The sequence below is a fragment of the Molossus molossus genome, unplaced genomic scaffold (genome assembly GCF_014108415.1).
Source record: "Molossus molossus isolate mMolMol1 unplaced genomic scaffold, mMolMol1.p scaffold_m16_p_8, whole genome shotgun sequence".
In the NCBI taxonomy this organism is placed as follows: domain Eukaryota; kingdom Metazoa; phylum Chordata; class Mammalia; order Chiroptera; family Molossidae; genus Molossus; species Molossus molossus.
In genome coordinates this window covers 20,929,638-21,073,816 of record NW_023425402.1, presented here as the reverse complement: position 1 = coordinate 21,073,816, position 144,179 = coordinate 20,929,638, and the positions used below count along the sequence as shown (strand labels likewise).

The window sequence follows — 144,179 nt, the reverse complement described above, 5'->3', positions numbered from 1 at the left end:
AGAGGAGGCCAGTGTTGTCCTGGACACCATTGTATCATTGTATCTTTTACTTCCCTAGGTCTCAGAATCCAGGATCAGGGTTCCGTGGCTGAGCGTACCAGTGTTGAGTGACAACTCACAGAGAGCTGGATCAGGCAGCAAGTAGTCAGTTACTTAGAGATGCCAAAAAGGACCTCTTCCAGGGCTTATAGCTTTACCTGGAAGAAACTTTTCTGATTTTCACAAATCTGTAATGCCAGTCTGACCACAATTTATTCTTAATCTGGTACTTTGGGGCCATAGCTCTTTTTAATTGACATTATTTTTGCAAATACTTTACATTTCAGTTCTAGTTATGGGGACAGTACTGAGAAAACAAGGAACACAGTTTTAGAGCATGTGATGATGTTGGCTGCAAAGTGACTTTTTAAGTGACTCCAAAGAAATAAATGATGTTGGCTGCAAAGAGAGACCAGAGATCTAAGGCCTTTCAAGTCCTCATAGATGTGAAGGAGCACAGCATATCAGCTTCAGACTTTTGAAATCAGGGTGTTTTAAAAACTTTCTCAAAACATTATTTGGTGAGTTAAACTATTGTTTCCAGCTAACTTTATTTTTTTGTCTTCAATTGAAAAGGGAGCCATTACTTTTTTTTTTTTTTTTAATTCTCACCCAAGGATATTTTTCTATTTATCATCAGATAGAGTGGGAGGGCAGGGAGAGAGGGGGAGGGAGAGAGAGAAAGAAAGGGAGAGAAACATTGATGTGAGAGGGACACATGGACTGGTTGTCTCCCACATGACCCGACCAGGGCCAGGGATGAACTGCAACCAACGTATGTGCCCTTGGCCACAATCGAACTCATGACTCATGGGTCCGCAGGCTGACACTCTAACTGCTGAGCCAAATTGGCCAGGGCGGGAACCATTATTTTTAAATTATTATTATACAGGATGCAGCAACAATAGGTTTACAGTTGTGAGTACACAAAACAGAGTTTATTCTTGTGTTATTACATATTAATTCCTGTATTATTTCCCATATAAGCAACTGTAAACCTACTTTTGCCCCACCCTGTATTTATATTTTCTAGTGCCACCGACTTACTTTTGAGAATAAATGCAGTGTTACTATGTGAAAGGTCATATTACAGATGCTTTGATTAAAGAAACAATTTTTGAATTTAATGGGACAAAAAGACTTAAAGGAAAACCATCATGAACTTTGCCCTTTATGTCACATTTATTTTCTTTAGATTGATTAGATTCCACCTGTTTTGAAAATAATAATAATGCTTTCATTTCTATTATGAGCTCTTCTTAAAATCTCTTCCCTGTGATTAAAGTACAGCTTTCTTTTTTTTAGTAACCTGTTATTATTAAATATTAGTACCACCTATGGAAACCTTACCATGCCTCATGCCTACGCTAAGCACATTATACACATTCACTCACTTATTTGGATCTTCAAAAGGGCTACGTAAAAGGTATTATTCCTCTAGTTTTTTAGATGAGGAACCAAGGCCAAAGAGATTAAGCAACTTTCCCAAACTGTCCTGGGCCGATAAATGACAGACATAGGACCTCGCTGACTGACTTCAAGTTGTTCCCTTCCCCTTAGAGCTGTTCTGTGGGTGTTCATCAAGGCCCAGAGTGAACTTTTTTTTTTTTTTTTTACCTCCACAGGCCAGTGGTTTGGACAATGACAAAACTAGAGCACATGGAGTAGAATCAGAAAAAAAAAATGGAAGAAAAATAACAGGAAGAGAAAAAAAATCAAAAAGAGGAAAGGAAAGATAATGAGGAGAGAAAATGGGCAGAAAGGAAAGAGAACAAATCCGGTGTGTGGTGAGCTGTTGACCTTCTGTCTGGGCAGGGGTCCTCAGTGTGGACCCTCAGAAAGCATTTGGAAATGTCTGGAGATATGTTTTAATTGTCACAATTTGTGGCGGGTGTGGGGGGGTGATACCAGCAGCTGGTGGGTAGAGACCAGGAATGCCGCTAAACATTAAACAATGCACAGGACACTCCTTCAACAAATAACTATCAAAATATCAGCAGTGCTGAGGTGGAGAAATCCCAGGCTAGGGTTTGCTGGTTCAACTACTAAGATGGGGCATTTGGAATAACTTGGTAATTTACTAAGGAATTTTTTATTTTTTTATTTTTATTAATTTATTTTTGTTAGATGTTTCTCCTTTTCCCCCCATTGACACCCTCCTCCCAATCCAACCCCTCCCAGCATTGTTGTTTATGTCCATTGGTTATGCATACATGCATACAAGTTCTGTAGTTTATCTCTCCCCCCAACCACGCCCCTCTCCTTTGAGGTTTTTCAGTCTATACCCCACTTCTCTGTCTCTAAATCTATTTTGTTCATCATCTTATTTTGTTTATTATATTTCACAAATAAGTGAGATCCTGTGATACTTGTCTCTCTCTGACTGGTTTATTTTGCTTAGCATAATACTCTCCAGGTCCCTCCATGCTGTCTCAAAGGGTAAGAGATCTTTCTTTCTTACAGTTGCATAGTATTCCATTGTGTATATGTATCACTGCTTTATTATCCACTTATCTTTTAAATCATAATCCTCAAACAAGTCTAGGATACACAAAACAGAGAAGGCTTAGTATTGTCAACCGTTGTTTCTTTTTTTTGTTTTTTTCTGGCAAGATTTTTTTTGTCCTCACTGAGGACATTTTTCCATTTTTTGTTCAGATAGAGTGGGAGGGAGAGAGAGGAAGAGAGAGAGAGAAACATCGACGTGAAAGGGACACATCGTGTGGCTGCCATCGCATGACCAACCAGGGCCAGGGACAAACTGCAACCGAGGTACGTGCCCTTAGCGGGAACTAAACCCGCGTCTCTCTGGACCGCAGGCCGATGCTCTAACCACTGAGCAAAACTGGCCAGGGCTTTTCTGGCAAGATTTATGAGAAAATAATTGTATAATGTAGTTTTAGAGTGATACCTTTTATATTTTTAATATAAATGGAAAATATACATCATTCAATATAAATTTCAATTCAACTCTAAGGAAGCAGAACTGGGTTGAGCCATCACTTCTAATTGTTCTGTGGGAGGACTTTGTAAGGCCAGAGTTAGAACTGGGAGGAACATCAGGAACTTATGCTGGGCCCATCATTTTACAGAGAAGGAAGTTCAGCTCAGAAAGGTGAAGTGACTTGCCTAAGGTCATATGTGGGTCAGAACAAAACCCCAGTTCTCCTACCTTCTAATTCTTAGGTTTTTTTTCCTCCACCAAGTTTGCTTTTGCACCATTCCTACCTCTTACCGTGTTTCTCTTGAATCCCTCAGGTCTACTGGTTATAAGCACATACCCTAACACACACATACTAACATTTACAGACTCTCTTCAAAGTTTTGTGATGAGTGATAATATATTTGCTCTTTCTTCTGAGAAATCTTATAATAACGGAGTACTGCATTTGATAGAAGCAGATTATAGTTTTGCTGTTATGGTAGTTTGTAAACTTTTATAACTTACAGGAACTGAGGAAAACATTGCTAATTCACCGATTGTCTTCCTTTAGTACAGTTTTCAGATGTGTCTGACTTCCTCAGCAGTGTAAGTTAACCGTGGGAGAATGGAGCTCAGCAATGAAAATCAAATACATTACAAATATTTGTTAAATGCCTGTTACTTGTCTTCAGCATCTTAGGTAATGATAGTGATGCTAACGCTTAACAGGTCAAAGTTCTTAGTGCACTTGTTGTAAGTGTTATCTCATGGACTGCGCTAGCCTACTGTATACCATCTGGAGATGAGAAGAAATCGAAATCAGATTCCCCTGTCTTCTGGAACTATGCATTTAATCAGGGAAGCAAAGTATATGAGACTAAAACCCACTTCTATATGGAAACACCTGACCTCATCTAAGAGGAAAATGGGTAGGAGGGAAAGCCAGTACTGGTCAGAACATGATTTTAATCAGAGAGGGTTTCTAGGAGAAGGTGGGTACACAGCTAAAACTTAAGGGAAGCAGAGGAGAAGGAAAATCACAGAGAGAAACTCAGAAAGAATGGGTGCCAGGCATGGTGAAAATGTAAAGAAACTCCCTCCCATCTGCAACTGCAAAATCATGTTAATGATACTGGAAGGAGCATTTGACTGACAGATATTTGACTATGGTTAGAGCAGAAGGTGGCGTTCTAAAGCTAATGATACTACTCAAGAGGAATTGGATTCAACTTGACCCTCCTGAACTTGGTACATGAAGCTTTTGTGTGCAAGCCAGAGAGAAGCCAGCCAGAGCCAGGAGGGACTCTGAGCAGAGGGACTGAGGGTCTTTTCTGATACATACATGAATGAAAGTTTTCTTCCAGGATGGTGCTAAGGAGTCAGTCCACACCTCCAAGTACATCTCGTAGTGTGTTTCTTCATCTAGCCAACAATCTCACTCAGGAGAGGAAAAAAAAAAAAAAGGAAAAGAAAACATTATTCCATTTCCTGGTGACAAATGTGCAAAGGATAGTGGATCAACTGACTCACTGATGTAGTCAAATCCTTTTGTTCAGAGGTGCCATTCACTTACACGTTACAGAGTGAGTTGTCTAACAAAAGCATCAATAATACCACCTTTGTTTACTAATAGTACTTAATCATGTTAAAAAAAATCTTAAAGAAATTGTCACAAAGTGCTAAAGTCCAGGTACAAAATTTCATTAAAAACATTTTAAAATTGCCTGGCCAGTGTGGCTCAGTGGTTGAGCATCAAGAAGTTGCCAGTTCGATTCCCGATCAGGGCACATGCCCATGTCGTGAGCTAAATCCCAATGGGGGGCATGCAGGAGATGGCCAATCGATGTTCTCTCTCACCAATGTTTCTATCTCTCTTTCCCTCTCCCTTCCTCTCTCTCTAAAGTCAATAAATAAATAAAATAAATAAAGTAAAATAAAATAAAGATAAATTTAAAAAATTGACCTTTTGGGGGGCTACCTTTAGTGGAACAAATACAGAGAGGCCTGTTATTACCTTTGTTATGCAGGGAAATAAGGTAGAAAGATATAGTTAGAGTACAATCCTGGGTCCATGCAGTAAGTGGGAAGCATTTCTCGGGTCATTAGGGAGCAGAATATTCTGTTCTGAAATCAAATCCTGCTCTATTGTCACTCCAGTGATTTATGTTTGCCTTTACCTCTTTGATTTATTTCCAGTGGTTCTCATTCGCCCTGTTCCCTGCATCATTACTCATGTAATCTTTAAAAGGAAGTTATTAGAAACTGTTGACACTCCCTGTACACAGGATTTGAAGTTAGGAATAAATTATATTAAAAATCATATTTGAAAAGTTTTGTATAAAAGGGGATCTGTAATTAAAACCAGACATTCCAGATTAATCCCTGATCCAAAGTGAAGCAAACAAGAATGAATAAAATATGATAAAGGAAGATAAATAACATGCTAATAAAGAAAACATGTTTCTTCGCATTGCCATGTAGCTCGAGTTTCATAAAGAGCAAAACCTCTTACGGCTCTGAAAATGTCAGTTTTGGCATTGGTTGCTATTAGACAATGGGAAAAATATAGCTTCATTCTCTATGCAAATAATTGCAATATTATACTTTGGACATTCATGGGAAAAGAGACAAAACATTTATTTAAACAAATAATTTAAAAACTTTTTTTTTTTTTTTATCTGAGTGAGGAAGCCTAAACCCACTTTAGGAATTGGTTCAAAAATAACACAATAAGCAATGTTATTCTCTCTTTCGAATTTTGTAGCATTGGATGGGAGCTAAATTTACCCTTGAACTTTCCAGATTCTGAGTCTACGTATTTATATACAAAGGAATAGTGAAATATTATGTATCTAACATGACTGGTTAGACACGAAGGGTGGAGGGAGTTTTGAAAGCCTAGAAATCCAGATGTGATCATGAGAGAAAAAAATGTGCTTGGTGTTCTCTTTCAAGCACTCATCTCTCTTTTGCTAACTGTCTAGATCTCTAACACATAGGTGATTGACCTCAGTACTTGTGATATAAATGCACATGGTTCATCATGCAATTAAAACAGATAGATGAGGGAAGCACGAAGTCATTTTTTGAATAGTTTCATGACATTACAAGAAATAAAATAATTAAATTGGACTCAGGCTGCATTTTCAGCCAAAACAGCATAGAAATTATACATTCTCATGGTATCGTGTCAGAAGGTAAATGATGCAATCTGAGTTGTGGCTAGTGATATTAACTAACTGATTTCTTGGCTCTCATTGTGTCTGCCAGGTGTCTCCTCCGTGAAGTCACTCTTTTCCCCTTATGAGGAGGAAACACTGGAGAAATGCAATTTGAGTGATAGACTACAAAATAATTGCTAGTATCATAAAAGACTGAGAAAGTTTCCATATTAAGGAAGTTAAAAAGATATGCTAAGCTGAATGCAATGCATGACCTAATAATTTCTTTTGTTATGAAAGATGTCATTGGGCCTGGCTGGTGTGGCTTAGTGGTTGAGTATCAACCTATGCACCAAGAGGTCGCAGTTTGATTCCTGGTCAGGGCACATGCTCGGGTTGTGGGGCATGCAGAAGGCAGCCAATCTATGTTCTCTCTCATCAATGTTTCTCTCTCTCTCTCCCTCGCCCTTCCTCTCTTTCTCTAAAATTAACAAAGAAAACAATTTTTTAAATATATATTTTTAAAAAAGATGTTATTGGCATAATTGGCAAAATCTATATAAAGTTATAGATTGTAAATACCATTCTCTCAATGCTAAGTTCCTGATTTTGAAAATTGTGTTGTGGCTACATAAGACAATGTATTGGCATTAGAAGGCATACATTGAAGTATTTCGGGTAAAGCAGTACTGTGTCTGCTATTTATTCCCAAATGGATGTATATGGAGCAAGAGGTAGAAGGTTAATATTTGAGAATCTGCGTGGGCATAAATTAATACACACTTCAGCGATCTCTAAGGCTCAGTTTTGGGAGTGCTCCTTCTTTAGATTTCTTGTCTAATCCTGGGAAATATACTTAGACATCTTGTTCTTTACCTACCTCAACGATCACTCTCAATATTTTTTATGCTGTTCTGTTTTCATTTGTAAAGACTTTATCTTCAGGCTTTGAAATGTGGTTGCTTTCTAGCCTTAGTGAGCTCAGTGTGACAGACCTTGATGAAAGGCTGTCTTTCCAGCCTTCGGTGGTCATTAGTCATATGGCCAGTGAACCCTCCGTGCAGTGCAGTGTGACTTCAGGAAGGTGCTCAAACCGGGCAGACGCCGCTGGAAACATTTAGACTTTTCTCAAGTTTCCTCCCCATTCCTCTTGCCCGCATTGTAGGTATGATGCCGGGTCAGCGTAGATCATGATCTGAATCCTAAAGAGGGAAGCCCAGGCTTGGACGGTGGAGCTGAAAGACTGAGAGAGCCTGAACCAGTGACAACCGGAGTCACCACACCAACATCAGGCTGCCTACCTGGATTTCTTCCACGGAAGAGAGAAACAAACTTTCATCTTACTTCAGCCATTTATACTTTGGATTTTCCGTTAAACCTTTCCGAACTGATTCATCAAATGACTTTGAGATTCTCAGCAATGCAGTTTCTCCAGGCACTAACTATATTAAGGAATCAGACCTATATAAATTAGATTTTCACCAGTTTTGCAAGTTTGGCATGCCTTATGAGTATATGGCTGAAGGCTAAGGTATTCTTCTTTAGCTTGATAGAGGAAGGTTGAGTCAAAACGTTTGCTTCACCATTTGGATCTTCCCAAATAGGTACAGGTGGAGGACCAGAGGTATATTGAAGATAGTTTTCTTCTGGGACACAAGGTTACCTGTGTTTCTCCCCCATTTTTCCAAGACTTTAAGATTTTATTAGGTCTGTCATAGAACTAGAACAAATACTTCAAAAGTTCATATGGAACCAAAAAAGACCCCGAATAGCCACAGCAATCTTGAAAAATAAGAACAAAGTAGGTGGGATCACAATACCAGATATCAGGTTATACTACAAAGCGACTATAACCAAAACAGCCTGGTACTGGCACAAGAACAGGCATATAGACCAGTGGAACAGAACTGAAAACCCAGAAATGGACCCAAGGCAATACGCTCAATTAATATTTGAAAAAGGTGGCAAGAGCATACAGTGGAGTAAAGACAGCCTCTTTAATAAATGGTGTTGGGAAAATTGGACAGCTACATGCAAAAAAATGAAACTAGACCATCAACTTACACCATACACAAAAATAAACTCAAAATGGATAAAAGACTTAAATGTGACCCGTGAATCCATAAAAATTCTAGAAGAAAATGTAGGCAACAAAATTTCGGACATCATACGGAGTAGAATTTTCACTGATACATCACCTAAGGCAACAGAAATAAAGGAGAAAATGAACACATGGGACTACATCAAACTAAAAAGCTTCTGCACAGCAAAAGAAACAATCATCAAAATGGAAAGGCAACCCACTGTATGGGATAACATCATTGCCAATGATGTATCACATAAGGGGTTAATTTCCAATATATATAGAGTGCTCATACAACTCAACAAAAGGAATACAAAGAACCCAATTAAAAAATGGGCAGAGGAGCTGAATAGACACCTCTCCAAACAGGACATACAAATGGCCAAAAGACATATGAAGAAATGCTCAACGTCACTAATCATCAGAGAGATGCAAATTAAAACAACAATGAGGTATCACCTCACACCTGTCAGAATGGCCGCCATCAACAAATCATCAAACAACAAGTGTTGGTGAGGGTGTGGACAAAAGGGGACTCTAATAAACTGCTGGTGGGAATGCAGACTGGTGCAGCCGCTATGGAAAACAATATGGTGCTACCTCAAAAAATTAAAAATTGAACTTCCATTTGACCCAGTGATCCCACTGCTGGGAATATACCCTAAGAAGCCTGAAACACTAATCAGGAAGAATATATGTACCCCCATGTTCATAGCAGCACTATTTACAATAGCTAAGATCTGGAAACAGCCCAAGTGTCCACCAGTAGACGAATGGATAAAAAAGCTGTGGTACATATACACAATGGAGTACTATGCAGCGGTAAGAAAGAAAGATCTCTTATCCTTTGAGACGACATGGAGGGACCTGGAACGTATTATCCTAAGTGAAAGAAGCCAAGCAGAAAAAGACAAATACCACATGATCTCACTTATATACGGAATATAATGAACATAACAGTCTGAGGAATACAGTAGACCCAGACACATGGAAGTAGGGCACAGACTGACATCCCTCAGAAAAGGGGGTGGGGGGTGGGAAGAGATAAACCACAGAATTTATATGCATGTATGCATGACCAATGGACATGGACAACTAAGCCAGGGACGGGGCGGAGGTGGGGTGGGGTGGGGGGTGCCAATGGGGTAAAAAGGTAAAATATCTGTAAGAAAAAAATAAATAAAAAATTCATAAAAAAAAAAAAAAAGAAAAGAAAAGAAAACTGGGACTATGACCAAGGCTTTGTCCAGAACGTCACGTTGGGTCTTAAGGAATTGATTGACTTAAGAAAGCCAATAAAAAGCCCATTTGAAAAAAAAAGAAAAAGATTTTATTAGGTCTGGAAAGGGAAGGCTTCTGATCATTGGGAGAGGTTGAAAATGTCAGGATGTTTATTCTTAAGAGAAACTTAGAATCGAGTCAGCATCCAACATACACCCCCCCAAAGACATCACCATCAGCATCTCTCCTTTATGCTTGAGGATTCGACTAGCTCTCTGTTGCAGCAAACCCTCTCTGGACTTTAAGACCTCCAAAATATGTTCCATCCCCTTTATTTGGTTGGTTAGTTTTCTCAGTCTTGTCAAGCAACTTTCATCATTGTACACCAGTTTCATTATTCCCATGTTCATCTCTAGATTTTTCTAACTTTCTTATTTTAGTATTACCTAGGACCCAGTCCAAGTTCCACCTTCTCCTGGAATCATCTTCCAATTAGTTAGGTCTCATTGATTTCTTTAATTGCAGTCAAAGTCATCAGCACACAACTTAGTAATCAATCGTCATTATATCTTTCTTGACATAGCCATAGCCATCTCCTTGGACAAGAGTAACACTTCGAGTGTCGACAACACGCTGTCCCTCAGTATATCCTGTAGGCGCCTCTTATATTCTTTTGTGTACAAAGCCTTTTGTATCTGTGCTGTTTTATTAAGCTTCAAAACACTTGAGGTACTTAAAATGTATTTTTAGAAAAATAATTTAATAGGAAGAACAGCTGTGATGCTAGAAAAAGTGAAATGTTTCATAGAGAATGAGTTGGAAAACAAGGATTAGAACCCGAATGTCTTATTTCCTAGATCTTTCTCTTCTATGACATAACACACGTTAGAATGTAAGCACCATGAGGGCAGGGGCATTGGTTTTTTTTTTTTTGCTGAGACACCCCCAGTGTCTAGAATGTCTAGAACATAGATCCTCAATAAACATTAATTCATTAACTGAGTGGGGGCTTTTGAATCTAGACAATAGTTTGGTTCTTTATTAAAAAGGTGAGAAGTTTAGTCTATTTGACTACAGGAAGAAGATAAAAATATAAGGTATATTTACAACACAATAAATATATGCAGTATCTATTTCTTTCATGGTCTTTAGAAAATTTTTTTCTTTACTGACTTTAGAGAGAGAAGAAAGGAGAGACAGAGAAACATTGATGAGAGAGAACATCAATTGGCCACCTCCTGCATCCCCCCAGGCCCCAGGATTATGCCCACAACCTGGGCATATGCCCTGATTGGGAATTGAACCGGCAACCTCTTGGTACATGGGTCGACGCTCAACCACTGAGCCATGCTGGCTGGGCTCTTTCATGTTCTTAATTAGCTAAAATGAGCCTTCAATAAACAAGTGACTAAAATGACTATTTTTTTTGTGTTTGTGAAACACAGCCTATGTTTTAAAAATACTTAAAGAGGTCATTTATAAAAAAAAAAATCATTGCTTGTTTTGAGAAATGAAGAATTCTCTATAAACTGTGATTTTATTACTATATAAATGTGTACATTCGCATGACAGGTTTGCTTGAAGTGTGGCAAACTGATAGTGGGGGTGTGAGGACCCGATTTCTTACCTATCAACCTTCTGCAAGTATTACACCTGTACTAATGGTTCCTCAGTATTGATAGATGGTGGGACTCCTAGGTCAAAATGTTTACAAGTGCAAACATTTATACATACTTAAAAACTGGAGAAATCACATGCAGCTGAAATGTCCTAATTAGTACTATGGAATCTACCTAAAGTGAAACAGAAATCCCCTCAAATTTTCCAACTCAGAATCATAAAAGCCTATTTCACCAGAGGGTTTATGAATGAACCATATAATTTTGTGGCTCACAAGTACAGTGTAGTAATGACACTTTCCCATTTGTTATTTACCTATACAGGTTGGAGCAGCAGGCACATGAGGAAAGATCTGAAAAATAACATTTCAGTCCTTTGGAGAAACCACATCAAATAGCCCAGGCAATCAGGGAGTGTAAACCCTCTATCCAGGAGGAGACATGGAATGGTTAACAAAGTAACCAGGGCTGAAGACACGCTGCAAGGAAACAAAAGGCTTCTCTCCTGAAACCCCTGAGACTGCAGGGAGGTCACCTGGGTGCCTGTTGTGCTCTGAGTCACAACTGGAAAATATCTCCATTGTGGTCTCAGGGTCTTAGGTGGCTTCTAAATAGTGACTTGTGAGAATGCATTGATTCCCACTGGTTCTGTGCATCTGGGACTTACCGATTCCTATAATAACTTAATTAGTTCAAATAGGGTGGGCTAGTCCCGATGTAGGTAAATTATGGAATTGCACCCACCATTTAACTAAATCATGGGATGGTTGAGGTGTGCATGCTGGAGGTAGGAAACCGTCACCTTCATAGCAACTGTGGTTGTGTACACAGTGTCAGGTAGGGGAAGGGCTGCCTCTAACCAGCCTGGTCATGGACGAGTGAGGGGAAAGAAGAGCCCACGTGAGGAGAAGGGGGGTTTTCCTCTCCCTTCACCGTGCTCCATGGGCGCTCCATTGCTCCCAGCTGGCCACGCTCTCCTGGGTCTCCCCCACCTTCTCAGTTAGCCTGTTCATCTTTCCTTTAGCACGGACTCTCTGGCAGTGCCTGAGCTACTTGAAGGAGATAGGTGTGCTTTTCTATGTTTCTTCTCCTCTGATTCATTTTCTCAGCAGATTAACCAGAGAGGAGTCCTTGTAACCTGCTGATCCTGCAAACCCTGAGATGTTCTTATTCTGGGTGATTAACTCACCTGGAAATGCCTGGTGATTCCATGGACTTTTTGCCAGTTTTAAAAAAGAATTATGCTTTGGAATTTAAATATGTTGCCATAAATTAAGAAATGCGATTAAAACTAACACTCCTAGCACACACTTATATACATCCATAAATACTGCTCTGAAATTCATAGGCATCTTCTAACCTATAAAGATTACTTTTTTTTTTTCACCAAGAAGGGAAAAGGCAAAAGGAGAGAGGAGGAGACAGGGAGACAGAGAGAGACACTGTGGTGGGAGGGGTGGAGAGGTGAAGGAAAAGAGAAGGAAGTCAGGAACTCCAGATTTCTCAGTCCTGGGAATTCAGTCTTCAGAGGTGTACTGTGCTGCTCCTATCTGACCATAGTTATCTGCTCGAAATTGGTAGTTTTCAGACCTCTAGGTGCTTTAGTGGGGAGTGCACAGTTAATACAGATTCTCAGGCTCCACTCTTGAAATATTGATTCGATAAATCAGGAACAGGGCATATGAATTTTCCTTTTAAAAAAGACATCAGAAAATTTTAGATTCAGGTGGTCTTATGAACTTTTTTAGGGTACGTGTTTGTGTGTGTGTGTGTGTGTGTGTAACTTTTTTTTGAATAATGTGATCATACTGGAAATTCAGGGTTAAGTTATTTTGACAAAGGAAAAAGAAAGGTCTTTGAATCAAGGAAGGAAAGGGGAAACCTTTATCTATCAGATGCCACGAGAGCTAATAACCTAATAGGGGAGATGTACAATAATTTTTTTTTATTAATTTGTTTTTGTTACAGATGTTTGTCATTTTTCCCCCATTGACACCCTCCTCCCCTTTTCCCCTACCCCATCCCCAGCCTTGTTGTCTATGTTCAGTGGTCATGCATACATGCATATAAGTTCTGTGGTTTATCTCTTCCCCCACAACCCCCCTACTCTGAGGCTTGTCAGCCTGTACCCCACCTCCATGTCTCTGGATTAATTTTGTTCAGCAGTTTGTTTAGTTCATTATATTCCACAAATAAGTGAGATTATGTGATATTTGTCTTTCTCTTCTTGGCTTGTTTCGCTTAGCATAATACTCTCCAGGTCCTTCCATGCCATCTCAAAAGATAAGAAATCTTTCTTTCTTACAGCTGCATAGTATTCCATTGTGTATATGTACCACAGCTTTATAGTGTTTTCCACAGTGGCTGCATCAGTCTGCATTCCCACCAGCAGTGTACTAGAGTCCTCTTTTCTCCACACCCTCGCTAACACTTGTTGTTTGATGATTTGTTGATCGTGGCCATTCTGACAGGTGTGAAGTGATACCTCATAGTTGTTTTAATTTGCATCTCTCTGATGATTAGTGATGTTGAGCATTTCTTCATATGTCTCTTGGCCATTTGTATGTCCTTTTTGGAGAGGTATCTATTTAGGTCCTCTGCCCATTTTTTAATTGAGATCTTTGTCTTCCTTCTGTTAAATTTTGTGGGTACTCTATATATTTTGGAAATTAACTCCTTATCTGATGCATCGTTGGCGATTATGGTCTCTCATATAGTGGGATCCCTTTCTGTTTTGATGGTTGTTTCTTTTGCTGTGCAGAAGCTTTTTAGTTTGATGCAGTCCTATGTGTTCATTTTTTTCTTTGTTTCTGTTGCCTTAGGTGTTGTATCAATAATTATTTTCTGTTGTGCTTTTTCAACTGACATGTGTTGAAATTTGATTAAATTTAAGATCTGACCAAAAAAGGCATTCTAGACATCCTCACACATCTTTCTGAGGTGGGGATATTAAGACAACAATCTCTGTCTGGAGAAAGCGCAGAGTGATAGAAATGACAAACCAATCTGACAATGATGAGTTCCGGGGTCCAGTTTCAGTGCTTCTTGGGACAAACCTTTTATGTTCTCTAGACATCGGTATTTGTACCTCTAAAATAAAGGTTCTGGGAAAGATGGTCTTTGGTTCTCTTCTCCTGCTGCGTTCTGCAGGAAGACTTTGTAATGGCCTTATTGAGTGAGTCATTGCCGTTAAAAACTGGATAAATGCCAGGTAGTCTATAATCATCAAGTCATCATGGGACAAAATACTAGTAACAATTTTGTTCACTGCCTGCTAGATACCAGGACCGTTGCTTCATTCTTTCTCTCTATTTTCTCCAGTCTTCCCCCAAATCCAGCAAGCTGAGTTTCTTTACTATGATTTTTATAAATGAGGAAAATCTGATTCAGGAAAGGGGGATGGCATAATGTTAGGGCTTAAGAGCAAGGATTCTAGAACCAAGAGTCCTTGGCTTGAATCCTGACTCCACCACTTTCTAGATCTATGACTTACATACAAAATTACTGAACACTCTTTGTGCTTACTTTTCTTATTGGTAAATAAGGATTATAAGTGGTACCTCCCTCGTGGGGCTCTTATACACGGTATGTATTATGCAAGTGTTTGCCCTGACAATGATTCCATGTTTTTGTTAGAACAGAGATTCAAACCTCAGTTTGTTTGAATCTGAAACCCATGCTAGTTCCTTGCCCAATGATTGGAATAACACTGCTGAGCCAGTGTTCAAGCCCAGACACAACCCCAGTGAGTCAAGATGCCTCATTCATACATGAAAGAAAACATCAACCTCCTGGAAAGGGAGGTTACAACATGTTCTCAAACTAGGACCTATTACATTTTGAGCCATTATATTTCACATATACCTTCTGCAAACTGAATTAAATCTAAGGTTCAAATAAAATTATGAGATTAAATATAACATGTATTTTAAGAAAATTCACACACACAAACACACACACCTGTTTATCACCTTTAGTAAGCTTGTAATGTTGGAATAAAAACTTTTACTTTCAAGGTGGATACACTAAGGTACAGAGCAATGCAATTATTTACTGAATGTTGTTACTTAGTGCTATTATGGACTTCACAGTCCAATAGGGCTTATAATGAGTAGAGAAATGTAATAAAGAATTTTACTATTGCGATTAGGTCTTTTTTACCTATCCATTTATTCTTTATTTACTTGCCACCAATTTTTCTGTTTTAACCTAGATCTTTTTCCTCTACTGAGCAGCTTCAGTTCCTCAATTATCTGCACATTGGTTCAAATCAACTCCTTCCACGTTTCCTACGTGTCAAATGCTTATGACTTTTAAAAGAGTATACTAGTTCTATTTTGCAGGTTTGTTGAAGTTAACTTAGTTCTGTAAATAATCTAATATAATACTATTCTATCTATTATCTATCATTTGTATCTATCTATCAGTAATTATCATAAAATGATCATAAATCTCTCTACCATCTATTTTAGGTGGTACATTGGCTAGCAGGTGATACATAACTAGCTGAATGAATTGTGGTGAGAGCTGCCATTTCCTCCACTTGTTCAAACAATCTAGCTGATGGGCGATAACTCTCTCCATCTTCCAGCAGAGGGCAGTAGAATACACTCTCTAGCTTACCAAGGTCTTGGGAGCTACTGCTGGTCTTTTGAAAGGAAGTACTGTGTTCAGATATATTTGAAGAAAGAGTAATGTGAGAGTTTTGGGTGAAAAAAAAATTAGAGAAAAAGTGGGGGTTACATTGATTCCTGTTATTAATCAGAATATTAAACAGATAAGAACAGATAGTACACTTGATCTTACCCAAAAGACCGAGAAGCAATATGAATCAGAATAAAAAATTATCTCTCATTGTAACTTTTTTCTTCTTCAGCAAAGTGGTAATTGATCTGTGACTCAAAAGCATCAATCACCTCATAATCCTATACTTTTTAAGTGTCTTCGTTAGTTATTTTTTATATTTTAATAATATTTTATCCATATTGTATTTCCTTGTGAAATGGGTGATAGGGCCAATAAATCTTTAGAAAGGTAAATCTGTGATTTATAGTTACTCAAATATTTAGCAGTGCAATAAATCTGTGCTCTATAATTATTCGTTTATTTATTAGTCATTCAGGAAACATTTAAAAATAACTTTAAAACATTTTTAGGGCAGAGATTCTTTTCCCGAGCCCCACCCCCACAGTTTTTATGCGAACTTGTTTGTCCCTGGCCTACCTATCAACGTGTTAGGATATGCAGAAGGCTCTCTCAACCCTTGCCCTTTGATCTGACTGCCTGTTTGATAGTAATTTGATCCCCCCGTCGCCCTCATGAACTCACCTCCATTATCCACAAACATCCATGCTGCCCTGCCCCCCTTTCACTGTGGTTATTACTGTCTGTGCCAATTTCCAATTAACAAGCTAGGAAGTAAAGGGAGTGAGAAAATCGAAATGTTTCTCTGGATGATAACTCCTGGTGTTGGAGACACTCAGCTGCTTCTTGGCCACGATGAAGTGGAAGCTGGAATTTGGGGAAACAATAGGTAGAGGAGAAAAATGGGCCACAATAAGGCGATAGGAAGACTTTGCTCAGCAAATTCACGTACATGGACAATTTTTTTAAAGATTTTTTTTTTTTTTGGTATTGTCTTTTTTGGAGAGAAAGGAAGGGAGAGGGAGCTAGAGAAAATGAATGTGAGACTGGAACATCTATCAGTCTCACCCCACCCCCAACACACCCCCTACTGGGGATCAAGCCCACAACCCGGCATGTGTCCTGATTGGGAATTGAACTTGCAACCTTTCAGTACAAGGATGATGCCCAACCAACTAAGCCACACTGGCCAGGGAGGGCTATGTGGCATTTTTAAATAGCTGTCCTAGATAAGATTTAAAGTCTATATCATCTCAAATTTTATATTAATTATTAAATTTAGGGCTAAGAGACTGGATTGTATTACTTCTGTGGTTCATTTCAACTCTAAATAGTTCCTTTACTTGAGTGTTTGTCTGAGTGGTTTGATGTAACAGTCTTTATCAACAACTTTTTCTGCTGTCCCAGACATTGTAGAAAGAAGATAGATGAGATCTCTTCTCTTTCGTGGACTTTTTTTTTTTTATGTTTAGATAGAACAAGAGGGAGAGAGGGAGGAAGAGAGAGAGAAACATCGATGTGAGAGAGATACATCGAGTGGCTGCCACCCACATGACCCCAACCAAGGGCAGGGATGCACTGCAACTGAGGTATGTGCCCTTAGCGGGAACTGAACTTGGGACTTTCTGGTCCATGGGCCAGCGCTCTAACAGCTGAGCCAAACTGGCCAGGGCTGGACTTTATAATCTAGCAGAGTTCATAACAAAAGGAAAAATGTAATAAAGTATTATCATGCCCCTCCACTTAGCCTTTGTTTGTTTGACTAGTGTTTCTTGATGACCTATTCGGTGTCAGGTACCCTATTCCCAAGGAGACAGGAAATAAGTCACGAAACAAATGAACAAGATCATTTCTGACAGTGCTAAGTGCTAAGAAGAAAGTAAACAGACTAATGCTATATGGAATGAATGGGAGAAGAGTGTGTTCTGATTGCATCTCACCTGGATTTTGATGGTAGTTGTGGTCGTTGGGAGGAACACCACAAAATGCTTCTCAAAGGATGTGGTATGTGAACTCTGACCCAAAGGATTCATAGGTGTGAGAGGCAAAGCGGTGGGTGGAGAGCATTCCAGGATGTGACAGAACTAGGTTGTTGAAATAGTTCAGAATCTTTTCAGGACCTCTGAGTAAATGTGGTGGGTGGGGTTGCTGGAGAGAGGCTAATAGGGCAAAACCCCCCACAAAAAACTAACTAAGTAAATCAATAAGATTAAAGGGTTTCTACACTTTGTTAAAGTATTTGGACTTCGTCACAAAAGTAGTGGGAAACTAATGTTCATTTAAATGGAATTGCTTAAAAGTTTAAGAAATATTTTTTGAGTACGCTTTGGTACAGGATGCCATTTTGTACTTTGTAAACTCTGATTTTGGGAGATGGCAGACTTTTTTAGTTTTGGTAAGGACCCTGTATTAAACATGTGTTTTCCAAAGAATACTTTTAATTTCATTCGTTTATTTATCAATATTTAAGTAAACACTTTATGTCAGGTACTGTGTTGGATGAAAGCAGTATATATCAGTGAAAAAAACAGATTCAATTTCCCCACACATGGAGGTTTATTTGAAGGCATACATTAGAAGAGGATTCCTTAGGGGACGCTTTTGTCAAGAACTATGAAGGGTATGCGATTTTTGCCTTATTTGAAAGCTAACAGTTCAGCCTGCCACCATTTCACTGAAGCTGGTGGAAAACATAAGACCCCTAGGTCAGAGACAGAAGAGTTTATTACACATAGTAACAGCAGTAGCCAGCGTATAAACAAATGCCCAGTTCACAGTACAATGTGAAGAGGGCCAGATGATACCTATACATACAGTAGGTTGTGTTAGGAGAGGAAACCTGAGCTTATAAAACAAATATTTTATAAAGGGCAGTAAAGAAAAGCATGACTATCCCCTGCTCCGAAGGGAGATATCACCGCTACCTTCCCTGATGGTTTCCAATACTAACATCCTTGAAGAGATCATTCAGACCAAGGCAGACAGTGCAAAAGACATGTAGAAACACAAGAGACCCATGGAAAATTGTCTCCTGACAGGTTGATCTTTGTTTCACTCAAAGCATCGGCCCCAAGGTCATTCCATGGCCAAAATGAGACTGAACGTTCATTTGCTTCTTTTATTAGACACAGTATATCTGATATATCCTTAGTGGGTCTGCACAGGTGAACCCTGGCAAAGGCTGGCTCAGGGCATTGGCTCTGTAAGTTTGGTCCTGTCTACAGACATGCAGTCGCAGCAGCTGGGAGGTCTGAGGGTATCGCGGACTCCCCTCTATGACTGCTTGAAGTTTGTTACACCTTTTAGGACACTTCCAGGCTGCCTTTTGTGATTATGCTCAACTTATGTAAACATGAGCACATAAAAACTTAGGTTAGCTTATGTAAAAAAGGTAAGAACTAGGTATGATAAAATATGGTTGGGGCATGTACAAGAGGCAGTTGATCTATGTTTCTCTTAGATCGATGTTTTTCTCTGTCTCTCTTTCTCCCTTCCTCTCTCCCTCAAATCAATAAAATCATATGATTGAAAATTCCTTAAAGGTATTGAACAAATAGCCATCAAAAAGAAATTGTCACAGAATTTTTGGCCAAAATTGAGGATTATTTTTGATGGCTACTTGTTCAATGCCTTTAAGGAATCTTCAATCCTATAAATAATAGTTTGATTATTATTTATTACTTTGAACCCTAGAAGTCTGGTTAATTTTAAATTTAATATTGAATTATTTTCATAGAACATATAGTTGGTTCCTTATGCAATAATTACTATGACTTTTAAAAATGAGAAATGCTACACTTATCAAATATACAAAAACATCCTATTTGGGGGTGTTGCATGGATAAAAGGATTTTCAAGATGCTAGAGGAGAGAAGACCAATAGCTTACTTAGGTAGGCATAGGACATTTTAGAAAAGGAATTATATTTGAAAGATTTATTTTGTTTAAATCATTGATCAATCCAAAAAAAAAAACATTGAACCTCACATACTGATTTTCCTTACAATCCTTTGTCTTTTCCTTTTTGGATAAAAAGTTTCATGGTAAATATATCACTTTTACCTCAAGGATTTAAATGGGAGTAACTTTTCCCTTTAAAAGATGATAGGGTTGGCATTTTGATACAGATGTCATCAATGTTTCTATTTCTTGATATCACAGGAATATTCATAGTTCTAAAAGTGAACATATCATGGGCTGGAGTTCCTTAGGCCAGTCTCTGAGTTTTCCTATTTATTTTGTGCATCAATTGTGGTGACAACTTCATTCATGTGAAAACAAACTTTACTGAGCCCTGTGTTCTTGGAAAATAGCAACAGTTAAGAAATCTTTCCACTCCTCTGGGACTGGCCTCCTGCAAAGAAACACCCCTCCCATATGACTTATATAAGACCTAGATGCCCCCTTTCTGACCTATGACCATGACAGATACACACCCTTCAAAATTCCATTCCTTATCTCATAAATCATTAGTTGACTTGTTTGTACCTACTGACTAATTTGAATTTGACCAAACTGTACTTAAGCTGTTCTCCTTCTCCCTTCACCCCTGAACTTGAACTCACTCTCATCAGGAGCCAGTGTACAACCCCACTTTAACATACCCTCTTGGAATGGCTGACCAAAGGGGAGAACCATTCCTGGGTTGACTGTCCTGTTACTCAACTCACTGTCCCACACCAGGTTCCTCCTAGCTTTGCTTCCCTTCCATACCAAAGAAAAGTCCTCTTCTGCTTGACCTTTGAGACTTTGCAGGTCTTACATCTGGATTGTTCTCCTTATTGCAGTAGGTCCCCTTCCCTTCTTGCAATAATCCATTTGAATGGAGTTTCCCCTTAATTAAACCCAGATTAGTTTTTATTTAACACATGTTAACAGTATGTTACCATATTGTTCTTTTCACCACTCTGCAAGAAAACTGTGGATTTTGTCTGTGTGGAAATTTAAGTTCAGTTCACAGACATAATCAAACAACACTTGACAATGTGTGGTGATGGATGTTAACTGGACTTATTGTGGTGATCATTTCTCAACACATACAAACATCTAATCATTATAGGGTATACCTGAAACTAATAGAATGTTATATGTCAATTATATCTCAATTAAAGAAAAAACAACAGAAAACATGACTAGTGTTTTCACAAATACTTGGAATACATTTAAAATGGCAAGTTCACTTCCAAAAGAATCCACACTGAAGATAGAACGTGACCAAGTGAATGTGCGAAAATCAACTGGTTGTGCGATCCACCATCAATAATCCTTCTGCCAGGGAATTAGAAACGTTGGACACTGGAAGGAGCAGCTCTGTGATGATCTTCGTTTGGGTGTGTTCACTGAGGGCTTCAGCAACCCTTGTTTTTGAAGAAGAGGATTATCTTGCTTACCTCTGTGCTGAGGGTCTGGGTGGGTGCTGGGGGCAGGACCTCAGGATCCCGCCAATGCTGCTTGCCTACCTGGTCACCTTGGTACACACCTGGTTCCTAAGACTTTTTTTTATTTGCATTTCCCTTATAGCTAGTGAAGTTGAGCATCTTCCTAATAAGGTTTTAAAACATTTATTTCTAAGTTCTCCAAGTCACCCACCTGTTTCTCAACTAGAAGGGAGCCTGCAGAAAAACAGAAACAGGAGTGGGATAAGAGGTCTAAAGGGCAGATGCAAAGCTGTGGTAAGGACTGAAACCCCCATTGGTTTCATCACCCTCTGAATTAGAAACTCTCAATGGCTCCCTATTGCGGTTACAATAAAATATGGGCTTTTTAGTGGGGCCACAGGATGTGAAACATTTCTGCAGCTTCATCTCCACCCCCATCCCTGGCTCACCCGCTCCTGGTACATTGTGTGGCAACCTCACCGACCTCTGACATTCTTACAAACTCCAAGCTCTCTCGTTCCTCAGGGGCTCAGCACATGCTGTTCCTTCGTCAAGAATGCTCTTCCCTTTCTCTGTGACTGGTTAATACTATTCATCTTTCAGGTTATTCTCTGTTTTATTAGAGAGGGTTGATACCTCTCTGTCTAAATTAAATCTTTGTTATTTTTGTCTTTATAATAGTGCTGATAATTGTGTGTTTGATAATTAATTTCAGTAAAATTATAGATAAATAAATGAGTATTTACTGTGGGTCAGGCATATGCTAAGTACTTTGCATGGTTTATCTTCTGTCTATATTATTTACTGTATTTCACACATGTTTCAGAGAGGTTATAAAACGTTTCCAGGGCATGTGCCCAGGGCACAGCTGGAAAGAGGAGCCCGGATTCCAAAGGAAGCAGTCTGGCTCCAGCACCCTCTTTGCTCCCGAATCTTTTTTTTAATTTATTTTATTTATTTATTTATTTTTTTTATCCTCACCTGAGGACATTTTTCTATTTTTTGTTCAGGTAGAATGGGAGGGGGAGAGAGGAAGAGAGAGAGAAACATCGATGCGAAAGGGACACATCGAGTGGCTGCCACCCGCACGACCAACCAGGGCCGGGGACAAACTGCAACCGAGGTACATGCCCTTAGCGGGAACCGAACCCGGGTCTCTTGGGACTGCAGGCCGATGCTCTAACTGCTGAGCCAAACCATCCAGGGCGCTCCCAAATCTTTTTAAAACTGACTCTGAAGTTGCTCTGTGCTAGGCAATTTGGTAAGCAGTTTTTTTATTGTTTAAAGAATTACAGATGTTCCCCCTTTCCTCCCTCATTGAACCCTCCTCCCCGCTTCCACCCCCACCTGCTCTGGTCAGCAATCTGCATGCACTTATTCAGGGAAGCCGCACAACAACCCTGGAAGGTAGTCCTATAAGGATAAGCATCAGTTTACAGATATGAGAAACAAGGCATGGAGAGCAATTTGCTTAAGGTTATACCCAATTTGAAAGTACATATTTGTACAACTGTGGGACCTCACTGGTGTGGTCCCAAGACCAAGTGACCAAGCCAAGACCACCATCCAGGCAACTTGATCCTCGTCTCTGCTTTAAACCAGCCCTGTACATGGCCTCCAGTGCTGCTGTGCCCTCTGGCTCCTTGGGTGTCTGTTCCGTTTAGCACTCCACACCCAGGACAATGCTAAGGTCAGAGGAGGGACTCAATGTATGTTTGTCAGGTGAATGAAGACCCTGGTGGTCTTTTCAATCATGGCTGAACATTTTGTTTGCTCAAATAAAAATATTTTATTATCAGAAATTATTCTCCAAAATCTTACTAATGCATCTGTCATATTCAGCTGTGAGACAGTTTTGCCGCTTTGATCACTGGTCTAATGTTTTTGGTGACTATCAGGAGCATTGTCAGCAGACAAGTCAACTCCCTCAGAGCAAAGGCGAGAAGTCCCACATCGGCCCCTCAGTTTTTCAAGAAGGATGCCGACCTGTTTCCAGTACGGCAGTGTTTAATTGGCATCTGTGTCCGTTACATATTACCAGGTAACAGACTGCCACAACACTTAGTGGATGTAAACAGCAACCGTTTGTTATTTCTTGTAAGTCTGAGGGTTGCTTGGGCTGTTCTGATGATCTGGGTTCAGCTCTGCTGTGCGTGATGGGTCTTGCTCATGCATCTGGCGTGAGTAGGTTGGCATGAGCAAATGATCACCCGGCATGTTGGCTGATAACTCACCTCTTTTCCACCACGTCCTGTCTCCTTCAGCAGGCTAGCCTGGATTTGTCCTCTTGGCAGAGACAGAAAAAGACAGATATACAGAGAAAACAAGCAAGTACTTGATGGATTGGCTCAAGAAAGCCACATGGCTAAGCCCAGAGTTGGTGTGGGAGGGCAGTACCAATGGGTGCAGGTACAGGAAGGCGGGAAAATTAGGGCCATCAGTGCAATCAAAACATGCAACTTGCAACAGTCTTTACCTGGAAGGACAATCCTGAAGTCACCGCAATCCAATATATCTCAAAAGTTTAGCTGAGAGGAACCGTCATCTTAAAGTCCTGACTGACAGATATGTTTATTTCTCTAACCCAGAATTATTGGGCTTGTAAATGAGTGAGTAACTGGACTATTGTTATGACCCAAAAAAGCCTTTTTTTCACTGAACTCTGTTTTGCTATAATACCATTTTGCTAAGCACCAGCGTTTCTCTTTGGTGGATCTACTACAGTGTTCTTAATGGGCAGGGCATGGCTGGTGAAGGTGTGTGTGTGTGAGATTTTTAGCCTCCAGGGGACATTTAGCAATGTCTGAAGACGTTTTTGGTTGTCATAGCTGGGGGAGGCTGCTGACATCATCTAGTGGAGAGAGTCCAGGAATTGCTGCTCAATACCTTACATTCCATAGGACATCCCTCCATGGCAAAGGGTTACCAGCCAATATATCAAACATGCTGAGGTTGAAAAACTCTAATCTGCTGAAAGAATGTTGTTCATTGTTCTTTTTCTGAGGATTCTTTTGAAAATTCCCCCCCCCCAATCTAAGTGTCAGAAATAGGTATATTTCTGCTGAACAATTGTTTAGGCACAAACACACAATTGAATGATCATTTTGCAATGGCTATTAGAACACTCAGAGTTAAATTTGTCACCGATCTGCATGTAGCAAATACAACCCTATTTTCTATTAGCCTCATTTCTGGCTCTATTTTATGACTTTACCATTAATTTGTCTTCTTATTTTTCAGCTATTTCTAATTTATAATATTTTATTATTTCATAAGAAAGCTGCATTAAATCTTATTTTTGAAGAATCTAGGAGCATAAATAAATAAATTCATAAAATAAAGTATTTCTAGTTTGTGATGAAGGACTTAAAAAATAAGTATATAATGAGAATTGCTATTTATAGCCACTGAAAATGAGCATGAGCTCCCAGATCTAAGGCTTGAAATTAATATGAATTTTAAAGAAACAAGACCAATGAAAACAAAGGGTTGAATAAAATTTGAAGTCCTAGTGCTGAACTTACTCAGCATCTTCTATTATATGTTTGGCGTTGTAATTGGCATATACTAAATTCTCAATAAGTATTTTTTGAAAAATGAATGAAAAAATGAATGAATTGATTTAATTTGTCTTCATTCAGATAAAGTCTTTGAGAGGGGATTTTATTTTAACAGTTTCTAGGTTCAAGAAAATCTCTTTTGATTAAATATGATTTGTTTCTGATGGTAAGAATTTTAGCTGGACCAACTTACAAAGAAATCTGGAATTTCTAAAGTAACTGCTACATGTTCTGGGAGTTACATGTTCACACAATAATTTAAATACATGCTTTCACACAGGGTAAGTTTAGCCAGACAACAGGGGAAAACTTATACATAGTATTCTCTGCACATAGCACTGCCTTTTGCTCCATGTTCTAAAGAAGTCATAGGCAATCTTCTCCAAAACCCTTTCCATGAAACCATTACAACAGCTTTCTGTCTCAAAGTCATTATAATAGCTTTATAACCTCTAGGATAAATGACTATAACTTCCAGTGGAATTCTGTCATCCATTAAGAAAACAAAAACTTATCTACTATAAAATGAAGTTAACTAATTAGAGAAAACATTTATGAAGCCAGAAAGGAAATGCAGCTTTTCCACACCCCTTCAACCACCCTCAGAAAAAACAAACAAACAAACAAATTCATCTCAACTGTGCTAGTAAACAGGCTTCAAATAGATAATTAGGATAATTAGGAACAATAAGCATTTATACCCATTTCAGTGCTGTTTGAGGATATAATAATTTGTACAAGGAATGTGTTGCTGTAGATGAGACAATAAGTTGTCAGTTTTATCTTCCATTACTCTTTTATTTAAAGTCCTAGTTTTAACAATATACTTACAGGATTTATGTATTGGAGACTGTGTGATAATGGCTTTCTGTGTTAATGCATGAGATATTTTGCGCCTATCAGTTTTTTACTTGGCACTGTGAATCTAAAAACATGTCTAGGGCGTCCAGTAATTTATGATTGTCTCCATTTCTTTCAGACAATATTACTCTAGAGACCTTGGGTTAGCCCTTGAATTCCATATTTACTTGCCCATCATTCACTCCTGCCAGGTAGAAATACGCCAGGTCGGCACTGGGCTAGCTGCTAAGAATGCAATGATACACAAGATACATGGATCCCCTCTTCAAATCATAATGATATTTATACTATCAATTCCCATATTTGCTATAATATTGACACCTAACATGATTTGGGCCCTAACTATGTCTCAGGCAGTGTTATTATTGTTTTATATGGAAAAATGCATTTGACTCCATATAAAATCCTATTGATATAAATGCCATAATTATCCTCATTTTACTGCTGGGGAAACTGGGGATCAGATTCTGTATTAAGCAAATGATTTTTTAAAAAAAGTCTTTAATAAGCAATACAAGTGGGATAAAGGATGGTAAGGAAGCACAAAGGTTCAGAAAATCAGAGACACCCTCTGTGGTAAGTAGAATTCTGAAGATGAACTCACAAGATTTTCAACCCTAATCCCTGGGACTCTGAATATAATGTAAAATCACATTTATAATTGTTACCTAAGGTAACAAAGAAATTTTGCAGATATAATCACTGCAACTGATCTGTTGACTTTGAGTTAATCAAAATGGAGATCATCTGGGTGGACACAATCTAATCATGTGGACCCTTTAAAAGCAGAGGGTTTTTTCCTACCTCGTAGCAGAGGGAAAGCCAGAGACATACTTGCTGGCTTCAACGCACAATCGCTGGCTTGGAACTTGGAGGGGGCCATGTGATAAAGACCTGAGAGTTCTGAGTGACCCTTAGCTGACAGCCAGCAAGGAAATGGGAACCTTAGTTCTACAACCAAAAGGAAATTAACCTTGCCAACTGCCTGAATGACCTTGGAAGGCATTCTTCCATAAAGGCTTCTGGTAAGAGCTCAGCCTAGTTCTTATCTTGAGTTCAGCCTTGTGAGAGTCTAAGCAGAGACCTCGTTGAGGCTGGCTGGACCTGTGGCCTGTGGAGATGTGCACTAATAAATGGCTGCTGACTTAAGCCATGAAGTTTCTGGTAAAATGAGATGCAGCATAGAAAACTCATCAAGTTGCCCTGAATCAGTGACAAGATGAACAGGAGTTGCCTTGGTGAAGGAGGTTAGGTAGAACATAATGTTCCTGGCTGAAAGGACCATATAGGCAAAGCCTTAGATCATGGAGAGCTTCAGCAATTCAAAGAAGCTTAGTGTGACTGGACCATGGAGTGTGTAGGTGGTGAGGGGGAGGGAAAGTGATGAGGGAAACAAGGATACAAGATAAAGCTGGAGGAGGCTGGAGGAGAGAGCGAAGGCTAGGTCAGATGGATATTGTAAATCCTTGGAAGAGTTTGACTTTATTTTAAGAGCAATAGCCAGCCATGAAGAGTTTAATTTGAGATGTGCAAATCAGATTTTCTTTTTAGAATGATTCTCTGCAGTTTGGAGAATGGAATAGGGAGGAGCAGGCCTGGAGGCAGTCGAGACAGTCAGGAGGCTACTGCAATCATGACTTGATGGTGGCCTGAACTAGGGGAACAGTTACCTCACGCAGTCGATCACTGGGCCCTAAAAAACAATTTATTATATTATGATTTTAATTCATCAGAACCTAATGATGAATTGTAGGAAGGGGTAGAGAGAGGGAAACATTTAAGATGACTCATAGGTTTCTGTCTTGGGCAACTATATGAGGACACCATGAACATAAGAAGAGAACTCTGGAAGAGGAAGAGTTGGTTCAGTTTGAAGATGCTGTTTTTCATAAGGAGACACCCACAAGAAGTGTATTACATGGATCTGGAGTGGAAGAATATTCTGGAATGAAGATATGGTTTTGTAATTCATCAGCATTGGGTTGGGCTAGGCTAACAAATAGTAACAAATACAACCTCCTGTACCCCCACAATTCCAGTGGTTTAACACAACAGAAGTTTAGGTCAGATTAATGTATGTCTATGTGGTCCTTCAGGGTTTCAGGTAATTTTGGTCTTGTGTTTCTGCTATCTTTGGCAGTGGTTCTTAACTGGGAGTGATTTTGTCCCCCAGAAGACATATACCAATGCCTGGAGATGATTTGGGTTGTTGTAATGAGGAGAGATGCTACTCGCATCTAGTACATAGAAGCCAAGGATCTGCTGAACATTTGACAACACACAGGACCGCCCCTCACAATAGAAACTATCTGGTCTAGAATGTCAGTAGTGCCAACATTGAGAATCCTTGTCCTAAAGCCTCCTCATTATCTCATGCATCTGGTAGAAGAGAACATGAAATGGAAGCAAGTACCTGGCTGGTTTTTATTGGTAAAATCTGAAAGTGGCAAATACCACTTTCACTCCCCCACTGGCGATAACTTTATCACATAGCTATAAACAGCAAGACATGCTAAGAAATTCAGTCTAGGTATGTGGTAGCAAACTATGGCCCAATCAACAAACTATGTTCATTTGTTTACATATTGTCTATGGCTACCTTTATGCGACAATGGCAGAGTTGAGTAGTTGCATAGCCTAAAATATTTGTTATCTGGCCCTTTAACGAAAAAGTTTGCCAAATCTGGTATAGATATATACCTAGGAAGGAGACCCTAAATGGACTTTTTTAGATGTCTATTGGTCTTTGGTATAAGAAGAGACATGATAGTTGAAATTATGATAGAAGATAATATTACCCAGGGAGAATATGTGTGGTGAGAAGTTAAAAGATCCTGATATTTATGCACAGAGTTAGCTTTTGTTAACAGTAAGAACATTATGACTGGATTTGGAAAGAAACTAAACATGAACTGAAATACCATCGTAGTGTGCATTTTTCAAATATCTCTTGACATGAAAGAAATAATTAATGAAACAATGTTAAAGGAAGAATAGCTTTGAAAACTTACATTAGACTTTGACAATAACTCACATGTCCATGTTTACTTATTTTTACTCTTTTCTGCTTTCGTGGGTAATTGTTGAGTTATTTCAAATTTTCCTAAGTGTCTTGGTCTTTTCATCCTCTTTGATGCAGATGGAAAGCAGCTAAAGTATAGTTTTTAAATATAGTATGAATATCTGTTTTCCAATTTGGATATATGAGAATGGCACTCTATTTTTTATGACCTGACATTATTTTTATATTTGTATCTTCTTTTAAACGTGACAGAAATTTGATCTCAATCCATTTAGGATCTTCTTGGGTTGCATTTATGTTCCAGAGTTGGGTGGGGAAGGCTTTATTTAGCACCAAATTGTGCGGGGGAATAGGTGGTCTGAATCTTCACCTATTGCTTGTGTCATTTGCAGAAATGCTGGGGCTGGAAGTCTGCAAACTATCATTCTTATAACCCTTTGTCCTCCGGCTTCTAATAAAGGAAGAAGGAAAGGAAGCAGATGCTTCACATATTTCCATTTCCTGTCAGCATTCCTCAAGCAGACATGGAAGATCATGGCTCCAGCCTCTGGGTTCTTCTGCATTCCCAGCATTAGCCATGCTCTACCCCCTTAGAGGTACCACCAGCACCAGTCTCAATGATGAGCAACAACTATGGGGAAGACAATGCTCTCCTCCAAGCTCCCAGATGCAGTAAGCTCACCTCCCTCTTTGTTTTCCCATGTATAGTCACCTTTTTTTAAATTACTAATATTTGGGTGATTAAATGTCTCAATGTTTCTCTTTCAGTCTTTAACACCTCTTTAACCTATTCTCTATATTAAATCCTTTCTCTTTGAAATCCCTAGAGAGGAATTCTCCTCTCCCAACTGGACTCTAATTATTACACCTGAATTCCCATCTGGTCTTTGATTGACACATGTCTCAGGTTTATCTTGTGTGTACTTGTGACCAAACTGTGATCACTCTGCATGCTTGTTAGCTACCTGGGTTGCTTCTGGTGTGACTGAAATATGCTTTTGCAAATGCATTCCTCTGGGTTGCAGAAATGGCTGCTTCTTTGTTTTGGTCTTGAACTCATATTATCCTGGTTTCTCCATGCCATGTTGAGATAAACTCTTTGGGAGAAATCCCATGAAACTGTCTGAGAACCATCTGCCTAGATATACACCACACAGATATCACTTCTGCTTCTTCACTATGCTGCTTGTTCTTCCTCCCTGGGTTTTTCTCTGAGATGGGAACATGGTTCTCTCTGTCTCCAACCTTACCCCCAGAATGTGACCCCTTCTCAGAGAGATGCAATGGTAGCTAAGCTTTCTTTAATTCATCTTTGATTTTTCCCCTTTTCCCAATTTGGGAATTATGGTCTCCAGTGTGTGTGTGTGTGTAAGAAAATGGTCCTGACCGATATACTTTTAAACTTCAAATCCTCCTTAGGACCTAGAATTTTGAAAATGAAAACTTATATAAAAGTTCAACTCTTGTTGCCTGCATTCCATTGGGTCACATTTCTGCCCTGAGGCAGGCCAAACAAAATGTTAGCTGCTCAAACATGGGAGAAGAAGGTAGGAATGACCAGAAATACAAGGTGCATCTGTTAGTGTTCAAAATAGCATCCTATCCCAAATGTTTTTAATTCACCCAGAACCATAACATAAAGTCTCCTTTTTCCTGATTTTCACCTTCCCATTTCCTGATCACAATCCCCTTCCTTGATTTTGTACCCTCCCCTCTACCGGTACTTCATGCCCTCTCCCCAGTTCCTGAGCCTCTGGTCTAGTTTGTGTTGGGGCAGCTTGTGTGAATTTCCACTGTGGCACTTACCAGATGCTAACATCTGGGATCTCCATGGGAGACTGGGAAACTTGAAAGAAAAATGATCTATTCCACTGTGTCTTCAGTCTCTAGGGCAGAGCCTGCTATATAGAAAGGGTTCAATAAACTGGAGAGACATTGATATCTAGATAAAAAGAATAGTTTGCCCAAGTTATTAAAGACAATAACTAACACATCATGCTAACCATGCACCTGTTTTGCTCTTAGCAGTTTAGGAGAATAGACAGGCATCTTTCCAGGGCTCCAATCTTCCAGAGAAGAAAACATCGAGTAATTCAGACTTTTTGTTTACTTTCCTAGAACCACCCAACTTAAGTCAAATGGTAATTCTAGTAAAATAGCCATAAAGGTGTCCCTGAAATTGATTAGTGAAACAGCCTTTACAAAAACATTTCTTTTTACAGAATTCTGACCTAGTCTTTCACAAGTTTAAATATTAAAATTTTACATTTATTGTCATTATTAATTTTGTGTGATTGTAAGAGGTTTGCACAATCTTCTGGGCAAGTAACAGTTAATCTGAAAAACTTTTTAATCACTTCATTACTTATTATAAAACTAAAAATCAGGTAGATTTTTGTGAGCTATTGTTCATTTTGATAAACTATGATAGTAATAATGATTATAACTTTACTTTCGTTGAAATTCTGATGTGTATCTAACTTTCTTCATTGTTCTATATTAACTATATCTACTTACCACTAATGTGATATAGTGGAAATATTTTTGTTTTCAAATAAAAAGGATTATCCATAAATTACTTGGAGGAAGCAAGCCAGACTGAAGCATTGTGTATTAAAAAGAAGCAAAAGTAAAAGGTCCTTTAGCCCATTTTGGCAAAGAACACACACACATTCATTTATCCATTTATTTAAAAAGTGTTGAGTACCTATTATATACAAGGCAAAAGTTGGTATGTTAACAATGTCTATTAGAATATGATAAATAATGACTCTAAACATGACCAGTCCATCAATTCATTTATGTCCTAATGGCTGGTTAAGTTAAATGATGGGTGCTGTCCATTTAAAGCTCTTAAGACACCCCAAATCCTGGTAAGTAATATGCACTGTAATTATTTATAGTTATACTTTTGTTTCCAAGGCTAATAAATAATAACACCCCATTGAGGTGTTAAGAACCCCAACTAGTAACAACTATGGGTAGAGATATAAGCTGGTACTATAAGCCAGATCTAATTTTTTGTCTGATTATTGGTGAACATTTGACATGTATGTCACTACATTAAGTACCTAGCAGATATGCATATCAAAATGCCATATTAAATACATATGTATTGTTAATAATAAAAGGAATAAAAGAAAGTTAATGTGGAAATTTTATTAAGGAAATATTAGTGGTCCACATTACTTGTATATAGCTTTCCTACTACTCATGAAATGGAAGTATTTATCATTTTTTTCATGTGTATATATTACAATATGAAAAATTTCATGTAAAATGGAATAATGTATTTTATGATGAAATTTGGAACTGCAGCAAAATCTCAGATTTAGTCTATTTTACTTAAAAATTTAAAGCCTTGAATACTGGTAAAATTTAAAAAATGGATCTAGATAAACATGAAATCACAATTTATTTCTTTATTTTAAGCTTTTCTACTGTGTAACTATAAAACCCCTTGATTACAGAATTCCTTAGTAGTGTCTTCTGTTAATTGAATTTAGACTAGAAAATTTAGATTTTTATTGGTTATGGTTCCTTTTTTTTTTTTCCTGTACAGGACTGAAGATAAATGTCAAATAATTTTAAGAATTAATATTAGGTAAAAATATTTTTGGTGATCTCTACATAAAAAATCTTGAACCATCTCCTCCCAATTAAAAATAATACTAATATTCCCCATAGGGTTACATTGTGGCAGATACAGAGTGAAAGTAATTGAAATATGTTAACAAGAGGATAATATTTTTATGCTACACTTATGGTCAGGTGTCCACACATTATTAAATTTTTCTTTTCATTGATGATGACCTATACCTTTATTTGCTTAGAAGTCGGAAAATGCTAACAGTAGAAAGGTTAGAACAATGTGGTACCAATCAGGTTTCTTGACACTTTCAGGTTCAGATGGTCCTGATTTTTACTCTGTTCGCTTCTGATCTTTGCAGTCCAGGAGCTCTTGTGTTCAGTGTCTTAACGAAAAGATAATGAGCTGGGAGAACAAGCTATAAAAAAAGGAAGCATCTTAAAAGCAAAAGTCTTGTCTGATCATTCTGTTTTTGTTTTTATTGAACACAGACCTGAATGCTTCTGTGCTTCTAAAGGGTTAGAACACAGCCATCGAGCAGGTAGAAGAAGCACAAAGTAGAGAGAGGGCTCTCCTTCTAATCATACAATTGGCCACCAGCATTTGAATGCACCTCCAGGGGCCCCTGGGCTCCCCTCCTGCCTCTGAGGGGCAGGGCTTCCTGGAGAGATCACTGCTCCTATTCCCATGCTTTTTTAGGCATCACAATCCCACTGCTTTCCATCGGGAGCCCAAGAGGGACCAAGCTACCTGTTCCTGCATCCATCCTGCCCTGACCCATTAAGCTCAGTCTGTTTCCTTGAACTGTTAGGTTGGGCATGTGAGGAGAATGGATAGAAGAGTTCACTTATTACTTATGTCTTCAATATTATGCCGACTCTCTTCTAAGCTATCGGGCAAAAATAAAGAAGGTCCTAGGGTGAGGTGGGAATAGTCATACATAGAGGGGATAGGGTTTTCTGGGATTTTAAAGACCACCAAGGCACTGGTAGTTAAGTGGGCTGGGGGCAACCAAAGTTTTAGAATTTCTGTCAATTGACAGGAGAAAGATTCATGACTGCCCTTTTCAGTTCCCAAAGTATTTATTGATGGATTCATTGCCAGATTGGTCTACTTAATGGAAAGAGGCACTCTTGTTATAGGGAATTAAGTTGAGAAAGGTTGGAGCTTGTCATCACTGGTGGTGGAGTCCAGTTTGGTCATGCTTTCTGATCCCTACCTACAGAGCTGGGTGAGAAAGTGCATCCATCAGGTGTGAAAAAGCACGTGCTGCCTCCCCAAAGTCCACAGGTGCTTAAAACTGTGATGTACATAATTCAGAACAATAAATTACGTGCACAAAAGGAGTTTATCATAACATAAAATTTAAAAAGTGACAATTTCATCACACGGTTACACTGCTGTTTTCCTTTGTTTTTTCTCTCTCTCTTTTTTTTTTGTGGTTTTTGTCCTTTTTTGTTTCATTTTTTCATTTCCATTTTTGTTTTTTTTTTATGGAGGTTTGGGGAAGGGTAGAGATTTGATCCACTGAAGATGAATCACCCTCAATGATATATATATTAAAAAAAATATCAGCAGCAAGACTCTCTGGCAATAGATGGTTTGATGTTTCTAGTCTGTCTTTTCTGTTTTGCCCTCTTTTACAGCAGCCTCTGAAGTTTTCCGCAGGGGGGCTTTCTCCGAGTTGGCATGTCCTTGGCCAGAATCTGCCGCTCCGCCGTTTTTGTGGGTAGTGTGTTTTTCCAAGTAGTTCAGCATTTCACTGAGGACTGTTTGGAAAGTGCTTAGGGCTGCACATATTGCTGGAGTCCCAAAGCCATGAGTGATCAAACTGGAAATGAGAAGTGGTAGGAAAAAGAGATGAACAACGTACAGTACGATATGGGACAACAAATCCCCCAGTTAATCCAGAACATTCAATTCAACAGGCATTTGTTATGGTCCTAAGGGCTGCCAAGCATTGTGGAAGATAGAACACAAATCACTGTATTATTGCTTTTGACCATAAGAAAGTTGGGATGTATTTGGAAGAAGGTTTGCCATTGATAGATTTGCCATGCATCAATTATTAACAAGTCTGAATATTTCACACATGGCTTGACTCTGATTCATTATCTCATTAAGAAAGTCAGAAAATGCAACTTTCTATGTGTGGGAGTCATCTCATTTTAAAGAATGATATCCATGCTTTATTGGGTGTAGATCATAGAAGAAATCAAAATCGGCTGAGTATGCCTAATGGCTGTTTCTCTGACTTCATTATTTTCTTCTTCATAGTAATAATATTTTAACTGGGCACATGGCCACCCAGAGGGGACTATATTTTCAAACTTCCCTTGCAGCTAGGTTTGAACATGTATGTGACTAATCTTTCTACAATAAAACATGAGGGGAAGTGCTGTATGAGACTCTCAGCTGCTTGAAAGGAAACTAAGTGCCCTTTATGTCCTCTCAAAATAGTTATGCAGTTATATAGATGAGGATAATCACCTTGGTGATGGGAACAAAACAAGATGGAAGGAACCCACTTACCCCCAATCTTTTTTTGTGAGAGAAAAATAAAATTCTATCTTATGTAAACCACTCTGTGTCTGGGTTTTAGCAGCTAACCAATTAACTAATAATCATAACTAATGAGCAAAATGTAAGGTGTCATGGCAGCCTAAGTATAGGTAGCTGTTCCAACCATGAAAAACATCATCTCCAGTTGAACAAATAAGTAAGTTCAGATTCACTCTTCTTGTGAACATAAGTCACCCAGATTGTTCACCAGGTCAATTGTTTCTGAAATAACACTGCTAGGTTGCTCTCCATTATTCATACTTGTAATAATATAGAAAAATATGCTTGAGATGTATTATGCATATATTATAGCACATGTTATACTGTATATGCAAGGCAGTATTTTTGTATATTCCAAAAAAACCAAACTATTAACTGCTTACAAGCCCTAGGTTGTTATAGTTATGATTTTAGCACTTTTTATTTATTTATTAAAAATAAAATTTTTTTTCTTTATTGATTTTAGAGAGAGAGGAAGGGAGAGGGTGAGAAATATCAATGAGGGAGAACATCAATCGGCCACCTCCTGCATGCCCCCAACTGGGGATTTGCCCCACAACCTGGGCATGTGCCCTGACCCGGCGATCTCTTGGTGCATGGGTTGATGCTCAACCACTGAGCCACACTGGCTGGGTGACATGAGCAGTTTTTAAATCAGACAGAATCATCCTTCATAATATGTTAACTAGCTAGGTACTCCTCTTAAGGTATATCATCTTTAGGAACAAAAATTATGAGATTTTAAAACATAAAAATGAGGAACTTAGGGTCTAATGCAGCCTACTGATATGCCTCAGTGGTAATAAAAGGATGTGCCACATGGAATTATTTTGTATATTAATCCATTTGAAGGGCTCAGAATAATGCCAGACCTATAGTAACTGTTCAATGAATGATAGATGTTATTGGCTGTGGGATTTTCATGGGGAGGGAAGGATTTTCTGCATATCCCTCTTATGCTGCATAGGTTGCTAGCATCCTTCATCTGGACATGTTGTACAGCTTGCCTTATGTCTAGGTTATAATTAACATACATAACCAAGAAAAAAGACTTCAGTCTCCAATTATTTAAAAAATAAAACAAAAAACAAGAATGGTCAGTGCTGGTGCAACCATGTGCACCAAATTTGTAATAGAAGACATCATCATGGTTCAAGCCTAGGCATAACATTGCTGCAGTGTCTTGCACAGCTGAGCAGGAAAACTGACTTCTGCTCCATTTCTACAGTGAGATAACCAGAGAGAAATCCATATGCTTTAGGATCTATCAGAGAATCTGGACAACACATGGAATTAATTAGAATAGTGGAAGAATTAATAATGGCTGCAGCCACACAAAAAACTGAGGGAAGCCATCCATTGATGTCTAGATGCTTGGCCCTAGGAACAAAGTCCCTCTTTTCTCATGCACTATTCCTGTTTAGATAAACTGGATAAATTAGATAAATTTCATTTTCCTCTACTGCCAGGTCCTCTTGCTTGTGACTGTCTTCTTAATCAATAGCTGAATAGGCAGAATTTAGTTTCACTAGGTTAAATATTAAAGTTAATAGCCAATATTTGAGTTCTGACCGTATGACAGGCCCTGTTCTGAGTGCTCTATTCTGTATCACTTCATATAATCTTGGCATCAACACTAAATAGGTATTATTATCTCCATTTGATAGATGGAGAAACTAATGCCAGACAAATGAAATAATTTGCCTGAGAAATCTGATACTCTGGATTGCTTATTCTTCTTGGGCTGAGGGTATGTTTTATTCCTTTTCTTTGTGAAATCACAGTTTGTTGGCAGTGTTAGCTCAGTTTCTCTAACTTGGTCCTGTTGGGAGACTTGTAGGCTCAGAAGATGTAATTTCTTTATGCTCACTTTCCTAAGACCAGGTTTTTTTTTGTTTTTTTTTTTTTAAATCAAGTATAAAGTGGATAGGTATATATATATATATGCTTTCGTTCTTCATGTCCAGAAGAGTTGTCACCATAATAAAAAATTCTTAAGTTGATATCCTTCTTGGCTGTTGGCCTTTTTTGCTTCTAAAATATGTATCTGCTCATTAGCAGGTTGCATTGTCATCTTTGCCCTGCACTGAGAACCAAGTGTACCAAGTCTGCACACTGGCTCTAACCTTACGCAATCTGTGATTTGGGGGGAGTTATGTAGCCTTGCAATATGACAATGGCCTAACTAGAACATCTGTATGATTCTTCCCAACTCTAAGCTTCAACTAATTATTATTAATGATCATGGTGCTCTTCTAAAAATGCAGGACATGAACAGAAGGTTATGGGGGTTGAAAGAACACTGAGCTCAACGGATACATGAAAAACTGATTGTGGAATATTCAACATAAGAAAAGTAACTACTTGAATTGCTATCTTTCAACATGAAAAACATTATATAACTTCTGTTAGTTTCCTTAATTTAACATTACCTGCACATCAAAACAGCATGCGTGGCATACTGTGTAGGTGATACCAAATGCAAAGGACAGCCTCTGTTCTAGCTGCTTCAGTGAGGTCTATGAATCCAGTGATAAAAGTAATCTAATACTGTGTTTGAATAGCACAGAAAAAATGTAAAATCACAGGATGATTAAAAAAAAAACCTCCTGGGAATATCATGACATTCTGTTGGCCCCAACCACTCCAGAAAAACAGGTGTATATATTACTTTTAGGACATACAAAAAGGAGAAAAGGAATAATGTAGAATATACAGAAAAATAGAAAAACAAAACTGATAATGTTTACTTTCAGTCCTAGACAGAAAATAAACTAAGGTCATCTGTAAAGTTATACACTATAGTCAAATCTCCAAAATATTTAAAAAGGAAGATTGCTTTTGTCTTTAGAAAATATTAGTGTTCAACCACAGACTTACTATTTAAGTGATACTTGGCATTTGCTTATATTTTCATAAGATTAACATCAGAGAGCATTTTACATGCAAATATTACTTTGGTTAAATAGTAACCATGGTGGTTTGAAATAGGTAGTCAAAATCTAGACGTTCTAAATTCAAATTAATCTAAACGCGTATCCTTAATGAGACAGCTAGCAATGTATCATCTTCATGCAACATTTAAAAAATTTTTGCTGTACAGTGGCAGGGGATACAAATGTTGTATCTGATTTTTTAACACATTAAAAAAAATTTTTTCTCTATTGATTTTAGAGGGAGAGGAAGGGAAAGGGAGAGAGATAGAAATATCAATGAAAGAGAACATAGATTTGCTACCTCCTGCACGCCCCCCACTGGGGATCAGGCCCACAACCTGGGCTTGTGCCCTGATAGGGAATCAAACCAGTGACCTCTTGCTGCATGGGTTGACACTCAACCACTGAACCACACCGGCCGAGCTCAATTACTTTATTTTAAAAGGCTTATCTCAGGAGTATGTCCTCTCCATCCCCAAACCTATGATAATCATTCTTAGTTGGGTACATTTGTCCTCTTTTTAGCCAATCAAAATCCACTCACCCTTCAAAGCTCCTTGCATGCTACTGAAAAAAGGGAGTTAGTTTCCCGACCCCTTGAGTAAAATATTGAAAGACATGTACTGCTGCCAAAGGGATGAGAGGACTTGAATACAATCCTCAGGAGAAAGGAGTAACATTCCCTCCAAAAATGTGAACTACAGCAGAGAGAAGACAATGGGAAGCAAACAGACTCGTGAGGGTAAAATCTCCGTCATCGAAGTGGGTAAGAGTGGTGGCCTTCCAGCATACGTGACCATCTAAGTCTACAGAGTTTTAATGTAAGTGGCAAAAAAAGATGCTATGTATCTCTACATAGCGGTTTGGGCTCTTACTATAAATTGGTTATCATAATTAGAGTCTAACCTTAAAAATAGAATGTAAACAAACCACAAACCCAAAGTAAAAACAATAAAACAAAAAAGGCAGGGGGGGCACTACTGTCATCAACCTACAGGTACCTGACCTTGTCTGCGGCTGGCCCTGGGTAAGAGTCACCTCCAGGAGGCAGCAGCCTGGGGACTTTGGTGTTTGGAATCATTAAGTTAGCAAAGGCTAACATTTCCTTGGTTCCATTGGGGAGTCTTTGCTGTCTGGGCTGGTGGACTTTAAAGTTCTGTCTGAAGAATGAGGAAAAGAAATAATGCAGGGATACACCTGAGGCTTGGGGGAGAGAGTGCTATGTTTGCATGTGAAAGACTAAATGGTAATTAAGATGCTTTGCTTTCTTAAAACTGTCAATAGTATAATTGATGGAGTTGAGATGTTTTAAGAATAGGAAACTCTTATTTCAGGATAAAGAAAATGCAGAAATGTGTTTCTGAGACACTGGAGTTGTTACGTCATCTTTGAAAAATCTTGGGAGAGGAGAGAGGAGGTAAGTGAGTTGGAACAGAGAAACATGCCTTCATATTCAAAGGAAGGGGAAAAGAGACAGATTTGAGAAACTCTAGGTTTTTAAGTTATTTTTAATTACTCCCTTAACACATTTCTTATAAAGAGATATTTTAAAAATCAGGTTTATTTAACTTGGATTTACATATGGTAATATTTGCCCTTTTTAGGTAATATAGTTCACTAAATTTTGACAAACCCAGAGGGTCACATAATCACCACCATTATCCAAAAAGTACTGTGCTCCTTCTCAGTGTGTTCCCTCTCCCCAACCCAGCTCCTGAGACTTAATGCTCTAATTTCTATCCCTAGAGCTTTTACTTTTCCCTCTAAATGTCATCTAAACCAAATCATCAAGTTTACAGACTTTTGTGACTGCCTCTTTTCACTTCACATAATAATTTTGAGATTCATCCATGTTGTTGTGTATATCAATAGATTCTTTTTATTGCTATACGTGTTACAGTGAAGGGATTTATTTCCATTTGTTCAGGTAACAGGTTATTACAAGTTTGAAGTGTTAACATTTGAAAACATAGAGGTGATCACTGAAGCACTGTCTGGGTTCAGTAAGGAATCCAATAAAGTAACTGTAGAATGTCCTCCCTATACAAGTCTTATTAGAGCGGTAACAATGCAATTTACTGTAGGATTTTAGCAATGCATCTGACAAATCCTCACAAAATACCATGTGATTAGTTGAGGGGAGAAAGTGAGCTAGATGACAGCAGAGGAAGGAAGAGTCACAGCTGGTTGGACAATGAAAGCCAAAGTGTGGACTTAAGGGCAATTGTCAACCTTGAAGGACATCTCTAGTGGAGAGCTGCAAGGCTCTCTCATTAATTCTGCTCTGCTCGACATGTTAATTGACAGAGTGGTTGAAGGCATCATGGATTTGTAACTTAATGGCTGGTATTAAAATAGAGAGGAAAATTCCTGCATTGGGTAGCAGAACCAACGTGCAGAAATACCTTAATGTGGTAAAAAGCTTAGTTGGTGGGCCAAAATCAATGATGTGAAATTTAGGGGAGATTAAGAAAAACAGATCCACTTGCAATGCACTGAGAGAGAGATCTGACTCAGTAGTAATTCTTAGGAAAATGTCTTACCAAATCAGTAAGCCTAAATTAAAAACAGCAAGCATCAAAAATTTAAGGTTTGAATCATAGCTCGTCAGGTTTCGTAGCTATATTTACCTTGAACTATTCTTTCTGTCTCTAACTAGATTCCAGCTCATTGATTTTTCATTTTCCTATTACTAATTTCACACTGAGGAGCAGGAAGGTTCTGACAACTGACTGTGAGCAATATAATCTCACCTGCTGAGAAAATCTAGACTGATAGTTTATGGCACCTGATGTTAGAGAAAATGTAACTTATATTTAACAGTCATCTTCTTAATTTTATTCATGGTTTTAGAAACTCTTATTTTGCTAGACCTCCAAATTAACATTCTCTGGAGCATCTTTCTGCAACATAAACCTTCTCTTGAAATTGGCTGAGTTCAAAAAGGGAGTAACTGTTTCCTGGATCCGTTACCATTGTAATAAACTGGATTAATATTAATAACAGGAAGAAGGCAAAAGGGAAGCCAGACATTATAAGCATGGTCATCTGGGCAGCTTCACCAGAAGGCTGCAATTTTACACTCCCCAGGGAACTACCATTCCCTGTAGATCACTGGGGGAAGGGGCCTAACAAAGGGGAAGATGGATGCATGTGTAGTAAAATTGGGGTGACAAAAGAAAGGTACTTGTCTGTCAGTCTAACCCGGGAACAAAGATAATTGGCCAGAAGGGTGGAGTCAAGGCAAGATCATGAAAATTTGGGAATACATAATCTTGAGACAAAGGAATTCTCTCTTTTCTTTTGCTTTGTTCCTGCTTCCTTGCGCTCGCCTGTGTTCCCTCCATAGTCATGTGGCCCTAGAAGCTGCATGGGCCACAGCCATGCAGACCCCACACACAATGGACTGCAGCTGAGGACACACGATAAGCTAGCCAGATGCTGGACTAGACTGTGCAAATATGAAACAGAGGCTCTGGGTGGTGGCTTTGATCCTAGCTCTGCTGAAGACAAAATGGGACCTTTTTCTTGGCAGAATGGAGGTAAAAGTGACCTTGGAAACCCAGGGGTTTAATTCTACAGAAACAAAACTTTCCACAATATCTTATTCTCTCATGGGGGCCTCTGGAAATTTTTATTCCAGCAGCACCCCAAGAAGCCCCCTTTCACCAGCAATAGGTAAAGACACAGAAAACTCCCCACCAATAGCAGATCCAGAGGTGAAGTTCTACGTTTTGACTTTTTCCATAGTGTTAGAGCATGTTCACATTTCAGCAACTGAAGGGACACCATGGCATAGAACAACCTTTTCTGGAGAGATTGTGTATGTGTGTGTGTGTGTGCCCAAGTGCACACCTGTGGACTTATACTGTTTTTGCCTTTTTATAAGGTGGTCTTCTTGACTAATGGACTTGACCTGAATAAGGTCTGATACAGACTTTAACTTTGTAAAAGAAAATATATTGCAACAGTTCAAACTGTATTTTCTATCAGTGGTGTTAAAATAAAGAAATTGAGACTCAGACATGCAAAAGGTAATAGAGGATGAAAGAGAAAAAGCTGCCATTTGAAAGATAATATATTGTAATCCTTTCTTTTTCCTTGTGTGGTTTTGCTAATCACATGTTAGTGACACCCCATCTTTCACTCAACATTTTTGTACTTATAAACTACAGTCATGTGCCACATAATGACATTTTGGTCAATGACAGACTGCATATACGATGGTGCTACACCATCTAGGTTTGTGTAAGTGCACTCTATGATGTTCACATAGTGAGGGAATTGCCCAAGGATGCATTTATCAGAAAGTACCCCATCATTAAGCGGCCCATGACTGTATTTGATATTAATGATGAGGGCTATCAGGAAAATTTTGCCCGGCTGGTGTGGGTCAGTGGCTGAGCGTCGACCCATGCACCAAGAGGTCACTGGTTTGATTCCCAGTCAAGGCACATGCCCAGGTTGTGGGCCTGATCCCCAGTAGGGGGCATGCAGGAGGCAGCCACTCGATGTTCTCTCTCATCGATGTTTCTATCTCTCTCTCCCTCCCTTTTCCTCTCTCTCTAATATCAATAAAAATAAAAAATAAAAAAAGAAAAGAAACTTCCATACAATAGAAATCTCACAAACTTCACACCTTATGATCCTTGGCTAAGGGCATTTTTTTCCTTGGGGCTAAGGCCTTATGTATTTAATTTGAAATTCTCCAAAGCTTCAGTGTTTATTTGAAATGTAAATTAATATAGGATTCTGAATGGACAATCTACCACGGAGACAAGAGCTATTTTACTTTCCTTAATCTGAGTAAATACAGTTTGCATTTCACTAGCTTTGTTATATGCTAGAGAAAAGTTACAGAGCTGTTTCCATATTGCTCTAACTGTCCTTCAGAAATGCTGTATCATTACTTTAATTGATTTGTCTAAACTAATTTAAATTAAACCACTAAAGCAATTTTCTAAAACATAGCCTAAAGCAAACTCCTGTGGAATCTTCCCCTGGATCCTTCCTGTCTTGGCAAGAGTTAGACCTGGATTCCAGCACATTCTTTCTACCTACTAAGCAAACACTGATTTAATATGTATTGAAAAGAAAATGAAAGCCTCATTGGTATTTGCCACTGAAGACTGGGTCACTCAGTTGTGTCTGCCAACCATGGAGAGATTATTCTAGCTTTCTTTTGATATACAAAATGCTGAAAGTAATAGATACTATTATGCTACACACTCGAAGATTGGACATCAAGAGAAAATTGCCTACTGCCATCATCCTTTAGGTAATTAGAGCAAAAGCAAATTTTATTTTGTCAGATTTCAACTTCCTACTTGGACAGTGTTTGACAAGCAAACTTTTTTCCCTCCATTTCTTTTGGTATGTGTAAAGGTTGAAATAGTTTGGGCTTTTATTCCTATTACTTTGTTATGGTGCATTATTCCAACGGGTGTTTGCTATTGTGCATCTTTGATTTTCCGAATTACATACAGATGCCACTGTCATCAACTTCAGTCCTATTTTTTGGCCTCGGGGAGGCATGCAGGCAGCAAGATTTAAAGGGAAGACGAGTCCCCCTTTCCTTCCCTCCTGGATTATTCAGCTACTGCAGGCTTAGGTCCAAATATAGCCCCAGGCTCAGTCTGTACTCCCCACTCTAGTTTTTAGTGGCAGCCAGAAAAGTGCCTTCTTGCACTCATGAGAACAGCTGTGAGGGCAGAGGGCTATGAGACAGACCCTGGAGAACACCAGCAAAGGATTGTGGGCCTTCTCTGCAAAACCTGCCTGCTGTTCAGAGCTATGAGGGTGAGGCCCTTTATCTCTCTGAAGCAGCGCAACCCCTGAATATAGGCCATGGGAAGAAATCTTAGCCTGCAGAGAGTAGATTGGTTCTATCTTCCTAGAACTTGATGGAGTCTATCTTTTGTAGCCTAACTGATTGAGGAAATAGAGGAAAAGGAAAATGAGCCGATTGTACTTATTTTCTACATAGATTATATTATTCCATGCCCCCAAGTGATTTAAACTGCAGTTTAATTCAGGTGCATATTGAAGGTATATAGTGCTTTGGTGGATAGACATCATTGTTATTTACTTGTTAGCAAGGCCCTCACAGCACTCAAATGTTCTATGGTTTCTTCAGCTGGTGTTGTTCTCAACCCTGAATATCTATGAGAATCACCAGGGAGCTTTTAAAAAACAAACAAACAAAGAAAACCCCCCAAAACCAAAGGTGGTTCCCTCTCCCCTAGAGATCTCGATTTCATTGATTTGAGATGGGTCCAAAACATTAGTACATTAATATTTTTTTTTTATCCTCACCCGAGGATATTTTTCCATTTTTTTGTACAGATAGAGTGGAAGGGAGAGAGAGGAAGGGAGAGAGAGAGAGAAACATCCACGTGAAGGGACACATCGAGTGGCTGCCACCCGCACGACCAACCAGGGCCGGGGACAAACTGCAACCGAAGTACATGCCCTTAGCGGGAACTGAACCCGGGTCTCTTCAGACCGCAGGCCGACGCTCTAACCGCAGGCCGACGCTCTAACCGCTGAGCCAAACTGGCCAGGGCAACACTAGTATTTTTAAAACAGCTTAAATGCATCCTAAGGAGTTGGATATGTTCCATTAGGGCCAAGAAATAACACCTAACTATCATGCCTGCTATTCTTTCTGGGAAAAGAAGATGGAATTCTTCAGCATTTTCCCTAAGAACTTCTGCAGAACCTGAGTTCTATGGAATGTTAATAAATGTTCTAATAAAAAAAAATTATGATCAAGTTTTGAAAACATGGGATTGAGTATTCCTTCCATTACAAAAAAGGTTCCATTCAAAGGGTTCTGGGAGCCTTTGACATGCTGATATGCCTAGGCATAATTCAAGAGGAGCATAATAGTCAGGGTTTCTTGATCCAAAAAACAATTGATCATGAGATGCATTCGAAGTACATCTCATGGAAATAGCACTCTATGAAACTCACTTTGTAGAAATGTGTTTATGACTGCCCTGGGTCTCAGCCAGATTGGGAGACATGCTGCCTCTTCACCCCCTAAGGTCACATCCCTCCTGCTCTTCTCAGCCACTTACTCTGGGGTCCCAAATGGGGACCAGGTCCTTGGCATTCCATTTTACTTCAGTACAGCTCATTAGAAAATGATGCAAAGGATGCAATCATTGCACACACATTAGAAGAAACTAAAGTCAATCACATCCAAGTCAACTTTTTGAAGGTAAAGACATTTTTTTTTTTTTACATTTGTATGCTATTTTTGTTTTTGTTGTTTTACATATAGGAGTAGATCTTTTAGGAATAAATATTTCCTTATATGTCTTCCTATTAGACCATTCATATTTTCTATAGTATAGGGGAACGGAGATGCTAATCTTAGGATTCTAGAGCTTTTTTAGCTAAATTTTATTCAATTGTTGACTTTTCAAAATAAACAGGGGGCTAAAACATAAATAGAAGAAATTAGATCATATGAACCTACAGCATAAATAATGATGTAAAATAGAGCAGGGAATTGACAACAGGGTGGAACATCATTGGTCTGGAATTAATTACATTGATTTACAGAGGAACATGCAGAGGCTGGACTGGTGCTAGGTCTGCTCCCAATGCACATGTACAGCTGGTGCCCGGAAGAGGACTGAGCTAGGCCCCCTGATATCCCTCTTGAGTGTTTCCCATGATCCATGCTGCTCCCTATGACCGATCCCCAATCCATAGCTCAAAAAACTAGAAATTATGTAAATAAAAATGTACCATATTTCTTCACCAATGCACACATTCCCAAAAATCAATTCTTCCCATGTAATTATTGCGGGTCATGTGTGCCAGTTGTTATTAGAAACAGTTGCCCCTGGTTTCAGTTATGTGAATTACTAATCTCCTACATGCTGTACCTAGAAATCCATGAAAATGTCATCAAATGACCTACTTTTATGTATGTATCTCCTGCATTTGTTTTGGTTCTATGCAACGTGTGAAGTACCATAAATACTGGCAACTATTGGGATTCTTTCATTTCCTATTTAGTGTTAAACGAATGTAAGTGACTTAATGTAGATTCCCACAAGAAGTATATCATGGTTCCCTTGGTCTGCTAAGGAAGTGAAAACTGTTGCCTGCTTTGTTTTTGGTCAGCATGGTTGCTAGTGAAAGTTTTACTTCATAGGAGACTCTTTTCTTTTGTGTAAATACAGATGATCCTTGCTCACTTAACTGGTTAATAAAACCTGCCTCACTCACTTAACTGGTAAGTAAGACCTGCCGAGTATGTTGAAAGTGAGTGAGAATGGCACTCACTTTTGAAGTGTCAGTTTTCAAGTTTAATTCCAACCTTGCATAAAGGAACTAAGTTCACGAAGCAGAGGACTTTTTTTTTTTTTACTTCACAATCCAGGCTCACTATTTCCAACATTTTTTAAATAAAATGGACTTGGATATCCCCTTGAACAGGGCAGAACATCCTGAAGGAGGCTTAACATTTTTATTTATTTTTTAATGCTAAGCTTAGTTGTGTAATTTCTTTTACAATGTATTCTTTTGGGATTAGAGATTTCATTGAAATTTCTTCATTTCTCTTCTGGCACTAAGAAATACTTGTGCAAGATTAAGCAAGTCTTCCACTGCAGATTACCTTCCCTGCCACATTCCTATCCCAAGGGGGTGGGGGGGGAACTTTATGTGCTGTGGCGTCCACGGGGAAGACCAAACACGCTCAAATTGAAATAAAAAGCAACATCCTCTCTTCAGCATGTTGCCAAGCACATAGCGCTCAGAAGACACTAGCTGAGTTGACTGGAATGCATGACATATGTGGAACACTAAAGAAAATGGAGATGAATAGCCCAGGAAGAGAAAACTCGGAGACATGAGCGCTGTCTTTAGAAATTGGGAGGGAAACAGGATGGAACTGACTGGGTAAGGCCCCCAAGGAGGGGGACGTTAGGGAGACAGATGTTGCCTCATTGGGAAAAAAAGGCATTTCTGATGGAGCTGTCAGAGCGAGGAGGGATGCCTAGGCAAGCAAAGAGTAATCTATCACTGAAAGTTTTCAGGCCTGGAATGGGTGACAGCTTGACAGGGATGTTGAACAGAAGATCCAAACACTGAAGAAGAGTGGGGCATGGACGGGGGCTTTCAACAGTGAGAATCAATGAAAAAAATGTCATCACCAGCTGGCACCCATGTATCTGGGCATGCCTGTACATTTCTTACTTTCGAAGCATTGTGGGTGGGAGTGGTAGGAGCATCTACGTCTAAGGTGTGATGTCAGCACACTTTTTGACTCAAATAGGAGAATTAATCATGTGGATCATTTCACTTCTCTCGCCCGTGGCCCCGAGGAATGAATCAGTGGACGATTCATTGCAAACCTAACACACATAGCATCATAATCTACATTAATATATATTCACTGGGCACATATACTGTGGATAGAAAAATGAAAGCCTTTCCTGGTTGCTCCAGGTAATTACCTGCACTCTGCTTAATTCTCTATTATAAAAGCTCTCTCATGTAAGTCTTTGAGTGTCATTGCCTTCCAGATTAGAAATTCTAGGGAATGGGACAATCCTTTAGTTATCTTGCACCATCTGCCATTAGAATGGTAAAATGTTAGAAACAATAACGTTTCAGGCTGTCAAGTGAGTGCTGAGAAAGAAAATTTCCTTACTTTTCTAATAAACTGTTCTTTTTTTTTTTCATTGATTCTTTAGAGAGAGAGAGATAGAAACATTGATTGGTTGCCTCCTGCACGCTTCCTACTGGGGATGGAGCCCACAACCTGGTGCTGACTGGGAATTGAACTGGGACCTCTCAGTCCATGGGACACCTCAGTCTGCTAAGCCACACTGGCTGGGCTGGACCATTTTGTCTAAACTGAATATTAAAGATAGTCTACCTCTTCCCCTTGTTCATGTTGCCGGAAGCTTGACTTCAGATTCACTGTGATGATGAGGCCGTAAGAGGCAAAGAAAGGAAAAGTTGTTCAGATTTCCTGAGATCTCAAAGAGGAGAATTTTTAACATTTTGGAAAGTTAGGGCTCTGGGTGTCTACCTTAAAGGAACCCCATGCCACCTTGGTCTAACTACTATCGCCATTCCTGGGAATTGGGTCTGCAGGGTCTCCCGCAGATTTCAGTCCATTTTCCCCTCACTCCCAGGTGGAGTTGTGCTGTCTGCTGTGTTCGCTACAGCAAGACACATTTTTTTTAGTGGGACACAGTAAATTATAAATAACAAATAAACCTGCCTCCTGTCATTTTGATGGAAAGAGTAGCTTTCTAGGCTGTGAGTCGCGAGGAGGGTAGCACCCCGACATGTCACTACCACAGAAAATGGGAAGTAGATCACATCTTAGCTTTGCCTGGAGATATTCAATCTGCTGAAAGTGAGCCACAGTTCTTAAGGTACCCTATCAGCCACACTATTAGCTGTAATTCAAGTGCATTGGGAAGCAGATCTTGACTAAATAAAATAGTAGCATGAGGTGATGTTACTAACTAGAGTGTTCTCCATGCCCATTTAGTCATACCCTCTCTTTCCCATCCAACACTGCGAAAACTGGAAAATCAGACTTTGCCAATGGACTGTTTTCAAAGTTAGATGTGACAGTCTTCCTTTACAAATCATTGTTCTCTTAAGCTTATAGCTTCTATCAAAATTAAAGTTACCATTGTCAGGAGGAAATTATGAAAGAGATATACTCCATGCTAACATTGTTACCCAGATTATTAGAATAATAGGTATAGAATCTCTTTAATATGTGAGTGTACAGTACAGAACTTCACATGATTCTTAATGTCACTTTAAAAATGAATTAGCATTGTTTTTCCTCCAAAAAGAAAAAAGCAAAACAAAAACTCACTAATAGTCTGGGAATAGCCTGAGACCCTGGTTCTTAAAGCTTCCTAGCTATCAGAATCAACGTCAGATCTGCAAATAACAGATGCCCGAGTGTAACCCTAGACCTATTGAATCGTTAAAGGGGTTCTTAAGATTTTTAGAAAGCTCCAAGAGAAAGTCCACTGTGAAGCCAGGTTCAAGGGCTGTACTTGTAACGTATAGAGTCTCTTTCAAGGTCGGGCAATCTATTGATGATGGCAGGGGTGAGGAGGGGGGTGAGTGGAGGTGGAAGAGGGCATAGAGGGGATAAATGGTGATGGAAGAAAAAAAAAAGAGAAAAGAAAAAGAAAGTCTTTTGAGGCTACCCTAATAAATGTACAGTAAAAACAAAAATACAGTCCTGGCCAGTTTGGCTCAGCAGCTGAGCATCAGCCTGTGGACCGGAGAGTCCTGCATTCGGTTCCCTCTAGGGGCACATACCGCCAAAATAAATAAATAAAAGAAAATAAAAACAAAAATACACACATTTAAGTTCAGTCTACATTAGGAGAATTCAGCCTGGGTTTTCACTGGAAATATTTAAACCATGTTTAAACCTTTTGTTTAAAAGGAAATGCAGCAGGTCCTTGAACAACATTGTTTTATTATAACCTTGATGAGATGCTGTAGGAACTTAACTCTTATTTGTATCAATTAACCTATGGTACAATTGGTTCATTATCCACCAATTTACTGAAGGTTTCAGAATCTATCAATGATGTTAGTGAGACCTTAATGTAACTTAAGACATGGAAGAGAATGAAGTCGGATACTTATCTTACACCATATATAAAAATTAACTCAAAATGGAACAAAGACCTAAACATAAGACCTAAAACTATCACACTCTTATAGGAAAACATTGTAGGCCAAAAGCTTCATGACACTGGATTTAGGAGGATTTCCTGGATATGACACAGCAAGAACAGGCAACAAAAGTAAAAATAGGCAAATTGAACCATATAAAAAACATCTGTGCATCAAAGGACACAACCAATGGGATAAAAAGGAAACCTATGCAATGGGAGAAAATATTTTCAAATCATATGTCTATTATGGGGTTAATGTCCAGAATATATAAAGAAGTCCTAAAACTCAAAAACAACAAAAAGCAAATAAACAGACTGAAAAAAATGGGCCAAGGACATGACTGGACATTTCTCCAAAGATGACGCAGAATGGCCAGCAAGCATACGAAGAAATGCTTAACCTCATTAAGCACTAGGGTAATTCACATCAACACTGTAATGGAATATTACCTCCCACTTATTAGGACAGATGCTACCAGAAAAACAACAACAAAAAAGTAAATAACAAATGATGGCCAGGATGTAGAAGAATTAAATAAAATCTTGGGCACTGTTGAATATGATTCAGTCTTGGAAGAAAATTTAACACGTGCTGCAACATAGATAAACCTTGAGGACATTGTGCAAGGTGAAATGAGCCAGTGACAAAAAGACAAATACTGTATAATTCTACTTATATGAGGCATCTAAAGTAGCCAAATTCATAGGGACAGAAGGAGAATTGTTACTGCAGGGGCTGGGGGAAGTGGGAATTGGGGAGTTGTTATTTAATGGTTATAGTTTCTGATTTGCAAAATTAAAAAAAAGCCTGGAGGATGGTTACATGACAATGTGAATATATTCAATACTCCTTAACTGGCCACTTTGAAATAGTCAGGATAATAAATTTTATGTTATTTTCCCCCCACTATTTAAAAAAGATATAATTTAGAATAATTGCTATAAAATAAATTTTAGTTAAGTGACTTCTATCGTTATCTGCCTCCCATTATAAAATCAAAAGATTTCATCAACATAAATAATCTGGAGTGTAGTTAAAGAAAAATAAACTAAAAATATGGCAAACATTAAAGAACATAATAAATGGAATTCATAGCTTTCTGATAACAAAATACGCAACATATAAATAACACCAAAATTTTATAGATCATACCTTTATAAGTAGATACCTCATGCAATGTTAAATATTTTAAGATATGGTTATATTTTCCAAATGGTTGTGATTGAAAATCTGCAGCCACAGATAATCTTGAAAGTTTTATACCCAAAATATAATCTCTCTCTCCCTCTCTCTCTGTTTTTTCAAACTGAGAATTGGGGGAGCAATTTACCATATATTTCGCTCTTCTTTGGGAGACACCAGACTAGCTTCTCTGGGTAATACCAGACTACCTTGTTACCATACTCTGCATGGGGATGTAAATAACAGCATTTAAAGCTCGTTTAGCATTTAGCTAAAGTTAGAAGTAGCCCAGCCAGTGTGGCTCACTAGTTGAGCGTCAACCCATACACCAAGAGGTCACCAGTTTGATTCCTGAGAAATCGGTCAGGGCATGTGCCCAGGTTGTGGGGGTGTTGGAGGGGTGCCGGAGGCAGCCAATTGATGCTTCTATCTCTCTCTCCCTCTCTCTCTAAAATCAATGAAGAAAATATAAAAATAAAGTTAGAAGCAAATTTTTTTTGTAAAGGGTTCTGTGGCATTAAGTTCACAAATGACTAAAGTATCCACACATTAGCGAATTATGCCTATACTGAACAAATAAATGATTTGACTATTTATTTCACACTGTAGCTGATATGAGATTTATTCACTGATGCTATATTTTATTTTGAGCTCACTGTTAGCTGAACATTGAAGCATCTATAGTTAAAAATAACCCAGCAGACACAACATAGAGATCCAGTTTTCTGTATTTGAACAATAAGTTTCTCCTTAGAGTATTTTGTAACTTAAGCATCCTTAAATTCAGCATTGAATTTGTATACAAGTTAAGTTCTGACTTAACCTTCTGTAAAAACTATAGATTTTTAAAATATGTACACAAATAAAAATATGGAAAATATCTGTACAGAGACAATAGTGGAGCAATCTATTCCTTTTAAACGTGGATTAGTGGTGGAGTAAGCAATGCATCCTTTATAGGAATGATTACTGTATATTCATTTTCTCATTTTTAGCTCATTACCATCATACAATGGAGGGGTTCTCATTCCACTTACAGCCAAGGAAAGAGAGGCTTGAAAAGAGTGTACAAGTTACCCCAAACAATCCAGCTCAAATGTGTAAGGGTCTAAATTTGAAGCTGATTCTCCAGAGGCTTTCATTCTACATGTCTTGGCAATATATTTTCATCTGGTTTCAAAACACTTACTTCACTCACCCGACTGAGTCATAGGAGAAAAGCCCTGTGAACTACAGCCTACATGTTGTGCATTTTTGGAAGGTAAATCCTAAATTTAGCTTTCAGCTACATGACTATTACATCTTGAGGAGCTTTTGATATTATGAGAAATAAAATACACCGTGTAAATGTTTCTGATGCTGTAGATAAAATTCCAACTTATTGGAGTACCCATTTTTTTTAATTACAATGGAGTATTTTTCTCAATGGTATTATAATCATTGAGAAGTATTAAACATATATTAAAATGTAATGTATTTTACTCTTTCCTTAGCATTGTTTATAAACTAAAGAATACTAATAAAAAGAGAATAAACATTTTTATGTTGATGAGAAATATTATGTAGGCCTAGCATTCTAAAATTTTAAATTGGAAGGTCCCTGAATAGTAATATATTTCTTTTCCACATTGCATCCAGGGCATAAATTACCTAGAAAAAATATTCCATTATTTTCCAAACCCTCTCAAAAATAAAATGCAAAATATGCTTTTAATAATATATTCCAGGCCCTTTAAATATGTTTGTATGGACTAACCTAAGAACCACTTGCAGTTTCTAGTTGCATAGAAAGTATACTCCTAGATAGTCAGTCTATAATATCCTGTTAATTTCTGTTATATCATCTGTTCATTCAACAATTTACCTAATCAAGATAAAAAACTGTTTAAAAGATTTCAGACTCCTGATCCAAAAGTGTGATTATTTGAAATAACAGTGTCCACTTTCACAGTCACAAGTTCTTGATAATCACACAAAGGTATCAAATCTTATCAACATGGTTCGTGCATTAGGTTTTTTACAATTTTATTTTAGATGCTTGGAATCTCAAAAACTTTAGTCAGTCACCATATACAGATATCTTACATCTCTAAGTGGAATTGTGATATGAACACAGAAATGCCCGGGTTAGCAAAGGCAGTTTGAACCATTTAAAAAGACAGTCTGAGCAGATAAGAAGCCCAGTCTTACCTGAAGTGTGTTAAGTGTCTCTGGATGTCCAGGTCCAGGATTGGAGTCGGTCTGGAGGATCCTAGGGGTGATCTGTCTTGACTCAAGAGGTCTTGGAATTCTTTACAAATTTGTCTAAAATGAAAGGTTCAAAGTTGAAGTTGAACTCTTCAAAGGGGGTTTTAATGTCATCTGTGGTATTTTATCAAAGTTTGTTTTCTCTTTCACAAGAGGAGGAGATAAAATTTCATAAAGCCACCTGTGAAGTTCTATCCGAAACATGCAGGTGAGGTTCACATGGCAATGCTGCTCTTGACATAGTTTTGATTATGAACCTTTCCAGGGGCATGGATAAAACCAAGATTAACTTGAAGGTGAGTATTCAGAGGTTAACCTCAGGATAAGGAAACACCTATGTGAAGGGACCATGATTAATAATTATTTTTTAAAATTAAAATGTGGTAAATGTAAGGGACTTCCGGTCAAGATGGCGGCGTAGGGAAACGCAGTATCGCGTTCTGCCACAACCACATCCAAGTTACAACAAAACTACAGAACAACCATCATCCAAAATCGCCTGAAATCAAGCTGAATGAAAGTCCTACAACTACGTAATTAAAAAAAAAAAAAAGCAGCTACATCCAGACCGGTAGGAGGGGCGGCGGCGCGAGGGGTGGCGGCAGCGGCGGCGGACGGGCTGGTCCCACACCCAAGTGTGGCGGATAAAAATCAGGAGGCTCCCGTGGCTGGGAAGGTCCTTCCTGAGGACTGAGGGGTCCCCATCCCACACCAGGTGCCCCGCTCAGGTTTCCAGTGCCAGGAAGAGAATCCCCATAACTTCTGGCTGGAAAAACCAGCAGAAACTGAGGCTCAGGGAAGCTGACCTGGCTGGAGCCACAGGCAGCTCCCTAAAGGGCCCACGCACGGACTTATCGGACTCTCTCCCTCTAAGCTCGGAGGGGAGGCAGCTCGAGGGGCACCAGAGACATACAGAAAAGAACTGAGCTGTTTGGCACTGGAGCGAGGGCTGGAGAGGGAGCTTTCTCGGGGACAAACGTGCTGTAAGAGGCCTTTGTTCCTTTGGTGAGCCCTTCCCTGGAGCAGCAGACAGAAGCCATATCTGGGACTCCAGCAACCTGGCTCACACTGGTAGCCCCACCCTGCTGACTCCCTGAGGCCCCGCCCCGCCCCGCCCCACACAACTTTCAAGCCCACCTAAGCTGTTGCTACTTGCTTAACCATAGGATTGGCCTGTCTTGGATCCCGCTTCAGGTTTTTCCTAAATTCTTTCAAACAAGCAGCATCGGGTCTCAGCGAGCCCCATACCTCTCATTAAGTAATACACAGAAACAAACACAGAGAGGCAGCCAAAATGAGGATACAAAGAAACAGGTCCCAAATGAAAGAACAGAACAAAACCCCAAGAAAAGAACTAAGTGAAATGGAGATAAGCACCCTAACAGATGCTGAGTTCAAAATACTGCTTATAAGGATGCTCAATGAACTCAGTGAGGGCCTCAAGAGCATAAAAAAGTACCAGTCAGAAACGATCGCTGCACAGTTAGAAACGAAGGAGGCTTTAACTGAAATAAAGAATAATTTACATAGCTTCAATAATAGAGTACGTAAATCCAAGGAGCAAACCATCGATTTGGAATATATAGAAGCAAAAAACGCCCAACCAGAACAGCAAAAAGAAAAAAGAATCCAAAAAAATGAGGATAGTGTAAGGAGCCTCTGGGACAACTTCAAGCGTGCCAACATTCGCATCTTGGGGGTGCCGGAAGGAGAAGAGAGAGAACAAGAAATCGAAAACCTGTTTGAAACAATAATGGCAGAAAACTTTCCTAACTTGGTGAAGGAAACAGACATACAAGTCCAGGAAGCACAGAGAGTCCCAAACAAGATGAACCCCAAGAGGCCTACACCAAGACACATCATCATCAAAATGCAAAAGGTTCAAGACAAAGAGAGAATCCTAAAAGCAGCAAGAGAAAGGCAGCTAGTTACCTACAAGGGAGTTCCCATTAGGCTGTCAGCTGATTTCTCAAAAGAAACTTTGCAGGCCAGAAGGGAGTGGCAAGAAATATTCAGAGTGATGAAAACCAAGAACCTACAACCAAAATTACTCTATCCTGCAAAGCTGTCATTTAGAATCGATGGACATATAAAAACTTTCCCAGACAAGAAAAAGTTAAAGGAGTTCATCACTACCAAACCGTTATTATATGAAATGATGAAGGGTCTTTTTAAAGAAAAAGATAAAATGTATGAACAAACAAAATGGCAATGAATACATATCTATCAACAATGGAATCTACAAACAAAATGAACAGGAAGAACAGGAACATTCTCATAGATACAGAGAACATTTTGTTGGTTGCCAGTTGGGAAAGGGGTTGGGGGAATGGATGAAAAAGGTGAAGGGAGTAAGAAGCACAAATTCATTCCTAGACTGACAAACCTCAAAGGGAAAGGGGTTGGGGGGGTGGGAAGAAATAAACCAAAGAACTTATATGCATAACCAATGGACACGGACAATAGTTTGGGAAAAGGTGGGAGGGGGGCGGGAGTGGGGAGGAGGGGGTCAATGGGGGAAAAATGTGGAACATCTGTAATGCATTTTACATCCAACAATAAAGATGTGGAAAAAATAAAAAATAAAAAAAAAAAAATAAAAAAATAAAAAAATTAAAATGTGATGTTGGGGTGATATCATATCTATAAAGAAGTTTAAATCAAGTTACAGGCTTATTCCAGAGCCATGATTCAAGTAAACTTTGAAAAATCCCCTTTCTCCAATATTTCATTATAGTTCAGACACATAGGGAATACATTTGTATTTTAATATTTGATGTAATTACAAAAGCACAATGTTGTCCACTCGCCTCCCAAAAATGATTGTCATGCTCCACATAAGAGCATTTTCTTGCTGCTTTTCTTACTTTAAATTATTATGATTTATGATCATTGGTCGCAGTTTTAATTGCCACATCACCATGGATGATGTACAACAGTAAAGGCTGTGTAATACATAGTCCAAAGGATATATTCTAAAAAAGTAACTGACACCACAGAAATACAAAGGATTGTTAACAAATATTATGAACAATTATACGGCAACAAATTTGAAAATCTAAGTGAAATGGACAAATTTCTAGAAACACATAGTCCCCCAAAACTGAACCAGGAAGAGACAGAAAACTTGAACAGACCAATAACAACAAAAGAAACTGAAGATGTAATCAAGACTTTCTCAGCAAACAAAAGCCCAGGCCCGGATGGCTTTACGGGGGAATTTTACAGAACATTCAAAGAAGAACTAATACCCATTCTCCTCAAACTATTTCAAAAAATTCAAGAAGAAGGAAGACTTCCAAACTTGTTTTATGAGGCCAGCATAATTCTAATTCCCAAACCAGAAATAGACACTACAAAGAAAGAAAACTACAGACCAAATATCCTTGATGAACATAGATGTCAAAATCTATTCCTTTTAATTAATATTTGACAAAAGTGGCAAGCGCATACAGTGGAGTAAGGACAGCCTCTTTAATAAATGGTGTTGGGAAAATTGGACAGCTACATGCATAAAAATGAAACTAGACCATTAACTTACACCATACACAAGAATAAACTCAAAATGGAAAAGAGACTTAAATGTGACTCATGAATCCATAAAAATGCTAGAAGAAAATGTAGGAAACAAAATTTCAGACATCATATGCAGCAGAATTTTCACTGATACATCACCTAAAGTAAGAGAAACAAAGGAGAAAATGAACACATAGGACTACATCATAAAAAGCTTCTGCACAGCAAAAGAAACAATCACCAAAATGGAAAGGCAACCTACTGTATGGGAGAGCATAATTGCCAATGATATATCAGATAAGGGGTTAATTTCCAATACATTTAGAGTGCTTATACAACTCAACAAAAGGAAGACAAAGAACCCAATTTCAAAATGGGCAGAGGAACTAAATAGACACCTCTCCAAACAGAACATACAAATGGCTAAGAGACATATGAAGAAATGTTCAACATCACTAATCATCAGAGAGATGCAAATTAAAACAACAATAAAGTATCACCTCACACCTGTCAGAATGGCCACCATCAACAAATCATCAAACAAGTGTTGGCGAGGGTGTGGAGAAAAGGAGACTCTAGTACACTGCTGGTGGGAATGCAGACTGGTGCAGCCACTGTGGAAAACACTATGGTGATACCTCAAAAAATTAAAAATTTAACTGCCATTCGACCTAGTGATCCCACTTCTAGGAATATACCTAAGAAGCCCGAGCCATGAATCAGAAATAATATATGTACCCCCATGTTCGTAGAAGCACTATTTACAATAGCTAAGATCTGGAAATAGCCCAAATGTCCATCAGTAGACGAATGGATAAAAAAGCTGTGGTACACATACACAGTGGAGTACTATGCAGCTGAAAGAAAGATCTCTTATTTTTTGAGACGACATGGAGGGACCTAGAAAGTATTACCCTAAGGGAAACAAGCCAAACAGAGAAAGACAAGTATCATACAATCTCACTTATTTGTGGAATATAATGAATATAACAATTTAAGGAATGGGATAGTTCCAGAGATGTGGAAGTAGGGTACAGACTGACAATCCCCAGAAGAGGGGGTGGTGGAAGACAGATAACCACAGAACTTATATGCATGTATGCATGACCAATGGATATGGACAACAAAGCTGGGGTCGAGGAGGGAGAAGGAGGGGGAATCAGTGGGGGAAAAAGGAGAAACATCTGTAACAAAAATTAATTAATTAATTAAAAAAATAAAGAAGCAAAACATAAAGAAACAGTTTTTCAAACAACAACAAAATACTAGATTAATACAGTAGCTAAAGTGTGAAGTAAAGGACTCCTCAGGAGTTGCTGAAAATAACATATCTTCTAAAGTGAGGCTACTCCATATTCAAGGGATAATAGGTCAGTGATTAGGTTTACTTGTCTGAATTCACAAAAGCCAGTCAAAATATTAGCATGTATCCCTGACTATAATGATCAATGTAGCCAAAGAAAAGTATTGAAGGGTTCATTTATTCTAAGTGAATGTCATTCCATGGACCCAGCCTCTAATTCCTCTCTAAAGCATTTTTGTCATTAACAAATATCTACTAAAAAAAAAAAAAAGGACAAAATGTCTTAAGCACACATAAATTATCACTGAGTTAAAATCAGTGGAGTCTTGTTTATTATTATATGCTGAAAATGTATTGAATTCTTTCAAAGATCACTTGTGGGGTTTCTTTTCTTTTCTTTTTTTTCATGAACAATGAGCCTCAGGCTTATTGCCAGTGTTTAAATATTGCTTCAATTCACAGAATTTGCCTTGTTTGTGTTGAACACAGGTGAAAGTAAAGAGGATCATGGGCAGAGGAAAAACGAGTGAACCTGGTAAGTCCTTATCTGCTCTAAAGAAAACAAGATCCTCCATATCCCTCTGCTGACATTTGGTTGAGTCTCTGAGATCTCGGAAGCTAAGCAGGACCAGGCTTGGTTAGTACTTGGATGGGAGATATAGCATTTAAATGCTTGGTTTTCACAACGGCATGTGTGTATTTTCACTGAGAATATTTGATCTCAACTTCTCACTTTTTCTGTTCTGAGTTAGACTCAGTTGGCTGACTTTCAGGTATACAACCCATTTTTTTAAAAAGTTATTATTATTATTATTAATTTATTTTTGTTACAAATGTTTCTCCTTTTCTTTCCCATTGACACCCTTCTCCCCATCCCCCCAACCCGGTCTCCATCTTTGTTGTCCATGTCTATTGATTATGTGTACATGATTATAAGATCTGTGGTTTATCTCTTCCTTTTTACCCCACCCCCTCTTCTGAAGGTTGTCAGTCTGTACCCTACTTCCATGTCTCTGGGTCTACCCTGTTCCTCAGACTGTTATGTTCATTATATTCCACAAATAAGTGAGATCATGTGATATTTGTCTTTCTCTGCTTGGCTTGTTTCACTTAGGATAATATTCTCCAGGTTTCTCTATTTCATCTCAAAGGATAACAGATCTTTCTTTCTTACAGCTGCATAGTACTCCATTGTGTATATGTACCACCACTTTTTTATCCATTCGTCTACTGATGGACACTTGGGCTGTTTCCAGATCTTAGCTATTGTAAATAGTGCTGCTATGAACATGGGGGTACATATATTCTTTCTGATTGGTGTTTCAGGCTTCTTAGGGTAATATTCCTAGAAGTGGGATCACTGGGTCAAATAGCAATTCAATTTTTAATTTTTTGAGGTAACACCATAGTGTTTTTCACAGTGGCTGCACCAGTTTGCATTCCCATCAGGAGTGTACTAGAGTCCCCTTTTCTCCACACTTTTGCTGTCACTTGTCTGATGATTTGTTGATGGTGGCCATTCTGACAGGTGTGAGGTGATACCTCATTGTACAACCCATTTGTAATAGATAAACAGCAACTCAAGTGTTTGATGGCATCATGATGACATTTGTGGGAATCACTACCTGTTGTGCTTTCTGTCATTTAATAGTTGGCTCTATTATCTTTGTTTTCAGGAAACTGCTAACTAAAAATGTAAATACAGACTGATGCCATCATTTTTCAGACTATCAAAGTGAATTATTATCTGGTAAACCATCAATATGACCCATTATTATAAAAAAATATTGGAGCTTCTTAAATACATGGGTTTTTACATTTTTTTCTATTAGATTAAAATATATAAAAAAAATTAAATGAAGGTTGAGACATTGCTTTAATTATTGTATTATGATAAGAGACTTATTTGGATAACTAAGTAAACTAACTTACTGGTTAGCAAATTAACCTCTTTACTGTATTAACAATACAGCAAGTTACAATTAACTTAAAGCTGATGAAGAAGTGAGGAAGAGGCAAAGTGTGGAAAAATTTAATTTATGCTAAGCACTTCAATGACACCACATATAAAGCTATATCAGGAGGAGTTTCAGAATTCTCAATCTTTGATATTTGATTCTGATGCTTAACTCACTGAGTTAGGGAAGCTTCTAGACTTTAAAACAGATGACAATTTTGTAGATATTTTTGAGGCAAGTCTCATCTCATTATGACACAAAGTTATTATGTTTATGCTTAGTTTGATTCTTATTAAGATTTATGAAGCTACAATAAGAAATATTCTTATTTCTTCAAACAAAATGTCACATTATCAACTATGCAACACAAGATGACCTTTGATGAATCATAAATTCTAACTTTATCACTTATGTCATTGTCCTGAAGGACATGAATTTTAGCTGATGGCTGAACTGAAAGTTCTTGATTTCCCCTTTTGATGATTAATAGGATGGTAACACTCAATTAAAACTTGCTGACTATTCTGCTTTACCTTTATGTAGATCAAATATTAATCATATTTAGTTCTAAATTTAATGAAGAGGTTAAAAGTGTGTCCATAAATCAAATAAATGTTTTATCCAGTATATTTTAGCTTTCAAAACTTGTTAGCTTTCAAAACTTGTCTCGGTTTCTCTCTCTCCTCATAAATAACTACCTAATTACACCAAAGTATGTTGGTCAACAAAGCACTAGAAAGAAAGAGGAATTAGGAAACTAATAGCTCTTAATCAATGGGCCTTCATACAATTATATACTTGGCAATATAATCAACACAACTGAATCTGTTATTCATAGAGATTAAAAAGAACATGTAAGCCAATCTGTTGATGCAGATCAGCATTTGGATCTCTCATTCAAAGAATTCTGAATTTTGTACATACTTTTTGACACAGTTGTCACAATCTTGTGAATCAAGGTGAACTGTGAGAATGTAATGGATATCCATATAGGCTGCTTAATTTCAACTCTGAGTATTTTCATTGAAAATGGACAATGCTGTACCATCAGAAAATTAGAAACCACTCAGAACACATGTTGGATCCATTGGTAAGTTGCAGAAAAGGCATGTTATTCCTACACATGCCTTACTTTATCTACTTATATTGATGACTGCTGCTGGTACTATGTATGTTGGCTATGACTGCATAGTCTCTGAATCTTAATTATTGTTTCACATTATCTAATAATAAGACAGAATGGATATAAATAACTAAAAAGACAAAAAAATTTATAAAGGCACTCTCCTAATTCCTATATGTTTATGGCCTATATACTTCATGTAAAATAAGGTCATTAAAACTAATGAACTCAATTTCTGCTTGATATTTAATGGTCTACAAAATGTTCAGCGATGGGCAGAAGAATAAATGAAAATTATAAGTTTTCACAAGATTTTATGAAATCAAAGCTCAAAATACCACCTAAAGTAATATACATGACTTAGATCCCAGGTAAAAAGAAAATAGGACTCCTTAGTTGAATCTACCACTCTACAATAGATGTCTCAGCATAAGTTTGATAAATATGGAAATACTTCTTTTATTTCCCTCCAGTTCTTCTAACATTTATTTCTGGGAAAACAAAACCTCAGCATCAGTTTGAATACACTGACTCCCAAACACTTAACCAGAGTGATGGGAGCTCCTGATAAAATGGACTTGTGTTTGGATACTAACAGTGGCTATGGTGATAATGGAGAACAGTTATAAAACCATTCTTGGGGGAAGGAGGACTGGAACCAGGATTTCTCTGGTTTAGGGGGTGAAAGATTGAGAATATGCACAATGAAACCACAACCAAGTAACTTCGAGCTTGAAAATATGAAGGTGTTTTCTCTTGGGTAATTTGTATTTTGGAATAATTGTATCCTTCAGCTGTATCACATGGGTATGCATATTGGGAGATCCATATAACACAATCCACATGACCCTGCAAGCTAGAACAATATTATGCTTGGAGAACACCTGGGGGGTACTACCTAACTTCTAGCACTGTGTATTTATCTTGATCTATAAAAAGTCTTCATATTCTCCTGAGATTATATTAAGGATCCAAACTAATTACATGTATTTTTAGTTCTCGAGAAACTGAAATATGACTGATAAAGACCCTTCTGAGTCAAGATACTATTTGGAAGAGGGAACAAGTAGAAGCAAAATAGTAGTGGAGAATCCCTCTGCCCATCCCCAGGAGATAAACTGTTCAAAATGTCCAGGTGTAGGTCTTTCCACTGGTTAAGTGTTCAGGAGCTTTCATAACACAAATTTTATCCCCTCAATTTTTTTGTTGTTGTTCAGAAAGAGTGGGAGGGGGAGAGAGAGAGAGAAACATGGATGTGAAAGGGACACATCGAGTGGCTGCCACCCACACGACCCAACCAGGGCTGAGGACAAACTGCAACCGAGGTACGTGCCCTTAGTGGGAACCAAACCCGGGTCTCCCTGGACTGCAGGCCGATGCTCTAACTGCTGAGCCAAACTGGCCAGGGCTTATCCCCCAAATTTTAAACCCCAATGTTATGCCTGCCTTATAATTTTGTTTTTCTAACTCTTGGTCTTCATTCTTTCTGCAATAGCTTTCCCCTTTATCTCCTTGTTTTGTATGTTTTCTTCTTCTTTTGCCACTGCCTATGCTTTCCTGCTCTTTAGGGAAAGCTAGGAGAAGTTCCTGCACTCTCAGAAGAGCAAGAAAAAGTATACCCAAACCCACTGGGTCACAGCCACAGGCAGCACAACTCTCAAATAGAGGATCCAAGTGTCTTGGCAAGCCTGGTAGGTGCTGGGTGTCCCATATAAGCCCTGGACTTTGTAGAAAGGCCTATTTGACACTGGAAGTTCGTGAAAGAAGGAATATATATGTCTGGTTTTATGCATTTTTAGCCAGTTCAAATTCTAGCCAACATCTTATAGTCATTCTTTCATCAGTTTATAAGAAGCAATGTTTCTAACACTATCTCCATTATGCTGGCTCTTTAAAAGTTTTTCCCAAGGAAGAAGCTAACTTATACATGATCATTTAACCACCTGGGACTATTAGTTCTAAAATCTGAGTATAGAGTTAGGAAATTAGGTCAGAGGATTAATGGTCTATCCATAGCAATAATTTCCTTGAATAAAGAGAAGAGAGTAAGAATTAGCTACTACCTGAAAGATTTTTCTCTAAAAATTTGAACATGACTTGCCGCAGTGCTTATGGTTCTGCTACGTTTTCACACAATAAATGGCAGTTCTTTTATTAATTATCAAAGGACTTTCAAATTCGAAGGATCTAAAGTTATCTTATGCAAGCTTCCCTTTTCCTACACCATCTCCCTCATTATTTAAGTTCACATTTTAATTGGACTTTTTCCCCGAGTTTCAGAAGCTTTCTCATATGTTATACCTTTTTCACAATATTACCGTAGGAGATGGGATAATATAGGAACTCTCTGGGCTGATACACAACAGGGGGGCACTGGTGGCTATCTTTGGTCCCAGAGCTCCCCCTGTTACCTCCCATGCATCTAGGTCCTCAACTTTTTCACATCCCCCAAACATTCATTGAATTTAAGATCTTTATCCTCACTTCCGAAGGCACAGTGAGTGGCTTACACCAAATTACACAGCCAACAAAGGCATATTTGCCTGGCATCTACATCTCCTAAACATGTTTTTCTCCTACAAATTCCTGCATATTCTGGAGAGGTTCTCCTAAGAACTTTCATCAGCGCCAATGATGGCCCCATCACTAACCAAAGGCAGTTTGTAAATCTTGCTAAGGGCACCAGAGAGATGTGGAGGGTCTTTGTTTAATGCATCTAGCTGCAGTGCAGGAAACCCCCCCACCCTTGTTTTACCAAACGGATGCTTTCCGTTTCCTCATTCAAAGAACCTCGAAACACCGAGGATAAAGGCACAGAGGCTCCCCCATTCGGCTTACTTGGTCGCTAGGATCATCTTTTTTCTTGCTGTCTGTTCTTTCTGTTCCATATGTTGTCTGGCAAGATGCTCTCCTACAGCTTTAGCTGGAAACTCTGTCTCACAAGTGTAGCCAAAATCCCGAGCCAAGTGTAAAGCCTCCCCTGTTGGCAGACAATAAAAGTCAGGTTCTCAGGAATGATCAAACTTAATAAGAGTACACCTTATATTTTCTTCAAGTCTCATTCCTGGCTGTGGTCAGCTGGATCATTTCTCCTGTTCATTCTAAACAGTCCAAGGGAGAGGACTTTTGGCAGCATAGAGTAGGATGAGGAGAAACTGAGAAACAGAAACTTCTACCAGGTAGGAGTATGTGGAAAATCAAGGGGAAAACCCAGAAGCACAGTCTAGAGTTTTAACTCCCCTTGAGGCTCTGCCATTAGACCAGACAGACAGCTGAGATTCTACACGTCAATGCCATTGGGAACAAGCTCCACGGGTACATCATTTTGATGCTGCTCAACAAGCAGCCTATTCTTAGTATATCCAAAATATTCAGCTATCTTCCAGGAGACCTATCAAAATATTGGCAAAGGGTCCAAATAATTTTTCAAAGAAGTTGGAACACTTAGGAAAGTGAGATAAATGAACTCTATCAACTTTATATCATTACATTGCTAAAGAGAGTAGATTGCATTATTATGGTTGTAGCATTATTAGGCTTGATGGTAGGCTTCAGTACCTTTTACCACTATGTGCAAAGATTCTTAAGTACATCATAAAATATATGATGCTTCTTAAGTATAATAAAATCATAAATAACTTTGGTTCTTTCATAGAATCTTAAACTTTTAAGCAATGGGGTAAACAATGTTTATTGGTAAAGATTTAGTGATGGACTTTGGTCTGGAAAACAACTCCAATCAAGCCAACTCTTATTTGACCATTAAGACATTTAAAAAGCAAGCTTTTACTACATTTATACAGAGCACCTACTTTGGTCAAAGTGCAGTGCTAGGTAGGAGTAATGGAGGATGTAAAAGGGCACCCAAGGCCATCTCTGTTTCTAGGAAGGTGGCAGTCATACCAGTACTAGTAGCAGCAATAACAACAAACACAAAAACACGATAGTGGCATTTTATACATTATAGTACACCTATAGAAACATTATTTATCATTTGTACATGTTTACTGACATGTATTGACATTATATATAATACAAGCTATTATTTTATCAGCATACAATGAATGTTAGAGATACAATGTTTGGAGAAGGTTGTAATCAAGGAGAGGTGATCCAATAGCTGCAAGGTCAATCAAATTTTGCCACGAAAAGATTTAAAATGTCAGGCTTGATATCCAAGTCATATGATACTTGTTTGGTGGTTAGCCAAAGTAACAGCCTAAAAGAATTTGATCTTGCTTTATACTCATAGAATAACAGAGTAGTGGATAATTTAGTACCAGGAAGAAGTAAAAATAGTTAATATTACTATAGAGTAGGAAAAGCTTATAGTTATACAGAATAAATATATAAAATAGGCTAGTTAATATTAATAAATTTTTATATATTTTCCTCAGTAAATATGTTCTTTTTCTCTAGAAACAAGAAATATTAATTTTCAGGTTGGGAAACTTATGTTTATAATAAAGAACAAAGAAATGACCAATAATAGAAAACAGGAAAACATTGTAGGATAATACAGAGCTGAGAAAATATAATCCGAAGAGTAATTTAATCTAAAATTTTTCTTGGATACCTTGCCTTTCTTACATTTAAAACTCCTAAGTGGGGGAGGGGGGATGAATAAATTTGTGAGAATTTTTTTCAAACCTTTTAATTAAAAAAAATGTCAAACATATTGCAAATTTGGAAGACTTGGACAGTGAATTTCCACATGTCCACACTTAATGTTATACTAAATTTGCTTTATCACATATCCATTCATCTTTCTTTACCTCCACTCATTCATCAATCCATATTATTTTTGATGCATTTCATAGTAAATAACCTCAGTATACATCTCCTTAAAGACATCAGCATTATTCAATTAAATAGGTCCAATATTTGTTTGTAGTTTTTTTCCCTAAAAGCTTTTATCTCAAAAGTTTTCCCCGATGTATATTAAAAAGGAAAAAGACTAAAAACTATTTAATGTTGTTTATTTGTATGATATATACCTACTGAGTAGGAATTGGTAGGGTTTTTGTCCTGTTCATTTGACAGAAAAGTATATTTATATGAAGATTATTTGTTAATAACCTGATATGAAGTTTCAATGTGTACAAATATTAAACAAGCATTAAAATTAGGTTATTGTAGCCTGGCCAGTGTGGTCAGTGGTTGAGCATTGACCCATGCACTGGTTTGATCCCCAGTCAGAGCACATGCCCAGGTTGTGGGCCTGATCCCCAGTGGGGGGCGTACAGGAGGCGGCCAATCAATGTTCTCTCTCTCCCTTTCCTTTACTCAATAAAGAAAACATTTTTTAAAATTACACTATTATATTTATGCAAGTGTGTTTAATTTTTATATATATTACCAATAGAAACTAGTATTGTCATTTTTTTTTAATCTATTCACTGAGTCTTTAACAATTATTATTATTATTATTTTTTTATTCCTGCAATGCAAGAAGTCCTGTTCTAGGCCTTGGAAGGGTCTAGTTTATTATATAAAAACTACAATGAGATAAACATATGAGATCAGACAGTGCTTTGGGAACTATCTCATCATGACCCCTCCCTACTCCCTGTACTGGTATAACACAGCTACTGGTCTTTAGTCAAGATTTTCATATTCATGTTGTAGGAAACATCATTGTTCTTCCTCCATTTTAAATAGAAAGGTGACATAACTAAATGGAAAGACTTTCTACATTCATTTTTCTGGGTTACACTTTTGAATACAACTGCAATGTACAAGCAACATTTTTAAAATGCCTAATACCAGCAGTTTATCACCCTAACAATTAAGGGGGGAAATGAGTGCATATTTGGCCCCCCAAAAAATGGCACAAAGATTTTTTTAAGGATATTGTAATTCCATATAGGATGGTCACTTTTGCTAGAAAAATGACAGAATAGAGATAACTCAAAAAACTTCAAATTTGAGGTTAAAAGTACCTATCAAATGGTGGCTACAGCACCTCACCAGAGGATAAACACATGTGACCTTGGGACTCACAAGTATCTTGCAACTAACACAATAGCACAATTCATGGTGTCATCTTTGTAAAGCAAGTCGAGTTATGTATTCTGATATATCTGCATATTACAATATTCACACAGAGATTGATTTTTAAGCATTTTAACAAAGACTATTGTGGGTGTGTGTGTGTGCAGTTTTTTTTTTTCCCTCTACTGTTTGTGCAATAGTGGGAAAGTGAACAGGAGGATACCAGCATGCCTCTTAAATTTGGTGCTAAAACCTGATTCTTGCAGATCTGGCCCATTTTATGCAAAGCTCTCACCGCGTGGTCGTTTGAAAAACAGTTTGAATGAACAGCTGCTATTTACATTTATACTGACAGCCAGATCCTTCCTTCCTTAGTTCTGTTTACTGCTTTCTCCTGCTTGCCATGTAACATTGTTACTGGATGTACAGCAATGCTACATCGAAAGAAGCAGCAAGTGAAGACACTCCGATAAGTAGTTAAAATGTGTACATCATGCCACCAAAGCTTTGTGTGTGGGGACCCAAGAATGAATGAGGAAATGGATCTGTGAATTCAAATATACATGATAATCAGTAACGATGACAGATCTATAGTTAAATCCTGTACAGCAGCTATCTTAGAGTCAACAGGTTTAAAAAAATAGAAATGTCAGGATCAGAAAAGCATATGAATAAATCACTAATGGATTTGACTGATTTGTGAAAATAAAGATCTACAAGTGTCACTGTCTCTGTGGTGGGTTAAACGCCCACGTGGACCACAAGCAGGTGCAGTAAACTGTGGTGAAAAGTATGATCCATGAAGGGCCAGAAACATTTTTTCTCCTATCCCTGTACAGCAAACACGGCTGCCCCATCTTATTTCTGTGTGAGATGAGGTGGGATACCCCGGTTGTTGTTCTTCTCTTTTTCTCCAGAACAGATATAACTATTCCTTTATTTCAATGCATTGTGCCACTTGAAAAGCCAGTCCTCCACCCCCTCTTTTTCTGTACAACTGAACAACACACGAAGGCAAGTACACTATTGTATTCCATGTCATTTCAAGAATACTTTAGAAGTAGGATACATGGATGTTGGGTGGGGCTAGTATTAGTGCTTAGACAGGAGTATTCAAAGTGCAAGGCTTAGGCTCATTGTGCCAAGCAGTGCTATCCCCACCCCCTTGCTTCTGAAAAAGTGGAAACCACTAAAGGATATTAAATGTTTCAATAGTAACGACGGCACTTGACGGCATGCATGGAATAACTCTCTCAAACAGCCAGCACAAGTGAAATGACAGAAGATGGAAGAAAAAGGAAGGGCATTTGCTCCCTTGTTTCAGGGTACTCATTTCCCACTCAGAGGTACAAAGTGAAAAATGAAAGGAAATCTATCAGGAAACATTTAAATGGCAATAATCAATGCATCCCAGAAACAGAGAGGCAATGGAAAAATGTTTTCTGAAAGAGCTGATTGCTCACTGGGCTGAGATTCTGGATTCACACATCATTTTAGCAGAAGCAGATCTAGTGCCTTTTAAAATAAAAACAAATGCACCTGATTTTCAACCTTTTATATGGTCATTAAGGCTTTTTCCTTCGTTTAAAATTATTGTATTTTAGGGAAAAGTGTATGTCAGACAATTAAATATCAATATCTAAAACTAATTTGTACTAAAGGACATTTCTACATTGTTATTTGCTAGATAATTCTTACCAACTGTCACTACAAATATTGCCTGAAAAACAATTTAGGTTTAACTTAGTATTACTCTGCAATGTTGTTAAATAAAAGAAACAGTTTACATGTGTTAAATTCCAGTCACATATCTATGATTTCAGTCTTATTTCATGTACTGGGCAGGAGCACAATTAAGTCTATCATTAGGATTATTCCAAAAAGTACCTATTAGAAAGCAAATTTGAGAATATATTCAAACCTAGATATTACATTAAATAGATTATCTTGTGATACCAGCTACAGTAAACCCTAGAGCTGCAGACAAAAAACCTATCTGTTATAGGTTTCCTAAAGTATTCTAAAAGAAATATACCCTACAACACCATATATCACACAATCTATGATATAGATAGGTGCCTTATTATGTGGAAGTTCTCCTAGCTTATTGATGCTTTTGTTTCAATGCCAATACTTTGTTCTTCGAAGTGATAGTTTTGATCCCCGTTTCATACTCTGTTCTGAGCACAGCACCTAATTCATAAGAGGCATTCAGTAAACATTTGTTCAATGAAAAAGTTTTCAAATATTTTATTGGTTAATTATAACAATTGTCTCGGGAGGCAACTTTCCCAAAGCATAGTGAAAAAAAACAGAGCAAAAGAGATTTCAATAATGATCAAAATATATAACAAAGCTATAAAAATAGAACATATTGTTACGTCAGTGGAGCCACTTAATAGACTATAGTCGAAGGTAGTGTGTTTAAGCCTTGGTACTTCCGTAGCCTGAGAGTTTGTTTAAAAAAGGAGTCTGGGTTCCACCCCATATCAATTAAGTCAGGGCATCTGCGTTTTTTGAAGGCTCCTGCAATAATCCCAAACCAGTGTTGAGAACCACTGCCCTAAGGTGAGGGAAAGCATTACGTAGGGATTAACTACACATGTTCCCCCAATAAAAGTGTGCTGTGGCTGACACCCAGGGAAGGCGGTCATTATAAAGTTTGTACTAAATTGACCAGGACTGTAATTGGGCTCTTGCATGAGAAGTTGTGCCTTATTTGACTGATAGAGTATAAACTCTGGAAACAAAAGAGACAACGTGGTGGTAGAAGTGGAGACAGCCATGTTAGGAGAACAAAGCCATCAGTGTGTTGAAAATGTGTATCTGTATAGGGAGATTTTATACAAAATGAAGTTTGCCTTTCATACTAGTAGGGAAGAGATGGATCATCAATAAAGGTGTTGAGACAAATGGACGTGGAGAGAAAAGGTGTTGAGATAAAAATGGACGTATATCATATAACCAACAACAAAGTAAAGTCCAGATAGATCAAAGATTTAAACATGAGAAATAAAACTGTAATGTAATTAGAAGACAACATGGGATAAAGCTTTCAAAATCTTGAGATAAAAAAGGCCTTATAAAGTATGATAATGAAAACTAAAAGCCATGAAATGAAATAGATGAAAAGATATGATTATATTAATATCAAAATGTTGTATAGGACACAGACATGGATAAATAAGCAAACAAACAAAAATCTAACAGCATAAGCCCTGGCCAGTTTGGCTCAGCGGTTAGAGCATCGGCCTGTGTTCCTGAGAGACCCGGGTTCAATTCCTGCTAAGGGCATGTACCTCGATTGCAGTTTGTCCCCGGCCCTGGTTGGGTCGTGTGGGTGGCAAGCACTCGATGTGTCCCTTTCACGTTGATGTTTTTCTCTCTCTCTCCCCCTCCCACTCTATCTGAACAAAATACTGGAAAGTGTCCTGGGGTGAGGATAAAAAACAAAACAAAAAAAGACAGCCTCATTGTTATAAGAACAAAGCACATTTCAAAAACATAAAATTGCTAATATTAAAAAAAAAATCTAACAGCATAACAATACTAGTCCTTGATAATTTGTTTTTAATTTTTAATTTTATGTTTTAAATTTTTTTTCTTTATTGATTTTAGAGAGAGAGAAAGAGGGAGAGAGATAGAAACATTGATGAGAGAGAACATCGATTGGCTGCCTCCTGCATGCCCCACACTGGGGATTTGGCCCATAACCTGGGCATGTGGCTTGACTGGGAATTGAATCGGCGACCTCTTGGTACATGGGTGGATGCTCAACCAGTGAGCCACACCAGCCGGGCTACTCCTTGATAATTAAGGAGAAAAAAAAATCTAACAGCAAACAGACAAGCCAAAGCCAGGAGTGGAGAAATTTTGCAACTCATATCAGAGATATACAGCCAATTTTTCTGATATATAATGAGTGTACATCAATGAGAAAAATATAAAAATTCACCACGAGAACAAAATAAATGAACCTACAGATAAACATATAAAATTTTTCAAAGAATATACCCAACTCTACCTCCTTCATAATATAGCTAGCCTTTTTTTTTTTTTTTTTTAACCAATCAAATTAGCAAAGATAAAAAAATTGATAGTACCCTGCTTCCCTGCTTGGACAACAGTATAGGGAAGTACTAACATATCAATGCTTCTTGTCCCCATTGCTGACGGGATTATAAATTTATAACCACTATGGAGAACAATCTTCCTATAATCTTCTGAAATTACAAATGTAAATATCTTTTGGCCCTGCAAAATACCCCTAAGAATTTATGGAATAGATGTGCTTCAACATCTGCAGAATTGTTTCTGTTTGGGTGTGAAGTTACTGACTGTACAGCACTATTGGTAATAGCTGAAGACTGAAAACCCCTGTATGATATTCAGTAGAGACTAGTTAAATAAATTATAATGCACTGAAACATTGGAATACCATGAGTGTTTTAAAGATTAGATAAGGCCCTGGCCGGTTTGGCTCAGCGGTTAGAGCGTTGTCCTGTGGTCCAGAGAGACCCAGGTTCGGTTCCCGCTAAGGGCATGTACCTGGGTTGCAGTTTGTCCCCGGCCCTGGTTGGGTCGTGTAGTTGGCAACCACTTGATGTGTCCCTTTCACGTCGATGTTTCTCTCTCTCTCCCTCCCTCCCTCTCTCCCTCTGACTCTATCTGAACAAAATATGGAAAAATGTCCTCTATCTGAACAAAATATGGAAAAATGTCCTCGGGTGAGGATTAAAAAAATAAAAAAAATAAAGATTAGATAAGTTGTAATTGCTAAATAAATAAATAAATAAATAAAAGACTAATACAAGGTGTGGAAAAAGCTCAACAAGCAGAAAGAGTGCATAGTAAAAAGTCCATGTATATACACATATAGCTTTGGAAGAGAATAGAGAAACCCATAACATTTGTTTTCTTCCAAGAGGGGAACTGAATGATTGAAGAACAGAGAGAAAAAAGAGGTATTTCACTATATATTCTTTTATAACTTTTGAATGTTTTGCCATTTGTGTAAATTATTTATTTAAAATTATATCAATTCAAAAGCAAAATTACTCTCTGATCCCATTATTAGATTTAATTTTAAACTCAAATATCGGTTATAAATTAAAACATGAGCAATTCGGAAGCATCCACTGCCATTCAGTAGGAGTTAGACATTAACAATAATAATTAAAATCTACAATTTTATTAGAATACCTATAAATTTTGATAAATGTAAATATTGGATAAAAAGCAGAACTGAGTGTTTGAAAATCATATCAGTTGAGGCATCAAGTTGGAAAGAGAATAATAGAAAAAAGAAAATGAAATTACAAAGAAAATAATGCAGAGACATGCCTGTAAGTGAGCATTATGGTTTACAATGGTGTGTAATGAGCTGACCAAGGAGGGCAAGGGCAGGGTGGGCTGAATGGAATGGGCTTGAACACATGTGCCTTTTCTGCCACAGTCACCATGAGTAGAAACAGGAATTTAAGGACACTCTAAGCACATAGTCAAACACTAAGTCATGTGTGTAGGCAGCCTATTTGCTCAAACCCTCGGTTATACTGTATTTAAGTCAGAGTAGTTCAGTAATGCAACTGTTCATCACCCAAGCCAAAAATGCAAATTTGAGTGGAATACACATGGTGATGTTGCAAAACCAGAAGATCTGGGTTCTCATTTTTGCGGCTCCCAATTTTATGATCCAGTGAAGAACAGTTCATCTCATTCGTGAATAATGGTATAAAATTTATCAAGCACCAAATTTGTGCTGGGTACCATGTAAGTTATTTGCTGACATTCTGATTTAACTCTCACAGCAACCTTATGAAGAGGGCACTATTATTAACATTACTGTATAGATAAAGACACAGATGCTCAGAGAGGTTATGTGCATTTACCTATAGCACACAGCTGGCAAGGGGTGGAGTGAGTTCAAACAAGGTTATTTGACTCAAGAAGCACACGCTTAACAGTTATGACCTAGTGGCTTTAGACTACTCAAGCTTTTGTTTTCCTCCAGAGCTAAGGTTTTATGACTCAGTAAATTTGGTTATTAAATAATGTTGTTTAGAAAGAAAGAAGGTAGAAGACAGATGCTAATCTTTATTAAGTGCTTCTGTGCCACAGGGTACCAAGTGTTTAATCTCTGTGAATATATTTATTCTTACAAAAGACACATAATGCAGATGTTAAGGCTGAAATGGGTGCTGGACCATCAAAGATTTATCCTTTTCTTTTTTCCTTTAAGATTTTTAAATTGGCCCTGGCTGGTTTGGCTCAGTGGTTGGAGTATTGGCCTGCGGACCATAGAGTCCCGGGTTCGGTTCCTGCTAGGGGCACGTACCAAAAAAAAAAAGATTTTTTAATTTACTTTTAGAGAGAGACAAAGAAAGAGGACAAGAGAAAGAAACACTGACATGAGAGGAGAACATTGATTGGCTGCCTCCTGCACGCCCCCTACCAGGGATAGAGCCCGCAACCGCAACTGGAGCAGGTGCTCTGACCGGGAATCGAACCGGCGACCTTTCCGTGCACCTGATGACACCTAACCACTGAGCCACAATGGCCAGGACAAACCTAACTGTCCTTTCTTTACACACTATAGAGTTGTTTCTAAGAAGATTGCCCAGTTAGAGACTATATTATCTAGGATACCCCACACCCACCTCTGGAACTAGGCAGGGCCATGTGACTAGTTCTTAAGGAATGGGTCACTACCGGGCAGAGTGGGTAAGAAGCTCTCTGCTTTCTCCATCATGTCTTTCCTTAACGTAAAACCAAAGGAATAGGGCCTAGAGGAGGATATAGCCACAGACTCTGGGTTCCTGACTGAGACCATGGGGAAGGAAGACCCCCGATGAGGGACATCACATCAGACTGTGATGAGGGAGAAATAAGCTTCTATTGTGGAATACGATTAATTATTTGGTAATTAACTGTTATAACAGCTCTCATTATCTGAACCATAATAGATATTAGAAGCCTTGTTTATAAATTAAGAAAATGAAGCTCACTCAGGATAACTAACTACCTCAAAGTCAGACAAAATTTCAAAAGTGATATTATTGGGGCTGGCGATGGGTACCAGGCAAAAGATAATAAATTTTGCAAGTGGTACGACTCGCAGTGTGGGAGCTTATGTTTGTTGAAACTAAAGAAGGTAGCAGCAGTGACAAAGGATTTGGCCTTGAAAAGAGTGAATGGAGATCACAAACAATATTTGTAAACGGTCCCTTTCTTTGGTTGGTGTATATTTCACCCTTCATTGCCCCTCACTGTTCTTTAAAAACATATACAAACAGAATTGGACCACCTGTTGTGACAAACTGCAAGACAAATCACTGTGTGTAAGGACTTACACAAGTTCTAGGTCCAATATGCCTATGTTAGGTGAACAAAAATATTTCCCACTCTAAATATGGCCCTTAATTTGTCAGGTGAAGAAAAGGCAGTCGACCTTGAGTTCTTCATCATATTGGTTATGAAGTGCAATGATATTTGGAACAAATGTTGGAAATTATAAACTGACACTAAGTAGTGCTCTCTTATAAATCCCTAAAATAATTCCTAAAAGAATGACTCTAGTATGTTAATTTGAGAGTGGTGCTGAAAGGGAACTATTAGTTGAGTGTCTAAATTTAAAAGAAATACAGGGACGAAGATGATACAATAATAAAAATCAAAATGATTGAAAACTCGAGGCAAGCAGGGAAATCTAGGGGTATTTTGCTGAAACTATTGTTACCTTAGTGACAGGGGTAGTTTTTGAAACATTTATGTTCATTTTCTAATTTTAATTCCCATCATAAGGTCACTTACTGTTCAGTGACTGGATCTTCGAGAGGCTGAGTCCTCTGCACAGAGATCAGACAGCCTCCAAGCACTGCTCTTTCTACGGGATTCCTATCAAAATCGCAACAATGGCAAATCTTCCCCAAACAGGGGCAGAGACAAGTACTGTGAAGTTGTAGAAGTTTGACCTTCATGAGATTTATTTCTAAGTCTGGTCTGTGAGGACAAAGCCAGTCAGATATCATCTATCTTGTGCTCAAGTACTGTACCAAAATGAGGAGGGAAGTATGACTGAATCCCAGCAATGCATTGCACCATCACAATGCTTGAGAAGGAACAAGTCTAGTCGTGGTTAGACTACGCTATAAGAGTTTCAGTTGTCGGCTGGTGTGGCTCAGTGGTTGAGCGTCAACCTGTGCACCAGGAAGTCACCAGTTTGATTCCCAGTCAGGACACATGCCCGGGTTGTGGGCCAAGTCCCCAGTGGGGGGCATGCAGGAGGCAACCAATTAATGTTCTCTCTCATGGATGTTTTTATGTCTTTCTCCCTCTCCCTTCCTCTCTCTCTAAAATCATAAAGAAAAAAAAATTAATAATAAAAAAAAAGAGTTTCTGTTCAGTTTTAAGAGACATTTAAGAGCTCTGGCCAGTATGGCTCAGTTGGTTGAGCATCATCTCATGCACCAAGAGGTTCTTGGTTGCAGGCTTAATACCCAGTGGGTGTTTGTGCAGGGGGTGTCCCACTGATATTTCTATCTTTCTCTCTTCCTCTCTCTCCAAAAAAATCAATAAAATATTTTTTTTAAAGGATGCATTTAAGAGAAGCTAATATAGGTACTGGTGATTAAAATGCACCTATAATTTTATGTAAAAAATCCAGGAGGATAGGGAGAGATATCAATTTAAAAATGGGAGGGGGGGAGCATTCTTTCCCACAAAATCATAGGTTTATAAGAAAGCTGATGGGCCATTTTGATGACTAGAAATCTAGTTTTAGAATTTCTGGGGAAAAAAATTAATATAAAATGTTGCCTTTTGCAAAACTGTTTGATTGAAGAGAAAAAATATTATCCAAAGACATGGTTAATTCAAAGTCTTGTATTTACACCAACTGGTAAATATGGTGAAGTTTTTGTTTTTTTGTTTGTTTGTTTGTTTTTAATTTTTCTTTATTGACTTTAGAGAGAGAGGAAGAAAGAGGGAGAGAGATAGAGACATCAATGAAAGAGAACATCAATTGGCTGCCTCTTGCACACCCCCCACTGGGGATCAGGCCCACAACCTGGGACCGGAAACTGAACTGGTGACCTCTTGGTACATGAGTCAATGCTCAACCACTGAGCCATACCAGCTGGGCAACATGGTGAAGTTTTAATTTACCACCTAAAACTGGACAAGCAGAACAAATCTGAAATAACTGAATCACACCCATGTTAGCATAGAAAGGGTCAAGATCACAAAAGTACTGAAGAGAAGCATCACTGTTTCAATATCACAAGAGGCTGGTCAGTCAGAGTTGGGTCACCATCATTCTGTATACACATGGCATCACTTGCAGGATTCCAAGGACTCTAAGCCTGGTGCAGTACCTGGCATCTTGCTGCCTGGGAAAGAGCCATCAGTTGTCACTACCAGCCCAACTTAAAGGTGAGAATATAAATAAATAGAAGAGTCCTGAACAATGAGATTTTTCTTCTTGTCATCCTGGGATTATAATGAAGTCTATTTTAATTTAGGTGGAATGTCCTTCTTCTTCATATATAAAGTTCTCTTAATGTCCTAAGACAACTTGTAGTTTTTAAAATAAAATATGTTTTTATTGATTATTTTTAAGAGAGAGAGGAAGGGAGAGAGAGATAGAAACATTGATGAGAGAGAAACATCTATCAGCTGCCTCCTGCATGACCCCTACTGGGGATTGAGCCCAAAACCCAGGCAAGTGCCCTGACTGGGTATTGAACCAGTGGGATGACACTCAATCCACTGAGCCACACCAGCCAGGCTACAATATGTAGTTTTTAAAATTGTGGGTCATAATGGATTAAAAAGCTGTGGTACATATACACAATGGAGTACTACACAGCGGTAAGAAAGAAAGATCTCTTATCCTTTGAGACTACATGGAGGGACCTGGAAAGTATCATCCTAAGTGAAACAAGCCAAACAGAGAAAGACAAATTTCATATGATCTCACTGATTTGTGGAATATAATGAACATAACAGTTTGAGGACAATCCCCTAAGGAGTGGGGAGGTGAGAGAGGGATGAACCACAGAACTTATATGCATGTATGCATGAACAGTGGACATGGACAACAATCTGGGGAAGGGGCAGGGAGGGAAGGGGGAGGGGGGAATCAGTGGGGGGAAAAAAGGAGAATCATTTGTAACAAAAATTAATCAATAAAAAATAAAATAAAATAAAATAAAAAATAAATAAATAAAATTGTGGGTCATGACCCATGACTCACCAGAATCTTGAAATAAATTTAGTGGGTTTACAATCAGCATTTAAAAAGAATGGAAACATATAAATAGAATAAAAGTATCAGAAAACAGCCCTGGCCAGTTTGGCTCAGCGGTTAGAGCGTCGGCCTGCGGTCCTGAGAGACCTGGGTTCAGTTCCCGCTAAGGGCATGTACCTTGGTTGCAGTTTGTCCCCGGCTCTGGTCAGTCGTGCGGGTGGCAGCCACTCGATGTGTTTCTTTCACATCGATGTTTCTCTCTCTCTCTGTTCCTCTCTCTCCCTCCCTATAAAAAAAAAAAAATGTGTGCACATGTGTGTGTGCATGCGTGTGTGTGTGTAGGATAGCATGCGTTTGAGAATCATAATGTAATATGCCAGTGGTTGAGGGATGGAAATGTCCTTTTGCCCCTAACTGTCTTTTCCTCAGTTCCATCAAAGTGCCTGCAATTCAACAATGAAAGGTATATTTCTCTACATCATGAATATTTTGGGGACTTAAACGCATGTATTTAAATTAAGCTGCATCTGGGAAGAAGAGAATCTGAAGTTTCATCAGCAAAGGCCGATGTGACTCCTCTGTAAGCAGAGGCCAAGTGACTAGAACACAAGTTAGGCACTTTGGTGGCAGGAGAGGCACCTGAATGAGTAGATGGCAAGACCACAAGACCATCCTAGGATTGCACACATTTACCCTGCATCCTCTCTGCTAGTATCGACTGATGATTCCCACACGGGATACTCTGGCGCTTTTGGCTACTATGAAAATCAATAAGAAGAATTGTGAATATACACTTTTATGGCTCTTCAGTTTGTACATTCATAAATACCATGGAGAAAAGTCTTTCTTAGGGCTTTACTTTTCACATCAGTTAAAAATTTTATAAGAATTCATAGTCTGTCCATCCTACCTAGTAGAAAGGATCGCAGGGAACATTTAGATCAATGACCCTTAAACCTCATTATATATAAGAATTACTGTGAGTGTTTTTAAAAATATAGATACTTGGGCCATACTCTCAGTGAATGATTTCAACTGATTAAGGGATGGGATTCAGGCATTTTATTTTATTTAAACATGTTTTTATTTATATTTTTTAAAGAGAGGAAGAGAGAGAGAGAGATAGAAACATTAATTGGCTGCCTCCTATATGCCCATCACTGGGGATCGAGCCCACAACTGAGGCATGTGCTCTCACCAGGAATCAAACCAGGACGTCTCAGTCCATGGGACAGTGCTCAGTCCACTGAGCCACAACAGCTGGGCAGGGTCCAGGCATTTTAAATAGACCTCTCAGTTGATTCTACTGTAGAGTTGAGTGTAAAAACGAATCAAGTCTCACCATCCATATGATTCTTGAATCACCCATATGATTCCTGTTATATCCTGAACAAGTGTTTTGTTCTATTATTAAATAGCTATAATTTTAATGATATCCTTACTTAAATGGAGTAGAAATCTATCTCCTTTTAGAATCACCCCATTAGCCATTTTTTTCTCCTTTGCCCTTCCTCCCAGTCTCCCCCAACCCATGTGGGTGGATGATTGGTCAGATCCCTCTACCATATATCAGCTATGAGTATCAGCATACACAAGCAAAATGCACAGCCACAGAAGATAATCACAGTAATACTTATTAAATGTTAGTGGCCAGCAATATTATTGTTGTGGTTGTGATTATTACAATTAGGGAACAAAGCAAAGATAACTGTTAACAGCATAATCACCAAAGCAATTTTGCCAAGACAAATGTCAAAAACACACCACTTCACAAAGCTGTGCAGCCAACAGTATGTACTGGTCATCGGACAAATAAACGATGTTTGTCACTCACTTTTCACCTCCTACAGTGCCTCAGAGACAAGTGAGCAACTAATGTGAGAGAGGTGTTACGAGCGTATTCAGGGAGTCTTGGTGAAAAGCATCTTTGTTCATATTTAAAACAATAGCATTCTGGGTTCTAGAAGAACTCTCCTTTGACATTTTAAAGCTCCCCCACAAAGTCAGAAGTGAATATTAATTAACATCTCTTCATAAAAGAGATCGAATGAGAATATGTAAAGTTAAGTACTCATAGAAGAAAAAGAAGGAAAATAAAAAAGAAAATAACTTCTAAGAATAGATTTCCAACTCTGTCACTACTCCCCTGGGTTAACCTTAACCTTTCTGGGACTCAGTTTTTTGACCTATAAGCCAGGAAACTGCACCATACTTTGGGAGATGTCTTCTAGGATTAAAACAATGTGTTATCAGGCTCAGTATCATGCCTAGACTCCCATGAACTCTTTATAAAGAAGTATTTATCCTGTGGATCATGTCTCACTCAATGACAATGATTTAAGTCCAACTGATCTGAACTCTAAAATAAACAATAATAAAAATGACAATAGTGCCCTGAACAGTTTGGCTCAGCAGTTGGAGTGTCTGCCTGTGAACCAGAGAGTCCCAGGTTCGGTTCCCACTAGGGGCACATAAAAAAAAAAAAAAAAAAGACAACAGGACAGCCAACTTTTGATCTTTTGACGCTGGTAGTTAGGATATACTTGTTAAAGTACCTAAATATTCCATTATATTCTTCCATATTATTGCTGAGATCAGTAAGTTAAATAATGTTTGAATTATCTGATCTTTATATTAAGTATAATTTAGTAATTGTTAAAATTGGAAACTTCATCTGTAACCATTAACTATCGTGCTTATTAGTATAGACCAGCAATTTTCAACCAGTGTGCCACAGAATTTTTAAATTAGTCAGGGGCACTGACCTCCTTTCCCTTAGATTGTCAAATAAAAAAAAAAAAAATGACAACAGCCAACACAACAATGCCGTCCGATGTGATTGAATCAAAATTATGCCTATTTTTGTCAGATCAAAAATATATTTTTGTTGTGCCGCAGGATGTTAGTAATTAGTTTATGTGTGCCATGAGATGAAAATGGTTGAAAATCACTGGTATAGACAAAAGTGAAACAGTATCATCTAATAATCCTGCGTTTCGAAGAACTGTTAACCTTCCATGCTTACTTTGCAGAGCTGAAAAGCCATACCTTCAACTAAGGAAGTGAGCAGGGTGACATTGGCCGCTTTCCGTCTTCCTGCTGGCAAGTTCAGGCCAAGCCTATCCAGCTTCTCTCTCAGGCAGCGGCCCCCATTCTTGGACTTTGCTCTGTCCAACAACAAATAAAAACTAGGTTTTGACAGTTCACATTCTGAGGAAGAAGACGAGAGGTCTTGACCACTTGGGGAACGCAATGTTGGGCAGAAGATGTACGGGCTGAGGGTCGAGGAGTGTGGTACCAGTGCAGTTAGGAGACCCGCAGAGCCGGAAAACAACTTCAACATACCTTCTCAAGATGCCTCCCAAGAGCGAAGCATTGAGGCATTCAGGTGGCGAGAGGCGCCTCTTCACCTCCGCAATGGTCACCTTGTACTTGGAAGTAGAACTGAGAAGGGACAAACGGCCAGGGACAGAGCAAAACAAGTCTGTGGGGTTGACCACACAGGTACCACCTTTGGAGGAAAAAGCATATTGTATATTAATGACAGCAAGAGAAGATGACTGCATGAAAGACAGTTCACACCCAGCACTCCTGAGGATTTGGGGACATATGGCCCTCCTTCCTTCTGCACACAGCAGCTGAATCACCTCAAGAAGCTGCTCTGAAGGTGTACTTTCAAATGGCGCTCAAAGATTTGTCTTTCAAATATCTACAGGACATGTTTATAATAGGGTATCTGAACTCTAGTGAACATTAGCATCCTGTAGAGTGTTGGCTGATGCATCAGGTTAATTTTGACATCATCCACATCGAGAAACACTTCCATGAATTAAAATCCCAACTCCACCAGTTAACCATACAAAGAATAGGTGCTATTTATCCACTGCTGTGTGTGTGTGTGTGTGTGTGTGTGTGTGTGCATGCATGCACATGCACATAGATAAATATTTTTGAATCCATGACTTAATATATAGACAAAAATTTTGAAAACTGTTTTCCAAAATGTTTGAGAGCTGCCATCTCCACATACATCTACCAACGATAGGCACCAGAGTCACTCACTCCCCAGGCACCACTAAAAACCAGCTGCCCACTGCCAGAAATTTCCAACCCATGTGGGTGGATGGTAGGTCAACTCCCTCTACCCAGCTGTCAGCCCTCAGGATCAGCACACACAAACACAGCACATGACTGAGAATAGAATAACAGTAACACATTAAATGTCAGAGGCCAATAATATTATTGTTGTAATTGTTATTATCATGATTACTATCATGGAACAAAGCAAAAATAACTGCTAATAGCAAAATCACCAAAGCAAATTTTGCTCCTGGAGCAGAAGCCTTCTGTCTCCAAGGTCCAGAAAGCCCTTTGACCTTTGTTGTCCCCCAGGAACAACAGAGTACATTCCCTAACCTCAGGCAGTGGAAGTAGACTTGAGGACCCAAGATGATCATCACTGGGGAGAGTTTCTGGCTGCTCAGTCCTTCCTTACTGCAATATCCCTAAGCCAATGTCCACACTGCTCACATAGTGTCCACACAGCCCGGGGATCCAAGGCTGCTCGCAATGTCACCCCCCACCCATCCACTGAGTAATCAGAGGGAAGAACTTTTGAGATTTGGTGACAAGGCAAATTCAAAGTTTGCTTTTCTGAGAGCATACATTTGATTTCTTTACTTATGGGCTACCTTAAAACCCATCTCCAGCAAAGGGTCAAGTTCTATGAGGAAAAAGGAAAGAGAAAAAGTAGATGGAGGAAGACAAGTGATCAGGAGAGTGGTGTCTGAAATCTTTTTACTCAAAGGGTCCTCACCTGGCATCTCCTAGGAGCTTGTTAGAAATGCAGAATCTAAGGCCCAACCCCAGACATTGAGTCAGACTGCATTTTAAAAGACCGTTGGTGGTTCATGTGTGCATTCAAGTTTGAGGATCGCTGGCCCAGGACTCCTTGCTGGCCTCCCATGTAGTCATGTCCTCCTTTACTGAGCAGCTCAGATGGAATGTTATGTCAGTAGAGTCTCTGATATTCCGATTCTGGGCACAGTGGATAAGGAACCTGGGAGGATGTTTTAAAAAGCAAAGGGGCCCTGGCCGGTTTTGCTCAGTGGTTAGAGCGTCGGCTCATGGACTAATAAGTTGCGAGTTCGATTCTGGTCAAGGGCACGTACCTCGATTGTGGTTCGTCCCCTGGACCTGGGTGGAGAGAACAGGCTGACCTTGCCCTACTCTTAAAGTGTTTCTACCCCTGTACTTCCTGAAATTCCTCCTGGCTGTCTTACAGTCATCTGAATTTCCCTGAAAGTGCTGGGACCAACATCCTTCTCCCTAAGCTTTCTGAGGCAGGTGATCACCCTGCATTTCCTTCAAAGACCAAAGCAAAGGCAACGAGAGCCTCAGAGGATCTGGCCTCTTCCAGGCTGGAAGATGAGTCCTGTACATTAGGCCAAATTGCCAGTGCTAGTGCCTGGAAACCTGTGCTCACTTAAAATCTGAGGGATTATCACTCTGAAATCCTTATTTATTGATATAGGTATTAAACTTGTGGCCAACACCAAGGAAAACCATGCAAATGCCTTCTTCAGGAGCTAGACATAAAAGCAAGTTTACCTGTGCTTCCCCATCTGGCATTCTTAGAGACAATTTTAAAATAAATAATACACTAGTCCCCCCTTATGCACAGGGAAGTCTGAAAACACAGATAGTACTGAACTCTGTATACGCTGTTTTTTCCTATACATACATACACTTTACTGCTCATTTTGGCATATCTGAATTTCCAGCATCACTACTCTTGCACTTTGAAGCCATTATTAAGTAAAATAAGGGTTATTTGAACACAAGCACTGTGATACTGTGACAGTCGATCAGATAACCTAGACGGTTACTAAGTGACTAATGGGCAGATAGCCTGTGTAGGGTGGACACACTGGACAAAGGGGTGATTCATGTCCAGGACAGGACTGAGTGGGACAGCACAGGATTTCATCACACTACTAAGAATAGCACGTGCTTTAACATTTATGAATTTTCTGAAATTTTCCATTTAATATTTTCAGACCACAGTAGACTTCAGGTAACTGAAACCATGGAAAGTAAAATCGAGGATAAGAGGAAACTTTAATAATAATAATAGCAAACAATAATAATGTTTCCTGGGCTTAAAAATACAATTACACTTTTATGCTCTCGCTTTGTACCTATGGATGCAAAATGCATTTTAAAAATAAGCTCATAAGTGACTTCTCAAAAGTTGAGATGAACAGGAAAGTAAGGTAGATATCGGGTTTTAGTGTCATATCATGAGAATCATGAACCTGAGAACTTTAGAATTTGGGTCATTGTGAGCTCATCGGAAGAAAAATATTTTTAAAAGAAATAGTAATGTTTGTAATCAAAATTCACACAGCTCTCTACTGAGAATGGGCCTCTACTCACGGTCCCTATGAATTATAACCAAATGTATACTCTCACCTAAAGCCCCTTCTCTTGCACACTGGCCAGAACACAACTGAGGCACAAGGACGCTCGCCCAATGAGTCTCAAGTGTATTATGAGCGAGAGAAGAGGGTCTGTGCATGTGTTGATTTCCTGGTTGCTAAGGGAAAAGACACAATTTTAGACTTTTCCTATCTCTACGAATCTACAGTGGGTTAAAAACCTAATTTAGATAGATGCAGAATATTATCATTTTTTTTTTTTTTTTTAAATCAGGCTTTCTCCAATTGGAAGCAGCGTCCTTTGGGAAAGGAAAACCCCATGTGCTGAAAGTCAGCTGCTTCTAGGGAAGTCATTGGTCAGCTACCTAGCTAAATGCTAAGTCCCTGGGCCCTGGGTCTTTCTCTCCTGCATCCAGGTAGGGCTTCTGGCTTATGCTCAAATAAGCATTTATTAGGTAAGTTACACAGGTTGCATATTAAGAGTATGCTTGATGCACACACAAATTGCCTGGAAAATTTATTTTGTATTCAGATTAGCCTTCAACTCTAGAGTTATTTATTTATTTTTATGTCACAGCATCTTTAAAGGGAATTTCTGTTGCTTTGATACTTGGTACTGCTGCAGCCTTGTCCTGGCTAAAGATTTGGCAACTTGTAAAATTTACATCATGGGGAACCTAATATTTTTCTTCCCTGGGGTTTGTTTTAGGAAGGTATTAAAAAGTAATAGGTCAACAGAACCAGAGTTTTGCATTTGAAATGTAGGTTCCAAGGAGGTGAGAATTCTTTAAGTGGATCCAGACAACTGATGGCAATGGTGAGATTTCAAAGAAGGAAAGTCATGAAAGAGTCAACCATGCCATGCCATTTATAGCATCCATCCCCAATATTACTATTTGGAGTTCCAAGTGGTGCCTATGTTGCATGTAAGCACTTCTGAAATTATGTACTATTCATTTTATTATTATTTTTTTTATTATTATTTTTTTTAATCCTCACCCGAGGATATTTTTCCATTTTTTGTACAGATAGAGTGGGAGGGAGAGAGAGGAAGAGAGAGAGAATGAGAGAAACATCGATGTGAAAGGACACATCGAGTGGCTGCCACCCGCACGACCAACCAGGGCCGGGGACAAACTGCAACCGAGGTACGTGCCCTTTGCGGGAACCGAACCCGGGTCTCTCCGGACCGCAGGCCGACGCTCTAACCGCTGAGCCAAACCGGCCAGGGCTGTACTATTCATTTTAGATCCAGCACTCTAGTTAGGTGTAACTCTGGTGCCACAGCTGGGATCCTCAAACAGAACTTCTCTAGAATACATCTCTTTCCTTTCATAGTACACAGAAGCAATACTTCCATAAAGGTCATTATAGTAGTAGCCTAAGAAATCAGGGACTATCCACTCCAGGTCACTTGTTTAGGACATGCCTATCATAAAAGGGGTTAACTTTGCCATTGCGATAGGAAAAAGTATCCCAAGGGCTTACTTACTGTGTGTGTATGACAAAATCATGCACAAAATATATAAATGCAGATCCTCCAGCCATCAGACCTTGCTAGATCCCAGGCCTCCAGAAGAAACGGGGGTCTGGGGCTTTGCCCTTTGTGGGTGGCTGGAAATGTCTGGCCCGGTGTCTGCAGGCAAGGTGTGGGAGTGGAAAGAGGACTAGACTACAAGTAATAGGCTGGTCAACTAGGGATCCGATCCATTCCACTTTAGGCGAGTAACTCTGGAACTCAGTCTGGCCATCTGAAAAATGGAGATGCTCACAGCTGCTCTACTTATTCCCCCAGATTGTGAGGAGGTGCAACGGGAAATGGATGCACTCGTGCTCAGCACCCGGAGCAAAAGCCACCCAACCCCACCATTGTGTTGAACAGCTACCACGTCACTGGGTGCGTGCTGTGAAGCCTGACAAGATCCCCACCCACCCTGTGCGCTGCTACCGGATAGAAAGTCAAGCGCCTAAGCCAGGGCACACTTACTTTTCTCACCCTAGGCAATTAGGGCAGAGGAAACAGCCACGGTCGTCTCCAAGGACCCGCGGCTCCCCTGGCGTGCCCAAAGCCTTCTCTAAGCCTTGCGTGCCCTCTGGGTGCCTCCTGGAAGAACACGGCAGGTGCTGGCCAGAGGCCCCGCGCGTTCTCCAGGTGCGATCAATACTTCCTGGAGGGCTTCCGGGCGCGGGGCTGGTGCGCGCTGCGTCTCCAAAGGCGCAGCACCGCCCCACTCTCAGCCGTCTCTGTGTTGACATAATTAGACCAAATCTTGAGAGCAAAATAAATGTTCTGTTCGCCTTACAGCCAAACAGATGTTTACAATTCAAATGAAAGAAATACAAACGGCAGGGATTTTTTCTCCCCTTCTTCATCTCCAATGATCGCTCGTTTTTTTCTGACACATTAAAAATGTGTAAGCGATTACAGGAGTTTCCTGTTCCAGTTTGTTCTGCCGGTACATTTCTTCGAGGTACGCGTTTAAACTGGGTAGGGTAGGATCATTTTCGGCGGCTTCTCTTCTAGCCTCTTGCCCTTCTCAATCCCAATTTCCCCATGTACTCCCCCCCACCACCACACACACACCAAGGCAGCATATACTAATTGTAATCAAATAACAAAGCGATATGGACTTAATTGTAATCAAATATGTCTCAGACGATATTTGAACTGCGAATTGCGCTGTTTTGGGGAGGAAATACCAGGTATAACTGGATTACCAGGTCTGAAAGTCCTCCTCCCCGTGCAGACTCCAGGCAGAACAAAAGAAAGGGAGGTCTGAAAGGAGAGACCTACTAGTTTAACGTGACGGTGGGTGTGTAATAATGTGTGTGTGCGCGCGCGCGTGGGCGGGGGGGTCAATCCCCATTTCTCAATGCAGGCAGTGCTTTGGTTTTTCGTGATTTTCAAAGCAATAAGGAAACTGGAGAGAAGGCGGAAGGCTATGGAAAAGCAGCCCTCCACCCCCGCAAAATAGATTTCCAACAAACCATGCTTCTAGGGTCTTTCGGTAATATGAATTTTAGATTTCATATAAAGGTGATTGAATTCTGAGCCTGTGTTTGAGGCCTAACGAGGTAGGCGAGACTCCAGGTGTATTTCTGGCTTTATTTTTCACAATAAATAAGCCATAGAAATGAGTTTTGCGTATTCAAGAGAGATTCTAGGGGTGCCTCTAGGGGTGACAAAAGATGAGGCACATTCCTCTCACCCTCCTCCAATACTACTCCTTCCAGGAACTGCTGAAAGACCCAAAGCCTCTCACTAACCCTTTCCAAAGCTCAGGGGCCTGGAGAAATAGGAGGAAAGTAGTCTTCCTGCCCAAGCAGTCTGTGGGCAGCCGTGAGGGCTGCAGAAGGGAAAAGCGGTCAGCTCCACGCACCCTGTTATTGGCAGACTGGGCGATTGATGCTAAGCTTCGTTTCACCCAAGCTTTTTTTTTTTTTAATTAAATCGGATCTGACAATGTTTGTACTGTAGCGTAAATGCCTCCGCCTGGCATGCCAGTCACCTCTAAGCGATCTGACAAACTCCAGCTCTCTTAAAATGAGCAGAGTTCAGATCATATTAATTCCCCAAAAATGTTTTGATTCAGAGTAGTTTGTATTTTGTGTAGCCACGGGCAATCCAGAAAGCGCTCCAGCCTGCCCAAGGCCGGGTCCGCTCCCTCTCCGCGTGGCCCAGAGGCTATGGCGGTATTTAAGCTTCTGAAATTAGCCTGGGGCTGCAAAGCAGAGTGATCACAAAGCGAAACAAGGGCGCTTCCCCTCTTCACTTTTTTCTTTTTTTTCTTCTTTTTTTTTTTGAGTTTGCCATCCCGATTTCACAAGAAAGACCAGGGCCAAAATGTCACTTTCCATCCAAATACGGAAAAACTGGGTTTTCCCATTTCACCTCCATTCTGTTCTGAAGGCCACTGTGGCTCCTGCCCAGTTGAACCCCTATCCCTGCGTTTCCAACCTGGATCTACTCATTATTAGCTTCATCATCGTCGCCGTCATCATCAACATTGTTCTCTTACTATTAAATTCTCGGAACGAGAAATGAAAAGGGCCAGCGCCTGACAAAGGGGCGGGGGCCGTAGGGAGTCTCAGAAGATTCCTGGGGAAAGAAGAGTGGGTTTTCCTTTCTTTCTTTCTTTCTTTCTTTTTTTTTTTTTTAATGATTAAAAACACAGGCGACTCCTGTAAATAGAAGCCTCATTTCTTCAAGAGATGCCTTTTGAAATCCAGTATCTGAATATTCAACGAAGGCAAAGCTCCACTCTGTACGTACAACATTAATATGATCTCTGCAGAATTTGCTACTCAGAAATATTAACATATCAAAGCCGACGCCGGAGGCGAGAGAAGCTATCGATACCCAAGCACTGGGTAAAGTAAAGATTATTGGTTCTGATGGTTCGAGTGGCGGAGCTGCGGGCTAAATCGCGCACACCATTAACTGAGAGGGAGCGAGCGGGGAGCTGCCCCTCAGAGGCGGTGGCAAATATTTTATCTAGGTGGTAATTACCTCGCTGCTGCCCCTTCTTCCGCACTTTCTTTGGCTATGGGGCCTTCATTATACGCAAAGACAACGTAACTGCCGCTTACCAAAATGAGTCAGAGAAATGGCATTTTGATTTTTACATACATGTAGAAGTGGCCAAATTTTAAAAACTGAAACTTCCCCCTCCCCCCGCCCATGCAAACCAGGATAGCCTCTCCCTGGGGAACTCATGCAGGACATTCGGGGATTTGTCTTTCTTCAGGGATCTTTAGAAGTGAAATCCATTTTTTTTTCTCCCACAGTAAATTCTGGAAATCATTAGAAATGTAAGTTTATCATTGGGCTTAGCAGGAGAAGGAAAATGGTGAAAAGTTGTGCTTTTCAAGAAATTACGTTTCATGTGGAGAGTTACCTGCAAAGCACGCATTAGAAGGGAAACAGACATCCCATCTAAGCTATTACACAACACGGAGATACGGCAGAGAGCTTGCGTTCAGGTCCTCCCGATTTTTGAAGAACAAAGGTGACTAGAGTTATTGATATCAGGAATCCTGTGCTCTACCGTGACAATAGAGACAAGAGGCTTCCTAGTTTTCTTTAAAAAAAAACACAAAACAACCTGGGAGTCCTGAGATGAGGGGCTGGGTGTGCTCTGGCAGGATCTACACTACCTTTTCATGCAAGGCTTCCTTGATATCCTTGCTACTCATTTGTAAATTGTCATGAACATTGATCGTTCAGAGTAAACAGACAGCGCACCCTGATCTCCGTGGCTATACCAAGTTAATTGGACTATCTCTAAGACACAGAAAAGGAATAAACTCAGCAGTTAAATTCCGAATTCTTTCACAGGGTGAGGGAAGACGGGGTTTAGCCAAACAACGCAGACGAAAACCCCAAGTTACCTCCCCTTTCTCTTTGGAGCCACGCTGTTCTTCTAAAAGATCAATATTTGGTTTAAAATAGCAGATTCGGGGCGGAATTTTTAAGAGAAGCGAGTTGGCACCGAATCCTAGAAGAATAATGAAACATCACCTAAGGAAGGCCATTTCTGTGGCTCTGTTAGGACAGGACCGCAGCGCTGTCTGACCGTGCAGTTAGTTACCCAAGAGCCTTGGCCTTTTTTGGGAGAATGATGTAAGGATGTCCCCTAAGGCTCTTTCCAAAACTTCAACTGATTACACAGCCATCTCCCATCCAGCTCCCAAATTTGACCTCGAATAATTCCCACCCTCTGCCAGCTATTGTACGATCTGACGCAATTTGCAAGCAATTGAGCAGTGATCGAGTGCGGAGCTGAACGCAAAAACCGCAGTAGCGCGATCTGAGCTCTGGGAGGAGCCGGCTCCCGGAGCTAATTAGTGGCGCTGTCCTTCAGCACCACCAACATCTTTGGGCGTCCGCAGTGCTTGGCCTCACCTTTAGTGTGACCGCCCCAACGGACCCGGATCAGCACCTCTCACCTGGCCCCTCTTTCACTCTATATTTTAACCCCTCCCCCAACAGGATGTATATTTTATTTCAATTTTTACTAGTCTCGGGCCTATTTCATATCATGTCAATATGACTGAGCATTGGCCTGGCTGACAAGCTGTATATTGCTCATTAAAAAAAAAAAAAAAAAATTTGTGGAGCAACACTAGTAATTAAAAAAAAATAGTTCTCAACTATCCATTGGGTGAAAGAACAGAATTAGATAGTTATTTTAAATATAATGGAAGGTTCAAATATCTACTATGACAGTAGTCTAGTTTCAAAAGGAAAACACTCTTTGTTTTCTTTCCCCCTCAGTTTAAGTGGAGTTTCACACCAGACACCGAGTTGCAAAACTTATGGAAAGAACCCACTGCTTATCTATCAATGTGTTTCTTTTTGGGGGACTCTTTAAATGAGTTTTGAACGAGATAGAGAGGGACTGAGGACATTTATTTGGTACCAACAGAAGTGACTCAGTTTTTAGTGGTTCAGTTACTAAAGACAACTGCAGCCCTGGAGCTGGAATTAGTCCTGGTGAATAGGCCACATCTTATTAATTCGTATGAAGTTGGGATAACAGCTGGTCCCCCTTGCCTTGTGTGCTCCTCGAGTTACTCAGCTTGCTAGAAAAATAAGCTTCAGAGGCTCTGGATACAGTTAAGTGGGAAGCCAGCAAAATCTACACTGCCTTGAGGCCCTTAAAATGTCATCATTCAAAACCTTTTGTCAAAATGGAACATCTGAGATGCAGCCCCCTTCAGTGTCTGAGTGGAAATCAACAGCTTTCTACTCTTGTCACCCCCCCCCCAACCTTCCCATTCCATGGGTAACTCTGGATTCAGATGTTTTCTTCAACAGATGGGAAAAAGAAAGCTTTATCCGGTATAGTTAACACCACCTCCTCCTCCCACCCTCCCTTAAAGAAAGAAACATTCGGGACCCTTAGAAAAATAAAAGCAGCTACAATATTGGTGTTTCATTAGCCTTCCCTGCAGCTCAATGAATCTAGCTTTTCACAGAATCCTTCAAAGCCTCAAGCTAACACCATCACTTCAAATACCCAGGCTGTGGCTGGCACATTTAGGACTAAAAAAGACTAGAAATTCTGCTCCAGGATGCGGTGATGGCGGAAGGAGGTGTGAGAAGGTTTTGGGTTTCTTTCTCTTTTTGTCTTGAACTTTGATTCTGTCACTGCTCTGTGAGAAACAGCCAATCTCTCCTATCACAGCTCTTTTGGGCACAGGCTAAGTTCAAGCCTCGGTGGAGGGCTTTTTAATGTGGGTATGCCTGTGTGGGACAAGAGTAATTGACCAAGAGTAATTGTTTTCTCAACTATCAGACAAGGGATTTGATGTTTAAAAGCACCACCAGATCTTCAAAACTAAGTAATAGATATGAAAAGAATGTTTAGTTTTAACATATTGTTACTTACCTCTTCTTATCACTCCACCTTGGCCATTGAGAACAAGCCCACACTGGGCTTCCACGGAGCCCTTAATAAAAGAAAGTAAATAGAATCACTAAGATAGATACTAATAGGCATGACCACATGAGTTAAGTCTTTCAATCTGTCCCATCCCTGAACCTCATATCCAAATAACCCCATAATATACATTTAACGCAACCACTGAGCTAAAGCAAGTTTGGCACTATGCATGATTTTAAGAAAAACATTTTTTGCCAGAAAACCACAATCTAAAAGTTGTATAAATCTTAAGGTATGCATTTTACAGCACCATGAAATATTACACTTCAAAGAGCACAGATGCCTTTCATCTTGGCATAAGAGAATGAGAAACCCTTTGAATCTCCATCAAGGCCCATAGCATATATACAGTTTCCTCAGCAGTTTCTTCATGAAGCAAATTACACCAAAGGTCTCCAGCTTGGCACTGTGGGTTTCTTGGGAGCTCAGAAAAGCCATTTCAAGTGGAAGATTCAAGTTATCTCATGAAGGGTCTGCTTTACCCCAGTTGGAGGAGCATCCTATAATGCTCCTCAAAATGGGCCTATAGAGGACACACCTTCAGGTTCCCTCACTGTAGAACTTCAGAAGACTGATGGATTGAGGGATCATTTGATCTGGGAAGGAGGTAAGCGTTTGCTGATTTTTTTATTAAGAAAAATAAAATTCTCTCTCTCTCTCTCTGTGCCTTTTTTTTTTCTTTCTGAGTCCAAATGTGTTAAAGGCTCATTTTCTTTTCCAAACAAACGAGGTATTGGACATGAAAGAGGCCTTGAAGGGTGTTAACCTACCCAACAGCCCGTGAAGAGTTAAGTAAATGCGGAGAGAGTCGGTGCATAATAAAAACCCACTTTACAAAACAACCTTTACAACCCTGGCTCCCTTTGCTTCCCCATTTTCACCATATTGAGGCAGGCCTGTAAGAGCCCCCTTTTCAACCAGCTCACGAGCTCTTTCTTATTTGAACTGTTCTGCCTTAAAGTGATTATCAAATCAATATGAAAAAAAAAAAAAACTTGGAAACTGAGCATAAATTAAAGCGGTGATGGGAAAAGGTGTGACAGTTTCCTTTGTTGGCCATAGCAAATCTTTTTAGGGGACTCAAAGATGGAACTGAAGCCACAAGACTGTTTGCATCTGTTAGGCAGACTTATACCGCCCTCCAAACCATTGGACTTTCACTTAAAATTCTGTGCAGGGAAAAGTATATTTACATTTGTTGCATTTGAAATGAGGCATATGCTGATGAATGTTTTAAAAAGAAAGAAATAAAAGGAGAGAGACGGGTTTCTCCCACACATCCCCTCCCCATTTCTGGTTTTGAAAGTAGCTATGACTTTTTTCTTTCTTTTTCATTCTACTAAGTCCAGAAGAACTGGGAGAAAATAACTTGCCAGATTTACAACTTGCTTCATGTGTACACATATAAAATGATATATATGTATGTCTATAGACATAGATACATAGATAGATCATATACCATACTCCTCAATTTCTTCTAGTATCTTGGAGTATTTCTCTCCGTATGGCTATTCCCTCAGTATGAGTAATACATGGGAAAAAGAAGATTAAAAATATTAAAAAAAAACACACACACACAGGCTGGGAAGGGGGGGGTGTCAAAATATCTGAAATGAAGAAGGTAAAAGACCCTGCCGCACTCCAAGGGAGTGAATCCTTTCCCTCCCATTCTCTGGCGCACTGTTAAGATGTTTATTTTCTTAGAAGAAATGAATCCTGGACTCTTCACTTAACAACCCCCCCCCCCTTATAAGTAAAACGTTGTTTGGTCAGATGACATTGCATAAATGACCAGTTGAATGGCACTAAGTCGAAAATTGGATAAACTACGGTGTTCTTTTGCATGGGATTGGCTCTTTGTCTGGTGCTTGCAAATGTTCTAATCCTCTCTTTTGAAAAATGCCCAGCTTTGTGCCTAGCACAGAAAAAAAATTTGTACAGATACAAAAAAATCAGCAGCAGACGTGGCTATTAAAAAGAGTAAATAGGTTTTAGTTGAGCAAAGCATTGAATGGCAGATCCCCCCCCCCCGCCCCCCGCTTGAGACATAAGGGGATCCTTGTGAAAAATGTAAAAATACCCTGAGCGTATAAAATTATTTTGTGAATATAAATGTAGAAAGTCAAGGTTTATGGATCCAAATCTTTTTTCTTGTGTGCTGACCTTGTGGCTATCGCTCTTTGTAGGGACTGTAAGGGCTTTTACTTTAATTTTAAAATGATCCCTTGCTTGAAGGTAAATGAGAAAAAAAGATTTTCTGTGCGCAACAAGGGTTCTCTGACGTCTCCAACTTGTGCTCTTCAAGAGTCTCGCCTTTCATTGTGGTGCTGTGAAGAAGGAGGCCAGCTTTGTGCCCACTGAAAAAGTAGGGATGCCCAGGTAGAATTAGCTGTACTTTCAGGCAAAAGAAATGACAACTTCTTGTCTTCTGGGTTCTTTTTTGGACATTTGTGAGCTTATTTGTTTGAAATGAGGATGTGATAATATGCTTGCATAATTATAAATTCTATTGTTGCAAAGAATATGCAAAATGTATTAAGAAAGAAAGTAGGAGATATGTAATTGAGTGGTGGCCTCCTCAGTATCTGAATTCCTTCCTTCCTTCCTTCCTTCCTTCCTTCCTTCCTTCCTTCCTTCCTTCCTTCCTCCCCCCTCCCTCCCTCCCTCCCTCCCTCCCTCTTTCTCCTTTTCATTTTCTCTCTCTCCCTTCCTTTTCTCCTTTCTTCTCCCTGTGTCTTTTTCTCTCTCCCTCTTTATTTCTTCAGTTCCTTCTTCTTAAGGAGTTGCATCTTACATAAAAGTTAATGCGTTGGAGAGGAAAAATAAAGTTGTAAATCAACTGGGTGGTGGGATTGGGCACTCCTCCGGCAGAGAAAATTAGGCTCAACCACACACCCTGGGGGTTGTGCCTTATGCAAATTTTTTATTGGGGTACCTTTTTGAGGTTTTCATTTGTGATTCTTTGCTTTCCACACCAACCTAGTATCGTTGTTGAAACTTCTGCTAGAACTCAGGGTCCCAACAATGTCCCCAGAACAAATCAGCTCCCCCAATTCATAGTAAGCTCCCCACAGCTCAGTCTGGGACAAACGGCCTGAGACAGGAGGGTAGACCCAGCAAAGTGCCATACTGAGGGTGCGATTGGTCAGCTTATTGGGTTTTACTCTAAATCCAGTTGTCCCAACTCCAGCCTCCTAGATCACCCCTACCCCATCCCCTCAGGGACAGAAATGAGGATTCACAAAGACTTCCAAGCAAACCCACCAAACGTGGGGGACCGCAGTTAGCCGGACTCGGAGCGTCCAGGTGAAGTGCCTTGATCCAATGAGAGAAACCGAATGGCACACACCTCCTCTAATTGCTTTGATAACTTTCCATAAGTGGTGTGTGTGTGTGTGTGTGTGTGTGTGTGTGTGTGTGTGTGTGTCAGAGGAGAGAGAGAGAGAGAGAGAGAGAGAGAGAGAGTTGGAGAGTCGGCTTACAATCAGAGCACTAACAGAGCGGGAGGGGGAGGGCGAAGAGGGGAGGGCCAGACAAATTCACTGCATGCTTGTTTACCTGCAAGTCGTCGGCTCCCGCGGCGGCCAGCCCCAGGCTGGGCCCTGGCAGGAGTCTTTGATCTGGGTGCATTCCATACTGAGAGCCATGACTCATGAGGGACAGGTCGTGGCGGCGGTAGGCATCGAGGCAGCCGAGCTCCCGCCTCTGTTCGTCCAGGCAGGACGACTTGAGCGCCCGCGCATTGTGCAGGTTAATAAAGTCGGTGGGCTCCCCGTGGTGGATCTGCTGGTAGTACTGTTGCGAGTGGTGGAGCGAGTTCAGAGAGTAGGCGTCGGGGGTGACGGCCGGGTGGCTGTGCTGAAACTCGTAATGGAAGGACTGGTGGTGGAGCGGGGTGTACTGGTGGTTAGTGGAGAAGTAGGGGGACGCGAACTCGGTGCCGGTGGTGGAGTAAGTTAAAGGAGAGGAGGAGGAATAGGCGACAGTGGAATTGGCTACGGACTCCAGACAGCCAAGCTGCATCAAACGGTAGCTGTTTGATCCGTCGTGACGTATCTGGAAGGAAGAGGGGGAAAAGGGAGAGCAGAAAAACTTGAGGTTTGTCATTTTGCAACCACGGCGCCGCTCTCCTGGAGCCAGAAGCTTCCTCCGGCTCTCTCAGCGGAGCCAGCGCGCCGGGCTCGGGCCGAGCGCAGCCGGGGTTCAGCGCCTTTGCCAGAAAGCCTTTGCGAGCAGGCGGACTGGGGGTGGGCGGCCTCGTCCTCACAGTCGAGAGGGAAAAAAAATCCCCCACCCTATATAGGTGCGGTGACACCACACACACACACACACACACACACACACACACACACACACACACACAGCCCCTGCTCGACTTGCGCAGGGCGCTGGGCGTTGGGAGCCGGGTTTGCGACTGGCTCCGGGGCCGCGGGGAGCAGAACGTAGAGTCCACACGCACAGACGCCTCGCCACTCCAGCCGGATCCCAACCCCGAGGTTCTGCCGCTGTCCAGGCCAAAACGTTTCTCCAGAGCTGTTCAAAATCATTGTCCATCTATTTTAAAAATCCAGTCTGTGCACATTCTTCAACTTGCTCATTTTCTTAAACATTTGGAGCAAAGCATCCAAACCCCCTTTCCGCTTCACTTTCTTAGAATAAGCCCATTCCGAAAGGGGTGCGTTGTTCCCCACCCCCCTTGTCCACCTACCGTCTCCCCCCATCAATCTCTTTACTTTGCCTTCCTGAGTATCTTTTTTCCATATCTATCTCTTTCTCCTCGCCACCTCCTCCCTTTCTTTATTATTAGGATTATGTTTCCCCCTCATTATGGCAAATGTTCCTTAACGTGGCAGAGTTGCCCTTCCCGGCGACAGATGTCATAACGAACTTTCTCCCCTTTCCTTCCTTAACTTCTCCCGAAAGTCAGCTTATAATTAAACGTAACGGTCCAATATAGATTAGAGAAGGGGCAGCTGCCACAGCCGCCGCCGCCACCGCCGCCGCCGCCACACACACGCGCGCTCAAAAAAAAAAAAAAAAAAAAAAAAGTAATAATACCTCGGCATCGTGGACTAGTCCCGGAAAGGTAGTTGACATGTTGGGTTTCTCCGAAAGCTTACGATGCAATTTCCCCCTCCAAAAAAAGAATCGGGGGGAAAAAAAAATCCAAACTTCTTGTATTTTCCAATTTTTTTTTTTAAGGAAAAAAATGTTCTATAGATAGAGATCTAAATTGTAATGGCTTTGCCTGGATCAGATAGCTCCTTGCCTCGTACCCACTTAAAAACCTGTAGGAACAAAATTTTCCCTCTGCACAAAAGCAGCTCCCTGGAACAGATTTTGTACTTGCTGAGTATTTCTTTGGCTGATGTCGTAGGTCCCTTGGTAATATAGAAGTTTTGAAAATTAAGCATCAGCACTGAGAACTGGGAGGACAATAGGCAGAAGAGATTTATCCCAGGAGACAAGGAATAAATATTGTATCTTCGCCTAATAAGGAACTGGAGGTTCTTTCAACATTTTTATCCATTTTTTCCAACCTTTATCATGCTTTTCTATACCGACTGAGATGGGGACTCATCTCTGCAGAAAGAATTTGCACACATTTTATTGCGAAGATAAAGATCTAGCCCTGATGTGTGTATATTAGAGATAGAAATATACATTAATTAAAGCTTCCTTTTACACGAGGAAGTGTTCATTCCTATTGGTTCTACTCCCTGGATACTGAAAGCTGCTTTTTGCAACAAGCACCCAAATCAATTTCATCCAGATTGGGGTGTCTGCCTTTACCCAAGTGGAAACAATACTGCTCTTTCCATATTTACATCAAATTTGGGTTCTTTCCCCTTTTTGGGAAGGCAACACCCGGCGGTGGCTTATACTTTCTGCAGCTTTTATAATAAATAACCATGATGGACAGTCCCAAGTTTCCATCATAAAGAGATGGTGTAACTGGCAATATATTTAAGGAAAATACAGGAGAATAAAGACATGTGACAAGACTCCACATTTAGGTAAAACGTTGTCTTTTGATACCCAACTCAACCCATTTCCCCCCTATTTTGTGTTTTCCTTCCCTTTTGAAAACAGTACTGGATGGGGGTTGGGGGTGGACCATTTAGCAGTGGCACCAGGTATTTGAACACCATTACCTCCAAATAACCCTTAAATGTTTGAAAGTTATATTTTACAAAGAGGGCAGGAAGGAGGGAGCACACAAACTCTCTCTAGCTCTTCTATGGGTTTATTGACTTTCAAGGAGTATTTGAGCTTTACTTTGTTCAAAATGTGGTTTCCTGCACCAAGTGGTCTAATGCCTGGAGGGGGTATCGGTGGCTACATGCCGGCAATACTGAGGCTGTGAACGGTTCTCTCTCCAACCCTGTCTGCCTCCTAAGAACTGGCTGGCCCCACAGAGTCATCTCAAAGATAGAAGGGGTCATTTAGTCTTAATTGCCATTTCATTTGGTTAGCTTTTAAGTGTTTAAGCTGAGAAGGTGTCTTAATAATAAGCCGCAGGCAAACAGGCATGTGGCTTTTTTTTTTTTTTTTTTTTTTTTCAGGTCGGGGTTTGGGAAGGTTGATTAGGATCTGCTCATGCAGGCTAACTGGGGCTGTCACTCAGCACTCTTTGCTTTATATAAATGGACAAAGGCACACGACAAGAATTGAAATGCACTGTCTGAACTGGAGATCCGTGATGCTCCAGCCCTGCACAAGGGTCAGCAGCCAATACTTGCTCCCTTTTCCAAGGTGCGCCAGAGCCCCCACCCCCAACTTCTTGAAATTCTATATTTTGGTCTAATGAAGTCAGGAGACTGAGAGCCCAAAGAAGATGAAAAGGAAGAATGCCCAACTTGATCTGTAAGGTGGGAGGGGTAAGATGAGTGCAGCACTGAGGGCCTGAATCCCAAAATGCTTGCAGCGAAATCTTTTGTTTGCCTGGGTGAGGCGTCTATATTCTACCCACAGATGAAATAAATAATCATTCATGGGAGCTGGGATACGCCCCACGACTTTACCCCAGGAACCCCTGTCCCTGGGAAGAAACAAAGCCCCCCGCAGAAGAATGTGTAGGGCCCGCAGGTTATCTTGGGAATTGTCAGATGCACTTTTTTTTTTTTTTTTTTTTTTGGTGAATGATGGTTTCCCAGTTAGTCCAATGCAAATGGAAAAGGATGGCCCCTTCTCGGACAAGCTGCAAACCCCTCCCCCAACTCCCCTACTGTCAGATACATCTTCATTGAAGGCGAAGGGACCTTCTTTCCTCGGCTTAGGTCCTGGAGGCAGCCGCAAAATCCTCTCCCTTGGGAACAACCAGAGGCTCAGGACGTCGTGGCCGCCTGCTCTGCCTGCTGTCCCAGCGCATTTGGCCCATGTGTTTGTCCCTCTCCAGGAGAAAATGCACACACAGTCCCCAAGCTTCTGATGCTCTCTATAATGAGCTCTGGCCTGGAGATAAGTACAGTCACTGAATGACCTCTGGTTGTCTCCTCTGAATACTTCAGGACATCACCAAAGAACTGGCAATCGTACCTCTCCACTCCACTCTCTAGCCCCAGCCCGTTTCCCCGAGTGACGTCTAGGTACCAAGATAAAAGGTGTCCAGGGCTTCATTTACTGTGCTTCTTGAACCCTTGTGGAATTAGAGGAAATTTTTAAAAATGCACAATGAGAAAAACTTGTATTTAGGGGAGATGACACAGGGAGGGTAAAGTGCCGTCTTTTTAAATTTAAGGATCAACTTTGCCTGGGCGTCATGTCTCTTTTGAAAAACTCTTCTGCTCCCAACCTGGTGTCCTGGCTTCCCACACCAGCGGCTGAACAGTAAGAAAACTCCATTTGGCCAACTGCTCCCTCTCTCCTTATCCACCCCTCCCCTCCCGCCAAAGCTGTTTGTCCCTGAAAGAAAATTTGGGGAGAGCAGCCGCGCCATATGCACATACTGGTCAGCGCTCCCTTCCATCTGCTCTAGGGTTGCTCAGCGTGCCCCTTCTCTAAAGAAATTCATTGAGGCAGGTGTGTGGTGTGCTTGGTGTCTGTGCGTGTGTGTGGTGCGCGCACACGGGATTTGTTTCTGACAGACAGTCCCCCCCACCATCTTCCCTTCCCATCCAATTAATAGTCCTGAGCAATTAATAAGTGCCATCCTGCTTGACCCAAAGGCTAATTCCTTTCTCTGCTTTGCCCCTTCCGGAGAGCGATTGGCCACACATTCTCCAGCGGGTGGAGTAATTGAATTAACTGGCCTTGGCGAGTTGGAGACTGGTGACAACCGCCTGGGGCTCCCTCCCTCGGGAAACCGGTGGTGAGCATCCCAGCCTAAGCCCCAGGCCAGGCTGGCTCCCACCCACTAGAGATAGCTCATAAAAGTAAGCCATTCCTGCACCCTAGAAGCTGGAGAGGGTCTCCTTAGCACTCAGAGCTTCTGTTCTGCCTTCTGATTTCATGCTCCACACTCCAGGAGGGGTTGTTCTACCACAGTTGGTTTAGGAATGTGCAGAGAAATCTTTATATCTATCATTATTATTTTGATTAAGATCCAGAGCTAGAGAAGAGAGTCTCTGAATTGTTTCCTACAGCTCAGGTCTCTTCTTGAACTTCTAAACTGATACCATACAATTGGATAAAAACTGGAGTTGAACATCCCCACTGACAGGGTCTGTCATGCATTGCATGTTTGAGGTTGGTGGATGATTACCAGCAAACAACTGCCAAGATCTAGTTTTATTAAACATGCATTTCTCTTCCTCCTTACTCTTACTTGGAATTTTAATTTCTTCTCCAAATGGATTTATGTGTTTTTATGTAGCCCGAATAGACATTTCCCACAGAATTGTCTACATAATGCTAAATAAAGTGGAGTAGCAAAGGATTGTGCATTTTGGGCATTTTCAATAAAAAATATTTCCACCCTGGCCAGTTTGCCTCAGCAGTTGGAGTGTCGGCCTCCACACCAGAGAGTCCTGGGTTTGGTTCCCGCTAGGGGCATGTACCAAAAAAAGAAAAGAAAAAAAATGTCCTTAAGACATATTCACATACTTGAATCAAACTGTCTTTCTTCCTCTTTTCCTCCACCCCTTCCTCTCTTTCTTGCTCTTTAGGGGAAGGTAGAGAACAGATGAAATTCATTAAACTTATGCTTTAAGAGAGCATGTCTGTACATTGTCTAAGAGTGAATTGTAGTGTGCTCTGTTCCAGTGGGGCATGGGTTTGCACAATAGGAGACAACCTTCATGACTGCAAATGCCATGGCTTTGGAAAGGTGCTTGTATGGGAGAACAGAGGAGCACTGAAGATCCACTATACTCTGCAGATATTCTTTCCACAAAGCAAAACAAGAAGTATAGCTCAGAATATCAGTACCTATCCTAAAACTCCCAGGTCTCTGTGACTCCCACTGCTTATTTGGGATGCACAGAGAGAGCAAAAGCATCTTAAGAGAATCCAAAGAAAGCCAATATCTGTTGTTTCCTCTCTTAGTGGTGGTGTGGTTCTATCTGCCCTCAAGCACCCTTCCACCACTTTGTGAATCTCTGGCCTCTGAGGTCTCTACCCCGATAGGCTTCTAAGACAAGCTCAGCCTGGAGACTCCAAGAGCCAACAATACAGGAGCTCTCAGGGTTCTCTCCCAAGGGCTCAGAGTCTCACAGTCATTCAGGACTTTAATGATCTAGAAAGGTCTTCTTATCCAAGGACCTACTCTGGTGTGCTTCTCCTAACCTCTTCCAGTTACTGCTGCTAAGGGTGGGTGGGTGGGTGTGATCCATCAGGCAGTGGAAAGGCAAATATGTTGGGTCCACTACATAGTATCCCAATCCCTGGTTCATTCATTTTTACTCATTAGGCAAGTTGGAGAGAGAAGTGCTCTTCAAATACTAGGAACATTCTGGGCAGGAGCCAGGAATCTAAAACTTGACCCAGTTAAAAGAACCATAATATTTAAAGAGGAAAGACACAGTTGGTTTAGGAATGTGCCTAGGTATTCATGCAAAGGCACTCCAGGTCAGGTCCCCTCCCCACCCCAAGTTAGTTGCTTCACTTTCTTACCCCTATTAACCTGAGCTGATGCTGCCTCTAAGGGTCTTTTTAAACATCCCTCCCCTCTCCTTTCCAGTTATGATTTGGGTAGTTCTTCTATCTGCCTTCTTCTCAGTAATCCACCCCACCCCATTCCACTTTCAGCAAGGGAAGGGCCACTTGGTGTAAAACGTTACCTAATTGAGAAAAAAAAAAAAAGAAAAGAAAAGGAAGACCTTTTAAAAAAAAAAAAAGTTTTGGAATATTTAGGAGAAATTAACATTTCTGACAGACTCCCGTCATTTCAGTTTAAGGGCCGCCATTGATTTTTTAAACTCCTTTTTCTTTCTTTCTCGCTGCCCCCCCACCCCCCTGCCCCCAACCTCTTCCTGCACGACCCTACCCCTCCCTCTGGGCTGTTTGTCGAAAGCCTAACACGGATCTGTGTTCCACCTTAGTCTTGCCGCCCACAGGCAACACGCATTCCATAATCATACAGAGAAAATGCATTTGCAAGCAATTAAAAAGGCATGCGGACGTATTAGTTGAAAATTAAATGGAAAAACTCTCTCATCTTAAGTCTTCCCCTTGATAACGGTAGAAGTTGGAGCTGAGGCCCTCATGTGAGAGGACGTATTCCTCGCGGGTCTGCAAAGCTGCGGCGTTGGACGCAGGCAGGGGTGCGCTCGCCCACGCTCACCCCGCAGCCAGCGTGCGGACAGAGCAGCCTCGCCAGCCCACTGGCGTCCAGAGGCGCTCACCCCGGAGTCCAGGTGGCTTGGCGGCTGTGTCCTGTCTCTGCAGGAAGCCCTCCCTTGACTAAGGCCTTGCTCTCCCATGGGAAACTTGCCTCATTTAGCTAAGAAATGCGTGCGCTCAGAAAGGGCCGGCTCCGTCCCTCTCCGGTCCCTCAGGTGTACGTCTGACCTTGCAGCACACTGGAGGTTTTTGAAAGTTCAGTTGTCGGCCTTGGTTTATCAAGCATTTTTACAAGTATTGGCTCACTTGCTCTTGACAACACTCCTCCCCACAACTCAAGTAGGGAGGACATGGGTCATTGTTATTCTTTTTATAAGGCCAAAATAACAAGTAACAGCACCAGCTAACATTTATGGAGCAGTTACACGCGTCAGGCCTTGTTCCCAGCTCTTTACAAACAGGATACCGTTTCACACGGACAACAACCCTATGAGGTATGCATTATGCGGTAGGTAATAGGTATATGTATTGGCATGAGGTGAGTATTAGTGTAAACGAGGACACGGAAGCACTTGTGAACGTGAGGCGCAAAGAAGCATGAGTGGTCACCAAGGAAGGTCAGAGGGGCAATGAAATCGGTGATTTGGACTTCAAAATCAGAAAGATTTTTTTCCTACTACATCTCCTGGACTCTGCTGCTACATATAACTTTTAATCCTTTTATCTTCCCATCTCCATTCCTTTCCAGAAGCCTAACAGAAAAGAACACGCGTGGAAGTCCAATCCGGGTTTCTTTTGCATTAAGAGACTTGCCTTGGGCCGAGGATTTCCCGGCTCCCGCTGGCCCAATTCAGCCTCCCTGATCTTACCCCTCTCTTTCCTGGTGACTGACTGTGTTCGGGGCTTCCAGAGCGTTCTCCTCCCCTGGCTGGTCGGTCTTTGGCTCTATCCCTGGGAGAGAGTGGCTCCAGCCGGCCCGCCTGGATCCTTGGAGGCTGCAGCACGCACCGGGAGCCGGAGCGAGGCCTCAGGGGCGACCAGAGATGCCGGCCAGTCTCCTGCACCCGCTTCCCAGCCCCGCGGACAGCTGTCGCTTTGCGGATGCAGCACTGATCTCTCGGACCCCGTAGAAACCCAGGTTGCTACTTGTTCGGCAAAAGGAACGCTGGATCTGGAACCATAGGGCCTGCACTTCAATCCCTCTTCTACTGGAGAGAGTTACTAAAATTTCTTACTTGTAAAATGGGGGAAATACCAACAGCTCCTTTGGCTGTTGTGAAGCTTCAGAGATTGTATATGTGTATGCGTGCATCAGCCTGAACCCCAGGGAAGTGTTTAATAAATGTTGAGTGTTTTTATTTGGAAGGAGGGGGTTGTTAAGGAGGAGACTGAAGAGAGGTGTTATTAAGGCCTCCTTGCTTCCCCAGGGTCCACGTTCCAGCCCTTGGACAGATGGCACCAGAGTACATAAGTCTGGGAGAGACTTCAGAGGCCATAAGATCCGACACGATGGAGCAGGTGACAAGGCCAGAGCTGGAGCTAGAACCCAGAAGTTTCCTCCACTCAGTCCAGAGCCTCTCATTCAGGACCCCGGGAATGGACAGCTCAGTCTTCCTGAGCTCAAACTCCATTTCTAAATGGCTAATTAGTATTTCCTCTTGGTTTAATGAACACTGTTGTCTGTAACCTTTTTGAATTTCATCTCTTCTCTCTCTCTTCTCCTCCCTCCCTCCCTCTGTCCCTTTACATTCTTCTCTACCTCCTTCCCTCCCCCATTACTGCCTCCCAAGTCATACCTTCCAGAGATTCTGTTCTGTTTTAGTTTCCTCCCTTTTACTCTCCAGAGATTTATCTCACTTTTGCCTCAATATCTTGGGCATCTTATCAGCGACATGGGGATGGTGGGGATAGGGGAGGAGCTTCTCCATCTGTAATACTTCGAGTTCCTGTTTCCTCCCTCACCTTCAAACCACCCCCAGTGAATCTGTCTTGTCAGCCCAGAGCCCCTGCCTCTTCTCCCTCCTAGGAGCCTTGTGGAGCTTTGAGGCAACAAGTTCTCTAGTTACTTTATCTTTTTTTAAAAAACACTGAAAGATCTTTGTCTGCCTCTAATGTCAATTACCCCAGCAACCTCTCAGAGGTTCTGTCTATTTTTCCATTGACCCTTTCTTCTTTATGTACTGGAACAATGACTTATAATTTCATTTATCTTAATCTCTGGTGCAATCACTCTTTTATTCTTCAACGTGGCTGTGCTAGCGTTTGCCTTTACACTTTCTTGACTTCATTATGTAATCTCGCTGAATCTCCTCACTCTGTGCCTGCTGTTTAGACCTCAGGTCTGTCTTTTACTTACCCTTGAATAGTTTTGTTTGGAAACTCCTGGCCCATCCATATTGACCTTATTCCTTTGTTTTCTTTGATCTCTCCACTGTCTGAAATGCCCAGGAATATTGGCCAGAAATTGGTATTACTGCTTTATTACACATCTTATCCAACAGGACATTCCATTACATTTTTTTTTTCTGCTATTTTCTGTAACCCTTCTTCCCAAGTCAATTCTGGTTATAGGCACCCTATGGGCATCAGACAATTGCTAAGATAAATTTCTTTGTTTTGATTTTTCTTTGATCGTGAAGAATGCACATATTCTGCCGCTAATTGGCTTTGTGACTTCAGACAAGTCACTTTACCACTCTGTTCTCTCTTACTGTCAGGGTGGATTAAATGGGGGTAAATATTTGTGAAACATCTTGTAATTAATAATGTGTTTAAAAATGACTAGGATACGATTTATTTGTGAACACTACCTTCCTGCCAGTAGGCCACACCTCTTCAGTGGGTTTGTAACCCTAATAGTGATGTAGAGTGGTGCTTCTCCTCCATGACCTATTCTTTCCAACACTAAATTCTGGCTTCTCTGTCTTCATTGTATTTTCTCTGTCTTATTTCTGCTGATTCCCATGTCGGAGAACTATGTTCTAAAAGTCTAGATTCAGAAAGGGACACCTTTTGCTCAAGCTTCTTCTTCATTCTGTGGTCATTGAAACCCTTGCGGGAACCTATAGGCACCCCTGACTCCCCTCTGCCTCTCACTGATCTCAGAAAAAGATGGAGGTTTCAGTCCCAGAAACAGACTTTCACCACTCCTGCCCTTTGGTGAACCTCTTTCCATCACTGTCCTCTCGGGCTCTCCACCACGCCCCGCCCCCTTCTCTGTCTTCACAGAGTCTTTACAGAAGAAATGACCACAAAATAGAAGACAACCTGCTCTGTTGCCTCTTGGAGTCTCTTCCCCATAGGGGTATCCTACCAATGTTGTGAAATACCCATTTTAAGAAGTTGTGTGAAGTGGGACAGTATGGTTTTATGCCTTGCTATCTTTCAGATATAAACATGACACATCTCAAGCCCTCATTTTTGGAGGAACTGGAGACTAATTCTAACATAAGGACTTCTCTCTAGTACAGGACATTAAAAACACATATAGACTGTGGTATATTAAATATGTACTATGTATTAGAAATATCTGTAATGAATACAGACATTCTGATAAGTAATACAGTGTAAGATTCCTTGTATAATTGAACATTATCCACTTCTCATATATTTGTGTGCCAGCAGTTAAGAAAACTGGTTTCTTTTGCTAGTTAAATGCACTGAAACAGCAGTAGTCTTTTAGGAGTGTGTTCTAATCTGAAAGCTGAAAGTTAGATGGTGACAAATCTAGGCACATGTAGGTGTTCTGCCCTGGTACATTCAATTTTGACCCAGAGAAGGAGACTCTTTCACTAATTATCTGGACTCTGGAGGTGGAGGAGGAATAGTAATACTGAATGTTAGGCATCATTTAAATATACTTTTTACTGATAAAGCCAAGCGTGTCTCAGATACAGTTGACAGCAAAATTCAAAATCCTCGAGGCATAGAAATTGTATACCTTGACAAGTGCTTGTTTGCCATCATGGTATAAATGATGGTAGCTAAAATAACCCAAGCTTTAAAGAGGTCTGGGATTTCAAATTGTTTGCTTTAATATTTTTTATTCCTTTTCAAAATCAGCAAACCAAAGATCACTCTAAAATATGTGTTTTTCCAGAGAGCATGGAACCTACTCATAGTTCCACAGTTAAATAAAACCACTGGCCTATTAGGAAATAAGTATAGAGACTTCATCCTATCCATCCCCAAGTTAGTCTATCTAACACGAGACAGGGGCTACGTTATGACTCTTACTAGGTTGGGAAGACTGCCAGTTAGGTGGCTTAGAATGACAGAGTTAGGGTTCTCATGACACCATAAAATATATTCTTAGGAAGTGATTCATTGACTGGACATTAAGAAATGCTAAAGGGCAGGGAGATATTTCACTTACTTTATTTAACTGCTTATGCAACTCCACCCCAATGCAAAAAAGTGTACCGTCTTAACACCTATTTAAAGAACTCTACCACGAAATCAATGTGTTATATATGAGGAAAGGACATAATGAAAAGAGAGACCAAAGAAAATCCAGCGCTTCTTTACAGCAGTGAAACTTACAACATTTTTTTTATTCCATTGAGAAATGTCTCCACTCAATGTGAGTCTCTAGCAAATAGACAAAATCAACTTCAGATTGTCTAGAACTCTGCTGTCTTGTGCAGATATGCAACATGTTTGTATTGAGTTCTGTTGTGAACAAATTGTGTCTCCTCAAAATCTGTGTATGAAAGCCCTGACCCCCAATGTAACTATATTTGGAGATGGGGGCCTTTAAGGAGGTAATTATGGTTAGATGAGGTCATAAGGGTGGGATCCTAACCCAATCCAATGCATGTCCTTATAAGAAGAGGAAGAGGCACCAGCAGTGTGTATCCACAGAGGAAAAGCCACCTGAGGACACAGTGAAAATGTGGCCACATGCAAGCCAAGAGGAGAGGCCTCTGGAGAAAGCAAACCTGCCAACACCTCAACTTCAAGCCTCAACAATTGTAAGAAAATAAATTTTTGTTGTTTAAGCCATCCAGTCTTTGATATTTTGGTATTGCAGCCCTAGCAGACTAATATAAACACTTTGAGGAAAAACAAAAACAAAACCAAAAATGGCTCATGACATCCAGGATTTGGACTTGTGATCAGCTAGCCCATGGTGTTGGTATAGGCTGGCCTGCCACTCACAGTCAGGTCTGGGTGTTCTGTTGAATACCAACAACCTCACAAAACATCAACAGGGCCACTGTGTGACCATGATGGATCAAGAGGAAAATAAGACTACACTCTAATCAGGTTTGAACATAGACAAAACATGAACATTGTCCAAGCCCCAAAGACCAAAACATACTCCTCTCCTGGCTAATAAGGAATGACTGCTACTTCTTTAGTAATTATAGCTTTGGCTTTAGTCTTCCCTTTCTAGAAATAATTTATTGAGATACCCAATCATTAAGTTCTCCTTGCTCTCTGAGAGCACTCAATCCAGTGTGAACCTCTGCTTTTTGGGCCATCATTGAAACCACCCAACTGAACACCAAATCCTGTAGAATGTCCTTCATAACACTCATTTCTTGAAGTGTTCCATGGCTCCCCAAGATGGGTGTCCTTCATTACTGTAAGTTATGAATCCAATTTCTTCATCTATGGGTGTGCATTTGGTGATCTTTGGCTAGAAGACATTGGCAATTTGAAATGAAGCTACTTCAAATTGAGATGTATTGTAAGTATAAAATACAGCCCCGATTGTCAAATACTTAGTATGAAACAAATAATGTAAAATATCTCATAATGTTTTATTGATTATATTTATAACATTTTAGATATATTAATCAATATATTATTAAATGTAAATATTATCTGTTTGTTTTTAAAATGTTGATACCAGATAATTTTAAATTACTTATGTGGCTTCGGTTTTACTGCTGTTGAGCAGCATAGGTTTATAATGTCCTATGATAATTCTGATCATGAGTGGCTTACTATTTTTTTCTACTTTTTATTTCTCACCTGAGAATAGTTTTCTATTTATCATTAGATAGAGTGGGGGGAGGGGTGAGAGAAAGAGAGAAACATTGATGTGATAGAGACACATGAGTGGTTGCTTCTGGCATGAAACCTGACCAGCGCTGGGAACCAACCACAACTGAGGTATGTGCCCTTGACCAGAATCAAACCCGCAACTCATTGGTCCACAGGCCGTCACTCTAACCACTGAGAAAACCGGCCAGGGTCATTTTCTTTTTCTTTAAAAGATTTTATTAGTCATATTAAGACATATTGCACTATGGATAACAATCAACTTAAAAATATCTGTGGCTTAACACAACAAAAATTTATTTTTATCAAGCACACAATCCATGTGGGTTTGGGCATCTCCCCAGAGCCCCATCCTCTGGAGGCTCAGGGGTTTAGTGAGATCTTTATCTCTGCTTTAGCACAAGATGAACACTGGGGAGGGGCTGGTGGGTCCTGCACAAGTAAGTAAGTCCTTTGTTCCAGAAACATATTAGCCTGATCTAGTTACGTGTTTCCGCTTAACTATAGAGCAGGGAGAGAGTGTAATCTTCTCATAGGTCCAGAAGAAAGGGAGAATATAAAATAAAATCAATATTTACCATAGGGGGAAATGTAAATACAAATGCATGTTCTAGGTCTTAGTTTGACACAAATGTATGACATTTGCTATATGCCTAATGTATTTTATTTAGAAGACCTAGATTCAGAGGGCATCAGCTCTGAGGTTGAACACAGTCAAAATGATCCTTACATTTTCCAATTTATATTATATGGTATTAAGTGTAATGTATGATTACCAATAGCCCATATTTTCTTACATCTTTTTCATGTACCAAGATGAACTTTAAAACAAAGTTTGAACTTGGATTAAATAGAAAAGAAAGTTTTCCAGATTATTGCTATGTTTAAGTTGGTTGATCAGGCTCTATATGTCTATATCTACATCTATCTCTATATACATACATACATACATATATACATATACATATGTGTACATGCATACATATATTACTTTATTCAACAAGGTTTTGTAATATTAAGGAGAAATGTGATCCTGGAGATTTTATTAGTTAGAATCTTCCCATGTGCAGGAGGAAATTCCTAAAATGCAAGCAAACTTGCCTGTATCTTGAGAGGTCTCCCCATAGCATCAGAAAAGTTGTTTGTAGTAAGCCCTGGGGAGGGAGGAGGGTCTGACAAGCTTTCTCCTCCCCTTTCCTGGCTGAACTGAGAAAGCTTCTAGTACGACTGAAATTACCTCGATAGATCAGTAGGTTAATTTCTGGAGGAGGCATCACTATGACCGAGTGGGGTATAAGAAAGAGGGGGGACTCAGCACTTGATCTCACTCTGGAGTCCCTTTCTCTCTCTCTCCAGGGTCTGTACTGCCTTCTAGACTGCTAGCCTCCAGCGCACAGCTTACGAGAAAGGAGCTGTCCGTTCAGTACTAGGGCCACGTGCAACCTGCCCGCCAAAACACAAAGAACTGAAATATTAATTACAAAAAAAAAAAAAAAAAGCCAATCTGCTCAATCCTCCGCCCGCAGGCAGGCTCTAACGGAAAACCGCATATGTTTTCCCTTTCTCCTCAATAAATCTTCATGTGGGCATTATAATACCTAAAAGGATTAGTCATTAAATGTTTGTACATTTGGCTTTAATTCGCAAGAAATTGTATGTCACAGAGTTCCATCAGAACTGCAGTTTAATCTAATTTGCAGTGTTTGTGTAAATGCTTTATTTCTTTTGCTGATTGTTACAGAGGATAATATTAATATCCCAAGTGTCTAGAGGGAGAAGGTTAACACACCAGCACAGAAATGAACTGGATGCTGACTGATGTATAAAAATATCAAAGCTTCTTTTAAGGTAAAACACAAAAAAGAATAAACGGAAGTGTGGCTTTTTCTTCTCAAGCTGCATTTATGACTATTATTTATTATTTGATCTTAAGGTAATAAAAATGTGTTTTTTAAAAAAGAATTTTTGCACTTCAGTTGGATACGTTGTCCTACATATTGCATTCAAAAGCTACCTATATGGAAAGAATGAGACTGCTCTTGAATGGATTTATTGCAGAATCATTCTCATCTTCTTCTGAGGAGTGTCTGTTGGAACAACAACATCCAGTCCAGTTATATGAGCTGTCCCTTCCCCCACCCCTCACCAAGCATTTTGCCTTCCGCTGAACTATTGGAGCACGTATTGTTTGTGTTATCCATCTACATCTGGCCCTGATAAGTTACTTTTTGTTGTTCCTACTTATTTTTGTACAGGTTTTTTTTAAATAACTTTACTGGATAGTACCCTAGGTTAAAAGGGATGAAAGCCTGAACACTATCCAGAAAAATGACTTTATTCATTAAACATGTATTTTACTGATTACCTACTGTGTGTGAGCACTCTGTTGATTTTCACTCAAAGCATATTTTATGAAATTATTTTTTGATTACACATTTTGGATAAAATCTAAGTTAATGAAATAAACCCTTAATTTGGATTAACTCTTGCTTTCTTTAGCCAGAATGTAAGCTAATGTATTTATTTGAAAACGCATTTAAAAGTCAAAGTTTGCATTAATTTTAGCAGGCTCAGTTTTTAAGAACACAATGAGATGTTTGAATATGAAGTCAACACTTGATTGCCAAAACTTTTTCATTGGTAAAAAGTAGCTTGGGTTGGTGAAGTCCATTTCAATCCAGTTTTCTCCTTTCTTCATTATGCATTGCATGACACAGACAACTGGGAAGGCTAACAATTTATACTCTATTGGCAGATCGTTCAAGTGTTGAACAAAGATAATAAATGAACAATTAAAGGTATTCTTTAGAAGTTTTTTAGGGAGTTAAAAATTATAGCATTTACAATTGAGCCAACATACATTATTATTTATGATAAATGAAGGAATGTTTTGTGGTAAGGGGACACTTACAGAGAGTTAGATTTTTTTTTTCCTGTTCCTGATTTAGTCGCGAATTTTTACACCAATAGTAAATCTCTGTTGCCTTATTTCTTACATTAGGCAGGTATAACTAAGCATCTTCAAGATTTCTTTATACTCCAAGCTTCTGAGTCTAAGTGGACATCTTTAGCCTCTAACGTTTTCATTCCATATTTTAAAAAACTATATTTTATTGATTTTTTTTAGAGAAGGAGAGGAAGAGAGAGGGGGGGGGAGAGAGAGAGAGAGAGAGAGAGAGAGAGAGAGAGAGAGAGAGAGAGAGAAAGAGAAACATCAATGAGAGAAAAACATCCAACCTCCTGCACACACTCCATGGGGCAGCCAGCCTGAAACCCCAGGCATGTGCCCTGACCTGGGATTGAACAAGCAACCTGTCTGTGCACAGGATCCTGCCCAACCAACTGAGCCACACTGGCCAGGGCTCCACATTTTATTATGACATTCTTATTTAAGGTAAAAGCTTTTTTTGAGTCACTCTTTTTAGTTTGTTTTTAATACAGAAGTGAATAATATGGAAATTTTAGTTGTCCATCAAAGCTGAAATTTTCAGAATTATTTCAGTTTTTCTTTTTTTTCTGACAATTTACACTTTATTTGTTATTTTTACTCCTATCTGCTTTATCTCATATTATTGTTGAATAATTAATCTTTGTCAAACATAAGTGATTATTATTGTTTTTTCAGTCATCAGTAAGTGTCATGACTTGCTTTTTTTACTATCAAAGTTTTGTTTTTATTTGAAGAGACTAATTATATAAAATGAAAATAATTCTGATACTCAATGCTAGTTTTTATATTTCTTTAGATGAAAATTTAACATATCAATTTTCAATAATTTATTTAAATTTAAACTAAACAAATAACTAGTAAGCATCTATTATATGTATATCCAATATTTTATTGGGAAAGGCATTAGAAAGTGACTAAAACATAATTATCAGTATCTGGGAAACTTATAACCTAGTTGAGTAAGAAGTATTTACATGTAAGAAAAAAGTTAATTAAGAATACAAAACAAATGATAATCAATGGCAAAATGTGGTAACACACTGTGACATCATGAAGTGTGGCAGAGAGTGTAGTAGGTTAGTGTTCTTGGACTGGGTGAAGAGGAACATTCTAAAACAACACAGTCAGCACAGCCGGTGTGGCTCAGTGGACTGAGTGTCATCACATGCTCTGAGAGGTCCCAGTTGGATTCCCCTGGCAGGGCACATATCTGGGTTATGGGCTTCATCTCCAGTGGGGGGCGTGCAGAAGGCAGCCCATCAATGTTTTTCTCTCTCTCTCTCTCCCTTTCTCTCTTTCTAAAAAATCAAGAAAAACATATTTTAAAACAACCCGAGTCCCAGAATCATAAAACTTATTTACATTTTCAACCTCAATTCTTTTTTACAGATACTTATTTTCTCCCACTTTTATATTAGAACATGACTATCATTTTGTCCTTCATATGAAGTGTTTTTCTTTCCAGAAAACTCAGTTGCTATGCAGAAGGAAATGACAGTCACATTCAAAGTGTAAACCTGAACTACCCATGGGACCACTCGGATGATAACTGAATAAGAGAATTACATTAGGACCGAAGTGTGGGTCACATGATATCAAACCAAAAGCATGAGTCTAGAGTCAAGTTTGGTGAATTTTGTTTGAATCTGATCATTTTCAGACACTCTACAGTTTTAAGGCTTCCCTAAATAAAAACAATATTTTTGTTACTGAACAGTAAACTGAGTTTCTTTTGAAGTGTTAAACAGCAAACAGAGTACCATGGACTCAGAAATTCTTGATTTGGAACAAATTGAGGTGAATAACTCCTAAGTAAAATATTGGCAATTCAAATACGTGAACCATAAAATTCATTATATAAGCTTTAGGCTTAAGGATTCTGTTTAACAAGCACATCATTTCTAATGCACTGGTAATTCTCGGGAAAAAGGCTTTTTTTTTTTTTTTTTGGAAAATGATCTACAAGACTATTTAATATCATCTGTTGTCTACAGAAATGCATAGCATTTACATCTAATTTGTATTTTTAACAATTATTTTGAGAAAGTTCTTGTGATGACAAATGCTTTTTTTGCTAATATATTCTGTCTGTTACATTTGATACATATTTACAAACTCTGAAAAGAGAATTTAGGGTAAAGAATGAATAATACTTTAAAAATACTTATGTGCCATATAATAGCTTTTTAAAAAGAATGTTTTAGCTGTAGTCTTAGATCTCAAAATATGTGGTATGTTCCCAGATTCAATATACATATATAAAAACTTAGGATCTGAGTCTAAAAATATAATAATACATCACATGGAGATCTTAAAACTTGTCCATGAAATCCTGTACATGCTTCCCATCAAGAAGTGTGTGTGTGTGTGTGTGTGTGTGTTGCTTATTTTTGAATCTAGGCTGACTTCAGTGATCCTTTTTAACTAATGGAATGTTATGAAAGTGATGCTGCATGACTTCTCACACTGGAAAATCTTCCATCCTAGGGGCTAGAACACTTGCTTTGGAGCTTTCTATTTTCTTGTTCAGCCCAAGAATTCCCATAGTGTTCCAAAAAATGTTAAAGTTGGTAAGAAGCAATAAGTGATTGCTAGAGTTTTGGCATATTCTCCATGCAAAATTTTAAAGCTGTTCACGGAGGTCATTTCTCTTCTGTTTCTTCCTATTTTTGTATATTTGTGTCTCTGTCTCCTTTGATGCTCTCCACTAGAGATTTTAAAGTCACTAAGTGATCCTCTGTTCAGGTGAAGGTGAACAAAATAATATGGCTATCTTCATGAGGTTAAATACTACTGCTTTTAAACTCAGTCCAAAGGCTGATCATGGTGGTGCCTACAACCATGGTGTTCAACTCCAACACACATTTCTTGGCAAATAAACTGACCTATCTTTGCTTTACTTGGTTCCCACAGAAATAGAGTTCCTTTTAAAAATTTATTATTTTATTTTATTTTATTTTATTTTATTTTATTTTATTTTATTTTATTTTTTAGAAAGAGAAGAAGGGAGGGAGAGATAGAAACATCCCTATGAGAGAGAAACATTGGTTGGCTGCATCCCGCATGCCCCCTACTGGGGATTGAGCCGCAACCTGGACAGGTGCCCTGACTGGGAATGGAACTGGGACCTCTCAGTCCATGGGTTGATGCTCAATATACTGAGTCACACCGGTGGGGCAGTGTGACTTAGGATCTGAGTCTAATGTAGTCTAATTTTAGTTCTTAATAATGATTGATTTGGCACATACTATATCCCCTATACTATATATATATATATATATATATATATATATATATATATATAAATCTTTTTATTTCTCACCACAATTCTATGAGGTAGTCATTATTGTTGTCCATAATTCATAAATGAAACACTGGCTTAAAGAGGTTGTCACTGGCCCAAGGTGACCTATGCAGTAAGAGCAAGAGCCAAGATTCAAACCTGTCTTATTCCAGAGCATGTGATTATCTGTTTCATTTTCTGAGTCTTGTTAAACAACACACATACACCCATATTGTTGCTTCAGCAATTATGGAAAGCAGTATGGAGATTTCTCAAAAAAGTACAAATAGAACTACTATATGATCTAGCAATTTTATTTCTAGGTATATAGCCAAAGGAAATAAAATCACTATCTCAAAGAGCTATCTGTATTTCTCTGTTCACTGCAACAATATTCATAACAGCCAAGGTATGGAAACAATCTAAATATTTATCAATGTGTGAATGGGTCAAGAAAATGTGGTATATGTACATAATAAAATATTACTCAGTGTTTAAAGAGAAGGGAATCCTGCCATTTGTGACAACATGGATAAACTTGGAGGACATTGTAATAAATGATATAAGCCAGACATAGCAAGATAAATACTATAAATACCTTATGATGTAACTTGTATGTGGGATCTAAAAAAATAAATAAAAAAGCTTAACTCATAGTTACAGAAAGTAGAAGAAGGGTTACTAGAAACTGGAGCATGGGGACAAGACCATGGGGAGCTATGGTTTAATGGGTACAGAGTTTCAGTTTTGTAAGATGAAAAGTATGATGGAAATGGATGATGGCTATAGTTACACAACAATATAAATATACTTAATACCACTGAACTGCACACTTAAAATAGTTAAGATACTGAATTTTATGTTGTATGTATTTACCACAATAAAAAAATAGAAAAAGAAAAAATATTTTTAATAAAATTATGAATTTTCAGTGTTTTTGCTTACTCATTCTTATGGTGTTCATTACTCAGCTTCAAACAAACAGAGAAAGATAATATCCTGGGTGTGAAAGAGCAACAAGATGGCAAGAACATGGGCTACTAAATGGCCACACTGAACAGACCTGCTCTGCTGGTGGTGTGAGTCACATTTTGTCTGGACTATTATGTGTGAGAGACGTAAACTACTCTCTCATTGAAGCCATTGTGTTTTTATATTTCTTTGGTACCATAGTTTAGCCTATAAAATAATCAACTCAGTCTCCTAAGGTCAGCTTTATTACCAAGGGGAAAGAAAACCTAGATATATTAAATGATTAGTCTAAGATACACAGATCCGCTAGTCTTCAAGTGCCATGCTTGCTTTATAGCACCACAGTAGCTCCAAACACAGTGGGAATGGTCCTAGGAGTTGTAGTGAAATAGATTTTTTGGGACCTCATTAAAAATCAGACATCTATAGTTCAAAGGTAGAAGCTGTCTGGGGGCTTTTCTGTTACACTGTCTTCAGACCCATCAACATATTCTGAGAACGTTTTGTGTACTATACACTTTGTTAATCACTGGGAGTGAGATCCAGTCTCTGTCCTTGGTCTACCATATCAGTCAGAGTTACAACAGGAAAGAGAGTTCAGGTTAGAGACAATAAATGCTGACACTTTCATGAAGGGATTATGTATAGAGATGTGGCTAGGTTTAAAAGAAAGAGGATGTTAAGTTACCCAGAGAACAACACTTGTAAGAGGCCATAGAAAAAGTCATAGTAGGAGACTACTACTTGGACTGAAGGGAGAAATCAAGGAAAGAGTGTTATGGAGACTGGTGAGTTGAGTCATATATAGAAGTGGTCACTGCTTTGTTTTTGTTTTTATTCTCACCCGAGGACATTTTTGCATTTATCTTCAGATAGAGTGGGAGGGAGAGAGGGGGGCCAAGAGAGAGAGAAACATCAATGTGAGAGAGACACATCTACTGGTTGCCACCCACGTGACCCCAACTGGGGCGGGGAAAAACTGCAACTGAGGTATGTGGCCTTAGTGGGAACCAAACCCAGGACTTTCTGGTCTGTAGGCCGACACTCTAACCACTGAGCCAAACCAGCTAGGGCTAGAAGTAGTCTCTGGAAAGGAGCTGAGATCAAGGTGAGATACAACTTTTGCCAAAGACATTGTATCATTGTTGACATCCACTGGCAAATCCAAATGGAAAAATAAGTGGCTATGGAGTCCCAATTATAGTCTACAGGGTAGGCCTACTGGGACGTAGAGAAGGAAACAGAGGGTGGAGAATTATCTTTTTTTTTTTTTATCTCAGAGGAAGCTAGTTGAGATTAACTAGCATAAGAATTTTACAGTCTATTTGGAGGTGGGATTGGGGGCAACGACTACATCTATAGACAGAATATAATTTTAGGAATGTATTTAAGTTTCGTTAAGTCTACATTCATAACATAAAATCTGCATTCTTTATTAGATATAAGAGGTAGGCAGGCTCCAGGCTGCCTGTTGAGTCAATAGGTAGAAGTTATGGTGGAAGAAGTATGTCAAGGGAAAACCGTCTGTTACTTGTTTAGTTTAATTTTAGAGGGACCAGTTGTTAACTATTTTAGTAAGGTAATTCTGACTAGGAGATTGATGCTATGCTTCCCTCAAAGATTGCCATACACCACAGCTAGCATATTTCATAACTTGATATCTTACCTTCAAAGACCTAGGTTTCCATCATTCACAGAATGGTACACTAGTCAGGATTCATTGGCACAAGCCACCCACACTGATTTTAGTTCATTATGCAGGAGGGAAGTTATTGAAACAATTTATTGGAGCTCACTGAATTGCCAGGAGATTGGAAAATTTGGCTTGGGAAATAGGCAAGGTAAAGAAGTGGAAACCTCAGGCATAAAGGATGCCTTAGGACCATTCTGACAAGGGCAAATCTGCTTCTCTACCCGTTTAGCTCTGCAGTCTATCCTGAATTATTGTCACTGCCCCCAGCAAAGGTTCTCCACCTCTCCTGGGTTTTGATTTCCTGGCTCCAGAAATCAAACCCAGAGTTGCTGTCTCTGACTGGTCAATCCTAGTGTGTGTACTACTTAGCTGTAAGAGAGGCCACAAAAGCCAGTATTTATATTTTTATATCTCACTCCCTTCCCAGACACAGGCCTACCAAGACCTACAAAGTGAGGAATTCTTAAAATATGGGAGCGGGATGAAAACACTGAGAGTCACAGATCCTAACTTCATATGATATACATTTTACATCTATATCCTGTATATAATATATGATGTATATAGATATATACATATACAGTATATGTATATATATGACACAAAAATTTATTTTAGGAGTAAAAGACAATGACAATTAGTAATTGATGTTCTGAGAGCTCTAAACATAATATTGATCTGTCAATGATAAAATAGCTCTTTTTAAATAGATCAAAAATTGCCCTGGCCGGTTTGGCTCAGCAGTTAGAGCATCGGCCTGTGGTCCTGAGAGACCCGGGTTCGGTTCCCGCTAAGGGCGCGTACCTCGGCTGCAGTTTGTCCCCTGCCCTGGTTGGTTGTGCGGGTGGCAGCCACTCGATGTGTCCCTTTCACATCGATGTTTCTCTCTCTCTCTCTCTGTTCCTCTCTCTCCCTCCCACTCTACCTGAACAAAAAAATGGAAAAATGTCCTCGGGTGAGGATAAAAAAAAAAAAATAGATAAAAAATTAATTCTGGTGTAGCGTAAATAAAATCATTTAACACATATATGTGTCTACATCCAAATGAGAGAAAACTGCAAATTATGGCATCCCAAGTCTTTCTTAGAAGGTCTACACATGGTTAATAAAGCTATATAAATTTTACCTTAAATCTCTAAATCATGGATTCAACCAGTTGTATAGATCTGATTTTAGACCATACACATTATATATTTCATACTGCTGACAGGCACATTTCAACAGCCATGCCTCCTAAAAGTGCTTAATTATCAATACACCAGCAAAATTGTATTTGTTTTTTAACTCAAATTAATTTATGAAGATGTAGGTTTTCCCATGTTATCTTGGGATCTGGGACTGAAATCAGGACTTGGACTCTGTTTCAGTATTTATTTTCTTCATGGTCTGCCTGAGGAGAAATTGCTAGTACTATTTTTCTCTATGTAAAGAAAGCAAAACTTCAGTTACATGCCCAAACCCCTTGCAGTCTTGGCTATATTCACACAATAGTAAGAAAACCTCATTTCTTTTGAATAGCGTAGACAATGCTGAGGCTTTTAAATTTCATTTTGAGCTGACACTGAAATAAACAGAGAATAGCTTAGATACAGACATAATATGTTGAAAAATTTTATATGTAATTTTTATGTGAATTAACAAGGATATCCACTTTTGCTTTTTAAAATTTTTTTAAATTTTTATTTGTTAATTTGTTTTTGTTACAGATGTTTCTCATTTTTTTCCCCCATTGATACCCTCCTCCCCCGCCCCGCCCCGCCCCATTCCCAGCTTTGTTGTCTATGTCCATTGGTCATGCATACATACATGTAAGTTCTGTGGTTTATTTTTCCCCTCAACCCCCACTCCTATGAGGCTTGTCAGTCTGTACCCCACCTCTGTGTCTCTGGGTTAATGTTGTTCATCTGTTTGTTTAGTTAATTATATTCCACAAATGAGTGAGATCATGTGATGTTTGTCTTTCTCTGCTTGCATGTTTCACTTAGCATAATACTCTCCAGGTGACTCCATGCTATCTCAAAGGATAAGAGATCTCTCTTTCTTACAGCTGCATAGTATTCCATTGCATACAACTACCACAGCTTTTTTATCCACTCATCTACTGATGGACACTTGGGTTGTTTCCAGATCTTAGCTATTGGAAATAGTGCTGCTATGAACATAGGGTACATATATACTTTCTCATTGGTGTTTCAGGTTTCTTAGGATATATTCTTAAAAGTAGGATCACTGGGTCAAATGGCAGTTCAATTTTTAACTTTTTTAGGTAACACCATAGTGTTTTCCACAGTGGCTGCACCAGTCTGCATTCCCACCAGCAGTGTACTAGAGTGTCCTTTTCTCCACACCCTCACCAACACTTGTTGTTTGATGATTTGTTGATGGCAGCCATTCTGACAGGTGTGAGGTGATACCTCATTGTTGTTTTAATTTGCATCTCTCTGATGATTAGTGATGTTGAGCATTTCTTCATATGTCTCTTGGCCATTTATATGTTCTTTTGGGAGAGGTGTCTATTTAGGTCCTCTGCCCACTTTTTAATTGAGTTCTTTGTCTTCCTTTTGTTGAGTTGTGTGAACACTATAAATTTTGGAAATTAACCCCTTATTTGATGCATTATTGGCAATTATGTTCTCCCATATAGTGGGCTCCCTTTCTGTTTTGATGGTTATTTCTTTTGCTGTGCAGAAGCTTTTTAGTTTGATGTAGTCCCATGTGTTTATTTTTTCCTTTGTTTCTCTTGCCTTAGGTGTTGTATCAGTGAAAATTCTGCTGCGTATGATGTCTGAGATTTTGTTGCCTGCATCTTCTTCTAGAGTTTTATTGATTTATGCATTACATTTAAGTCTTTTATCCATTTTTATTTATTTATATTTTATTTAATTTTATTTTTGTTACAGATGTTTCTCCTTTTTTACCCCATTGACACCCTCCTCCCCATCCCCTCTCCTGCCCCGTCCCTGGCTTTGTTGTCTATGTTCATTGGTTATGCATATATGCATATAAGTTCTGTGGTTTATCTCTCCCCACCCCCAATAACCCCCTCTTCTGAGGGTTGTCAGTCTGTACCCCACTTCCGTGTTTCTGGGTCTACCCTATTTCTCAGACTGTTATATTCATTATATTCCATATCTAAGTGAGATCATGTGGTATTTGTCTTTTTTTGCTTGGCTTGTTTCACCTAGGATAATACTTTCTAGGTCCCTCCATGTCGTCTCAAAGGATAAGAGATCTTTCTTACAGCTGCGTAGTACTCCATTGTGTATGTGTATCAGAGTTTTTTTTATCCATTCGTCTATTGATGGACACTTGGGCTGTTTCCAGATCTTAGCTATTGTAAATAGTGCTGTTATGAACATAGGGGTACATATATTCTTTCTGATTGGTGTTTCAGGCTTCTTAGAGCTTCTGCACAGCAAAAGAAACAACCATCAAAATGGAAAGGCAACACACTGTATGGGAGAACATCATTGCCAATAATACATCAGATAAGGGTTAATTTCCAAAATATATAGAGTCCTCATATAACTCAACAAAAGGAAGACAAAGAACCCAATTAAAAAATGGGCAGAAGAGCTGAATAGACAACTCTCTAAACAGGACATACAAATGCCCAAGAGACATATGAAGAAATGCTCAACATCACTAATCATCAGAGAGATGCAAATTAAGACAACAATGAGGTATCACCTCACACCTGTCAGAATGGCTGCCATCAACAAATCATCAAACAAGTGTTGGTGAGGGTGTGGAGAAAAGGGCACTCTAGTACACTGCTGGTGGGAATGCAGACCAGTGCAGCCACTGCGGAAAACAATATGGTGCTACCTCAAAAAATTAAAAATTGAACTTCCATTTGACCCAGTGATCTCACTTCTAGGAATATATCTTTTATCCATTTTGAGTTTATTCGTGAGTATGGTGTAAGTTGGTGTTTTGGATATCCGCTTTTGAATAATGATTCAGGGGTGATTTGCTGGTTAGAAAGACAATATGCTTCCAACATATGTTATTCAAGAGTGGGACAATTTTCAGAGTCCAGTCTTAAATTATTTCTGAGAATGTCCAGTGTAAGGAAAGTGAATTAGAAAGGATCTGATGAGGAAAATTCATTTGCACCCCATGTACAGCGGCAAATCTGTTGAATGACATTTAAAAGAGGATTAAAGGTGATTTCTTACAAGCTCTAGGATAATCAGGTTTCTAAGCTAAAATAGAATTAGGACTTCCAATTCATTTACAAAGTATGACCCGAGCCCTCGTAATGCATTTGCTTCTGGGCATAAGATTTCTCTATCTTTTTATCTCCTTGAAGACCTTGCTTTTTTCCAATAATTTTTTTAATGAGAAGGGACTGAGGATGATGGATGTTGTTCTGTGTTGTTCCTGTGGTTGATAACTCAAGAATGCTATTTTATAGCCAAGACGAATTAGGCCATGCTGTTGTTCTACAGGCTCTATTTACTTGAACAGAGTAGCTCTTTGCTTTAATAAATGTTAATTTAAAGACAAAAGTGCACTGTTGGATGGAGGAGCATATTCCTTGAGAGAGTAACATTGTGATAATTTTCATGACAGCAATGCAATGTGTATTTTTGATATCATACCACTCCTCTCTGGAAGCTTTGGATGTTGGTCTAGTGGATCTCCTAGGGAATAAGCAGATGTTCTCATTATATTTTCCCTCTGTATTTGTCAAATTTGACTTTGCTCATTTTAAAGTAAAAAATGAATCTTAAGTATAATTTCTGGCTGTCTTCTTTACAGTGAGAATCTTTACCTGCACTCTTTTTTTTTTTTTTTTTTAAATTAAGGTACAATTAACATTGTGTAGGTTTAAGGTATGCCAACATGTTGGTTTGATACATTTATATATCACAATATGATTACTGTCTTAGCGTTAGCTAATACCTCTGTCATGCAATCATTATTCCTTTTTTCTTTTTTGGTGAAATCTAGTCTCTTAGCAATTTTAAAGTTTATAATACAGTATTGTTGACTATATTCACCATACTGTGCATTAGATCTCTATAAGTTATTTATTTACTAGTCACAACTTTGTATGTTTATATAACCTCTTCCCCATTCCCCCATCCCTCAGCTCCTGGTAACTACCAATATAGACTCTGTTTTTACAAGCTTAGCTTTTTTGAATTCCACATATAAGTGATATTATACAGTATTTATCTCGGTCTGATTTATCTTACTTGGCAACATTTCTTTTTCACACCCTTCCTTCTTTTAAACTTCCACTTTTAGTATCAATCGGTGTGATAGGGTTATTTTTCAATGCATATTCACTCCCCTTTCCCACTGAGGGAAGAGTACATTTTACTGCCCCATTTAATGTTGGCTTTGGCTGTGTGACTTGTTTTGGCCCATGGAAGGTAACGGAAGTCTAAAATATGCTTTCAGTTTTTCTTAGCTCTTGCACTTCTGCCATTACCATGAGAGCATGTCCTGGTGGCTGCTGCCCCTTCAGTTTGACCCCAGAATGAGACCCATAGAATAGGCCTGACCAGCTGAGCCTGCCTGAGTCTGCCTGAGATCAGCAAACTCCAACTCCTGTAAAAAAGAAACACTGAGTATTTGTTGATTTAAGCCACCAAGATTATGAGATTGTTATGCAGCATTGTTATGGCACTAACTGATTATACAAATAGATAAAGTCATTGATCTAATATTTCATGATAGATATATCAAGATAAAGAAAAATAATTCCCAGAGTATAAGTGAATCTTTAAAAAGACACAGAGACTAATTGGTAGTTACAAAATAGGTATGAGAAAAAAAGCATAGGGAATATAGTTAACAATATTGTAATTACTATCTATGGTGTCAGGTGGACAATTGAATTATCGGTGGGAACACTTTGCAACCTATATGAATGTCTATCCACTGTGCTGTACACCTGAAACTAATACAAAATAGTATTAATGCAAAACTGTAATAGAAAAAACAAAATTAAGAAAAAAATGTAAAGGCATAAAGAAATAAAAAGGCTTATATAACAACAAAAGAAGGCACTGGGTCTATTGTTTTGTTTTTTGAGAATATTGTACATTATTGTGGGTGATACTTAAAACCTATTGATATTTAAAACTATATTCTGAATGTGTTGAATGCTTTACATGGAGTATCTTATCTAATCCTCATAATAACTCTGAAAGGTAGACCAAGTTATTACTAATTTAGAGCTAAGAAAAAGACAGCATAGAGAGGTTCAGTCACTTGTGTGATGGATCCAGGATTCAAACAAGGGCGGTCCATGCTCTTGACACTGACATCTTAAACAAATACCTCTTTGGATGAGACGAACAGTCCATTATGCTCAGTGCTGACATACCAACAGCAATGTAAAACTGTATTTTGTGTGAAAATATCCTTGTCTTTATTTAGTTTTACTTTAAAACACTCAGAAACATATAACCAGATTTCCTCTCTCTACGGATACATTTATCATTTTAGTCTCTTTTAAATGCATAATCAATACTTCCAGTTTATGCCACTCCTTGATGTAATCTGTATAATAAATTTACCAGTCACATAGGTGATTTGCGTATCCTAAGAACATCTCCTTCCAAAGTCATGGTTTAATTCTGGTTGTGAAATGTTTGGACTTGGTGTAAAGTCTAATTATCCTTACTCGTATAAATTGTGTAACTTGATACCTTCTTAAATTTTATTCTTTTAAGATTCTCCTATCTCTTTAATTACTTTACTTATTTTTTGTTGGATTTTCCTCAAACCCTTTCTTCCAGGAGTAGTTTTTATTTTGCATCAGAGTGAAGTACTACTTTTACTTTTGTTTCCTACTATCTTTCTGGAAGGTCTCCAGAATTATTTTGAAATTTCAGACCTTGGCGTCGTCATCTTCAGGGAGGTACACTCTTTAGAGGAACTTCAGCTGACCTTAAATATTTAACAGCAGTTAGGCCACATGTAATGTAAATAAATATAGAGAGAGCATCTCTACATAGCATAGGTGCTTTTGAAACACCCCTAACAAATCTCATATATTTAGAGGACTATAAGCACATCCTTGCCAGAGTATATGTTTGGTGGTGGTCAATTGTTAAGTGACAGTGCATTGTATTTCTGCTTGTCCAGAGTCATCTTTCAGTGACGAGCGAAACAAGAGAGGACATACAAATATCATGGCATTAGTCTGGCGAAATTCAAGTTTACTCAGGCCCATTACAAGCAGTGATATAAAATTGAAAGCAGAGCAAAATCTAACATATAGGTTGGGTTGGGTTGGGCTGGGACTGAGTTCAGGGTAGGCTCTGTGAATTATGATTTATCTGACTTCCCATTGCTTCAGTGGGAACGTGTTGGAGAGTTTGCATAGTGATGAAGTAGGCCATTCGAAGTATATGCATAGAAAGTAGCAAGAGGTATACAGACTTTCCCCCAACCATAAGCTCACTTGGCCTGTGTTTCCTGTCAACTGGCCTACTTATATATGTTTTTTCCCTTGAGCCAAGTTTTCACAAGCTTGTGATTGGGGTCTGAGGGCTCAAGACCAGTCAAGTAATAATATTATCACTCTAGATAGATATTTTTTTTTTAAATTCTCATCTGGGAATATGTTTGAGAGAGAGAGAGAGAGATGGATATAAGAAAGAAACATCGGTCAATTGCTTCCAGTATGTGCCTCAACTGGGGATCAAACATACAATCTAGATATGTGCCCTGACCAGGAATTGAACCCACAACATTTTGGTGTATGGGATGATGCTCTAACCAAAAGAGCCTAACAAGGGTGAGATAGATTTTATTTTCATGCCCTTTTGTTGGTTTATTCCAAGTACAAACGGAACAGCCTAATAAGTCTGAAAAATAAATTTGCATCCATCCTGATGGCAAATATAACTTTTACAATTAATATTTTATATTCTTCAGAAAGGCTTACAGCCCTCTGTGAAAATACACAGGATGTGACAATCATGATATGGCAGTTTGTCATGGAATGGAGGCTTGTTCAAGACTTTTTTCTTCATCCACCAGGGGAAATTCACAGAAATATAACCAAAAGAAAGGAAGGAGAAATTATCTCTCTTCTATACAGAAAAAGGAGTACTGCAGAGGTTGGAGAAATAATTCCCAGCATGATTTTTAGAACTGTTACCACTTTAATTGGAATTGGTTTGGGTGGAGTTAGAGGTTACACACATATAATGATGGTTTTTGTGCAAGATTATGTAAAAGTGTTCTCATGCTGATTTCTTTTTCTAGGAACAGCAGGGGCCTTGGATCATTTTTTTCTCTGTCACTCAGGTTTTTAACTAACTAGAGAGGAAAACCTGTAGGAACTAAAGGGACATTCTGCTTCCTTTCCCATTTCTCCAAGGACACCTTCAAAGAGCAGAAAGGCAAAACCGTTGGACATCTACGATTTATTTTTGTAACTGTAGTTAATTTCTGCCTGAGACCATTGACCTTATATCCTTCCTTTCATCTTCCTGTACACACCCCTGGACAATACTCTGAAAAGAAGGAGGTAGGGGGCTTTGATGGGTAAATAAAAAAACATCTACTAGACAATAGATTCAACAGCATTTTTGAAAGAAAGTAATATAATGTCCAGAGTAAGGATAAATCCCTGGTAGTCGGTAAGTCACTTTCTGCTTCCCCAAAATTTCAATCAGCAGCCCCCATTTTGAGCAGCTCGACTGCAGTTCAAGAGCTCATTTGAAACCAGGAGAGTCTGGCTCTCTGGATTACAAACTAATTTCATAGTTCTTTTTTTAAACCCTCTTTCTTTGTTTTCCTAAATCTCTCCAGACTTTGCTGAACTTTAGCTCTCCACTGTCGTTCTAGCAGCTTGCATTCAGAAGCTTCCCTCCAGGCTAAGAAACCATCAGAAGGTGGCCAAACATCTTCTTCCCTCAAAAAAATAATGATTGCATTTCTTTTCACTTAACGCTTACCTACATTGTAAGACAAGATGCTGCTAACCAAGTCACTACCTTGTCACTCTTTAGTATGCAGGCTGAGAAAAATCTAAATTTAACTATTCTTGTGCTCATGACTTTTGTTTTTCAGACCCTTCAAGATTTAAAATGCTAAACATCTGCAGTAGTAATTAAATAACATAACTCATGAAGGGAATGTCAATGTAGCATATCTCCTTCCCTAAAAAAATAGTAAAACAAGTAGAAAAGAAAAACCTAACTTTTATTCTACTTAGTGACCAAATCCCTTTCTTGCATAAAGTTATATAATTGGTATAAACATTTTAAATTGTTTAGGAAAATATTTTATGATATGACAAATGGTTTGGATAGTAAATTGTTAAAATACTTTACAAAATGATAATATATACAATATCCTCGAAGAAGGGAACTTCCATTTATCATCTGTGCATGTACTAGGCAGGTGATATATGTTTTGGTGTGTTATCTAATTTTCTTTTCTTTAGTTGGTCAAAAACAAATTCAAATTACATTTAAACTGCTTTCTCTTTTTCCTAGGTCTTCTTGGAGAAAAGAAAAAAAAATCTAGCTTAAGTCTCTAGCAAAGAGGAATAATAATTATTTCTGCAAAATTTTTATGTATTAAAATTTCTCATTCTGAAGGAGCATTTTTAAACTGCTTTAACTTAATAGCATCCAACTGTTTTCAAAAAGTTTATAAGCTAATTACAAATAACTCTTATCTATCAATTATAGAAAGATGTTTGAGGACTCTTAGGCAACACCGTATGAATCTGTTTGAGACATTTGAAAATAAGTTTTATTTCTAAAAAAATTATCTCTAGTTAGACTTGGTGGTGTTGTTACTCCCTTTCTCTCAATTCATTTATTAAATATATATTTATTGAGATCTTACTATGTTTCAGAATAGAGAAGAAAAGGGAATTATAGACTGCTGGAGGTTGGTGGAGAGAGATTGAAATTTTAGATAGGGAGGACAGGAAAGATCTCATTGAATTGACATTTGAGTAAAAAACTGAAGGAAGCAGGAAGGGAACAAACCACCTGGGAGAGGAATGTTGTAGGCAGAGAAAGCAGCAGGTGCAAAGACCTGACTAGGAACACATCTGAAATGCTCAAGGAACAGCTAAGGGGCCATTGAGGCTGTAGGGGACATAGCCAGGGGGAATGTAGGTCAGAGAAGTTATAAGAAACCTGATAATTTTGATGAGACTTTTTTTCCTTGTGTTTTTACTTTGAGTAAGATAAGAAAAAATTGCAGAACTCAAATTTAATCTGACATAATAGGATCATTCCAGTTGCTGTGCCAAGAATATTCTCAAGGCAAGCATGGGCAAAAGAAGTTAGCTATTGCAATAATTCAGGTGAGAGATGATGATGATTTGGGCCAGAATGGTAAAGGTGAAGGTGGTTAAAAGTAGTTGGGTTCTGGATATATTTTGAAGATGTATCTGATAGGATTTGATTATAGATAAGGATGTATGAGAGAGAAATCAAGAATGACTCCAAAGTTTTTGCTTGAGCAACTGGAATTGTTGAGTATAATTATGCATGATGCCAAAGCTTGAGAGAAGAACAGATTGAGGAAGAAGTTTATGACTTTGATTTAGAGATGTACTGAGTTGGAGAAGCCTATCAGACTTCAAAGTGGAGATGTTAAAGAAGCAATTGGATGTTCAAGTTGGGATATTAGGAGATAGGTTAGCCTTCAAGGTATAAATTTTGGAATTGTCAGCATTTTGGTGATTTTAGAACCCATGAATCTGGTTCAGATAAATACAGAGATAGAGGAACAGAAGTTCAGAGCCTGGCCCTGGAGTCCATCACTGTTTAGAGTTTGGGAGGATGTGGAGAGATCAGCAAAGGAGATTGAGAAGGAATGCAATGAGGTAGGAGGAGAGCCAGTAGAGTGTGCATCTTGGAAGGTAAATAAGAAAAGCGTTTTAAGGAGGAAAGAGTGATCAACCTAGACCTTTGCTGCTGACAGATCAGGTAGGACAAAGACTGAGAATTGGCAACTGTAATTTAGAAGACGGAGGTCATTGATGACTTTGACAAAAGCAGATTCAGTAGAAAAGGAAGAGGGTCTGATTGGAGTAGATTCAAAATATTAAATCAAGAAGTGGTCAAGAAAGAGTTTTCTTTTTAAGATGAGAAAAATATGTTTGTACTCTGATGGGAAAGATCCAGTAGAGAGGGAGAATTTGGTGATTTGGAAAGCAAGGATTAACTGAAAGAATTGCTATCGAAGAAATGATTGTTCTTGCATTGGTGTGAGAGAATGACACCTATTGTACAAGTGGAGATGTTGACTTGCCCAGGAGCATAAACAGTCTGTCTTTAATAGTAGCCAGAAGACAAATTGCTAGGGTACGGGTGCTGATAGGTATGCATATGGGAGCATGTTGATGTTCCCTTTTGAAGTAAGCATGAGATAGAAACTGTTGGAGGATTGAGAGTATAAAATAAAATCTAAAACAGACATTTATGTGTGTTGCCTGAATAAACCAGGGAAATGCACTATGATTTCCAGACATCACGAAGGGCCCTCTTGAGGTTTGTGGTCATGCATTGGAAGTGAGATCAGTCAACTTGATTTTCTTCCCCATGCTTTTGTTTTTCTCAAGCCTCGACGAACTGTTCAGATTAATTATTTAAAATGTTTAAATTTTTTCATGCTATTTATGGGGACATAAAAATGACTAGGAAATAACATCTGCCCCATAGGAGCTCATAGTCTACTGAATTTGAAGGACTTGTAAACTGATAAATAAAAAGTATTGTGACAGTTTCTATAGCAGTTGTACAAAGTATGTTCATGACTTACTTTATACACTGAATGAAACTCAGTCAATTGGTCATAGTGAAGTAAAAAAAAACTTTTGAAAATACTTATTTACTTTGATATTTGGCACGTCTGTGTGCAATGCATCTGTGGTAGTTGTAATGATTGTAAAGTATGTGCTTTAGGGAAATTGTTAGAATTACAGAAAATCAGAGTTTGAATGAAATACACCATTCAGCCCCTTAATTTGACAAATAAAGAAGCTAGGTCTCAGCGAGAGAAGCAAATAGCTTGAAACGACATGCCTGGTTACTCTCAACCCAAGGCTCTTTCTGTACTATCTTCAGACCCAACCCAATGCTCTGTGGTAATTCTTTAAAAAAAGTTGTTTTCTTTCTTTATTGATTTTAGAGAGAGAAGGGAGAGAGAGAGAAACATTGATGAGAGAGAACATCGATTGGCCCCTCCTGCATGCCCCCCACCAGGGATTAGGCTCACAACCTGGGCATGTAACCTGACTGGAAACTGAACCAGCAACTTCTGGGTGCATGAGTCGACGCTCAACCCCTGAGCCACACCAGCCGGGCGTAATTCTTATTTGTTAATATTTTAATTGGCCCCGGTACTGGATTTCTCTACTTTGCAAGAGTTCCAGCTTCCTGTAGTCTGAATGCAGAAATTTCTCTGGTTTATTGTGGAAGTTAAATCAGAAAAGAACCAAAGCACCCAGAAGTGAAAAAGAGACGAAAACAGAAGGAAAGTAGGGAAACTTCAAGATAGAATCACAAAGGGGATTTAAATTTTCTCAAAATTTCTGCCCGTTCTCAATATAACATGTCATTAGTGGAGATTTATTATTTACTATCAGGCATTTTGTAGCATATAGAAAAATACAGAAGGTCCTCATCTTTGAGAAAATTGAAGTCCATGGGCTGAGATACCTACTTATCCTTCTGTTCTGCCCTTCTTACTTTTGTAGTCTCCTGCATTTATATTCCAGACTTACAGAAACTCGTAAGGGAAAAGAAGCATTATATGTAATTAACTCAGTAACGTCTTCCTTAAATCTCTAAAAATATTAACTAGATTTGGATAAACAATACATAATACAAAAGAAGAAAACTCTTTCCCTCCTAAAGAACATAATAAAGACATATAGTCCAACCAATTATTCAATCAGTTAACAAATAATTTAATTAATACTTATTTAACAATTAAATTAACATTTGAATGTCTATGATATACTCTGAACTGTTTTAGAAGCTCAAATATATGTATCAATTATTCATATATAATATATAACATGAAAATTGATAGTTGATAATGAGTTTAGATGGATACAGAATATTTCTTAAATAAAATTTTCTGTTTGCATACTTCATTAAGACTCTCTGATTTCTATTTTTGTCATATACTGCTTGTTAATGAAATGAACACAAGTTAGAAATATATATATATGAACATATAAAATATGTATATAATACATGCACATATGATAAAGGAGTAGTCGATGACTTAGGTTGGTACTGGGGAGTGGTGGCTGCTGGGAATTGGATTGGCAAAGGCCTGAATGGAGTGCATAACAATCCATTCTTAAGGCTCATAAACAAATAGCTGGAAGAGATGCTTATCATTATTATTTATTTTTGGTTTGTATTTCCCCATTTACAGACAAAATATGAAAATTGAAAAACCATATCCATCTTGCACCGTTATTCTTGATTTTTCCTACTGGTGAACAATCTTGCCTAGTTCTTCTTTGCTTTAATTGGTCCTTGGAGAGTCCTCTCAAACCTTTACAATGACATTCAGAGAGTATTTCTGAGTGGTGCCAAGCCAGAATCTCTGTGATAGCTCACAAATTATAGATTGAACTAAAGCTGTATTACTTCTTTTGCAATGTTTAATGCATGAGTTTTCTTATTTGCTATAGCTAAGCTGATGACATACAATCTTTTTCTTCTTCTTAAAGCTTCATGAGTTTCTATGAATATGGTTTAAAATATGTTCTTTAAAAATGATTACATGGCAAAGTTTTCCTCCTATTGTTTCCTCTGCACATGGTTTGAAACCAGATGATTACGCATGAATGGCGTATTTCTGAAAAAGCAGCAATAGTTGGCAGAGATGGATTTAAGATTCTTGAAAGTCACTGATTCTTCTCTGACAGCTCCACACAAAGAAAATGGAGTTTGGAATATTTGTAGATCTCTTCGGCATCTCATAAACAAAATAAAGGGCACATTTTGGTGCACATATTGTACCAACTTCAAAATATTTTCAGTGTTGATTAGATAGATTTTAGATGTAGGGGAACACTTTTAACAACTTTTCTGATAAAGAATAAGAAAACACATTTTCAAAAGTCATTCCTGGTGATTGTGATTTTGTCTGTGTTCTCTATATTTCAAAATGATTGTGCACAAAAGTCCAATATGTTTTGTAAAACATTTACTGACTCATTAAATACTTCACGTCTATCTCCCTTACACTTTCTTTCTGTGGTTGTTTTTTGCATTTACCATTCTTGGACATATTTTCTATATATTAGTTTTTATGTTTATTGCTTTTCTTTAATGACTAGAATGAGAGTTCCAAGACACCAGGATTTGGTTAATTTTGTTTACTGCTGTATCCCCAGTTCCTAGAACTGAGGCTAGGGAAGGGGTGATATTGGCCCTGTCTAAACAATACATAATAGTCTCCATTGGGAAAAAAAAATATATCCCCACCCCTAGGAATTAAGAACTGCTAGACAGATTAAACAACACTCTACTATATTTGACTATTGGTTCCTTAAGCCCTTCTGCTGGGACACACAGTTGCATATGTGTGTCCTTCTCTATGTACAATTTTAATAACCATACAATTGCAACTAAAAATGCACTCACTGCTCCCCAGGGGGAGCCACATCTTGTCACTTCTAGCTATTGCATCTAGTCCCTGTTCTAGATAATGTTTTCCTTGAGGTTGGGTCCAGGTGTGGCTCCACATGATGTGGTAATGAATTGATTACAAATTTCACTGTATCTAACACTGCCCTGGGCTGGAGGAATGAGGAATCTCTGCCTGGGCAGGGGAAATGGTTTCTAGGTGAGCCCAATAGAAGACTCTGCCTTGTTCATGGTTTTCTGTGACCACAAATGAAGTAGATAGAGAGGAATTTTTCTTTTAGAAGTTGGACAATTTTAGCCTCTCACCCTGTGGAGGTTTGGTTTGATAGGGGGTGTGGGGGGGGGCAACACATAGAGAATTGATTGCCTAGGCCCAGGCAATGAACAATTAAAACCTTTTGCTTAAGAAACCTGGCCTTATTTATTTGTTTATTTTCCTTGGCAATGCAAATCCTGTAAAAGTCTAAGCAACTGTTACTTTATTGAATTCCTTTCCTCACCATTAACTATCCATCACTTTTGGAGTTTTTATCTAGGCATGTTCCTTGAAAATCCTCTGCCATCAAAATGTTCACTCGTGATTCCTCTTGTAGTTTCTGTTCCTTAGAAACTGGGTTCAGAACTGTGCCCACTTCCCTAATTCTCCTAACATTGGCTTTAGTCTTTGCCTGTTCTTTGGATCATCAGGAAAGAACAGGGTTGTAGCGCCTATTTCTAGGCTCTTTCTCTGTGGATGGCATTTACACTGTAGACAGTTATTACTTTTGGCAGGTCGCGCTATGTTGCAAAAGAGGTTTTGGAGAGACCTGTCCGATCATGCTCACCCATTTCTCTGGCTCTTTCCGTATCACAACTTAATGTTCCCCAAGTCTTCCCCTCCCACACCTAATTTTTCTTATACTTTATTTGGCTTGGAACTGCCTTATAAGGCTTTTGCAAATTCTGAAAAATGCATGATTAATATGACCTTTAACATTCTTGAATTTCTCGCTCAGAGTAAACACGATTTCTTAAAGCAAAGATTCTTGCTCTTCCCTTTTCCCTTTTCAGGAATGTATCAATCTGAAGAGTCTCCCTTTTGACAACACATTGTATTGAAGAAGCAATGCAATCTAACTTTATAATATTTCTCTACCATATTTCTCAAGTGTCCAGTCTAAGGATGAGTATGAGTTGTAAGATACAAAATTCTACAAAATATGTAAAGATAAGATTATTTCAAAACTAACCATACTTTTTTCTGAGCAGCGTAAAGGAAGAAAAACATTCTATTTTTTTTTAATGATACAAGCATACATTGATGTAAAAACCTGACAACAACTATGCCCCAAAGAAAACTATAGTTTATCAATGCCAAATTTACAAAGCAGATTATTAGCAAACGGATTCTAGGAGCACTTAAAAATGCATCATGACCAAGTGAAGTTTATCTCAGGAATGCAAAGGCAGTTCAAAAGAAATAACATTAATATAATTCAACATGTTAATAGGGCTAAGGAGAAAGGTAACATAATTGGACAAAAAAAAAAGCATTTGACAAAATTTAACACTATTAATGTTAAAAATACACAATCAATTTCATTTCAAAATTGATTTCAGAGAGAGGAAGGGAGAAAGACAGAGAGAGAGACAGTTATTGATATGAGAGAGAAACATCGACTGGTTGCCTCCTGCACGTGCCCCAATGGGGAAGGGGATCAAACCCACAATCTGGGTATATGCCCTGACTGACCAGGAATCGAACCCACCACCTATTGGTGCACAGGATGATGCTCCAACCAACTGAGCCACACCAGCCAGGGCTATGCGATCAATTTTAAATTGGTAGTTACTTCTTTAACATAATTCTATATTCATCTATATACACACATACTTAAGTCCAAAAAAGACAACATCTTACTTAATGGCAAACACTTTTTTCTCTCTGCTGAAGTCAGGGACAAAATAAGGACGTTCTCTATCTACTGTTTCACACAGTATAAGTCAATCAAAGTAGATAAGTGAAATAAATAAAAACATAAAAATGTGACAGGAAGAAATAAAACTCTCGTTTGATATAAATATGTTATCTAAAAAAGCAAAAATAATTTATAGAAGCACTACTACAAATAATAAAGACATTTAATAAAATAAAATTTTAAATATCATTGGGAAGTCAATAGCCTACATATGTTCAAATAATAGCCAATTAGAACAAATAGTGGAAAATAGATTCCCTTTACAATGACGAAAATAAAATATCTAGGTACAAACTTAACAAGAAATAGGTAAAAGCTATTATAGAAAACTATAAAATATTCCTAAAAGACCTAACAAGTACAAAATTATCTATGCATTAACCCCCAAATTAAAAAAAAATTATTGTGTAGATACGCTGTGTAGAAACAAAAGGGAAGAAATTATGTAAGTGCAAGACTATTCATCCCCACACCATTTGGAATAGCAAAAAACTGGAAAGAACCAAAATGTCCATTAATAGAAGACTGACAAAAAATATGGCACATTTGCCTGGCTGGTGTGGCTCAGTGGATTGAGCATCATCCCATGGACTGAGAAATTCCAGTTTGATTCCTGGTCAGGGCACACACCTGGGTTTTGGGCTCCATCTCCAGTAGAGGGTGTACAAGAGGCAGCAGATCGATGTTTCTCTCTCACATAAATGTTTCTATGTCTCTCTCCCTTCCTTTCTAAAAAAATCAATAAAAACATATATAAAAAAATATGGCACCTTCATACAAAAGATTTTTCTGAAGCTGCACAAAGGGATGGGAAAGATTTCTCTATCCTTTTATGGACTGACAGAATATATAGTTAAGTTTAAAAAAGAATGTGAGAATAGTGTGAATGGAGTGTTTCCTTTGTGCATGATGGGGTGGAATATTGATGGACAGACTGTAAGATGACCCCCAGTGATCTGTGCCTCTTGGTATTCACACCCTTGTGTGATGCCCTTGAGTGTTGGTGGACACTGTGGTTTGTTTGCTACCCATAGATTATGACAAAAATAATGGAATATCATTTTTATGATGATATTCTTTTTCTTTGCCTTATTAATATGTAGGGATTCTTTATATTTTCTGGATTATACAGGGGTAGACAAAAGAAGTCTATAGTTGTTACTATGGAAAAAAAGATATGCAGATTATCATTATTACAATAGATATTTTAATTCTGTTTCCTGTACTCACAACTGTAAACCTTTTTTTCCACCCCTGTACATACCTGTACTTTTCACTCTTGCATTAATTTATTTTTGATAAACAGATATTCTTACTTTTAATAAACGCTAATTTATTAATCTTTTATGGTTAGTGTTTATTTGCTTGTTTGTTTTGTTTTCTTTGACTATTTGAAGGTTTTGAATGTGTTGCCTTATATTCTAGAATATTTCATTTTTAGCTTTCACATTTAGGTTTCTGAACCTTCTCAAACTAAGTCTCTTTTTGATATGAATTAGAGATCAAGAATCACTTTTACTCATGGAGATACTCATGTTCCAGAGCTATGTATTGAAAAGGTCATCCTCTCCCTACAGAATTGAAATAGTCTTTTAACTGTTCTTTTTGCCTCTAGTTTTGCCTCCTCTAGAGTCTGTTCTCCATGTAGCAACCAGGGTGATTTTAAAAAACTGTGCATTGGCCTGGCTGGTATGGCTCAGTGGCTGAGCATTGGCCTCTACACCAAGAGGTCCCAGCTTGATTCCCCGTCAGGTGTTAATCTCTCTCTCCCTCTCCCTTCCTTTCTCTCTAAAATCAATAAAGAAAATAAACCAACATTATTTTAATTGTGCATTGTATGCTACTCTTTTGATGCTTAAAACTCTCCAATAACTTCCCATCACAGTCTAAATAAAAGTGAAGAATCCCGTGACACACAAGAATCTATATTATCTGGTTCCTACATACCTTGACTCCATCTGTGACCTCAAGTTCTGCCACTGTCTCCATCTCTCATTCTGCCCTAGCCACACTGGCCCCTTGTATTCCTTGAACTCTCCAAGTGTGTTCTGTTTCAGGGGCATTAAACTACTGTTTCCCTCTATTTGCATAACGCACCATACAACAGCCCCTCCAATGCCATTTCCCCAAAGAGGCCACCTCTGAACCATTGTTCTGAATGGTTTATAATAGCACCACCTCTCTATTCCGACAGGTTTATTTTTGTTCATGGCACATTTCACCTCCGGTCATCATACTGTTTGACTATTGCCTGTCTGGCTCCCACATCAGAATGTAAGCTCCCCAAGGGCAAGGACTTTGCTGGATTTACCTCTGTCCCCCAACACTAGATACTCATTCATATTTGTTAAAGAAATGATTGAATAAATGAAAAAAATAAAAATTAATGTCAGTGACATAGAAAGACATGAAAGGAAGCAGAGAGGAGGGTTGAAATGCACTTTTCTCTTGTCTTTGAGTTTTTAACTATTTTCTATTATGATGCTGTTGCTTCCTACATGCACTTTGCTGTTATTCATATAGCAAAGTGCAGATAGATTTCGTTTCACATTTTCATTCCATTATGTACCAGTTAAGTAATCTTTGAAATGATCTGAGCCTCAAATTTCCTGTCAAATGAGAATTAGAAATACCTTGCTTGCTAGGTCATTACTTTTGGTAATATAAACAAGTCATGTAAAATACCACTCAAAGGTATTTATGTAAGATTGCAAAAATTATGACAGGCTTATAAGAATTAGAATTACAACAGTAGTCTGTTTCCTTCTTTCTCCGGTGTCTAACATTGATTACTAATAGAATTAATCTATCATTAGGGTAGTTAGAAAAATCTTTGGATTAAAAAAAATCCCCATTTTACACAGTCTCTTAGTCCTTACAAAATATCTTTGACTTCTTATTTCTTCTTTAACTTTAGAGCTAGACCTTTTTGATTCCTTAGTATGCACAATTGTGTATTTAAAATTTTTTTTTCAATAGGCAAAATACATCTCTCTTCCCTTTTTGCTTCTAAAACCTCACAAGCTGTTCAAATGTCCATCCCTTCTGCTCCATTTCCTCACCAAAATCCTATCACATACCATATGAATTTTTAACCCTAACACCTGTCTACCCACATGGTTCCAGAAGGGTAAATTGAAAAACAATAACAAGAAAGCCCATACGTATCTCTATGCAACTGGCCCACAAAGTCTATAAAACATTGTTTTCGACACTGATTGCCTATTGTACACACAACCCCGCTGACCAGAAGAGTACAAACTATCTACATAAAGATGCTGCTTTCCCCCTCTCTGTGGTTCCTGACCAATGATTTTGTCCCTCTTCAATTGGTTTAGCCTCAAAAACCTTGGATTTGATGCTTTTGTCTCATTATCCAGGTGCCAAGCAAGCTTCTTGGCTGCCGAACAAGCTCTTCTGTGAGATCTGCTTCTGTCTCGGGGTGTGGTGCATGGCAGGAAAGAACAACTTTAATTTGATTCATTAGTTATATAAATGCTTGATACTATAATTTTCTTATTGTTGTATTGGATATAGGTAGAGAAGCCTTTAAAGAAAGCTTCTGCATACAGCCCTAGCTCTGTAAATATTTGAATTTTTATATACTGGGAATCAGTTAAGGGCTCTGTAGGAGGGTACTTGGAATGATTGACAAGCTTCTCCTCCAAGCATTCTTTATTATACCATATATCTTTACATTAACCTATTTAAAAAATGTTTTTATTAATTTATTACAGAAAGAGAGACAGGAAGAGAGAGATGGAAGCATCGATGAGAGAGAGAAACATTGTTTGGCTGTCTCCTGTACTCCCCCTACTGGGGATCGAGTCTACAACCTGGGCATGTGCCTGACTAGGAATTAAACCGGGACCTCTCAGTCCATGGGATGACGCTCAATACACTGAGCCACACCAGCTGGGCTACATTAATCTCTTTTTATTTTTTCAGTCTGATGATCCACTTGGGAACCAAGGGGAAATGATGATGTGTGGGAGTAGCCTACTCTGGTGGGAAGAGTATCATTGACATTATTTAGAATTTCAGGTACATGGAGATTAAAAAAAACAGCAGACCAACTTTTAGTTGGTTTTACCATCATTTAAAGATTTTCTATAGACATAATTATTGCTGGCACTCCGAGTGCACCACTAGCACTCCCTACTCTCTGATGACATACTCCTGTTAGCTAGCCACTATTGATGTCTTGAGAGACATTGAGGTGTATCACTGGGAGTTCAATTCAGCAATTAGAGGATGAATATTTTGATGGTGATAAGAGAAAGGCTATCCTAATGTTAGGTATTTTATTTAGAAAATTGCATTTAACTGTCCCCCACACCCCCTTGGGTAAATCTTTTGTTTTCCTCTTGTTTTGGAAGATTTTATGCTTTAGAAGTTTGCTGGTAGAGCAAAGGAGTTAATTGATCAATTTTTTTAAGTAGTCTGGTCTACACTTTTCTCTGTGTTTTAAAGGTCACCAAGAAAGAATAACATAAAAACAATAAATTTGGTAAAGCTTCTGTGTGAGAGACAATGGTTTTTATCACTGTTAATATAATGCCAATGAGGTCAAGATTAAGAATTCTAATTCAGCCCTGGCTGGTTTGGCTCAGCGGTTGGAATGTCAGCCTGTGGACCAGAGAGTCCCGGGTTCGGTTCCCGCTAGGGGCACATACCAAAATAAATAAATAAATAAATAAATAATAATAATAATAAAAGCTAATTCAGTCACTTTCTTTGCTATGTTTGATAGCCTCAGAGCACAGTCCAACTCTCATCTTGACCCTTTGCCTTGAGAAAACATGCCCTCTTTCACAAGGTGCTCAGGGCTGTATTGTGCACAGATGCCGCTGATTCCACAAACATTTTGGAAAAACAACTCAAAAGAATATCTTCTTCATTGACGTATCACGTTTCATTGTATCTCAAATGCCTTGGATCAGTGGTTCTCAACCTTCCTAATGCCACAACCCTTTAATACAGTTCCTCATGTTGTGGTGACCCCCAATCATAAAATTATTTTTGTTGCTACTTCATAACTGTAATTTTGCTACTGCTATGAATCACCATTAAAATATGTGTTTTATGATGGTCTTAGGCGACCCCTGTGAAAGGGTCATTCAGCTCCCAAAGGAGTCACGACCCACAGGTTGAGAACTATTGCCTTGGATTATAAGATGCCCCTTCATTTCATGTACCACAAAGAAAGAAAAAAAATATGCCTATTATATATGATACAATGCTTTCTTAATACTTATATTTTATATTTTATATGTATTAAAAACAGGTTTTGATATCCATTTATTTTATTTTTTAATCCTCACCTGAGGACATTTTTGCATTTATCTTCAGATAGAGCGGGAGGGAGAGAAAAGTCAGAGAGAGAGAGAAACATTGATGTGAGAGAGACACATCAACTGATTGCCACCCACCCAACCCCAACCAGGATCGGGGAAAAATTACAACGGAGGTACGCGTCCTTAGTGGGAACTGAAGCTGGGTCTCTCTGGTCTACAGGCCAACACTCTAACCACTAAGCCAAATTGGCCAGGGCTGATATCCATTTACACACAGATTTTATATTTTATCACACTTGGGCATGAATATAAAAATACAAATAAAATAAATTTTTCAAGATATTCTTAAATTGTTTTCACACTCGGTGTCTGTTCTATTTGGCATCACTTTTAAACTAAGAATATCCCACTAATGTTGCCAGCATTTTCTTTCAACGCATATATATCCATTCTTCAAATTTTTATTTTACTGAAAAGTGTTGTACAAGAAGAAGCAATGATAGCTATATTGTGACAATCAACTTTCCAACAGAAATTATAAAATCAATTATAAGATCTGTCATAAAATTATTCCCAATAAAAAAAACACACTTTTTTTCATTATTGATTTTAGAGAGAGAGGAAGGGACAGGGTGAGAGAGAGAGACAGAAACATAAATGAGAGAGAACACCGATTGGACACCTCCTGCATGTCCCCCACTGGGGATTTGGTCCACAACCTGGTCATGTGCCCTGAGCCAGAATCAAACCAGCGACCTCTTGGTGTATTGGTAATGCTCAACCATTAAGCTACATTGGCTAGGCAAATTATTCCCAATTTTAGTTGTTTAAAAAGAAATATGATATGCTATATTATAGTTAACTAGAATCTCACCCAATTATCATCCTGGTACACTATCAAAATAGAAAAAATTTTAAGGAGGCAGTATAGGGTAGTGTAGGATACAGACTTAAGAACAAGGGGCCTGAGTTCAGAAAGGCCTAGTTTTTCCTCTACTAGTTTGTATCCTTGTATGATGACAATCTACCCAAGTTTTAGTCTTCCTGTAGATAAAATGAGGACAATAATACCTCATTCCTGTTATAAGAATTAAATGAGATACTGTATGTTAAAGTACTCAGTGTGACTCTTCTGAAAATAATAAATGCTCACTAAAAGGTAGCAGTGATTTTAAGTATGATAATTTAATCTGTGAGAACTATATTTGTAATGCCAAAACTGTCAGTCTTAAAAGTTATAGATAAAAAAGCAGGGAGGAATTTTTACAAAGTTACACTTGAGAATGCTGTATGAACCTTGGCCATTCACCTGAGTCTCTGAATACATCAGACATAATACAAGTTGAGCAATTCATTACCAGTAGACCCTCCTACAAGAAATATTGAGGCAAATTCTCCAGGCAGAAGGGAAATGATACCAAATAAAACAGGGATCTACACAAAGGAATGAAGAATACCAGAAATGGTAACAAGGATAAGCAAAAACTTTTTTTCTCTTGTTACTTACATCACCTTAAAACATAACTAACTGTTTAAACATAAATTGTCACAGTGTCATGTGGGGCTGTAACATGATACAAATACAACGCCTAAATGGCAGCAATAGCACAGGGGCTGGGAGCGGAGAAATGGGAGTCATCAAGATTCCGGCCTTTCCTCATTTTTTTTGCATTTCTGCTCTTAAACAAGCCTGAGCTCACCTCTTCATGTAACACTGTGATAAATGCACTACTGACACTGTTTTTCGGACTTTTTATTTATATCGGTGCCAGGCAGCCTTCTACATACCTCCCGAGTCTCCTTCTGGAATCCCCTCCTCTGAAATGTGGGCTAGGCCAGTGACTAGAAAATAGAATATGGAAAACCCAGGGGGGTGATGCTTCTAAGACTTCTGTCTTTCTGACACGTTTTTCCCCTCTGACTTTTCATTTGTGCTTTAATTGAAGAAGAGGATCACCCCGCAAGGAACTGAAGGAGGGCCCTGGTTGGCAGCCCATGAGTGCAGTGGCTGGGGTCTGAATGTTTGGTTTCCCTGAAATTCACATTCAAGTCCTAACCCCCAAAGGTGATGGTACTAGTAGGTGGGGCCTTTGGGAGATGATTAGGCCATGAGGGTGGAGTCCTCCTACGTGAGATTAGTGCTCTTACAAAAGAGATACCACGGAGGAACTTAGCCCTCTCTACCACATGTGACTCTGAGGAGAACCCATCCCGGGCTGACCATGCTGACTCCATGACCTTGAACTTTCAGCCTCCAGAACTATGAGAAATAATTTCACCTTGTTCTGTAAGCCACCCAGTCTGTGTTATTTCATTATAGGTGCCTGACTGAGTTTGGAAGCTGATTCTACCCCGCTTGAACCTCGAAATCACTGCAGGGCTGGCGACACCTTAATTGCAACCCTGTGGGAGAGCTTCTCTTCAACCAGAGGACCCAGAAAAACCACATTCAGATTCCTGACCCACAGAAACTGTGAGATGATCAATGTGTGTTGTTTTAAGCTCTTAAATTTCAGGGTAATTTGTTACACAATAGATAACTAATGCAAACCTAAAGGCTGAGTAGGCACTTGGTCTGCTTCCCACACTGTCACAGATGATAGTTTTGACGAATGGGTTGCCAGATCATAACACAGCTCTCCTCGCTGAGCCTCTGATATCAATCTCCTTGGCACCTACCACCCAAATACTAATCCATGGCAAAATAGTTTTAGGTTTTTGTGTGGTAGCCCTTTGTGTCTTGGACCAATTTCCATATTAAATATGGCAAAACTAATTTCTATAATAAATGTCCCCAAATTTTAGTGGTTCAAGATAGTAGAGGTGTCTTTTGCCTTCATGTAGCTGTGCAATGTAGATATTCCTGGTTAATGGGGTGGGGGTGCCTCTTGATGATTCTTTGGGATCTCAAGGTCCTTATACCTTGTGACTCTGCTTTCCCTTAGATACTACGAGGCCTCTGCTTTCACCAGTGGACCACGGAGGGAGTGTGCCTATTTCTTAACAACCTTGAAGAGACACACCCCGTTTTTGTTCACATTCCACTGATGAAAATCTGTCCTGTGGCCACACTTGCTATAAGGGTGGCAGGGAAGTGTAGTCTCTGCCTCAACAATCATCTCTGTGACAATTCCTTACCCTGGCAGGGGGAGCATGCATTTCTGGTGGAGAGGTAGGCATTTGTGCCAATTCAAGTTTTCTTGCTGATGTGCCTGAATTGCTGTTTGCTGGCTTTCTGGTTGGGACAGACTGGAGGCAGGTCTCTCTGCTGAAGAGGCATGTGGACAAGTCAGAACCGACAGTTAATGCCACCCCATTGTCTGCAGAATGAAGTCCCATCTCCTTATCTTGGCATTCACCGTCTTCTGTGTTCTAAAGCAAAGATCTCTTTATAGCTTTTAAATCTCCTCTCTCTATTTCATGTGTCTTAAGTTCTGACCAAAGAACATTACCAGTCTCTGTAGCTTCGATAATGCTGTGTTGTTCTTCTATCTTGTTTTGTCCTTTAAAAATCCTTCTTTTAATGCTCAGCTCAAATGTCCTATCCATGAAGCAACAATCTTTCCCTTTGAATCTTTTATCTTTATCTCTTTGGAATCCTCATATAGCTCACATATATAGAGTAGTGTTTCCAAAACACAAGGAACAATGTGTTTTTTTTTTCCTTCTAAAGCATAATTTTAAAAAGATAGGAAAACCAATAATGCATTTATTAAATGTTTTGTATTTTTATGCAGTAATTTTTCCTTAAGAATTGTCCTACTCCAAGTAATTACTAAAAGTTTCCAGAGTGACTACTGGACACATGAAAACCTGACATTGTATTTGTGCATCACAGAGATACACAGGCAGTAATTCCCAGTCAACCAGTGCCTTGGCACGTATGTATTTGATAATTATTGGTCTGAGTTGTGCATCTTGTTTGATCATTCCAAGCTATGTTATTATTATTTTAAATCTTCACACGAGGATATGTTTATTGATTTGAGAGAGAGAGAGAAACATCTATTGGTTGCCTCCCATTTGCGCCCCGACTGGGGATTGAACCTGCAACATTTTGGTGTACGGGGTGATGCTCCAACCAACTGAGGCACAGCCAGGGCTATGTGGTATCCTTGATAAAAGTTTAAAAATTTAATTTTCTGTTACTTGTTATGGTATGAAACTGTAAAGCAAGTTGCATTTTGATATTTTCTTGTAGCAATAAATTTGTCTATGAGATCACTTTGGTTACCACCAAAGTTCAAGCATCATTAGCTTGAATGTGATTCTGTCAAATCAATATAATCTTAAAATTGTCCTATGGTCAAAATATGTTTGGAAAATTCTATGAATGCAACTTAATCTGCTTTACATCATAGACATCTGGGCACTATTGCATGTTCTTTATTAAATTTTAAGTTTTTTGGAGGTAGTCATTGTGTCATATTCATCTTTGAACCTCTAACAGTGCCTCACATAATACTTTTTCATTAAAAATTTGCTTGTCAGGTTTTAAAGTCAGTTTTGAGCTTATTTATTCCAGTGATTTTGAAACTATGTTTAGTAAAAACTTAGAAGTTCTAATGCCTTGGGCACTCTATTGAGCTTTAGTCTATGTTCCTCTACTATTGTATACAGAGGAGGGCAAAAGTAGGTTTACAGTTGCGAGCACACAAAACAGTTTATTCTTGTATTACTATTTATGTATTTATTATTGTATCATTTGTGATTATCATTAACCTATTTTTGCCCACCCCTGCATCATACTTCATCAGTAATATTTTGTTTTAAAAGTCTTACTATAGAACAAAAACCAAACTTTTCCAACCATCTCATCTTAAGGATGAAATATAAGCTGAACATGAGAATGTTTATTGTATCATCCAGGAAAGGTTTGGTTGTGATAGAAATACAATCTCAGATCTCAGTGGCTTAACACAGTGAAGATTGATTTCTTGCTCATGCTTGTTGCTCAATCTAGATGAGCAAGGAGGATCAGGTCAAAATTGCCACTCAGGAACTAAAGTTAATGGAAGCTTTATCCTAACACGTGCTTTTCAGATTTCTTTGGCAGAGGAAGAAAATGTGGTAAATCATGCACAGGCTCTCAACGCTTCTTTGACATGTTTGCTCACATTTCATTGGCTAAAGTAGGACACATGGCCAAGTCCAACTTCAAAGAGAGCAGAAAAGTAAAATCCTACCCTGTGCTCAGAAAGAGCTGGGTGGACTGTTTGTGATAAACCCTAAAGACTGTCACAGTTTGGAGACTTGGCCAAGCTCACCCGGCCACTTATCAGCAATTCTGGTCTTATATAAATGTCTGTTATATATTCCCTCTCTGTTCTTTTCACTATTCTATCGATGAATATTGACTCTGGCATAAACTATGAAGTCTTTGTGGGCTTATAGGAGAAAGGAGCAATGAACACTAAACAAGGCATGAGAGTTTACTTGATGATCCTCCCTTTCTCTCACATCATCATTCCTGACCTCTGCTTGATTTTCTTTGGTCTACAAATAAGCATATATTTGTCCTCTTTGAAAAGAAAGCTGTCCTCAATTCTCTTGCTTTCCCGAGCTAAAGTCATACTTTTTTGTTCTCATTCTGTCCTTGACTGCAGTAATACTCTGCTCTCCCATTTTCTTTATACTTCTAACCAGTCCTTCTCCTGTTCTGCTTTCTGATCATTCTACTCTTCTCAGTGCCTGCAAATGGGTATCTGCTAAAGCCAAATTACTAGTACACAGTGGCTCTCTTTCTAAGAATAGAAGGAGTAAGGGAATTAGGTTTAAAGTTAGGTCTAGCCCCTATTAGTGTGAAAACTTGAATGGGTTAGCCTACTTTTACATTAGTAAAAATGGTGATATTATCCCCATAACATGTTAAAGAGGATTAAATGTGAATGAACTTGGTGAGTAACAGGTACATCCTAA

At 39.1% G+C, this 144,179-nt stretch overlaps 1 protein-coding gene and 1 pseudogene across 1 annotated transcript; both read right to left on the bottom strand.

Moving 5' to 3' along the window:
- Positions 1 to 15,750: 15,750 nt before the first annotated feature.
- LOC118622180 lies at positions 15,751 to 15,872 on the bottom strand (annotated as a pseudogene).
- Positions 15,873 to 33,543: 17,671 nt separating this feature from the next.
- On the bottom strand, positions 33,544 to 96,386 carry TFAP2D (transcription factor AP-2 delta). Its single transcript, XM_036249197.1, has 8 exons — positions 95,814 to 96,386; positions 94,314 to 94,811; positions 90,702 to 90,762; positions 80,213 to 80,378; positions 79,916 to 80,034; positions 63,463 to 63,604; positions 52,668 to 52,781; positions 33,544 to 33,931 (listed from the first exon to the last, which is right to left on the bottom strand). The coding sequence occupies exons 1-8, from the start codon at positions 95,850 to 95,852 to the stop codon at positions 33,712 to 33,714; spliced, it is 1,359 nt and encodes a 452-aa protein (XP_036105090.1). The 5' UTR covers positions 95,853 to 96,386; the 3' UTR covers positions 33,544 to 33,711.
- Between the last annotated feature and the right edge of the window lie 47,793 nt (positions 96,387 to 144,179).

Bases quoted from the DNA above. Each gene is read 5' to 3' on its own strand.
- TFAP2D (XM_036249197.1), bottom strand. From the start codon at position 95,852: ATGTCAACTACCTTTCCGGGACTAGTCCACGATGCCGAG. The intron at 94,812-95,813 runs GTATTATTACTT...TCTTCCTTCCAG, and splicing joins GACTAGTCCACGATGCCGAG to ATACGTCACGACGGATCAAA. The intron at 90,763-94,313 runs GTAAACAAGCAT...TCTTTTATTAAG, and splicing joins CGGGAGCCGACGACTTGCAG to GGCTCCGTGGAAGCCCAGTG.